The 144179-nt window shown below is 44.7% G+C and overlaps 1 long non-coding RNA gene across 1 annotated transcript; it reads left to right on the top strand.

Annotated features, from left to right (window-relative positions):
- Positions 1-51407: 51407 nt before the first annotated feature.
- LOC128351810 (uncharacterized) lies at positions 51408-125915 on the top strand. Its single transcript, XR_008320054.1, has 6 exons — positions 51408-51912; positions 53258-53340; positions 55634-55775; positions 94214-94343; positions 109950-122906; positions 125690-125915. It is a non-coding gene; the product is annotated as an uncharacterized LOC128351810 (long non-coding RNA).
- The last annotated feature ends 18264 nt before the right edge of the window (positions 125916-144179 follow it).

The raw sequence follows: 144179 nt of genomic DNA, 5'->3' as shown, positions 1-144179 counted from the left end.
GTACAACATAATGTCTGAGTCCAGCTCACATGTAAAATGATTGATCGTCTGCAGGAAGAGTGGGCTAAGCCCACTCTCCCTGTCAAACCCTCCCGGGCTCTACACAGCACTCGTGTGTAGAGCCTCATTGAATTACATACTCATAGAAACCCAGCTAGCATGTCGGGGGGGGGGTAGGCTAAAATTTCTCTCTATAGTTTTATGTACATGGAACTTGGTTTTTTGGGGGGGGGGGGCTGTGCATTCAAACAAGTGATCTCCACCTGCAATTTGAAGTATGCAGGATTAGTCCAAGAAGTCTTACCATATGATGATTTGTCTAAAGAACCTGTAAATTGTGCCAGAAATCAGGGATGTGCAAACTGGCTCGAAATCTAACTGGTTTGCACTTGAACTGGTTCAGTTTGAAGACTCAACCTCGGACCAAACTGGGCCTGGTTAGGTCTGAGGTAGAGTCGAACCACTCGGTTCTGTTAAGTGTTATATTAGTAAAATCAAAGTACTTACACCTGGTGTTGGCTACAGCAGCCATGGGTGGGGGCAGTGGTGGATCTGCCTACCACCATTGGCTCCCCCTGGGTACCCCTGGGTCTAATTTGGCCTATTTTGGGCCCATTTTGGCCCTCATCACTCGAATGACATCCATGCTTTTGGTCTCTGTGCATGCTCATGGCCCATCTGCATAACCAGGCAATCGGTTAAAAACATGGCCACTGCATATGCACAAAGGCCCTAAAACAGGCCAAACTGGGCTCAGGAGACTTGGGAGGAGGCCAGTGGGGGGTAAGAGGAGCCACTGCAGTCCCCTCTGTGGCCGCCACAGCACCCCTGCAGTTGCTGCCGGAAGTACTTCAATTTTACTAACGTATAACACTTAGGGAAGCCCCCCTGCCCCTTGAACTGGCTCCGAACCAGCTTGAATTTGAGCCAAGCCAGGCCCCGGTCCAGAGGGGGGCAAAAACGAACTGGTCCAAATCTGGTTCAGATTCATACCGAACCGGAAAAACCAGTTTTGTGCATATCAGTCTCAGAAATAGAATTCTCATATCCACAATCTCTCTACCATTTTTTTTTTAAATAAACCCACTCACCCAGTCAACTACTGTGCCCCTAAGTTCTGCAAGGAACAATAGAACTCCCCATCAAACCTTTTGAGAGAAGCCTTGAGACTGATAATACAACTAGCATTCTTTCTCGGGGTGGATTCTGCACATATGTGGAACTAGCACTGTAACAGAGCATTTCAGTATACGTGGGCGGGGCGGGGGGAGAGCTCCAGTTTAACTGAGATCTTAGAAAATACAGAGTTATCTCCCCTTTCACCACCATTTCCCAATACTCTGGAAGCTTCAGTTGAGCTGTGCATGTATGTGATTCTCTTAGAGTTTAAAAGGGTATGTGCCTGTTCACCAGTTTTTCATTTCGCAGCTGATGTTTTCTGAGAGCTAGGAAACGAATGACACTCTGGGTGTGCCATCTGTGCATACAAAGTTTTTTCTAACGTTTTTAAAAATAAAAACATTCAAGCCACCCTAATCCATTTAAGCATACCAGAAGGGCAGCTCACCATGAAATAGGACATTCAGGAAACAAATGCACCAGTGCGTCTGACAATAAATGAGAGAGAGAAACTACTACTATAGCTGGGATTCTTTCTCCTCCAAAAGCCAGGCACCCGCTAAGAGAGGAAATTGCTTGCATTTCTACTAACAAGTATGCAGTTGCACTGACCATGCATTTAGGTTCTGGGCATCAAAATAGACGAGCTGCTTCAAGGAAGCAGTTAGCATCCAATATAGCACTGATCAGCATGGCCAATAAGGAGCTCAATAGCTTTCCTATCAAGTGTAAGTAGGGATGCATGGAAAGGCATGGGTGTGATGCTCATTCTCCTAAATCCATTGAAATGAATGAGCACCTGCATTTTATGATAAGGAATAGCAACTGATACAAAAACTAATAAACTAACGGGAAGAAGCCTTTGGCCAGCTGAGCATCAGGCAGCCAATAGAAGATGAAGAAGCCATATCTTTTCCCCTCATAGTGTCTGTTCCTGCTGACGATTAGGCACTGCCATCTGTTCATTTCATCAGCCAGCCTTTTTGAATCTTGCACACCCAGAGAGGCTGCCTTCAGGTTAAAACACAATGCTGATTTGGCACTCTTTGGAAACGAGCCTACCTCTCCCTCCCATCCCACCTGTTAAATAAATAGCAGACCTGGCCCTCCAATAGTCTGCTGTATGAGCAGCGGCAGCCAGTGCAAGTGCCGCCGGGGGCAGCGGCAGGAGGAGGCACCTTTAACTGTAAATTAGTAGGTGCTTACCTCTCTTCCCGCCGCACCTGAAAGCTGTGCAGAGCAACTGTGCGCCCCCCACCCGCCTGCTGTGGCAGAGGAGCGGCTCCACACTCAGCTGGCCTACGCACATGCATAGAGGCCATTTGTTGGCCGTTCATCAGCCACTGCTGTGTACGAGGGAAAACCCTAATACCAGCGGGTGAAACATCAGCAGGTGGAAACGGTGGTGGTGAGGAGCCAGTTCACTTTGCTTGCTTGCATGAAATTGCCAGCCTTACTGACATAACCACTTCTTAGAAAGGTATAGCAGGGCATCGCAGAGCATTCTGCTACCATTTCAGCACATCTACTTTGGGGGAAACTATTGCAACAGCAACTAAGGAGACTTAAGTGGGCATGGTCAAAGATTTCTTTCTTCTTTTTTAAAGTGGATGAACACAATGGATGAACACGTAAGTAGTGAACATCAATGTAGAAGCAAAATTCTTTGCTGCTGCTAAATGCCTAATTGTTTTCTAAACAACCTTCCAATCAGGAAAATAATCCAGAAGTCAAGATCAGTTCTAATTAATAGTAATTATGCTGTCATCTCTTGTTTTACTCCCTTTTAAATAATTTGCAGAATGGCAGTTTTCTCGAAGAGGCATTTATAATAATGTCGGAAGAGAACATCTGAAAGCAGAAACTTTTTAATTACTTCATCCTCATCATCGTTATCTCCACCGCACTTTCAAAACTAAGCACACCTCCTTTTCTATTTTTAAGAATAGCTTTAGACCTGAATGAGCAATTCCCCACTCAGTTAAGTCCGATCATGTGCTCACTACCTGTAGATGGCAAATAGATACTGGAGGCTAATTAGAGCGTGTCAGATAGCCATGTTCCTGGCATTCTCATGCTCCATGGTCATCCTGCCCTCTGCTGTCCCTGTGTTCTGCTCTTGTCTGGAGAGGCAAGTGCTGAACATGGAGAGAGATCCTCTGTGAATAAGAACCTTGGCCACCTACAGCTCTTAATCATGTGGAGGGTCTCTCCCTGCATTCAATGTTTGTCTCTGCAGACGATAGCCGAAGATACGATGCAGTGAGGTGTGTGTGTGTGTGTGTGTGTGTGTGTGTGTGTGTGTGTGTGTGTAATGGTGGAGAGTATTGTGCTGGGGTGTATGGCTAGCTGTTGTGCTCCCATTTGCCCTCTTGATGTGTTTGCCAGCCACAGAAGGCTAATGCATGAATAGTGCTTTTGTTTCTTCTGGATTCTGAAGAATTCATAATTTTACCACCCTAATTTTTAATGATGAACATCCCTCTGATTGGATGAATCTAATTACTGAAAAACTAAAATAATATGGGCTGTCAATGGAATATCTTCTCCCTCTGGGCTATGATAACGCTATAGTGATCCTTAAGAGGTGTATTATTGATATGGAACACCAGACAGATCTAAGCCAAGCACAGAGTCTCATAAGACTTGGATCCACCAAGCCCACACAAAAACCAGCTGAACACCTGTATGGCCTGATATATCCAGAACACAGAAAAACCCTGACATTGGCTTGACTGGATGTGCTGCCCTCTGCAGTACTAGAGGGTAGGTATAGGAGAGTTTCTTATACGGAGAGACTGTGTCCTTGTGGAAGTGGGAATATTGAGATGGTTGGCCATGTGATTCTGTATTGTTCTTTCTATTGCGAGCTGTGTTCCAAATATATTGCTCCTCTCATTTTTAGATACCCTGACAATTTGGATGAATTTTTATAAACTTATTTCTTTCTGATAAACATACTTATGTCTTGCACTCAATAGCCAAATTCTGTATGGCTGTGATTAAAATTCGCTCATGGTGTGTCAGAAATGGTCAATTTTAATCGTCCTTCCTTTTTCTTTTTAATTTTGTTTTATCCAGTTTTTAAAAATCTCAATCTTCTATGTAACTGATGTTTTATATGTATATGCATGTATGTGCTTATATTGATATCTACCTTCAGGGTAGATTTATTTGATCTGGATTGTGTATTCGATCAAAGATCGCAATAAACTGAACTGAATAATTTTATCACTGCTGAATTTTACGCCACACTCCTCCTTGCAGATAAGAAACCTTCTACCACCTACAAGGTTGCCAAGTTTTGTGCAGCTGCTGCTAAGATCCATCAACAGCTACCCTCCGGCTGTCTTTTTAGATGTTGTTACATGAGGCTTCTATGTTGGTGTATTCTCTATGATTTACTTCTTATCTGGATGTAGTACAATCTGTTTGTATATATATATATCTGATCATTGATCGTAATAAAGCAAGCTATCACATCACAGTATTGCCTATATACATACAATAATAACATGCCTTCTCCTATGATGTTCTCCGAACTCATATTTCATTTTGCAAATATATCAGGCAAAATATTTGCAAAATGCCCTGCTATTACTTTGGACATTGCACCATTAATGGAATATGGGTCTGACTCATTATGTTCCACGCAAGTACAATTGGTGTGCAAGGTATGTACATACAGTTATTCACAGATGATATTCCATGATGTAGAGCACTATGCTTTCTACCTGTGCCTTGCATTTAAGGTGGTCTGTACCCAGGATTTACAGTCATTCATACAAAATCATGTGCATGTGTACAGACATCTGTAAGCATGTAGAGCATAGTGTCTAAACAGGGCTCAGATCCTGCTGTTGGATCTACCCCTGTCATATGCCTTCCTTGCCCCTTAGTCCAGTCATTGGAAAACTTGTTTCAATGTGCAACCCAATCCTATCAGAAATACCACTATACTGAAGTGGAAGTTATGTCTATGTATAAGTGTGCATAGGATTGTAATCTTAGAGGTTATGCTTGTTGCAGGGACTGAAATATTTCTATGTATTCTGGTGCATCTATACAGAAGCTGCTCATATATCAGTTCTACATAGCTAACGTTTCCCTATATCTTTGGGAAAAGAAGAGGCAGAGGGAATAAATCATAATTTTATTTATAATAAATAAAAGATAATTTATGTTTTTATTGTGTCATGTATTTTAATCTGTTTTGACTTTTAAATGTTTTAAATTTTGTACACCCCCTAGAGATGTACATATCAGGTGGTATAAAAATATGATAGATAGATAGATAATAGCTAGGGTTATGCTTACAGTTAGGACAGACTAAGTCTTGAATTTCTGACTCACGCTTCTTGTTTCCAAGTAGTATCCATGAAGTATCGCAGTATCCTAGTATTCCAAGAAGTGTACTTCCAAGAAGTACACTGGCTGACTTCGGATGTACCTTTAACTGAGGGTGCAACGGACTCATAGTTTGCCTCTGAGTCCACCAGCGTGATCCCAGACTATTAAGATCTGCAGTCTGGGAGACTTCAAAGGGGTGGGAATTGGCTGCATGGATTTCCTCTGTCCCTGGAAGGAAAGCCGTGGCAGCCAATAGAATGTAAGCGGCAGGAGAAGCTTCCTCCCTTACCTCCAGTTGGGCAAGTTGCCCAATCCAGACAAATCATTGGAGCCTCCAGACCTTCAGTTTGGTAAGTGTACCTTAATACAATCCAAAGTTTCCATCTGAGGTTTGGGGAAGAAAGTAGAACCACAGTTGGGTCCTGCAACCGCGGTTCCGATGGTTAGACATCACAGGGAGCCAACCTGTGGTGAGTTAGCCTCAGGTTACCTGTGATGTCCAAAGGCTGCCTATGATGCCCCACTAACTCAGGCAGGCAGACCTACACATTAGAACTTAGCTGGAATAAAGTTATTAATTATATCAGTAGGGAACAGCACACACTGGCAGACCAAGATAAGATGGGATTATTTGTTTGTTTGTTTAACATATTTCTATACCACCCAAAATTTACATCTCTGGGCAGTTTACAACAAAAACAGAAAAGTTAAAACATTAGTTAAAACTGATAAATGACAACAAAGAAATTAAAACATTGGTTAAAATAAATGACAGCAAAAAGTTAAAACACTGCAACAATTTAAAACCTTACAACAATATTTTAAAACAATGTTAAAACTATTAAAGAGGTATTTAATTAAAAGCCTGGGTGAACAAATGTGTGTTTAAAGATTTTTTTAAAAATTGTCAGAGATGGGGAGGCTCTTATTTCAGCAGGGAACATGTTCCAAAGCATTGGGGAAGCAACGGAGAAGACCCATCTCCAAGTAGCCACCAGACGAGTCGGTGGCAACTGCAGACAGACCTCTCCTGATGATCTCAATAGGTGGTGGGGTTCATGATGAAGAAGACTTTCTCTTGAATACCCAGGGCCCAAGCCATTTAGGGCTTTATAGGTTATAACCAGCACCTTGTATTTTGCCCAGAAACTTATCAGCAGCCTCTTTCAATACAGGAGTAATATGGTGTCTCCAAGATGATCCGGAGACCAACCTGGCTGCCACATTCTGAACCAACTGTAGTTTCCGGACTACATACAAAGGCAGCCCCTCTACGTATATAGAGCTCATTATAGTAATCCAGTCTGGAGGTTACAGCATATGTTTCTTGAGATAAATTACCTGTCATGAGGTTGTTTATCTCAAGAAATGGACGCAGCTGGCGTATTAGCCGAAGCTGATAAAAGGCACCTCTGGCCACCGCCAGAGGTATAAAATAAATATACATCAAATAAATATTTGATTTATTTGTATACCACCTTTCAAGCCAGGGCCCCTCAAAGGGGTTTACACATATAATTAGGAAAAAAACCAAAATAACCAGGTTTTTGGCTGTGACTGCTGATGGTTCTTACACCTGCAGCAGGCCCAGTGTAAATAATCCCCAAGAAATCAGCCCCCAGGAAGAACCCAGCAGCAGTTGAGAATTGCCAGGGACAAGACTTCTTTATAGGGACATAGATGTCATGGGCTTACAATGCAACTAGCTTCCTGCCTCACCCACCGCTTACAAACAGATTTTCAAGGGACATGAACAAGCATCTGAGAAAATCCTGTGATGTTTCTCCATGGGAGGAAATCTGAAATTCCTCTTTGAGTTTCACTTTGGAGAAATTTTTCCAACCTTGCCTGAGATCCATCCCACTCAAAAACGGACTTGAGAAGTCAGGTTACTTGAAGCTAGACTTCTGCACATAACCCACATACAACCAATGTCATGGTGAAAATTGATAGCCATAGCATGTCCTATTTTGTACCATAGCAATAGCAGGGAAATGAGAAAAGAAATGCCAAGTTGCAAACATAAAGGAAAAACAGAACCCTAAAATAGTTGCTTTAACATATCTAATTAAAAAGCATCACTCTTCTTTCTATACAGGCCAACTGCTAAAATAACTATCTAAGCAATTTTCAGCATGCATAGCAACTGGCTTCCCATTGAGTGCCAATAAGCATGTTAAGCACCTGTTTATATTTTAAACTTCTTCCATGAGCATCAAAGGTGATTCTAAGCAGTGTTAAGAAGCCAAGTGCAATCTGAACATAAAGGTGCTTTAACCAATTGCAAGTGCTGAAGAAGAATGTACAGATTTGCCCTCTGGAAGTTCCAAGTATGTAGTATGAACATGAATGGGATTGTAGCAGCATCCATGCACATTCAGAAATGTGCACATCCAAACTGTGCACGTATATGTGCATGTATAGGCTTGTCTGTATGCTCAGGAACTCTGCTTTTTGTAGGGTTCCCCACCACAGAGCATAATGGCATGCAGACAGTGTGCATGTAGGGACTGTGCATCCAAACAGAGCTTTGATTGTGATCAAGCAATCACAATGGCCTGGTCTGGGGTCTGCTGCTGTGATCCCATTCCACCTACCAAACATATTCAGAAGCCCCCAGTTGCAGAAGGTGGAAGAGGTACCTTCCTTTGCAGCCAAGCAAGCTGATGACAACAAATGATCAGTCCTATTTCAAACAGGAAGGAAAAATAGAAAACTAAAATGGCTGCCTTAGACCCTTTATTGAAAAGGCCTCACTCTTTTCTCTATACAAGTCAGCAGCTGCAGTACAATATCTAGATTGCTGATACTTCAACAGACCACTTCCTAATAGTTGCTGAGGTGAAATGATACGTATTTTTGACCATTTCTGTATTCCGTTTGCAGCTGTTCTCCACCCCAAGGGCTCAGAATGTGAAACAGCGTGTCAAAAACACAGGACCCTTACAAAGATGAAAATCTGACTCTCATACTCCAAAAGTGAACATGAAAATAAATATTTGCACAGCTACTGGTCAATTTATTTAAGGAAATCAGAGTTTGCATGGCAATTCCAAATTTTAAAAAGGCAGAAGACATCTAAAAATAGTTCAAGGCTAAAAACAGAAAACATTAATTTCTTATATATGTGATATATACAGATGTCTTCATTGCCTAGAGAAATGTTAGATTAGCCAAGGTCCCTTAAAACTTCTTAAGTTCTAAAAGTGTATTGGGTCAAGTCATTTTCAAAAGCAGAGACCACCATACAGTCTATCAAATAAGAAAAAGAAGCAAGCAGCCAACCAATATTCTGTAACATATGCTGACTCTCCTCCTTTTAGACAAGGGAGGCTTCAAATGTTTAAACTTTCTGTGGGACTGGACATTCTTCCAGTCATTGGTTGGGCAGAAAATGTTTAACCACTGTAGGTAAGGGATGGGCAAACTAGCTCATCAAAGAAGGATTTGGAAATAAGATATCCAGATCTTACGTAAATTAGATGCCATTACTTTATCCAGCTACCTGATCTCCTGATACACATCTGGCCACGTGGTGGCACACAGGTTTCCCAAGAGGAAAGGAAAGGTTATTCCATTGAGTCGGTGTCTACTCCTGGAGACCACAGAGCCCTGTGGCTTTCTGGACAGGAGGGGTTTACCATTGCCTCCTCCCACACAGTATGAGATGATGCCTTTCAGCACCTTCCTATATCACTGCTGCCTGATATAGGACTTTCCCTCTGGGAACCACACCACTGGGGAGTCACACCAGCGGGGATTCGAGCCAACAGCCTGCTGCTCTCTAGGCAGGTGCTTCTCCACTGTGCCAAGAGGAGGATGGGCATATTCATACAAACTGCTTTAAGACTGAGAGTGGGGAAGAGGTTTGGGGCTATAGAAAAGAGAGCACTTGCTTAGGTAAGCTGACAAACTTTGAAAACCCAGTCGTTTCGACTTCTGGAGTTTTTGACCTTTTAGAACCTTTGTCTGGGCTTAGCAGCATTCACCATGTTTGGGATATTTGCATATCATGCATATATGCACATCTGTTCACAACAGCATAAGAAAATGATGGGAAAATATATATTTAGTGTTGCTTACAGAGCCCCCCCTCCATCCCCCATTTGAAGGTCCCATTTTGAAGGAAGAACCCCACTTCTGACCATAGAAGCTGCTCACAGCTCTGCTTATAATATACACTCTGGATCTTGTTGTTTTATTTTTGACAGACTTTAATTGGTAGGCACAAGAACAGCAAACAAACAAATCAGCAGCCATAAGGCCAGCTGAAATATGATCTCTGTTGGCACTGAGCCTTCCAGTTGGGACAGACGTGCAGAGGATGTGTGAGCCTCTCCAAGAAATATCAATGCCTTACACTTGTAGCTGATAGCCGCTCCTGAATGAAATGGCTTCAGCCACTGTAATTCACAGTAAATCTTATTTTGTATTATGCTAACTATTTAAAGCCTCTCTGGAGAGGTTACTGGGCTGTGGGCCACTCTTTTCGAATAGCTTTTAATGCTGTAGATTTACTTTCACTCTCTTGTTTGTAACACCCACTTAGGAGCTAATTGAAAAGAACTTTTTCCCTTTCCCCCCGTTTTGTTTTATTATTTTCTACTTGGCAAACACTGAGTTGCTTTCCTTTTTCGCCTCTCCTGTGTTTCCAGTGCAACAGCAGCCTATTAGGCCTTCTTCTGTTTGCTCCCTCTTTAGCATGGCAGGGAGGCTAACTGGGACATTCCTCATAGCTGAGAACAGCTGTGTGCATAGAAAGCCTTAGGGGAAATGTGCATATCATTCTGCCGGCCTTGACCAAATGTGAGTATTTACGTTAAATCATCAGCTACAGTGATTAGTGAGAAAAGAGTAGTGGGATCCAGGACACCTGGGTAATAAAACTGTAATAAAGTGCACTTTATCCACATTAGCCTGCAGGGCTGAAAAAATATTTCAACTTCTTATGTGCCAGTCTGGGTTTTGAGGATCCAGCATCAGAATTTTAGTTGCTAGAAGCTGTGCAAATTATTCCAGTTTCAAGATACTACCAATATCTAGTCTTTAGATCTTGGGCATTTGGGATGTTGCCTGTTTTGGCTGGCAATTAACTATGAAAGTGGCTAACTCTTGTCTTTATCACTTAAAGCTATACAGGGCTACTGACTGGAGTAGAACTCCCATCAAACTTTTGTCTGGACCAGAATTTGTTACAAACTTCCTTGGTCAAATATCTGAAGATTTTCAAAGGCAGGCAAAGGAGTTTTTATATGTCTAGAAGTCTGTAAGAGGAGTTTCACACATTCCTAGGCAGTCACTGGCCCACCTTTTCTACAGCATTATGAGGGCAGAGGGGGAACTCCCCCTTGTAGAGGGCCAGGAGACCAGCTGCACTGAAGGCTTTCTGCACAGCCCAGTACATGGGGAGGACGATGGGGAAACAATTTTCACTCTCTCCTCTCCCTGCAAAATACTTTTTCACTTCCACATATATGTCCCTAAGTGCCACATGACCCCCAGGGGCATATTTCTGGCATATTTGCAGGGAGGAGAAAGAAACAAAAATCACTTCTTCTCCGACCCCACCTCCGCCTCTGGTGCACAGGGCCTAACAGCAAGCATTCAGCACAACTAGTATTCTGGTTCCTCCCTGTGAGGGGAATGTTCTTGCTCCACCTCCAATAAGGCTGTGGAGAATGTGGGCCTCTGGATTTTGCATCATGCAGAAATTTTTCCTTGCATGAAATATCCAAGGTAAATCCAAAGAGTTCTGATAAGACCTAAAACAATTCTCAAAAGGGTTTCACACATCTGTAGGTTAGAAGATAGGTGGCCAGCTTGCAGCAAGGATATTGTCACAACAGAAGCACAGTCATTTGTCTCCTTTATGGAGAGGCATCCTAAGAATCACAGACCTGGTTGCAGTAAGAGTGTGTTTGATGTGCATATGATGGCAGGATCAGAATGCACAGGATCATAGAATAGAGTCAGTGGCAGACTGGAGGTCAAGGACTGAATCAAATGTTGCATTGGTTGGGCAGACAATATCAGAGGCCCAGATCAGGCTGAGGAGTTCAGGAGTGCAAAGGAAACAGGTGAAAATAAAGAGACAACTAGGAGGGAACATTCTTGTGAGAAAGTTTCAAAATGAGTATGTAGAAGCAAGTGGTGAGGAAGCCAATACAGCCTCATAGATCTAGAGTAGGCCTGTTCTGCTCATGACCCACCTGCATGTATGGTGGTCCACAAGGGGCTTAATAAACTTTCTGCTTAGCATTACAAAACAAGAGAGTTGTCAAGCACTTAGCAGGCCACAATATGTGACTAGTAAGTTGTGCTCAGCTTTGTGGTGCACAGGTTGTGTGGGCCTGTCTGACTGAAAAAAGGAAGAACTGCTCTAAATACGGAGCTGATGAATTGTGTCAACTATTCAGCATGCTGGTCCTTGTAAGGTCCTCTACTGGCCTGCTAAAAGTTATTAGCATTGCCCTAGCTGAGAGAGCTTTGACTGAATGGGTTTCAGGCCTCGACACTCATTTCTTGACTGCTGACACTGAATATCTCAGCTCTTAATAGAGCAATTCTAGGCAGTGCTAGATGGCAAATGCAGAGTCTTGCCTACGGGTTTGGAAAGTCCTAGTTACAGTTGAGCTTCCTGTCAGAATCAGACACCAGACATGAGGCCAGATTTTACATGGTTGTAGTGACCTCATTGCTGAGGGAAGATTTATCCCAGACTTTGACTCAGCAATAAGGTCACTCAGTCATGCTGGTTTATCACACTGGCAACATACGGATAGGAAAAGCTCACAAAGCATGCCATTTGTTTTATTCTTCTGACAACCCTCTTTCCTTCACCTGCTCCTTTCCTCTGGCTTGCCATCCTCTTTCCACATCTTAATTGCAGACTCATAGACCAGATACCTGCATGGGTTAAGAGATCTATGGCCTATTCTGGAGCTTACAGGGAATTATTATTATTATTAATAATATTTATTTACACAGTCAGACAGGTGTTATTGACTGGTTTGTTCTATACAGACATCGATTCCTTCCCAAGGACCTGGGATGGCTGAATTTTATCATCAATACTGTTGGTTATTATAGATATCGTCGCAGAATATAGGCTGTTCCCAGTAAAGCTGCTTTTTGTAATTGGCTGATGGTGATTTCTGTGGCCCCTATGGTGTTGAGGTGCAATTCAAGGTCTTTTGGAACTGCACCCAGGGCGCCAATTACCACTGGGATTATTTGGGTCTTTTCCTGCCACAGCCTTTCCATTTCAATTTGTAGATCTTTGTATTTTGTGATTTTTTCAATTTCTTTTTCTTCTATTCTGCTATCCCCTGGTATTGCTATGTCGATTATTTTGACTTGTTTTTCTTTCTTCTCGACTACAGTGATATCTGGTGTATTGTTTGGCAGATGTTTGTCCGTTTGTAGTCGGAAGTCCCATAATATTTTTGCATCTTCATTTTCTAGAACTTTTTCAATTTTATGGTCCCACCACTCTTTGACCACAGGTAGCTTGTATTTTCTGCAGATGTTCCAGTGTATCATCCCTGCTACCTTGACATGCCTTTGTTTGTAATCAGTCTGTGCGATCTTTTTACAACAGCTGATTAGGTGGTCCACGGTTTCATCTGCTTCTTTACAAAGGCGGCACTTGCTGTTTGTTGTTGATTTTTCAACTTTGGCTCTTATTGCATTTGTTCTTAGTGCCTGTTCTTGTGCAGCCAGTATTAAACCCTCTTTTTCTTTCTTCAAGTTGCCATTCTTAAGCCATTGCCAGGTCTTGGTGACATCTGATTTTCCAGTTATATTGTGCAAATATTGACCATGCAGGGGCTTATTTTTCCATTTTTCTGCTCGGTTCTTGACTTGTTTTTTCTTGTAGGCCTGCTTTCTTTAATTGGTGTTGAATAGTTTCGCATTATTGACCATTTTAAGTGCATCTTCTTCTCTGTCCTTTATATATTCTTCAAGGCCTCTTTTCTCCTCCTCTACTGTTTGATGGACTTGCAGCATTCCTCTTCCACCTGAGCTGCGTGGGAGGTATAGCCTATCGACATCACTGCGGGGGTGCAGAGCATGATTGATGGTCATTATTTTCCTGGTCTTACAATCTAGCATTTCTAGCTCTGCCCGGGTCCAGTCTATTATTCCTGCAGTGTATCTGATAACAGGTATAGCCCAGGTGTTTATGGCTTGTATGGTGTTCCCACCATTGAGTTTGGACTTGAGGATTTTTCTAACTCTCCTGATGTATTCACTTCCAATTTATTATTATTATTATTATTATTATTATTATTATTACATTTATATCCTGCTCTTCCTCCAAGGAGCCCAGAGCGGTGTACTACATACTTATGTTTCTCCTCACAACAACCCTGTGAAGTAGGTTAGGCTGAGAGAAGAGATTGGCCCAGAGTCATGCAGCAAGTATCATGGCTGAATGGGGATTTGAACTCGGGTCTCCCCGGTCCTAGTCCAGCACTCTAACCACTACACCACACTGGCTATTAATTAATTAAGGTGTAATCAAGTGGTTCCAGTTCATTGAAGAGATCCTAAATTTCAAACATTCAAATCCATTAGCAATATGGTTCAGGATTAATCCTCTCATCCTTTTGTGCCTATTAGTGACAATGAATAGTTTACAACTCACCCTCTGTAGTCAGTTTATGGTATTTTAAATGCAGGTTTAAAACATTAGTTTTTGTTTCAATGAATGCTGGTTTTCAATGCATAATGATTAAAATAAGAAGTTCCAAAGCTCAAGTTTTTTCAGAAGTTACACTCTTTAGCCTGGATGTCCTTCCTATGTGGTGATGGCCTGTAAACACAGTAAAACACTTTGCATGTGCTCAAGTGCACTTTCTTCCTAGTTATCACATCACTAGCAAAATGCCCCTCACTTGGGCATGGGGGGGAGATATGTGCCCCATGGCACATTGTGGCCCCTTGTAAGGCTGTTTTCAGTAGATACTGGGGGGGGGCACTAGGTCTTTACAGGAGGAGAGATTCTCCAGGTGAATACCCAATTGCAGAACTTTCCCACAAAAATGATTGGCAGCCATTCACTTACGTGGGATAAATTAATGGGAAGAATTTTGGAAACCTGTTGGGATGAGAACCCCTGGTGATTCAGAGTGTTGTGTGTTTTTTAAGCGGGGAACAAATTCAAGACAGAGAAGTGTTGAGATCTCACCTTGGATTAGCTCCCAAATTATGCAACTTCTTCCCCCAATTGGGGGAGAACCTGGATAGCTCGCTGAGCCAATCTGAGGTGTCTTGGAGAAGTTCTCCACCCCTCCCCAACCGCCCTCTATCTTTCCTTATCTGTCTTGATGGCATCAGAGGAACAGGGGGGAAACAGAAGCAGCAGAGCTGTCCATGTGGGGAGGAGAAAGGTTTCCCCCCTTTGCTCTCCCCACCTGTGCTCTAGCATGCCAGGAGAGGAGCAGCAGTATTGTGCCAAGCAGGGACTTAATGGGACTTTCCCCCCTTCTTCCCCCTCTTTCTTCTCTGTTATCTCAATAACAAACTGTGGCAAGACTCCAAATCCCAGGGGCCACTAAGTCTGTAGTGTGACAACAGGGGGCAGGGAGGGAGAAAGCTTCCTTTAGAGAGTGGAAGGCTGCTGGGGAGCAGAAGGGGAGATTTGGCCCTTCTTTCAGGGAAGAGACTTTTGAGCCAGAATTAGGGAGATTTCCCCCCAGTAATTATTCTCAGAGCTTGGCAAATTTTGTCAACATTCTTATTTGATAGTTCTTACACTTACTCATAATTACTGGCCACCAGCATAGGTCAATGGGCAGTGTTAAGAGAGCAACCAGTCTTGGGGTGGGTTGGATTAGTATTAAAATCCAAGCCCGGCAAGAATTCAGGGATTGTAACACCATTATAAGTTGTCAAGGTTTATGTTTTAAGCCAAGGCGTGACCCTCCAAGGTCTTAGGAAGAGGTTTTCCATTGCCTTGTCAGCTGAGATACTGTTGGTCATTTGGTCGGTAAAGAAAACGCACTTGGTCAGTTGACCAGTCAGATATTGATAACACACTGTAAAGTCATAGACAAATATTTAAATCATAAATTTGATTAGAACTGCAGAGCGAGGGAAGGAGGGAGGGAGGGAGGGATTCATATTAACTACAAAATTAAAAAGTTAATTATCTCTTGATATGAGACAATTTCTAAATGACTGTAATCAATAAGTATTAGAACTAACACTTTTATATACTTAAAAATGTATGTGAATGATATTCAAGTGACTGAATATCTATCTATCTATCTATCTAATTTATATACTGCCCAAAACTTATGTTTCTTGGACAGTATCATTGAACCCTCTCCCGCAAAGCCCAAACAACATTTTCAAAGGAAATTAAATAAATAAAATTTAAATAACTATCTAACAGAAGATATTATAGCTGGAACACAGACCAGGGTACAGCAAATTCAAAGATAAATGTCATCATGTGTGGACTCTGATTTCTGAAGGGTCAAGAAGTAAGGAAGGAGAGGAGAGCTGGTCTTGTGGTAGCAAGCATGATTTGTCCCCTTAGCTAAGCAGCAGGGTCTGCCCTGGTTGCATATGAATGGGAGACTAGAAGTGTGAGTACTGTAAGATATTCCTATTATGGGAGGGAGCTGCTCTGGAAAGAGCAGAAGGTTCCAAGTTCCCTCCCTGGTGTCTCCAAGATAGGGCTGAGAGAGTCCTGCATGCAACCTTAGAGAAGCCGCTTCCAGTCTGCGTAGAGAATACTTAGCTAGATGGACTCAGTATATGGCAACTTCCTATGTTCCTATCTTCATTGCTGTGCTTGCCATCAGATGGCACTAGTAATTCAGTTTAAAAGGCATGTCACCTTCTGAACAAGGTCATTCTTGGCTTCACTGAGTATTTGAAAATGGTGAAGCAATAGATGGCCAGTTGGTGATTCAATTGACAATATTTGACCACTCATATAACTGGCATTGCATTCTTAGGTTAGACCTGGAAAACTATATATCGTAAGCATGTGCGCTTATTACTGTTATAGCCTTCACTTGACAGAAAAATAAGCAGGAGATCAGAACTAGTCTTTTCCAAAGTTGGGTGTCAGACAAAGAATGATTTTTGCTGCAAAAGGATAGTAAAAAGAATTCTGTTTTAACAATGTAACGATAATGTAGTTAGTTCATTTAACCACCAGATGTCCCCATGCAGCATAAGAAATTTTAAAAAGTGTTTTTTGTTCACATAGAGATGAGAAATCAGTTCTTTGCTTATGCTTCTTTTAAATACCTGCTGACTTTAAGTATCTGGGAGGCATACACATACTTTCTAAATATGATATGCCATCAAACATGTGTCGAGCACAGTTCAGAGAACAGAACAACCCATTTAGAAATTTTGTCCCCATTTTTTGAGGGAGGAGGTAACTCTGTGCTACACCATGTATATTATATGAAGCAGCATTATTTAACCCCAGCCATAAAGGAGTGTGTATAAGGCACAAGAGGATATCTGATGTAATTAGACCCTTGCCCGACCATATCCTGTAACTTGCACACAGAACCTGTCTGAATGTGAAATGCACCAAAGCAGAAAACAGGACATCTATTGATGGTGGAAATTACCATATTAATTTGAGCTTAATTCTTCTTAACTGAAGAAGGGGTGGGGGAGGAATCAGAAGACAGCATTACAAAGGTTGCTGTAGAATATTGGTAGACACAGGTGACATTCTGTCTTGAAATGCTCCCACAGATCAATAAGGAGGAGTAGCTCAATTCACTTCGTTACTTTCTAGTCATATCTTGTCATTATAATGCATGGCATTTCTGTAACTGCATGTGGAGTACAGGGGAATTTCAACAGGTGCTGCTTTACTCACTCCTGCATGACAACATGCATGGGAGAGCTGGTCTTCTGGTCGCAAGCATGAATTGTTCCCTTTGCTAAGCAGGGTCTGCCCTGGTTACATTTGAATGGGAGACTAGAAGTGTGAGCACTGTACGATATTCCTCTCAGGGGATGGAGCCGCTCTGGGAAGAGCAGAAAGTTTCAAGTTCCCTCCCTGGCATCTCCAAGATAGGGCTGAGAGAGATTCCTGCCTGCAACCTTGGAGAAGCCACTGCCAGTCTGTGTAGACAATACTGAGTGAGATGGATCAATGGTCTGACTCGGTATACGGCAGCTGCCTATGTTCCTAATGTAAAGAAATAAGCCATCTGAGAAAGCTCTCAGATGTTTGTCCTTGGGAGGAACTCTGAAATTCCCTTGCACCAGTCCAGATTCCCTCTTTGAACTAATTACTAAGGGTACACAAGCTCTGTCCTCCTTTCCATATAGCCACCCTAATGGGCATCAGAGTGTGTTTTCAATTCCTATTGTCTTCTGGGTACAACACGACATGACAATTTTTATCTCTAGAACTTCGGGACTTGCATCAGCTAATGTTTCCCCTGCCTTATGACCCAGCATGGTCATGATGCTCAGCCACGAAACCTTTGGAATAATGCCCCTTGCCCATCAAATTATAAAAGGAACAGCTTGCTTCCCAGCTCCTTCCACAGGGAACTGTGTCATGGACTCTCCGGCTGACCCCAGACCCAAGATCATAGCACCTGTGAGTCCCAGGCCAGCAAGCCACTTTTTCCAACAATCCCCCTTCTTAAAAGTATCACCCAGTGGGAAGAGAAACCCCCCTGGTCTGGTCAGATGGAGGCAAACAAGACAAGAGGTGGTCTGTTAGTACCAGCCAGATGTGCAGCTGATCAGTGGCTAGTAGTGCTAGTCTGTACAGCCTGTGAGAACCTTTAACATCCCTCTAGGAAGTAGGAATAGCAATGTGGCACTGCTGCTGTCTTCATTGAAAAAGACCCGTTTAGCAGTTCAGCCAGGGGCATAGCTATAATTGAGCAGATGGGTTCAAAAACCTGGGCTCCCAAGCTCCTGAGGGTCCCCCAGCTCCACCCCTCCCTATCTTCTTCATTATCTCACTCACTCTGAGGGGCTGCCAGAGAGAGGGGCGAACACAGACCCCCTCTCCCCTAGCTAGGCCCCTGAGTTCAGCCCAAGATGTCTCTGTCTCCCTAACAATGCCTAGCATTAGTAAATGAAACTATGAACCTTGACATGACTTCTTGCCTTGCTATTTGAAAATAAAGCAATATTTAGCAAGATTGCCAAGTGAAAGATCAGCCTAGTCTTAGCTATTTTCCAGAGGACCAACAGACATTGGGATCCTGTTTCCTCCATCCTTCTTCCCAAACAAATATGTTGCCCTCTGGCTGCAGAGGTGAGGGCAGGGGCATAGGGAGCTCGCTGGAAGCTGCAGGACGAGCTCAACCAGCGCTCCCTTTCTCCTGCGGTTGTGTGTGTGCATGCTAGCACTCACCGGCCACACCCCCTGCATATGACATCATACATGGGGGCATGGTCATCAGTGGCAGAATGGGTGAGCTGCCAGTCTGCCTGCTGCATTAAGTGCTTTGTTGCATGCTGTTGGAGCCAGGGTGAATGAGTTCTTTCGCTGCCCAATTGAACTCAATGACATGTGAATGAAGGACCCAGTAGCGCAGTGTGCCCGACATGGGGATAGACAAGTGACTCTGTCAGCCCCCTGAAGGTATGGGGGAAAGCCCGGGTGAACACTCTGGAAGTGCTCGAGACCATGGCGCCCAGGGGACGGTCAACCCCCTGTGTTCAATGGTGGCTATGTGTCTGGGTGAGGGCAAGGTCACTCTGGCTCCAGCCACCACTCAGAGGAGTAGGGGTGGGGGCTAGGAGATGACATCCCAACCCCATTCGTCACAGCAAGAAGAAAATTGTGTTTCCTATTTTAATGCAATTTTTCAGTATTTATGAAAGATGTTCAGAACCTTTGTGCTAGCGTGGAATAAAAATGGAATATATCAAGACACACCAAACTCTATCAGTTTCCATCGCTCTCTCTGATTGACAATGGCTGCTAATAAACTCTGCAGGATACATGCAAACCACAGCAAAACCCAGGAAACACGCGTTAGTCGGAAGGCAAAACAGCAGATTGGACACTGTATTGACGGAAACTTCTGGATGATGGATCTATTCAGCATAATTATAACTGTGCACAAACCTGCAACTGGGGTCTTAGAAACACATTTGGCCTCAAAGAAGCAGTTGTCATTTTTGCCTGTGATGGAATCTGCTATTTCTGCATCGAATGCGGCCCAACCTCTGCCACTTGGTATATTTCAAGGGGAGCTAATGATGTACTTCACTTATGAGAGAGTCAAGGTCTCTTTGCCCTTACAAAGACCCATGTCCTTCACTCATTGATTTAAAAGCATTTTGCTAGCACAGAAATTTGATTTCATTAGCTCAGTGGGTTTGTTGGTTTGTTTTGTAGATTTTTTTCAGATCTGTAATTTTATTTTATTCATATCTGTAACGTAGAGCTATTTTTTCCTTCCCTACTAAAAGCCATTGGATCTTCTCTCCTCTTCTCTCCACAGTATCTACTTCCTCTTCCCAGAAGCATCTGGTGGGCCACTGTGTGAAGCAGGATGCTAGACTACAGATAGATAAGCCTTGGTCCTGATCCAGCAGGGCTGTTCTTATGTTCCATTGCTTGCAGATTAGTTTACAAAATGAGACAGCTGTTTTGAACTTGTTACTGGTGGAACTTCCCTTGCCACTAGGGATACGCAGAAGCTGGTCCCAATATCAACAGTGGGACTGCAACACTCAAATTAGGCATATAGAATTTTTCATCCCTCTCTAGGGTTGACAACTTTTATACTAATCTTTACTCCTGTGACTTTAATGCTTTTGATTGGCTCCAGTAACCCTTAAACAATCTTACAAGACCTGGACACTCCATATAAATAAAAGGAAATAAGTCTGTAAACATCCTCAAGCATGGTCTACATTTTATCATGATCAAGCATGATCTATACACTACCTAGATATTATTATTAATAAATTTATATTTTGCTTTCCCTAAAAGTGCAGCAGAGTGTGCAAAGAAAGTACAAGAAGATACTTTAAAACAATAAGCTAAAACAAAATTCAAGAATAAAATCATAACAAAACAATTTTAAGAAAATCATCCACCAGAGAAATTATAGATTAAGCAATGGATAAAAACTGTCAGGGAACACATGCCGGAATAAAAAGGTTTTCAGTTGGTGATGAAAGATGGCTGGAGAGGGAGTCTGATAGATCTCCAAGGGGTGGACATTTCATAACTTAGATTCCACTGCAAAAAAAAAAGTCCAAAAATATTTTCACCATGGTAATGGGTTTGTTGTCTGGGTCTGAATAAAATGTTCCTGCTTTGCTCCCCCTGCCCCACTCCTGCCTTTCCTTAGGCCCTGATAAGAAATTCAGCAAGTTTTTTCTTGGAATGTTCCTGCAGTGATAGAAAATGTGTTGCCTGAATTCTACTTAGCATACAGCTGTGAAAGGTGTAGTACAGTGACTTTAAAAATGCTTATCTACAATATAAAGTTGCTTGGGCCTCACTGACTGACACGACACTCTGAGACTGAAACATGAAAGTTAGAAACATTGTGACTGACTGACATAAGGGCAGAGCTACTATTGGGCGAATGGGTTCAAAGGACCCAGGCCGCCACCAATCAGGGGCCATGAGTGTGGCCCCAGACATGCCACCCATGTCTGACGTTAGACACGGGGGGGCATTATTTTGGTCCCAAACCGGCCCGTTTGGAGCTGAAATCAGCCTGTGCTGTGTTGGCCGCATGGCCAGAGTGACTCACCCTGCCTTAAAGGCAGGGAGAGCCACTCTTGGTCTTGCTGCCAATGCAGCGGGGCTAGGGGGCCATGGTGGCAGATGCACATGGGTCGCCGCCAGGCTCCCTAAGCTGCTGGACTGACACAAAAATCCCAGACCAAACCACAACAGATAGAAATACGCCGTTTTTGCGGGGAGGTCCAAGACCTTGCCAGACTACCCAATAAATAAATATAACCCAAACCCCAGAAAAAATGCTCTAATGCCCTCCCAAAATATGGGAAAACTTTCCTATTGGACAGAATGGTTCACAGACCTCATAGAACTAGGAAAAGACTAGAGTCACAACAACAGAAGGAGTTAATATGTTGGCAAACTGCAAGCTGCTTTACTATTATATTATATATTCAGGTTTGCCGTAACAACAGTTCTTCAGCTGTGTGTCAACAGTATTTTCGCAGCTATTCCAACCAAGGTTGCCACCATGCCCTTTTTAGTAGCAATTCTTCCTTGACTTTCACGGCAGCTTGCAACATTCTATTCATTCATTTATTGATTTGATTTGTATACCGCCCTTCCAAAATGGCTCAGGGCGGTTTACAACATGATAAAAACAATTAAAACAAATTAACAATTAAAATCAAACTATTAAAACACAATAAAACCAATTAAACAGCTAAAAACCCTGGAAATCAGGGCAACAATTTAGAACAGTTTAAAACAGTCACTCATTTAAAACCCTGGAAGGCCAAGCCAAACAGATAGGTTTTAAGGGCTCTCCTGAAGATCAGCAATGATCTCAAATTATGAATTTCTGCTGGGAGTGCATTCCATAGCCCAGGAGCAGCTAAAGAGAAGGCCCGCCTCTGAGTTGCCACCAGACAAACTGGTGGCAACTGGAGATGGACCTCCTCAGATGACCTTAACATGTGGTGAGGATCATGTAAAAGAAGGCGTTCTCTAAGATATCTCAGACCCAAGCCATTCAGGGCTTTAAAGGTAATAACCAGCACTTTGTATTTTGCCCAGAAACATATTGGCAGCCAGTGTAACTGTTTCAAAACAGGCATAATATGGTCTCTCCAGATTGCCCCAGAGACCAATCTGGCTGCTGCATTTTGAACTAACTGAAGTTTCTGGACTAAGTACAAAGGCAGCCCCACATAGAGCGCATTGCAGTATTCGAGCCGGGAGGTTACCAGATGATGCACTGTGTCCTGCTCTTAAAGACACAGGCTCAAAGCCAGTCAAAAAGGGTGGGGAGACTAGCTATAGCTAAAAAAAGACTATACCGTTCTTTAGGTTCTCCATGTTGGCAAAGATTATTCCTTAATCCTCCCAATTATTACCTTTCCATCTGCCAGCTTCCTTTGCTCACCTACCAGATGGTTGCCTCTTTGATGTACTCTTAACTGTGTGTTAGTTCTGTTCTTTTCATTAGCCTAGACACTTCAGGTCAATTCCTTGATATGAGCCTCAATTACAGCTAGGTAACAAGTTACCTCAGGAGTAAAAGGTGTATTCAGTGTGTGTGTGTGTGGGGGGGGGAGAGACTCGAACCTGCTAGCAGACACTTGCTTAATGACCTTTCTGCTAATTATTCACTTGTACAAACAAAGCAATCCATGCATTCTAAAGAGGGTATAGAGCAAAACTGCAAAGGGTATGTTGGGGAGAAACAGGATAAAATAATTACACAAAAGGGCAAAGCATTAGGCTAGCTCCTTTGGGCGTTTGACCTCATGAAGTAGTTTTTTATTATCTTCTGTCTCTAAGGAATTCCTACTAATTAGAGCATCCTGGTAACAAAGCCGCTGAAATTGTGTTCTCAAACTTCTCATAGCAAAGCCATATTTTTTCCTTTGTTGTCCTGAATTAAAAGTGGAGGCCAACTTCACTCTTACACCCACAAAATTCTGCTTTCAAAGTGTGTAAGTGTAAGAACTGCCAACTATCACAGAAGTTCCCTCCTCCCATGTATCTGCATGTATCACTGTTCTGAACATGTCTTCTGCCATGGCCAGAGTACTACTAACAGCTGCTGAGAAGTTGTATTCATTCACTACCAGCAAGGACAAAACCAGCCTGGCTTCAACTGGATTTAAATACCTGTTAAAAATTAACCTCTGTCTCCAACAAATCTTCCTCCTGTTCCATTTCACTTCCTCTGCATGTTTGATCTTTTACACTCGATAGACCTGCACCTTTTGATTCACGTACATCACCTAGATACCATAAATGCTTTATGGATAATCACCATGTCTGACATCCTGACTAACGATGTGTGAGTGTAACCAAAAGAAAGATGTGTATGCAGTGAATGTGTTCCCACTTCTGAAGTGCAAGCACATGCACATAGAGGGCATGATTTGCACTGATTTCCCCTTCCCCCAGAAGTGCTCTGAGCAATGCACAAATACGTCCCTGAGGACCATGCAGCCCTCAAGAATATATTTGTGTATTGCCCCGCCTCAATATGTGAACGCCTGCACTTCAGAAGCAAGAACACATCTGCCGCACACATTTCTTTGGGTTGCTTGCACATGTGCAGCAGTAGGTAGGATGTCAGCCCATAACTATTACAGTAACATAACTTGTAACTAGACAATTGCCCATCCCTGCAATAAAGAATGAAATGGTAGTTATGTATACCTAGGGCACAAAACCTTATATTTCAAGGGGGGGAAGAGGGATATGCCTGGCCTGCAATGATAGCATCACCAGCATTCTTACAATATATGAACTACAGAACGGCTGTTAAAATATATGGCTTTTCTGCCATTTACTCTTGAATATATCCACGAGTGAACTATATAGCAAATCTTGCCCCCCGCCCCTGCAAGATACAGGCTGCGTTTTGAAATGGCAACCTGGGTATCGACCCATGGAGTAACTTTCCAGTGAACAGTGCCATATCTTCTTTCTTTTGCTAGGAACTAGGTTGCTTTGGAATATAGCCAAGATGTTGCCTCTTCTCCTGATTAAGCAGGAGGATTCTCGGTTTTTTCCATCCTTTATCTTTTGCAATTTCTCATTATTTTTAAGTGGTGAAAGAACAGGCTGCAAAGGAGGGAGCCACTTGTGCTAAGAACTGTAGTAATTAGCAGCTAATGTAATTCAGGACTTTACTTTAAAAAAGAAAGACAAAGGTCAGCCTGAATACTAGTAGCAGAAGGTTTTCCCCAGTCTATTAGCTTTGTGCAATGCATTATGCTGCTCAGCACAGAAAACAGGGAGTGACTGTGGAGCAAACAACAACAGGAATGCTGGAAATAGGAGCAGGATTCATTCTAGAAATAGCGACACTTGACAGGTACGGCAGCAACTTATCCATCTGTTTAAGTGTGTGTGTGTGTGTGTGAGAGAGAGAGAGAGAGAGAGAGAGAGAGAGAGCGCAAGAAGTTATGTCTTTTATTTTACTTGGTGAAATAAATCCTGAGGGGAAGTTGCTGGGTTTTCAACCAAGACAGAAAAACTCCTAGCTTAGTTTGTATGTTGCAGAGAAAAAGCTCTTCCTTGCACTAGTTTTATATAACCAGGCCTGGCCTGTGCAATATGTGACCCACCCAGGGCCACCTCCAGGTCTACGGGGGCCTTCAACATGGGAGCACTAAGGTGCCTCCTCTTCTTACCAGGAGGTTATTCACACTTGGCTTCAGGCTTTGGGGTAAATGTTGAGTCAAGCCACTTCAAAGTACACTCGCGGCATTGAGGGAAGCAGCCCCTCCCCTCTACTCTCGGCTTTTGTTTTCTCAAGTACACATGGCAGGCGTCAGTGTTTTCCTTCCTAGCCAATGGGAGTGGTGGGGGGAGAGTTCCCTGCAGAGACCATGCCTCTTATCATGCTAATGATTCTATGCCAGCGCCTCTCCCTGTTTGCTCTGGCGTTTTCAGAAAGATTAGCTTAAAACCAGCATTTAAAAAATCTGGAAATATCTCGAGATAAGCTAGAATTTGCATCACAAAGCTTGACTTGTGTGTGGAGTGGGTCCAAGGATCTCATCGGGCGTTTGGGGTAAGTTTGGCTGGTGTCTGAATGGACACACTCTCTCCCGAAGGAGATTCAGGGCAGAAGCCCTGTGTGTAAAGCCTCCAGGGGGTGTGGACTGCAAATAGCAGCCCCTTCCCCTCTCACATTTCCCACTGACATGGCAGTTCTTCCTCCTTCCACCCTCTACAGCAGGCTTACCCACCCCATCTCCCACCCTCCACTGCACTAATGCGGAAGGTGGGAGGGGCAGAAGCTGCCACTGAATCCCTTAGGGGCAGTTCCTCCTTCTCTCCACTCCATCAGCGAATTGGCTTTCCTTCCAGAATCCCTTCTGTCAGAAGCAGAGGCCTCTGGAAGAAGCCCATTCACCAATGAAGAGAAGGCCACACCACCACCAGTCTCTCACACCCACACCATTGCCTTATCCCTTCAGCCTCCCCATCTCCAAACAGGAAGCCACCCAGAGGTTCGGGGACATTTCCATGGGGAGGCAGGTGGGAGAAGGCAGCAGCAGTAACAAGAGACTTGCACCGCCAGTGCCTCATCCTGGCACTTTCCTTCTCCTAGGGCCCCTGGGGCAGTAATCAACATGGCTGCCCCCTGATGTCGCCCCTGGACTGACAAGATGAATGCAGCCCAACTAGCCAGTTGTATAGCCTTCCTGGTGCTAGATAACCCCTGTTTTCCCAATCCCAGGCAAGCAGCAAAACCAGCTTTTCTGAGCCCTTGGTGGGTTGCCTATGGCTTGAGAGGTCAGGTGTGGGTTATGCTAATAGGTTCCTTGTGACATCAGCTCTTGTAGGTAACAAGTAATCATTTTCCAGAAGAGGTCTGAGTCATCGGTAGTTATATATACACAAAGGTTGGCAGGATGTTAATCTAAGCTGAAAAGGTGAGACCTAATTCGGGCTGCTGACTTTTAGAGCAATTTGACAGGCACAAATTACTGTAAGTAGTGAAGCATTTCCTATTGTGGAGATAAAGTGGTAGGGAAAAGCTTCACCTGTCTGTCAGGCTGCATTAGGAACATAGGAAGCTGCTTTATACTGAGTCAGACCATTGATCCATCTAGCTCAGTATTGTCTTCACAGACTAGCAGTGGCTTTTCCAAGGTTACAGGCAGGAGTCTCTCTCAGCCCTATCTGCAGATAGGGAAGGAATTTGGAATCTTCTGCATGTAATTATGTAGGTCCTGTTCCCAGAGCAGCGCAATCTTGAAAGGAGAATATCTTACAGTGCTCACACATAGTCTCCCATTCAAATGCAAACCAGGGCAGATCCTTCTTAGAAAAGGGGATAATTCATGCTTGCTACCACAAGACCAGCTCTCCTCCCATAACAGGAACATAGGAAGCTGCCTTATACTGAGTCAGACCATTGGTCTATCTAGCTCAGTATTGTCTACACAAACTGGTAGTGCCCTTCTCCAAGGTTGCAGGCAATAATTTCTCTCAGCCCTATTTTGGAAATGTCAGAGAAGGAACTTGGAACCTTCTACATGCAAGCATGTAGGGGCTTGCCCCATCCCCTAAGGGGAATATCTTACAGTGCTCACACATGTAGTCTTCCATTAAAATGCAAATTATGATGAACCCTTCTGTGGGTCAGGCTGTTAAAGGCATGGGAGCAGAGCCAATAAAAAGTTGGCAACCCCAAGTCAAATGTGAAAACATTATTTTTTGTAGTGAGAGAGTCTTACTCTAATCTTAAAATACTGTCCAATTTATTAATGAATTCCAATTTTACAGTTCCTCTTACCATCTGTCTTTCTGGACACTGTGAGGCGCAGTATGACAATAAAGGCTTTCATTTGGGATTTTAAAACTTAGGGTGGCTATTATAGGGGTGCCCAAGCTTGCCAATCAAACAAGCATCTGTCATCAGGCTTACAATGTTCGCTACTTCAGATGAAAGCCTTAAGTGTGATGACCCACATGGGTGGGTGAATGAATGAATGACCTGCTAGGTGGCACTTCTGGTGAATTTTTGGAGGCTGAGTACAGCCTCCTCTTATAATGCTGAACAGGCCTATGGTCTCACTGGGTTGAGAGAGTAGAGAAATCAAATTCTGTGAACAGTAAGCACCAGTGAACGATAGCTGGATGGGTGAATTAAGTCAGTAGAAAAGCATTTTAGAGAATATGAATGTTCTATTTGCAGTGGCCTATTCACATAAGCCCTGTTCAGACATTGGCTGCACTTGCACGTAACATGAAAACGGAAGCTGCCAAACCCTCTGTTAAATTGTCTAACCATGAATCATATTACAGATGTTCATCCAACTGCAGCCTGGCAACCTGCATTTTCAGGGCAGTGTAGCCACTCCCTCTTCCTGTTCTGCCCAGTCCACATCCCAGCAAGCTCTGTTGTGCTTGCATCACCATATTGTGGGCAAGGTATCAGAACGTCTGCAGAGCAGCAGCCATTGGACATGATCTTTTTGGACTGGTCCGCCCACCTTTGGCAAGGGCAGGGCATTTAAATCCCTTTATATGCCATCCAGTCCCTTCATCTGACAGCAATGTCACCGCCACCCTCATAAGAGCTCCACAACAAAACAGTCTCACATAAGCACAATTTATGGCCGCGGGGGGATGCTGAGGAGCACTATTTTTCTGTTACTCCTGGAAGGGAACATGATGACTTCCTAGGAGGGGATGTGTATATGAGGGAGAGCAAAGTATCTTGGGGTCTGGTCCACTGTGACCAAGGATGCTCTGGTGATGGCTCACCCTGGCAAAGCAGTCAATAGAGACCAAACCACACTCTTGCCCCCGTGTTGGCTTGCCACCTGGGGATTAGCCCTCTCATGAGAGGGCCAGTCCACTGGGGAGGTCCCTAGGCTCGAAAACCTTCTGTCAGACTGCATGCTCACGAGTTAAGCCATCAAAAAAAGGGGGCCCACTTATGTGGGGCCCCCATTCTCTCTGGTTAATGACAAAACTTTTGCATAGTGACCCTCTCCTCTCCAGGGAAACCTTTGATGCACTCAGAGGAGAATTTGACACTCCATATGTCCAGACACAGCTAGGTGGGCAGACTGGGGAAACACCAGGACCGGGGACAGATCTTTACTTCCATTCAAATTTCCCAGGTTTGGACCAGTGTATGCAGATCAGCTGCCATAGGGAAATGTGAGATAGGGGAGCCCGGATTTGCAGGGACCCCAGAAGAGTGGGGTTGCTGTGCTGTGCCAAAATAAAAATGGGCAACTGTACTGGCAGAGGGCCCACTTGGACTGCTTCCTCACAGCAGCTGCCAAGACTGGGAGCGTTATTGCCAGGGTACCCGTCCCTGTGGCTTGCTTGTGTGGAGCAACCAGGCTGGGTGGCATCTGCCATCTAGCCTGTATGGTGTGTCTCCATGGCGTAACACTCGTTAGAGAGCGGTCCATGGGAAAGGGGCTTTCGTCACACATTATTAGTTATTCTGCCCAATCCCCCTGTCCCCTCAGACAGTTCTTCTCATGAGTTGTGAAGGGGGATTCCCTTGGCCTTCCACTCTCATGAGGGAGCAGCATCCATCCATCACATATAAGGAATCTCTCCTTTCACTGGAGGCAGTGCAGCTCCTGCTGGATGTTTCTTCTCATGATAAGCACTCGTTGGCCCATGGGGAAGGGGCTGGGCCCCCTGTCCCCTACATCATTTTACAAAAACCAGACCTGAGCCATTGAAGAATTCCTGGGTGGGGCTGCAATCATCGCTTCATTTTCGGAGAGAAAAGAACATCGTGCCTGTCTTGCCATCCCATCCCCTTTTTTCCCTGATTGCCATGAGGCAATCAAACAAAGAACACAATGGGAAGAGGACATCCACCCCACCCCCCCACATTTGACTTTTCTGCTTAGCGAGTTTATATGCTTGGGATGGGACATGGCAGCATCCCTGTTGCCAGGCAGCTGCTTTATTAGATCAGAGGCAAGGGGCAGAGCAAGTGCTTGGAGAAGCAGCCAGTGAGAAGCTCTGTGATCCTGGGTGGGTCTGGGCTGCCCTTTCTATGATTACAGTTCTAGAGACAGCATGAAACTGTAGTTATGGCAGCATCTGCATTCGGACATAATGCTGCCATGTCAAAACCTCAGGTTGGGGTGGTGAAACTCACCTCAAACCGAAGGTTCAAACTGGAGTTTGGCGAGGGAAACCACAGGTTGCTTTTTCTGTGAAACCACAGTTTCACACATTCAGATATACAAAAATTCTAACCTCTGCCCCCATTTAACTGCAGTTTCATGTTACGTGCGAATGCAGCCATTATGTTGTACCTGTGTTCAGATGTCTGTACAAGTTTTTGTGAGGAAGTCTGTACCTGCATTCATTTTAAAAGTGAACCTGGGTACAAGTCCCTCAAATGCATGGTATGGTTAGGAAGTGTACTGCTATGCCTGCCTTCAATGGAGCAGAGCTGTTCCTGCATACACTGTATACAGACTGTACAAGTGTTAAGCAACATGTAAATAGGGCTATCATCTTATATTCCAGTCATCAAGCATTATGTATGAATGTGCAAACTAGACCAGAAGATGCTGCATTCCTGCTGTCCTGGTCTTTTCTTTTCTTTCTTTCTTTTTGCGGCAGGGCGCAGGCGGCTTTCTGATGCAGCCCTTTCATGAATAATTGAAATATTTGGCATCTATTCAGAGCTGTTTCTTTTCTTAGTTTGTGTGGTAGGTTCTTTATAGGGGTGGCCAAGATTAATATGATGAGCTTTTGCAAATTGGAAGTGGTGAGGGCGGTGAAGTGCAACCCAACTCACCTTTACATTTAGCAGTAATAATGCAGCATGAGAGGTTGCTTCTCTCCTTCAGTCCTTGCTGGGTCCCATGACTAACAATCCTTCATCATCTGCCGTGCAGCAAAATTAAAAGGCTAGCTTGTTTCAGTAGGGGACGTGGGTATTGAACAGGACCCCAGAAATAATAAGGCCAGACAGGTGCAATGGCCAAAACATCCCCCCACCCTGCACCGTATCACTACCATTAAATGCAAGGATGGGTCCTCTGGATCTGGCAACTTTAGCACAGAGAGAGTCATGCAAATTCATGGGCCCACCAAAAAGGAAAAAAGGATTGCTTCTCTCTTTCACGTCTTCCTTATAATTTCAAAACTCTGAACACCTTCATTCTTTTTTAGAATGATACATACTTTTGTAAAAAGCCTGTCCGACTTTCCTGAAATTGTACCATATCAATGCTGCAAGGAGAGAAATGCTTAAGAAGAGCTCTATTCATAAACATGAGTGAACATTCTAAACATTTCAATAGAAGAGTAAGAGGGAACCATCAGATCCTGCAGAAGATTCCACCTTCTGTTCATTTCTAATGCAGCTTGTCCTATATAGCTAACTTTCGGAAAGCAGAAATAATCCTACAAAAGTGGAACAATTTGTTGTGCTCCAGAACATTATTTTAAAAGCAAAAAAAATTCTTCCTTGAAGTTTTTATTGACAATGTGAATACTAATGGAAAATTCTCTCCTTGGAATTTTAAAGGAAGTCTAGAGACTGGGAATGAAATACACATCCCTGGTATTTGAGCGATGGAATCATGGAAATGCATATCATAGCTGTGGAAGTGGGATGCACATGGCCCTTCAGGAACCTCACAGGGATGTCACCTTGTCCCACAGAGGTTGTGACATGGCAGCAACTTCTGGTCATGGCCAGAACAGGCGTGGAGGGAGGAGAATGCTAGGGATTTCCAGGTAAGTCAGTCTCCTGAGGCTCTGGGCTTGCTTCACCTATATGATAACGTTGGTTCTTCATGATGGGGAAGATAGAGTAGTGAAAAGGAAGCCACAGAAAGCAGTAAGGACAACAAGGGAGGATGAGGAGGATAGTCCTTTGTACATTGGCCAAGGAGAACGAGCTGGAAAGAGGGGGAGGGAATAATAATTTTCCTCCTCTCTAGGCTGAGATACTAATGAGTTGTCTTTCTCCTCTGCATAATAGCACTCTTTTTAGAGGCTGAGATACTGACTGTGGTTGTGGGAAGGAAGGGGAGGCTTCTACCAATTTTATTGACAACTGCTTCCATTTATTGGGGAACCCAAAACTGTAATCCATGCCTCTTTTAATTTTAAACATCAGTGTTTGTTATACAGTAAATTTGTTCACATGACCGAAATCCTTGGTGGCTAGGGAGGGCTGGGTGGAAGGTAGGAGTATACCTATCTACCTTCCCCAACATGATTATTTGTGGACTTCTGTTGTGCTGCCGCACACATAATTGCCACTGCGGTGAGTGGTGTGGCATTCTGGAGGCCAGGGAAATGTTGCCTGACCTCCAGAAATCACACAATGCGCTGCACAAGGAGTATGGTGCTTTGAGGGATTCCCCCTCAAGCTGGACGGTCTAGGCCCCCAGTAGAAAGGTGTGCTTGTGCCCTTCTACCTGGGTAATAGCCCAGGGAAAATTCTTGAGCTACCAGGCAGGGCATCACTGGGATCGGCCTCAATCCTGATGCTTCATACGCGCAGCACTACCTAATGTTGCTAACAGTTCCATTAACACTACGTAGGGCTGCACAAGCCTCGGTATGGCTGCCCATGTGAACAGCCTTAGGGTCTCTGTGGGGTTACCTTGAAAATAGCATGGAATTAGGGTTCCTAGATTGTTTTAAAAGGCCCTGCTCTTGTGAGTTTAACAATTGCTTTTGAAATACAAAATTTATCCATTTAATCTTTATTAAAACAGCCTGCTTAGAGAGTTATGATTAAGGAACTTTTTTTTCCCCACTTCCTTGTTTAATTTCAATCAGCTCTAGGGGTGTGGACAAACCCTGTTTGCCCAGTTTGGTTCAAGTCCAGACCAGATTTGAACTGGACCAGGCATGTTCAGTTTTGTATACCAATCAATCAATCAATCAATCAAGTTTTGTATACACCCAAACACCCCCCAACTCAGCTTGAGTTTGAGCTGGCTCAGGGGTTCTAAATGTTTGTGTGTTGTTTTTTTAAAAATTAAACTCACCACCAGGTCCAGGTTGTCTGGCAGCCTCTGGGAGCTGCTGCGACTGCAGGCAGAGGGGTCTCAGAAGGTTTCCCCTCCCCCAGCGAGCTTCTCCTGGTCTTCTTGGGGTCATTAAGGCCCATTTCTGGGCCTTTCCGGCCCTCTCCTGGCTTGTAGCGGTCATTTTCAAGGCCGTCACGCATGCACACTAGCCATTTATGTGCCCAGGTCATGGGCATGCAAATGGCCAGTGCACATGCATGGTGGCCTTGAAAATGGCCGCTGAGAGCTGGGAGATGGCCGGAAAGGCCTGAAACAGGCCTTAACGGCCTGAAGATCAGGGAGAGAGGAGACCTTCAGAGACTTCCTCCTGCAGCTGCGGCAGCACCCTTCAGAGGCCACTAGATGACCCAGACCTGGCAGTGAGTTATTTTTTTATTTTTTTAAAAAAACAACAACATTTAGAATCCCTGAGTTGGCCTGGCAGGGGGAGGGGGCGGGGTTCGGCTCAAAGCCGAGCCAAACCAAACCTGTTTGGCTCGAGGATGAGCTATCAAATAGGCCTGGTTGGATGGTGAATCTGCTTGACCTTGAGCCGATTTGCACATTCCTAATGAACTCACAAAAGAAAATTCAACACTGAGTTCTTCCTTTCGCTAATGAACAGCCCATGGAGGGATCCTTGTAACGGTAAAACAGATTTTTGTTTTAATTTTTTTGAAAAAGTTAATTTAAAAACATTTCTCTAAACCAAGTAAACAGCCACATTCTCACATAGCACAACTGTGGGTCCAATCAATCCACGGTTCTACTCCCCCCGCCCACTCTGCTGTCTGCATTTAGTTGAAATTTATGAATTCGAGAGCGTTCTCTCTGCAGTCAGCAAGACTGCAGAGAGGAGGGGGATCTGGCTGAGCAGGCTTCCTTCTTGCTTGAAGGACAGCACACATCATGGAGAGAGAGAAGGAGGAGCTTCCTCCTTCAACTCCAGTCCTGCCGAATGCAGCCTCCAGTGCTACATTTGGACATGCAGTAGGCTCCATGGGACCCCTGTGATGAGCAGTGGAACTCGGTACTAACCGAGGGATCAAATCGGAGTCTCCAGAGAGAAACTTTGGGTCGCAGAAGGGATGGGACTGGAGCTGCATGCATTTGGACGTAACGGCCCCTGGAACTCCGTTTCCTCATTATGTGCAAATGTGGCCAGTACTTTCTACTCCTGGAAAATCCTTGATAAAGTAATAGGGATGAGACTCTTGAGTTCTACTAGATATATATTCCTCTTCAGAATTTGATAGCAATTCATATGCCTATCCTATCTATATTTTTGTGCTACTTGAAGGAGGGTTCGAGCAGTGGGTGAAAAATTCTCATAAATTATACAGGATATTTCAATAAATGTACGGGAAGTGAGAGCTTTCTGTTAAATTACACAGCATTGGGGAGAGAAGACAAAGCAGGATTTCTCATTAATCTAGTGATGGAGAGAAGTGTGCCTCCCACCTCAGCTTTCCACCTTTCACTGTTTGCTTGTCAAAAATTTCTAGACGTATGCATCTTCCACAGCATTTCAGCACTGCATCTCATTAGAGTTCCACTTTTATGAGGACAAAATCCTGCTCTGAGTTGTCGATGTTATTTCCTCATCCACTTTGATGCAATATAGCTTTCCTTACAGATAAACACACACACTGTCCATCTACACGTCCGTCTCCTCTCCCCAGCCTGACTAGGCTTATCGGGACCGGCTTCAGAGCAGGGGATTGAGCGTCACCTTGTGCCTCCTCTGTCCCAGGCTATTTGTTCCTTGTGTCTACCCCTCTCGGGGGGGGGGGGGCTGACACTCTCCACCAGCCTCCTTCTCATCCCTGGCTGTCTCCTTATATGCCTCCTCATAGGCTATGCACCGCCCACCACCAATTACGGGGCCAACGCCCCTCTCTATTACCTGTAATTGATTACCCCTTACAGCTGTTGCCAGTGCCTCTCCTGCTTCTCCTTCCTCCTGCTCAGACCCCCTCCCTTAGGAACATAGGAAAGTGCCATATACTGAGTCAGACCCAGGGGCGTAGCTATAATTGAGCGAAAGGGCTCAAAGAACACGGGCCCCCAGCTCCCAAGGGCCCTCCAGATCCACCCATCCCTATTTTCTTCATTATTTCCCTCACTCTGGGGGGGCTGCCAGAGAGAGGGATGAACATGGGCCCCCTCTCCCCTAGCTACGCCCCTGGTCAGACCATTGGTCTATCTAGCTCAGTATTTTCTTCACAGACTGGCAGCGGCTTCTCCAAGGTTGCAGGCAGGAATCTCTCTCAGCCCTATCTTGGAGAAGCCAGGGAGGGAACTTGAAACCTTCTGCTCTTCCCAGAGCGGCTTCATCTCCTGAGGGGAATATCTTGCAGTGCTCACACATCAAGTCTCCCATTCATATGCAACCAGGGCAGACCCTGCTTAGCTATGGGGACAAGTCATGCTTGCTACCACAAGACCAGCTTTCCTTTCCCTTCAGGAGGCATGCTGCTGATGTTATCCTCGCATGCCTCCCCTTCGGTCTTATCAGGGCTCAGCTCCTCCTCCACTGGCAGTCTTTCTTCAGTCTCTCTCTGGCTGCCACCCATCCTTGTAGCTTTGGGCCCTTTCACAACTTTGTCCTTGGAGGTAAGGACAGCCAGCCTCACTGGACACACACCAAACATATTCAGTGGTTTTATCTCTGTTTCTGAACTAGGCAGGTCTGCATGTGAAGGACCAAGGAAGTCCCAGAGGGGTGAAAAGGCTATAGAAGTTTCCACAGACAGCTGAACCCCTCCACTGCTCTTGTGGAGGGTCAAGAAAACTCCCCAAACTATTCTCCAGATAAACCAGCCTGCACACAGTGAATGTGTGCTACCTATGGGTCAGCTGGGGAATCTCAATCTATGTTCAGCTAACCTCTGCCCCTAAGCCCTTCCAATGGCTTTTGAGTTAGTGCTCAGTTCAGAGTGCTTAGTTGACCTCCACCCTGAAACACTTCATGGGGACTTCCTTTCAGCATCCTGCTTAGCCAACCACCTCTCCTGAACTGATTACTGGGAGTTTGGATTCAAGATTCCCCTTTCCATGAGTCCAAGCTGAACCTGTGAGGGAAGGAGTTGACGATGTTTTGGCTCTGTGGTAGGGATGGGGGTTGAACAATGGTTTCCTTATCTCCCTCACTCTACCCCACCTCTTCCCCCAGCATATCTCTTTGTTGGGGGAAGTGTTCCCATTCATTTGGATTTAGGGGTGTGCACAGAACTGGCAGTGGCAGTTCAGTTCGAATCCAGACCAAACTGCCTGGTCTGTGAATTGGTTCATTAGAATTGGTGGTGGTTCAGTTTGTGCTGTTGACCCAGTTCAACCCGCTTCGAGTGCTTTACTTGTAAAGGGGAATCCGGTAAGGATTCCCCTTTACTAGCAAAGTGCGGGGGGAATTCTCTACCTAAAAAGGGACTGGGGCAGGCGCCTTATCTGCTGTGGCTTTGGTGGGGGTGGATGGCCCCACTGGCACTCCCCCACGCAGGCAGCCCAGTTCTGGCTCCGTGCATATGTGGATGCCAGAACTGGGCCGCCCGCTGCCCCTCAGTGCAGAGAGGGAGTGCTGGCGGGGGAAAGAGGGGATGCTGTCACGGAACTGCTGCTGCTGCTTCTGGGGAGCTGCCACTACCACAGCAGGTAAGATGCTCTCTCGCCTGCCCCAACCCCTTTTAGGTAGGGAATCCCTCCCCCCACTTTGCTTGTAAAAGTAAACTCTTGCCAGTAAGGATTCCCCTTTAGAAGTAAAGAACTCAATCTAGTTGAGCCAGGCTGAACAGGTTCAATCTGAACTGGGCCCGGTTTGCTTTGAACTCAGACTGGCACCCTGTTTTTAAGAGCCATTCCAGTTTGAGCTCACACCAGTCAAACTGCGTCAGTTCGAATCAAACCAGGTTCTATTTGAATCGGTTGCACAAACCCCTATTTGGAGTAGCCTTCGATGTCTGATGGAGAGGAGTTTCACATATCACTTATCCAAACAGAATCTTGAATTTCCAGGTTTTTTTTTAACTTGATGTACAAATTTGATTTCCCCCTACTCATGAAAAGATCAAAATCCTGTGTGTATCAGGGCCACTTCACACATGATTCATTTAGATGTACATCTTCATTTTAAATTGTGCATGTCTGTCTGTCTGTCTATCTAATTTGCAGATTGCCCCAAACTTCTGTCTCTTTGCGGTTTACAACAACATAAAGCAAATTAAAAGAAAAACGAAAACCTTGAAACGATTTAAAACCCCAGTCAAGGTAAAACGCATGGGTGAAAAAATGAGTCTGCAGGGACTTTTAAACAGAGATAAAGGTAAAGGTAAAAGGTGCCGTCAAGTTGATTTCAGTTCCTGGCACCCACATAGCCCTGAGATAGGGAGGCTCTTATTTCAGCAGGGAGCACATTCCAGAGTCTCAAGGCAGCCAGTCCCTGTGTAGCCACCAGATGAGCAGGTGGCAACTGCAGACAAACCTCTCTAGATTATCTCAATGGGCAGTGGGGCTCATGGTGAAGAAGACATTCTCTTAAATACCTTAACAGGTAAAGTGTGAATGAGACAAAACCCTTTTTCATACAGGTACACTAATCTGGGAGATGTGATTGGCTGCAGCTCTCTATTCAATGTTCAGTCTGGGGCAAACCCACCTTTCTCTCTTTAATGTGTGAAATGGCTCACATTTTCCATGTGAACTAGGCAGGTACAAGTCCCCTTGGAACAAAGTCAGCTTTTTATCAATTAGTAAATACAGGGGATGTCAGAGCCCCACAAAAACAAGACGAATTCAATTCCAGCAGCCACACGCATTAGGCCTTCTGATCCTTTTTCTGCCCCCTAAGTTAATTCTCTGAGTGTTAGCTTGCCATGAGATGATATTTTAAAATGCCATTACCACTAAATCCATGCTATTGAAATGAGATCAGTCTTCTGAAAAGTGTTAATAACTCATCAACACCCATTAAGGAGATGGTTGATTTAAGAGATGTTTGACTGGGAAAACAAAGTTCGTTTCTATTGGTCTAATTCATTGATGGCTAATGTCTGCCAGAGACGGATTGCTCGCATCAGTTTGCTTACTTACTATGCTGCCTGTGGCAAATTGCAAATGACTGTGACAGAATAGGAAGACAAATTTGGAAAGCTAATCCCCTTTTGTAAAATTCTCCTGTATCTAACCTCTGTCTTCTTCCCTGTATGCCAAATATGTTTTGCTGCTGCTGGTGCTATTTGCATCATAGTGTATTTGTGCAAAGAGCACTATTTACCATCTAAAGGGGCAAACAAAGGCTGATTCACATATGCGTGTTTGCCACTTGGTGACTGCAAAATCAAATGTGGGAATGGATAATCACAGATGAAATGCCACATCAGCATTCATCATTTCAAATATGATGCTTTTCAAAGGAGTTGGTTCACACATATAGCTGCCATTCCTCAAATGCCATAATCACAGAAGTCAAATCATATAAATGCAGAGTTGTCAACTCTGATTGTGTTGGGCCCAAGGAACAAGAATATTTCCTATTGTTCTACAGGCAGATTCAGGATCAAGCTCACAAGCAGGCTTGGTGATCAACCTCCTCTTGGTGATCAGACCCTACAAATATTTATATACCACTTTTCAACCAACTTTCAACCAAAATAGATAAATAACAAACAAAATGGCTTCCTGTCCCCAAGGGGCCCACAATCTCAAAGGAAATAAGGTAGAAACCAGCAAAGGCCACTGGAAAGATGCTGTGCTGGGGTTGGATAGAGCCAGTTGCTCCCCGATGAGTAATCATAAAGATTGTTCAGTTAGCAAGGGATCCTGATCCCAGCTGTTGTTCACTGCCCCTGTACCTTGCAATGGCTGACATGATGCACAAGCCAGTGCCAGCATTCCCTATCCACTGGCACTGCTGCACATGTGAAAGTCAGCCCTGGCAGTGTTGTGCAAGAGCACAGTACACAATGACTTAAAATAGCATGCATGCACTTGGACAGCACTACTTACTTGCACAAAATTATTTACATTGTTCTCAATGTGGGTCGCACTGCAGAAAGAAGTGATTGCTGTTTTAAATCATTGTACAACTGTGCATCTGTGCAATATCACCAGGGCTGGCTTTCACACGCAAAGCAGCACCGTGGATCAAAAACACCAGCATTGCTTTACATATCACGTCAGTCACTGTATGCAAATTCATACTAATTAGATTAAATATGGTGAGGGCTCAAATGATGGCTGATGGAGATGTAGGGTCATGGGTTTTGGAGTTCAAGTAGTATATAATTACTCAAGCAATGAGAAGAAAGCACTTTCCCCTAATCTCCATATCTCCTAAACCTGACTATCAGACTTAAAGTTTAGCCTGCTTCATCTTCTAGCTCTGCAGTGAATAAAAATGGGTTCATGCTAGCAATGCAAGAATAACTTACTGCCAGAACTATCTTTGAAAGGTAGATCAAAGAACCTTCTGTTGCAAGGTTCTCAGTCTCCCAATGGTAGTTCAGGGAATTACTTTCCATGGTAGACCGCATGGATATTCTAAGAACCCCAGTGTAGCTGTCCTGGTTCAACAAGTGGAAGCCAGGAAGCCAAAGCAAGATGGTTGAAGGAAGACACAGCAGGAATGCAAAATTGGGTGCAAGGACTATCAGTAATGTGTGGATTGGTTGGGAAGCAGCCAAGGAAATGCATGATGGAATAGGATGCAGCATGTACCCAAATGCTTGTCTATGGAACTGGGTTGCTAAATGCCACACCAGCTGCAGTCAAGCCATCACTGACCCTTTTTATGCCTATCTGCAGGAAACTTTTTTGATTCCAGCCTTTCCTGGATGATTCTGTGATACGCAGTTTATGACCCCAACATTAAATGAGAACTACTTCTGGTTCCATGATTCAGGGTAATGAATTCTGACGTTACAAACAGGAACAGACCAAGTACCTTTACCAATGCCACCATTTCCATATGCCAGTCTTTATTTATAAACGAGGATTGAGAGTCCAATAACACTTTTCTCCTACCCACCCACCCCTCCTAGGCATAGGCACAGTTCATTCTGCTGGATGATGGGATTTTTTTTTAACTCTTATGTGTCAGTACCTGTTATGCAAAAGTTACATGCCAGTTCAAGAGTTTTGTGACCCCCTTATTTCCCCCGCCTCCCAGTTTCACAGCAGACCATTTCACACATGATTGTACAACACTTGATTTCTCTGCTATTAATTACTGAGAGCTGACTCCTGCCTGTAACTTTGGAGAAGCCATTGCCAGTATGAGTAGACAATATTGAGCTAGATGGACCAATGGTCTCACCCAGTATAAGGCAGTTCCTATGTTCCTAGGGAAAGAAAATGAAAGATGGTGCCATCGAGTTGGTGTTGACTCCTGACGACCACAGAGCCATGTGGTTTTGTTGGTAGAATACAGGAGTAGTTTACCATTGCCTTCCTCCTGCACAGTATGAGAGTATGCTTTTGCCGTTTTCATTGAAGTGAGCATCCACCTCCAGCACCTTCCGATATCACTGCTGCCCGATAGAGGTGACTACAAATATATATTTACTAGGCACAATCTGGGAAGCACACTGGCGGGGATTTGAACTAAGAGCCTCTTGTTCCCTAGGCAAGCTGCTTCTTACTCCCACTGAAATAAGTGGGAATGCCTTTTTAGGAATTTGGCCTAGGATTGGGATTCTGCCCTTCTGAAAGAGGCAAGAGGAAAGCATTACCAGAAGAAGAAACCCAAGAGTGCATAAGGTGCCCGCTTGCTCATTTCTCTGCTTGTATTTATCTAGCTCCAGTGTTCGCTGCACATTAACTAATTACACAGAGTTAAATGTACTATTCTTTTCAGACTATTGAACATCACATTTGTAGTTCATTAGCATGCAAATGGCTCTAAGCTGATTGTCTCCTTGGTCACACTGCTCCATAGCTCACAGGATAAAAGTACCAAAAGTTCAACAATAATGGCTTGCATTGTTGCTAAAAGGAATTGGTGATTAGTGAAAAGCTGTATGTGCATAGCTATCATGAATTAATTTTAGTTTGTTTATTGTTGTGGTTTTTTTAATTACAGGATTCTTTTTAAAAGAATAAATATAGATTTGTGTGTGTGTGTGTGTGTGTGTGTGTGTGTGTTTGGCATTGGGATTATTGCCTTCAGCTCTTCAAGATCACCTTTTAACATGGCAAGCCATGCTCAGCGCAGCCATTCATGACATCATTGGGGCAAAACAGGACATCAGGGGATTCCTACAATCACAATATTGTCAGAGGTATCTAATTACATTTCAGGGAAACAGGTCACTTATTATCCTGTAGAGCAGTTTTAATTTTCAGAGTGGGGATGAAAAATAAAATGACAATTCTCCCTGTCCAGCAAGACTGAACCAACTGACTGGGGGTGGGAGGGGGGTGCTTTTGTGTCTTTACCTGTTGCTTGATGTGTAGAAATCAGTGGGTGAAGCTTTTCATGGCATGGAGCTAAATGTTAATTCTGTCCACTGTCGACAAGTCAAGATAGTGCTGGAAGTACAAAAGCGGGTGGAAAAGCTGATGACCCTACATCAAATTGGTGTGGCTTAGTATTATTTATTAAGAATATTACTGCTTTTCAACAACAACAAATGTTCTCAGGGTGGTTGATATAACAAAAGAAATGAGAAACTCTATTCCTCCTAAAGGGCTCACGATCTTAAAAGAAACACAAAGAAGATGCCAGCAGCAGCTACTGGAGGGACGTTATGTTGGGATGAATAGGGACAGGTGCTCTTCCCTGCAAAATGAGAGACCAACCACTTTCAAAGGTGCCTCTTTGTCCAGTTAGTAGGGGTTGATCATTGTGAAAATATGGTACAGGCAAAACAGGGCTGGTCAGTTGCAGGCTGAGGACTGAAACCTAGATTCCATCTAAAGAAGGTTGGAACAGAGAGCAGCAAGCAAAAAGGAGGGCCTTGCACACGATCATATGGTGGGTGGATGCGGGGGTGGGTAAAGAGCTCCTATCCTGGTCGGCATAGATGAAAATAGCTTGGTTTGTTTGGATCTTCAATGTCTGCAGAAAGATGATCCAGGCAGCTACAGTCTCCATTTTCTAAATAGGGAGCTGGGTCCTCCTAGGATTGAAAGAGCTATCCCAGCATGCATTGCATTACCGGTAGACCAGGAATCCTCATTGCATCATCAGCTGTCCCCTGATTGGTCATGAAGGGACAGGAGGCGGGAGCAGACCTACTGCAAGCAAAGACCATAGAGTGTGCTGTGCAGAGTGGCACATTTACAGGTGTGAGCCCCTGTAGCTACAAACATGGTTGTTCACTCTCAGGAACTACTAGAAATGGCAATGCACATACATTATCAACACCATGATAGGATGGATGCTATTATTTTCCTGCCTCAGTAAAGAACAAGGTACAGGATCTGGGCTACCCACATTTGAGTGAACTGGACTGCTTCTTACTTTTCTCCATTCTGTAGTCTTAGCATCTTAAGTGTGCAAACTAAAAGGCTTTCATTTCAAATACTGGCAAATGTTGACAACTAAAATGCTTTTGTTGGAAATCTGGAATGAGGCCAGCTTCATTAATCTGGAATACCACTTTCTGCATGGGTCATGTTATGGCAACAACAACAAAAACATGCTACGGCTAGGCTATTTGGATTTCAGACTTATTTTTTTAAAAATGTATGTGTCCAGGATACAAATAGTAGAGATCTAGGAAATTAAATGGATAACTGCTTGATAGGTATCCACATCAGGATATGGTTGCTATATTTTGAATTCTTTTAAACTGTCCCCTGAGCGAGGTGTGGAACAGAGTAGGGGAGGCTAAGGGCAGGAATGGCAACTGAAAGACAGAGACATTGCAGATTTCTAGCTAGGTTGTGCCCCACCCTTTCTCTACAGAACTCAGGATAGCTTTCATGAGTTTTTCCCATGTTGTCATTTCAATAGCATTGTGAGGTGGGCTAGATATAGAGACACTGATTGATTGTAATTGATCCAGAAATTGTTATGAATGAATAAGATTTCAACCCAAATCTCTTTGGTCTAAATCCAGCATTGTGTCTCTACACACCAGCTCTTTTTTTGGCATGTGAGGGATGGATCCAGGACAAAAAAATGGCAGGTCATGAGCAAAGTCTGGCATAATAATCTGATGGATCTGGGGTATAACAGAAACAAATAAAACAAAAACAGGGCTGACTCTGAAATGTATGGATTTGTTTTAAACATTTTACCCTGCTTAACAGCTTACATCTTTTTTTTAAAAGCCCTATAAATAAATCAGAAAAATATCATAAGAAAACAACTCCTTATGCTGCACTACAGTTCCAGCAGAAACTCCTAAAAGAAAAGCTGCAGAATAAGAACAGACTAAGTAGATAACAAGACACAAAATCAATTTGGCCCCACGGCCCTCTGAAAGAGCCAAGTTTTAATTTGGCATCTAAAAGCCCATGCTACTGGGGCCTGGCAGACCTCCCTGAGGAGAGCATTCTGCAGAGTTGACGTCACAGTGGCATAGGATTGTCTTCTACTGGATGCCAGACTTCAAATGTCAGGGCACAAGGAGCAGGGCTTCCAGTGTTGAGCAGTGTTCAGAAGGGCACATATGTGGGAGCGAACGGTCTTGGTTCTCAAGCCATTCAAGCATTCAAAGGTCAAAACCAGCACCTAGAATTGAGCCTGGAAACGAATTGACAACTAATACAGATCATACAAAACTGGAGTAATATGATCCAGTTATGCAGCTCCACTCAACAATCTGATGGCAGCATTTTCCACCAGCTGACATGTCCAAAAATTAGAGTTGATCCAAAAATTATTTTTAAAGAGTTTTCAGTGAAATGTGGGTGTGCAGTAGAGTTTGTCAAGGGGAAGGAACAAACGAGCTCAATTTTGGGCAGAGGGGGTGAAGTTCTTAAAGTTTTGTAGGTGGGGTGATGGATTATCTCTGGTTAGTGCTGCTGATATCCTTTTCCTCTTTTAAAAAAATCTATCTTGCATTGAACTTCTGTGGGCAGTGATGGCAGCAGCAAACAGAAGCTGCCAGCTGCCATGTTTCTGCCAGAATGCTCTTAGAATGATCTTACATTCTGGGGGGAAATAGTGGTTAGCTGGAGCCAGCTGCTGGGAAAAGTGCTAGAACTTTTAGCCCTGCTGCTGCTGCTGCCACCCACAGAAACACAGTGGCCGCATTCTCACATAATGGGGAACTGGAATTTCAGAGACCTGAGATTTCCTTACTGCTATGTCCAAACAATTGCAACTCCAGTCCTGTCCATTGCACAACCTGGGATTTCTCTCTGAAATCCCAATTTGAACCCTCAGTTTGTAGTGAGTTTTGCTGCTCAAAACCAAGGGTCCACGGTGCCTCCATTGTGTCTGAATGGAGCACTGGAGGCCGCATTCAGCCAGAGTGGACTTGAGGGAGGAAGCTCCTCCCTCTCTCCCTCCATGACTGGCTGTGCAGGCTGTCCTTCAAACAAGAAGGAAGCCCAAACAGCTAGTTCCCTCCCTCTCTGCAGTCTCATGGACAGCAGAGACGACACTCTACTGGTCATCTGAATGTTGACAGGAGAGTGGGGGTGGGGGGAAGAATGGAACCGCAAGTCCATTGGACCCGCTGTTCTCCATGATGTGCAAATGCAGCAAGTGTAAAATACTACCAAACATTTTCCAAGGACAGCACTATATAAAATGCTTTACAGTAGTCAAATCTGGGAGCATTAATGCTTATGTAAAGTTTGCTGGCTTTTCAACACCTTGTATTGGTTATCCCAAAGCCTGCTCAGACCAGTTAAATGTTGGATGGTTGGTGACAGAGTCATCATCCTTCATAGCCAAGTAAACATGAGGACAGCATCGACTATGAATGAAGAACAGCAAGAAGAGATTCTACTAAATGCTATCTTTATTTCACCTTAGGTTTGCTGATTCAGATGCTGACGCCTTCACATTTTGCTGCCAGCTTAATCTGTTCAGGGAACACAGCAAGGACTTGCCAGTGTAGCCTGTAAGAGGAACACAGCAAGGACTCTCCATCTTGCTTAGCTGAGTGACTGCTTTTTTGTCTTGTGGTACTCCTGGGGCGTACTGTCATTTCTCGGTTTGCTGAGTGCTTGTTGGCTCTATCCATACATTCTGCAGCCCAAGGTTACATAGGAATTTACATATCTTCTGCCATTTGATGTATGGCATTGAAATGAATTCAGATGGCCTGCATAAAGCTGTCCACTCTGTTCAAATGCCTTGCATAGGCTGGACTGGGCAAGGGTGAAGACAGCATGTCATTAAATGGAAAATAAAAGCACTTAGAGTGCCATAGTCAAGAGTATATTTGGTACCAAGAACATTCCTGATCATAAGTACATAAGAACAGTCTTGCTGGATCAGGCCCAAGGTCTGTCTAGTAGGCCACTGGTACAGCTGTAACTCTTTGGGAATGAGACTTGCAGAGTAGATATCTCCCAGAAACTATATGGTAAAGCAATACCAGAGATCCATTTTGATATTGAATCTTTGAAAGGGTCACTGGTTTGCAATTTTAATCTGCCAAACATGGCAACATTGGAGATACACAGTGATACATACTAATCTCCAGCCATAATAGTTCAACCATCTAGTAATAGCTGTGAATACCAGATACCAGGGACACACAAAAATGCCATATGACCTCGTAGGCACTTCCAGAGTATAATTGTCCTGTATAGGGGAGTAGCTAGGAGAGAGGGGACACGTATTCGCCCCTCTCCCAGGCAGCCCCTTGGAGTGAGGGAAATAAAAGAAATAGGGAGGAGAGGAGCTGGGGGCCCTCTGGAGCTGGGGCCCCTTGGTTCATTGAACCCATCCGCTCAATGATAGCGACACCCCAGGTCCTATAGAGGCACACAATTAGGGTCTCAGGTCCTATAGGTCCTATAGAGGCACACAATTAGCTGAGGACTCTGACATAGGTCTGGGAAGGTGCATTAAACAATGCCTCCTGAATTGGTTCAAATATGAAGGGGTGCAGCTTTCCTAAAAGAAAGTAATCTACATTCATTCAGGCTAGTCCTGAATTTGGCCCATTTTGTCTGGTGCTAGCCAGTATGATTGGCATTTGAAAAATCAGGAACACAAATGTCTTAAGGGCTTTCCAGCTGTGAAAGATGCGAGTTTCAAGGCTTTGCAGAAGACTAGAGAATGATCTGTTTGACAGCTTGTATTCAAGTCAGAAGAGAGCTTTGAGCGGTGCTGAGGAAATTCTCTCTCTCGAAATTGATGTGGAAAAAAATTGCAGAAAAGAGTACCATAGCTTTTTGTGCTGGATAGTCATATTGCACAATGTCTTCCATTACTTGGCACTCTTCATGATCCACCAATGAAATGCCATGATTCATATTTAAAGGATAAGATAGTCAATCAACCACGTATTGCCAGAAAGACAGAATTGGTCTAGATATTGATTTGGAAGCAAGAGCTGCATCCCAGGTTCATTGAAGTGGGAGGGGGATACAGCTGGACAATACTGTAGCAGACTGAGTAACAAGTCAGGTTCATGGAGATGAAAAGCATGCCACATTATATAAGCAACAACTGCTCTTTTTAAATAGGATTTGGTTGAAGGAAACCAGGCCATAATACCAACACACTTTGCATCCGTTCTATTGCCTAGAAGACATTCACATTAAACAAGTGTTCTTTGTGAATATGTGGGCCATTTTCAGGCACTCCTGCAGTGGTGTAGTATACAAAGCAGGAGGAAGGGCAATACATTACAATTAACCATTTTTCTACCAGTTTGAGAGTCAGTGTGATACAGTGTATAGCATAGCTAGATGTGATTTGAGAAGAAACTACTACTGCTACAAATATTTATATACGGCTCTTCAACAAAATTTGCAAAGCGGTTTACATAGAAAAATAAATAATTCATCAAGAAGATAGTCTCTGGTCCCCAAAGGGTTCACATTCTAAAAAGAAACATAAGGTAGACACCAGCAACAGCCAATGGAGGGATGCTGTGCTGGGGTTGGATAGGGCCAGTTGCTCTCTCCCTGCTAAATATAAGAGAATCACCACTTAAAAGATGTCTCTTTGCTCAGTTAGCAGAGGTTGTATGACTACTATGACTACGACAAACAAGCTCACTAGGTGACTCTGGGCCAGCCATTGACTCTCAGCCTAACCTATCTCATAGCGGTTGTTGTGTAGGGATAATAGCTCAGTTACATTCTTGGATGGAGGGAGGGGGCAAAGGGAACCAAAATATTTCTCTAGCAGTCCCCAAACCATTCTGCTTTTGTTAAAGATGCATTGCAATGCATAGGCAGCAGAAGAGACCTGTACTAAAGGTGCATTTTCCCAGCCACAGGATGAGGATGAGGAAGGCAGGAGTGAGATAAAGCAGGAGACACGGGGGGGCGGGGGCGGGTGAGTGGCTGAGGAGGCAGAAGCTACAGAGGCAGATGGCCCAATGTGGATAGGAAGGTAGGCCAATGGGCAGACATCTCCCTAGCAAAGTATGTGGGTGGAGGGCAGGAAGGAGATCTTGGAGTCTGATTCCTCACCAGATTCCACTTTATGAATAGACCCCTCAGCTGGTCCATGACTGAATCTGGAACTGAACTGGCCTGGTCAGTTCCATGCACAGCCCTAAAATATACTTCCTAGAGAGGCCTTCTTGACTCCGCCTCTCTTCAGTTGTGGGTGATTTATAGCCTTTACAGTCACTCTCTATTGTTTAGGCTGATGAGGCCAGTTTGTATATTTTATTGTGGCATTTTTTTGCATTTTTTCAATGTTCTGTTCAGTTTTTCAGTATCTATTTATTTAATTCTCTAAGGCATACCTGTGGCTAATCCCGTGTGTGGCAGCTCTCACAAGAGTTCACAAGTAGAAGCACCTGATTGGACAGTGGGGATTCCATATGCAGATAGCAGGAGGAGCCTGTGAGAGCAGAAGCACCATGGTGATTGGGCAATGGGGATTCTATATGCAGATACAGAGGGAGAGCCTGTGGCTCCATGGTGACTGGGCAGTGGGGATTCCATATGCAGTTATGGAGGAGGAGCCTGTGATGGTTAAGGCCAGTTGGAATGAAACTGTTACTGGTCGGAAGATGATCTTGATTGTAGAGGAGAGGAATGATTCAGATAGATAGATAGATAGATAGATAGATAGATAGATAGATAGATAGATAGATAGATGGCAGGGGTCTGCAAAGAGAGGGGTCATGAGGGAGGAAAGAGCCCCTTCAGGAAAAGAAGGCTGTTGTGTTAATTAGATGAGGAAACAAGATGAACAAGATCTGTTAACTCAGGAAGGGAGAGAGAAAGAGAGAAAAAGAAGAGAGGGGAAGAGAGGAAGAAGGAAGGGCGAGGGATAGGCCCAAGCCTGTCAGCAACCTGAGGGGAATAAGTGGCCATGGCGGTGCCTATAGGCAGCAGGGAAGGGCCACTGCTGCTGTTTGGGGCTACTGAGGCCATTGGCCAAGGTAGGGAGGCCGGGAGGCAAGGGACGGGCCCGCGTCTGTCAGAGGCCTGAGGGAAATGAGCGGTCATGGCAGTGGCAGCAGTGAGGAAGGGCCTGGTCAACCGCTGCTGCTCCTGTGGGGAGAAGCAGGAGTGGGGCTTGGGTGAGGAGATCTCTGAGGATAGGGGGCTGCTACTTGGCCAATAAGTGCCAGCAGCACAGCAGCCACAACCTAGAGGGGTGAGGGAGATGGAAGCAATGGGATAGAGGAGGACAAGGAGTGCGGCTCAAGTGAGGCTGGAGAGATCTCTGAGGTGAGGGGGGCTGCGAGTGAGGGGGCTATGAGGCATGGGGAGCAATCAAGTACTAGCACGCAGATGCTCTGTATGGGTTAAGCTAGTTTCTTGTATTTATATAGCGGCTTTATGTTGCTACTGCTTTAAAAATTTAGAGATAAGCAATTTTAAAATTTCACAGAGAGAGGGAGAGGAAGGAAGGAAAGAAAGAAAGAAAGAAAGAAAGAAAGAAAGAAAGAAAGAAAGAAAGAAAGAAAGGAAGAAAGAAAGCTGCACCAATCACTCTGTTAACAGTATGGACAATATAGCTGTTCTTCTGTCAGCCAAAGAGGACTGAAAAGAAATTTGCTGAACCCCAGTCCTCATGGCCATTCTCAGGGTGATGGATGACATTTTAACAGTTGCAGTTGTCACAGACCTTTGTTTGTTCTCTTGGCCAGCAGTAAATGCTTATGTTACAATATCTGGCATTTCCTCAACAGCTGAGTGCAAATTGAGCAAAGTGCACATTCTAGAACGGCATATTCAAGACAAAGAATAAGAAAAAAGAATTATTTGGCTGTGACGTCTGATTGCCAGCTCCCTCCTGCAGTGGGTCAAGAGTCTACATGAATCTCCAGTCGCTTGTCAACTTCCTTGTTGAGCTGCATTCTGTGGTCAGCTTAGTCATTGTAGCAGATGTGCCAGTTGGCAGCTGGACAACAACCCAAGCGGGGGGGGGGGGTAGCAACCCAAGCCAGTTAGTTGCAAGGTCTTCCATTCAGACACTGCAGGACTTTGCTTTGCAAATGCAGCACGCTTCTCAGAAGCTTTTCATAGATCTGCAAATACAAGGGCTTGTTGCTGAACTAATTCCTTACACCAGTGAGAGCCACACCGCAGGTGACATTCAGCTATCATCAGTGCTAACTGTCAAAAATAGCAGCCATGGGCCCCCCAATCTAGATTGGGACCACCGAGGTAGGAGAGGGGCTTTAATCCTTTCCCCCTGCCATGGTCTCAGCCCAGACTGCAACCCTGTGTTGATGGAACTGCCTCAGGGATGATTGGTCAACACCCCCAGTTTGGGCAAATGTGGGGAATTTAGCTCAAAAAGCGTCTGCAGTTCCAATCTGCCTTAATTTGTGCAAGCGTATGATCTCAACAAAATTGGTCTGAGAGAGGTTTTAATTAACAAAAGGAGTTTATTGTAAGAAAAACAAATAAAAGCAATAGGACTAGGCTACTAGGTAGCCACCTAATGGCACAGCGGGGAAGTAACTTGCTTAGGGAGCAAGAGGTTGCTGGTTCGAATCCCGCTGGTATGTTTTCCAGATTATGGGAAACACCTCTATCGGGCAGCAGCGATATAGGAAGATGCTGAAAGGCATACTCTCATACTGTGCGGGAGATGGCAATGGTAAACACTGATGGAGCCAGCATGGTGTAGTGGTTAGAGTGCTGGACTAGGACCGGGGAAACCCGAGTTCAAATCCCCATTCAGCCATGATACTAGCTGGGTGACTCTGGGCCAGTCACTTCTCTCTCAGCCTAACCTACTTCACAGGGTTGTTGTGAAGAGAAATTTAAGTATGTAGTACACTGCTCTGGGCTCCTTGGAGGAAGAGCGGGATATAAATGTAAAATATTAATATAATAATAATAATAATAATAATAATAATAATAATAATAATGATGATGATGATAATACCCCTCCTGTAGTCTACCAAGGGAAACCACATGGCTCTGTGGTCACCAGGAGTCAACACCAACTCGACAGCACAACTTTACTTTATCTTACTAGGTGATCCTAGCATAAAAGTACTAAAAATATGTTTAAAAATATACTGTTGTAAGTCATGTTTGGCTTAATGTTCCAAATTATGTGTAAATTCCCAGGTGGGTCAGAGAGAGTTACTTTAAGATCGTGGGTAAGGTTTCAGATATTCGAGAGAGGGATAGATTCAGCTCTGAAGGAGCTAGGCAAGAGGCTATATCACCTGTCCTCATGAAGAACCAACTTGGGCAGCTGCAGACTAGCATCCGTCTGGGGAAAGCAGGAGAGTTGTAGGAATTAGTGTGGAAGGAAGCCCATGAGAATGGCTTCTCAATGGACCCAGCTCCCTGCATCTGCTAGGTAAGTTGGCTGGATTGGTACACGGACCAATCCAGGTAGTGATTTCAGCTCAGGTGGCCTCAATAGAGAGGGGCGCACACCAAGGTGGTCTGCTGGAGTTCTTGTAGCAGTGGAGTCCAAGTGGAAGCCCACTGAGTCATGGGGTTAGGGATACTTTATATCCCAAAACATGCCTTGGAGGCACTTTGCTGTAGTCATGCTCTGCTGAATAGGGGAGTCCACACAGGCTTTTTCCGATGAGCGTCCTTCCTGAGTAGGAAGGTGTGTGAATTGCCTATTGTATTCAAGGCTGATTGTGACGACAAAGTGCTGGGAAGGGCTTCAGAGTAGTTCCATCAAAAGTTTTGATGTGCACCTTTTCAAAGTGACGTCACTGACTCATCCCTATCGTGAAGGAGTCTTTTGCTGCACTTGTCTTTATCTGCCTTCCCTTCCTGGCCTAATTGCTTCATTTGCAACAGGTGTTATCTCTCTTGTGAGAAGATGAGGGGAGTTTTAGAGTTCATTCTAAGTCCAAAGTGACTTTGGATGCCAGATAACTCGCAATAGCTAGTTCTGGAATCTGCTTAACCAGGCCCCACATAGGGAGAGGGGTGTGTGAAGCTAATCCCCTTTGCAATTTGTGTTACTTGCAGTCCAAATCTAGGGGCGGCCAGTCCACTGCCAACTATGTGACTTGTCCCCATGTATAACATAAACTGGAGCTCACATTGCGGTACAGCTCCTGAGCATAGCAAAAGTGCAATCTCTAAGCTTGGAAATGCAGTTGCAATCAGGAAGGCTTCTGGGAGCAGGCAGAATAAGCTCAGCTGGTAACACCTGTGGCTGCTATTTTTAAAAGAAAAGTTAAGCCAGTCAGTGCAATTGATAGACTTAACACTGCATGTAGTTTGGTCTTTACAGTATCATTATGAACAACACTGAAGTAACAGGCCTGGGCTACACATTGAGGCCATTCACATGACCAGGCAGGGTGGGGAGTGGGTAGGCAGGAGGAAGGCTGCACAAATCTTACCTTGCCCTCAGCTGGGCCATGGAACATTTCTGGGAACGGGAGTGCAAACTGTACTCTCAGACGATCCACAGGCAGTGCGGCACTCCGGAGGCCGGGATGACATGTCCTGGCCTCCAGGTATCCCACAATGCACCATGCACTGAGTGCAGTGTATTGGGGGATTCCCACAGGAGACAGACGCTCTAGGTGTTTGTCTCTGTATCTCTTTGAACTGAACGTAGCCTCAGGAGAAACAGGATCAGGAAGCCTGGGTTAAGGGAGTGCTTGCTCCCTTAACCCTGACTAGGAGCTGGGCTATAAAGCTGGACTAGGTGGCACTGCCCTGCTGGGATCAGGCCCAATCCCGAGCATTCTCATGCACAGCCAAATCCCAGCTTGAGTTAGGCTGCACATGAGCACAGCCTCAATGTGTATTCCCCACCCTCCAAAGCTTCCCACACGGTGTGGTCTGGGGCTATCGCAAAAAGAATTTTCTCACCAGCATCGATGTCTGTTCCCTTGGCTGACAGTAGTACAATGATCTTGTTCTAGTGCTGTTCTCTAAAGGATTGAAACCAGCATAAGAAAGACAGCAGACATTGGCTTTCTATATTAGAAGAGAGTGCAATGATTTGTGGTAGGAGCACTATAGGCCATGCTGGGGACTGCTAGAGAGCCTGATCAGACATTTAGGCCTTACTTGTTTGTGCCAGTAAGCAGAAGAATGAACATCCTCCTTAAATACTGCATCAGACACCTTCGACTTTTACCAGGCCATATTGTTTAAGAGACATATTAGGATATATGGATAAAGGAATAAGCACTGAGTGGAACATTGGGTGAAACTACAGAGCAAATGAAGATCACAACCATCTAAATGGACAAGGTAGGCAATCCATCTTCTTTTAGAGTTAAGGGCACTTCACAAAAGCATGTACCTGATTTCCTTGCCATTTGATTACTCATGTCTAGCGTTGCCATGTGGAAAAGAGGACAGGTCTCCTGTATTTTAAGAGGTACACAAAAAGGGGGATTTCAGCAAGTGCTGCTTTTCTTCCCTCTGCATAGAAAGATGTACCTGCTGAAATTCCCTCTTCTGTGCCTCTGAAAGATTTAGAAGACCCCTTCTCTTTTCCATATGGCAACCCTACCATGGCACGTGTCATGCATCATGGTGGAGTCAGGGCTTCTTACGGGTGGAGAGAGAGAAGAATGGCCTGGAGTTTTTCATGGCTGGACCTTGCTTAGTTAGGTCATCTAGCATTTGGTGGAAAGGGGAGACAAAATGATGAGAGTAAGTGGAAGTCAATCTCAGACATACAGCCCAAGCAGAGGCAACAAGCAGCAGGACTGGAGGAAATGAGGACCCAGAATGAGGTTTGCAGGACTGGGTGGTAGGCAAAGGGCTGGTTCAATTTCAGCCAAAGAGAGAGAGGGACAGGCAGAGAGGAAGGCAAGGAGCCATTTGAGTGGCACACGGTAGGTGTTTTTTTACACCAACAAAATCTCCTAATAAGAAAGGGACATTATTTAGAGACAGGAGAGGCTGAGAATCAGTCAGAGAGAGTAATGGAGCAAGGTGAAAAGCCAGTCAATCTACTTGGGCCCAAGGAGGGGGATGCCTTTCTTCAGATAGCCAGTAGGCCCATTTACACATTATGTTCAACACTCATATGAGTGTACAGAGTACACAGGCACATCATTCACATGTTATGATGAATGCAGGTACAGAAGTACAATTCCTATCTGTACCATGCATCAGAAGGGCCTGTATCCAGGTTCACTTTTAAAATGAACACAGATACATGTGCACGAATGTGCAGACATCTGTACACTTGTACAGCATAATGTCCAAATCATGCTAGTGGCTCAAGAAGGAAGCCTGTTGCTTGAGTATGGCTGATAGCCCTGACACAGCGCAGTCTTTGAAAACTTGCTGCTTCACATGCGGAGTCACTTCAGTGAAAACTGCTGGGATTTTTCTGTGTAGCTAAGCATTGTTTCTCTTCTTGCCTAAGGCATACTTAACTCTGTACGCATGTTTCTATGTTTGGTCCTTGGGATGGAGTCCATTTTCAGTTCTGTTGACTGGTTGTTTTATCAGTTGGTTTCGCTCTTTCCCTCTTACAGAAGTGACTGTAACCGTGTTAGCTAGTGTTAAGAAATAAATAATTAAGATATTGATTCTGCTACTAAAGTTAAGCCCCTTGTTTAATTCCATATAAATCAAGGAATCACTCTGCAACAAAAACCATTGTGCCTTGATGGAGATAAAGTGATGTGAAAGATCCATCCTCAGTATTTGATCTATGAGGTAATCTAGTTCATACGTTCAAGTCACCACTTGATATTTGCTGTCATGTGTGAGCCAGCGCTTGTTCTAAACCCCCAAAGATACAGCTCGCTGGCATATCTGTCCCGTCCCAAGATCCTGACTAGTATTGTCTGCATGTGGCCATGATGCACATTGCCATTCCTGTGTATAATACTAAAAGGTGGCTGCCTAACACCATCTGCTTGGCGGGGTGGGGGGGGGAGTGAATGTTGATTAGAAACAGTCGCATCACAAGTAGGCCATCCATTTCAACTAATTTGTTTTGTGAAATGCTGCCACCATTCCACATTTTTCTCTCTCTTGCATGTTTTTGAAATATCAAGCAACAATATCAACAGATTGCACGAATCCAACAAGCATCTGTAGCACCTGCTTCACTTGCGTCTCACACAGAGGAATGAAAAATGAGGCAGGCTTGACAGATGTAACTGTCACAGACTGAATGGAGGACACTCACTCTGAGACAAACCTGGAGTGAAAGGAAAGGAAGAATAAAAGATGGCTTTTATTAAAGCAGGAAATGTTTGCTCTGCTTTTAAAAATCCATTAGTTGTTCTTGGCCTTTGAAACCCACAGTTCACTTGGAGAAGCATGGTGATCTCAGATTGATGGTGCCTTCTCACACCCTCAAATATACCTAGCCCCAACAACCTGGATGGCTTTAAGAGGGGTTTGGATAACTTCATGGAGGAGAGGTCTATCACTGGCTACTAGTCAGAGGGCTATAGGCCACCTCCAGCCTCAAAGGCAGGCTGCCTCTGAGTACCAGTTTCAGGGGAGTAACGGCAGGAGAGAGGGCATGCCCTCAACTCCTGCTTGTAGGCTTCCAGCAGCATCTGGTGAGCCACTGTGTGAAAAAGGATGCTGGACTAGATGGGGCTTGGGCCTGATCCAGCAGGGCTGTTCTTATGTTCTTATGCCATAGCTCAAAAGTAGGGCACACACGCTTTGCATGTGCTTCAGGTTTCCTCCCTGGCATCTCCACAAAGGAGGGGTTAATACCCATCTTAAACCCTGGAGCGCTGCTACCTGTCAAAGCAAGAGGCAACAATGGTCTGTCTCAGTACGACAGCTGTATATTTTTTACATCTTTTCAAGCTCCTATTGCCCCATCATCCCAGAGAGAAAACTTAGGAACAAGATGCTACAGACTGGTGATCACCATGTATGAACAGAAATGTTTCCTTTCTTATGAAAGGACCTGATCCTCACTAGTCCCACAGAACACAGGATTAGGCTAACTGGATCAGACCAAGTAGAGATGTGCAAATTGATTCGGGTCAAATTGATTTGAGTTCAAATTGGGGTGATCCGAGTTATTTGAACTTGAATCAAATTGCCCCAGTATAAAGGGCCTGATTTGAGTTTGAATCAAATCATCCCCAATTCAAGCTCGAATGAATTTGAGTGATCTGAGTGGCAAGTGCCATTTTGGAGGACCGTTTTCCCCTTGCAGATTGGCTTTCTGGCACTGGCTAGCAATTGGCTTGAGATCTCCTTGCTTCTTGGTTGGCTTGTTATCATTAAACTCAAGTATTGCCATGAGCAACTGTGCCCCTATTGGCTGGGGGGAAGGAGCTGGGATGGGGAGGCCAAAGGAGGGATTTTCAAAATGGATTTAAGGGGCAGCTTGGAGGAAGAGAGAGAAAGAGACCATTTATGCCTCAGGAGAGAAGGCTCTCAGAGAGAGACTACAACAGCAGCAGAAGCACTAAGAGCAGAGACTGGTGGTGACGGCCTTTGCCTGCCTGCCTAGCCCAGTGAATGGAAAGGGAGAGGGAGAGGGAGAGATGCGCCAGCAGTCTCCCTAATTTTTAATCCTTTTAATTTGCAGTGCCAACAACAGATTTATTTTTTCCCCTGTTTTTTAAAAAATTGTACCAGCAGCCCTCAGTGGCTTTAATTGGGTGCTGCTTAGATTTTGTTTTCTTGCTTGTATCCAGCCCACAGTGGCTTTAATAACTGGGTTGCTGTGCTGTTCCCCCCCCCCATTTTAAAAAATGTACCAGCAGCCCCCAGTGGTTTTAACTGGATGCTGCTTTTTCTTTCTGTGTCTTTTCTTTTTCTTCTTGCTTGAAGCCCCCAGTGGCTTTAATAATTGGGATGCTATACTTCTTATGCAGCCCCAAGCTGCACCTTTGATGCTGCTGGCTGGGTGTCTGGTGGATTCATTTTTGTTTTTTGTAGACTGGTAAATTCTGTCTGGTGTCCAGCCTGACAGACTCACTTCTCCCTTTTGGGGTTTTTGTTTTTGTTTTGATTATTTGGGTAGGTGGATGCCTGACTCGTGCCAACCTGCCCTCCCGCCACCTGTTGAGTCCCAGTGTTTGCTCAGACCAAGAGTGCCTCTGAGAGCAACACCTGGCAGACTGCAGCCAACGATGCTGGAAGCCCCCAGCAGAAGACTCCAGAAGGTAAGACACCCCCCCCCCCAATCTTTGTCAGGTTATAGAACAGAGTTCTTTAGCTAGAGCCTAGTTTGGGGACGGGGTGATTTCTAGGTCTGTAGGATAGGACGGATTGGTTTGAGTTAGAAAGGCCACAGTAACCCTGTACCTTTTGCCTTCCTTTCCCTTAGACTTGCCCCACTGTCACTCAGTCCCCTAAAACAAAACAAAAAGCCATCTCCCAAATAAAATCAGCTTCTTTATTTGGGGGGATTTAATTTTTAAATAGCGCTGTGTGGCATACAGAGCATAAATAGACCACTGTGATCCCACACCCCCTTAAAGACACTTCTTCTCCCTCCCATCAGGATTAGGGCTTAAATTAAAACAAAAACAAAACCAAGATGTCTGGGAGGGTGCAAAGCAGAGCCAGGAGCAGAGTGGCAGGCAGAGGGAGGGATGATGCAGCTGATCATGGTGAGTGACAGAGAGAAGGGTCTATTCCCTGAGTCATCTGCCCTGCTGATGTGGTTGCATGCAGACTCTCCTATCCGGGGGAGCCTGGCCCTGCAGCACAGCCACCTGTGGCAGCAGAGGTCAAAGTGAGAGGGAGGCCCTCCCTTGTCAGAGAAGAAGTTCTTCGTCCTGTGGCAGCGGAGGAGGAGGTGCCATTGGCTGCTAGCCCAGCCAGATCGCTCTATCCATCATCCCCAATCCTTGTTGGTAGTGCGAGCCATGCCCCAATCTTAGACTGAGGAGGAGCAGGATCTACTTCCACTTCCCTGATCTTCTCAGCCCCAGATGGAGGGTGGCAGCAGAGGTGGTGGTCCCCAGAACAAACCAGCAGCCACAGTACCACCACCACCAAAATGGTTCTAGAATTATAGCAGCCTGGTGTGAGACCACTTTGAGCTTCATCATGGTGACCCACACTATGTTTTCTACATCCACTGAAGGACACAAATCAGTAAGGGTAAGGACCATAAGCATCTTACACCAGTGGGGATGCTGCAGCTCCTGCGGCAACATCATCCGGGGGTCCATACTCCTGCTGGCAGCAATAGGCCTGGTGTATCCTAAACTAGTGATAAGACACCTGCTCCCAAGCAGGGGAAGTCGCCCATGCAATGGGTGCAGTCAGTGGGCAAGTGGTCGGGTTGCCCAGAGCCTCATCTCATAATCTGGGCTATTGGGGAGATGATCCCTTTGGATGGCCATGCATTCTAGGTGGTGGAGAATGCCAGCTTCTGCAGGCTGCTCCATTTGCCTCCAACTACAGCATACCATTATGCATCACCTTCAGCAGATGGGTGGCGTCCTCCCTGTATTGGGTGTGCAGGGAGGCCATGTTGGGGTTGCTGTGCACAGCAGCCCATCACACCAATGAGCATTTCACTGCGGATCTGTGGACCAGTCCCAGTGGGAGGCACGCTGCTTTTCTGTCCCTCACAGTGCATTGGTGGGGGCAGGAGAGCAAGGGGACATCTGCTGCTTGTGACATGGCCAGCCACTCCCATATCTCAAAGCACAGGTGGGCTGTGCTGCATGTGGAGGTGCTGGGCACTGACCACACAGCAGGTGAGCTGTTGACACCCATGGATCACCAGGTGGAGGGTTGGCTGTCCGGGCAGCCAGACCTTTGCCAAAGGTTCATGGTCACCAACAGTGAACATAACAAAGGCACATGACCAGGTCAATTTGTGTTCATCTATTGTGTGGTGCACACTCTGAACATGATTGTGTGGGATGTGCTTGGCCCTGCTTGGGCTACAGCCAGGTGAGACATCTCTTCTGCAGGCTCTGGGTGCCATCCTGACACAGCGGCTCTTGTGGAGAGGTGCCACAAGATCCTCAGAATCAGAACTTTTGTATGGTGTCCCTCAGCGCTCCATACTGCCTGCGATGTTGCTTAACATCTACATGAAACCGCTGGGAGAGATCATCAGGAGATCTGGTGCAGGGTGCTATCAGTATGCTGATGACACCCAAATCTATTTATCCATGTCAGCATCATCAGGAGAGGGCATAAATGCCTGCCTGGAGTCGGTGATGGGCTTGATGAGGGATAACAAACTGAGACTGAATCCAGATAAGACAGAGATACTCATTGTGCAGGTTCGAAACTCGAGAGACAATTTTGAACTGCCTGTTCTGGATGGGGTCACACTTCCTCAGAAGGAACAGGTATGCAGTCTAGGGGTGCTTCTGGATCCAAGCCTCTCCCTGATGTCCCAGGTTGAGGCGGTGGCCAGAACTGACTTCTATCAGCTTCGGCTGATACACCAGCTGCATCCATTTCTTGAGATGAACGACCTCAAAACGCTGTTACATTTTCTGTTAACTTTCAGATTGGATTACTGTAATGCGCTCTATGTGGGGCTGCCCTTGTATGTAGTCCGGAAACTACAGTTGGTTCAGAATGTGGCAGCCAGACTGGTCTCTGGGTCATCTTGGAGGGATCATATTACTCCTGTATTGAAGGAGTTACACTGGCTGCCGATATGTTTCCAGGCAAAATACAAAGTGCTGGTTATAACCTATAAAGCCCTAAACAGCTTGGGCCCTGGGTACTTAAGAGAACATTTTCTTCATTACGAACCCCACCACCCATTGAGATCATCAGGAGAGGTCCATCTGCAGTTACTACAGACTTGTCTGGTGGATACTGAGGGACGGGCCTTCTTCGCTGCTGCTCCAAGGCTTTGGAATGCGCTCCCTAGTGAAATAAGAGCCTCCCTTTCTCTGACAGCTTTAAAAAAGTATTTAAAGATACACCTGTTCACCCAGGCTTTTAATTAATATTGTTTTAATGGGTTTTAATGTTGCATCCTATTTTTCAGGGTTTTAAATTGTTCTGATTGTTTAATTGCTGTTTAATGCTATTTTAATTGTTAATTATTGTTTACACTGTTTTATGATTTTGGTTTTAATTGTTGACTGATTGTAATGGTTTTGTTTTAATGTAAACCGCTCTGAGCCTTTCTGGAAGGGTGGCATAAAAATTGAAATGAATGAATGAATGAATGAATGAATGAATGATATCCGGCCATTTCCACTGAGTGAAAAGGGTAGGCAGATGCTCAAGGAGAGGCAGCTCAAGCTCCACCTACCTGAACACCTGATCCTTCAGGATGTTCTGACTAGGCGGAACTCCATCTTTCTTTTGCTCTGGCACCTGGCAAGAGTGGCTTGTAAGTGTGCAACCTATCCAACCAGAATCGGGCACTACCTTCCAAGGTTGTCACTCAAGCCATTCTTTGTTGCCACAAACAACTTGCGAGCCAAGAAAGCAAAGGTGAGCCAGGCTTTGCCCACTGCTCTTCTCGAGGAGATGATGGGTGAGCTTCAGACCACACTGACCATTGGGGAAACAATCACCTTGGCAGGTCAGCTGAGGACTGGAGTGGTGGATTGGCTCAACACACCCCTGGGTGCATCAGCAGTGCATGCTTTGTCCTGCCTATGAGATCCAAATGATGAAGGGCAAAGCTGTCACCCATGACCAGCTGCCCAAGTAGAGGGACCTCCTGGTTGCAGAGGTTAGGCAAGCAGAGGAGAGGAAGCTGGGGTGTAACCAGGAGGAGGATGCTGGAGCACCTACTGCTAGTGCACAGTCCAGCTCTAGCAGCAGCATCACTGCCACTTCCCGGTCCAGCAGTACGGTGTCCCTGGCAGGGTCAAGTGAGCTGGTGAGCTGGTTCTGCCGTCTGCATTCCACCTGGTGGTTCATGGAGGGTTTCCTCAGCACCTTGCCAGGGGTATAAGAAGAGCCCATCAAACCCTGCAGCAGTGTGTGCTGCAATACTTGCCAGGGGCAGGCCGAGAGACAAAGCCAATCCAGTTTTGGACAACGTGTTGCCAAATCTGGCCAGACTTGGTGGTGTTTCCTGGATGGTTCCTCTCATGCCTGCCAACCAGCACCCAGAGCGAGAGGGTGTTCTCCATGGCTGGGAGCATGGTGACACCCCATCACATATGCATGGATGCCGGCATGGTGGAGTGGCTAATCCTCCTGAAGGCCAACCTCCCCCTGCTGGGCTATCCAGAGCTGGCCATGGAAGGCAATTGATGCATGGTCACCCCCACCCACAACAACACCACTTGCAGCTCACCCCATGCTGGTCAACACCAAACCCCGATGTGTCATAGTCTTCCTGTTGTGCTGCTGACATACGCAGACATGCAGGCAGGCAGGGATATACCCTGGAAAAGAAGAACAAAAACTTCTCATGGTAAGAGTATGAGCTTTGTTTCTTGTCAGGAAATTGCTCTATCAGGCCATGATTGCTCTGTCCTCCTGTCTCTCTGTGGCAGGCAGGCAGGCAGGCAGGTAGGATGGATGGAAGGAAGGAAGGAAGGAAGGAAGGAAGGAAGGAAGGAAAGTTTGATTTTGTGGTTTGTCTCAGCACTAAGTATAATATGCTTGCTGTGCTATTGCTTGCTGTTAATTATCTGGTTTTGCTGGATCTCAGATTGACAAATGCAGAACTTGGGTGCCTGCCCACCTTGAGTTGTGGTTTGTTCTGTTTGATAGATGGTGTAGTGGCAAGAAATGGACAGTGGCAACTCAGCTCTACTGGGTGTAATATTTCTTTGCAATTGCTGTGATAATCTCCATGTCTGGCCTTGAGACTAACTTGAGCTTCACTCACTGGTCTGCTCTGCAATCTGCATTGCAAGGTATACTCAGTCAAAATGTGGCTGAAGTTCCTCTAGTTGAGCGTATGGCTATGCTTTCTGCTCAGGGTGCTGCTGTGGCAGCTGTTGCAATGCTAGGAAGTAATGTAAGGAGCCATAATTGTGTGTGTGAGAGAGCAGCTTTTGCCAGTGATGTCACTACAGTGCAGGCACTGTGGCTGGCAGTGGATTCAGGATCAATTATTCTTTTGGGGGCATTTTGGGACTGTGTGTTTGGCAAAATGTGGTGTTCCGTGTTGGGAGGGACTATGTGCTTCTGTTCTGCAGTGTTTTTCAAAGGCAGGGTTGCAAATTTTGTGCACTATGCTTCAACCATAGGGAACAATGGGAAACTCAAGGCATCACCATTGTTCCCCAAGGGAGGTCCTACGGTTGGGTGGTACAGCGTGATGGATGCTACCTACTACCAAATTCACAAAACAAATGGACAAGCAGGTGATTTTTATAAAATATTTAACCTCCCCCCCCCAAAAAAAACTCCTAGGATCTTATGGGTTTTTGGGGGGAAAGGTTAAAAAACATTTTTAATTGCCTGCTTGCCCATTTTTTTGTGTGGATTGGGTGGTATAGGTAGCATCCCTCATGCCATACCACACAACCCACTTTTGTGTCCCTAGGGGGACAATGGGGTGATTAGAGTTCCCCATTGTTCCCTATGGCTGAATCAAATGGAATTTTTATTGAAATAGCTGGCAATGGCCACTGTTTTGATTAATTGAGTTGAGTATTCTTAATTTCGATACAAGCTCAAATCAAGTCACAAAATATGATTCATGCACATCTCTAAGGCCTTCCTAGTTTAGCATTCTGTCTCCAGCAGTGGCCAGCCAAGTAGCCAGAAATTTCACATGCAGGAAATAGAAGTGATGTGTTAGTGCACTTTATAGAAACAGTAAGATATATTTCTGTGATGTTTAAGTGTTCAAAAAAATATTTCCAGCCGCAGACATGGCATAAACCATAAAATATGTCACCAATATCTAAGTTCCACTGAACTGGAGCTTCTAATAGTTGCACAAACTAGTTGTGCACAGTTAGAGTTGGATCAGGGCCAATATGGCCAGAAGGAAAAGGAAATGCAAAGGAAAGCAGCAGGTGTGTCTCAATCCTGTGCAAACTAGTATGCAGTCACCAATATGCAGTCACCAATATGCAAAATAAGATTGTTACCAAACAGATGATACTTTTTTCCATACAGCAATTCTGAAAATAAATCCTTATTCTTGCCAAGCAGTAACTCCCTTCATAAAGACAAATCAGAGCAGTTATCTGAGCTTTCTTTTATACATAATATACTATGCACCTATGGGTATATTGTTTTGTGTGTATTGTTTTAATGGAGAAAAACATATAAGTTACTCATGTTCACTAGGAAAGCAGGAAGGAAAATTTAGAGAGTGCCATTTGTTTTGAATGGAGGGTATGATCAATGGTGCTGCTAATTGTAAAGCCTTTTTTTTTTAAAGCAGTGCATTAACATTTATGGGCTCTAAATATTTAATTCTGTCTTTATCTACATACCTGTTTATTATTTAAAAGCTGAAACCCTGAACATACCTTGCCTCAATAAAAACTTCTGCTTTTTTCATCCCTTTCCTTCCCAACTGCTCCCCTTTTGAGATCAGTTGGGAAAATATGAAATGAACTGCTAATGCTACCTTTATGTGACAGTCATGCATACTGATGGATGATTGCTTTCAGTTCAAAGGTATGGAGTGTTTTCAAAGTCTGACATCAATGGCGCAATTATACCTCTTTCACTTTGTCAGCAGCCTGCATGCTGCTGCAGCTTTATTACCCTTCATGATGGCCACTTTTTCTCAGCATTGAGATCATGTAGGGCTGATTGACTGTCTGGTAAGAAGCCTATATATTGACCTCTGTGGGTTATGAAAGTTGGGTCTAAATGAGCAGAATCATTTTCACATCTGTAAACGTGGAGATTTCCATTTCTACTCTGACTGAATCTTGATTTCGTGTATGCTTTGCACAGGGTTGAGACACACATAGTGCATTCCTTTGCATGTCCTTTGCTTTCTGGCCATATTGGCTCAGATCCAACTCTAACTGTGCACAATTAGTTTGTGCAACTATTAGAAGCCCCAGTTCAATGGGACTCAAATGATCATCTCATCTCATATCATCTCATCTCCCGGGGTGGAAGGTCACCCTTATGCAAATTTGCATCTGTACTGACTCCACATGCAGAAGAGCCTGTTATCTGCTGGCTCTTAGCTGTATCACACAAATTGTGCAAACCTTTTTAAAAGATCTGTACATATATGTATTACTCTGTAGGGTGATGCACTTTGTACCCAAACATATACACAACCATGGAACCCTCCTTGTGATCTACCCACTGTGTGTTGCTTTTTAAGAAAGAAATAGAAGACATCAGGAGGAGATTGAGTGATCTAGTGGAAACAGTTCCAGTTTCACGGCAGAACCATGAGCATGTGGTTGGATCCATGTGATCTCCTCAGGGCCTGAAAAGTCCTGGGCCCAGTTACATTAGAAACAATCATTCAAGAAAATTGTGCTTGGTCTTGTTTGTTCACCTAAGTTTTATGCATTGGGTCCTCCCCGCCCGCTCCCAAAAGTTGTTAGTAATGAATAGCTGCATTCTTAGAGGAGGAATACTGCTTGCTGCAGTTCACCTACTTTCCATAACCCCAGCAGCCAGTACCAAGGCCTCAAGAGACCTAAGTTTTGGGCAGTGTAAAAAATATGTTAAAAAAAAATAAAATAAGAGGGGGGAAAGGAACTGACAAGCAACCACATGCCAAGACTTGCTCTGAAACCAGCTCAACAAATCCTACTTCCTCAAGCGTCTGACTTGTTCGGTTTCTTACAGGCAGCCTTCCAAGCCACACCCACTTCCTGCTTTACTAACCACCTGACTTCAGCACCAGTAGACTCTTGCTTCCAAATCAGCTCCTGTAAGAGTTATGGTGGAGTATTTCAGGGGTAGCCATTGTGGGTAGCTAAACACTCCTGTCCTCCTGGGTCAGCTGGCAAAAAACACCTATTGCCTCCACAATGAGATTGCTGTTTCATCCCACCTCCTTCTCCCTCTTCCACCAACACGATCCCATTTGCTTGTCCCATGATCTCAGTTCAGTGGAATCCATGAACATACACATCTACCAACTCTCTGCCAACTCTCAAGACCTACAAGTTTTCTAGGCCATTTCACACGCCTGCTTGAGCCTACCAAAGCTTATGTTGCAATACATTGCTTAGTTTTTCAGGTGTTGTTGAAACCTTTTGTTGGTTTTACTGCAATAGATTAACACACAGCAAACTTCTGGAATCACTACAAATTGTTTGCTCGTTTCTTTTAACTGCATATGTTTTAATATCTAGGGCTTCAGTGCTATGCACACTTACTTGAGAGTGAGTCCCATTGAACATAATGGGACTTACTTATGAGTAAACATGATTAAGATTAGTCTGTAAATCATTGTTTGTAATGCTTTACTTTAAAAAAACACACACACCACACTTCTAGTTTTGGTTTGGCCCTGCTACGTCCCGAAACATTTTCCTGGCATGGAGCCTGATCTCCAGGCCTGGAGATAAACCGATGGGGAAAGCATTATCTGCTTAACACCTGCATTTCAGTCTGCTGTAAAGGCAGAGGTACAGGGTCAGTAAAAAAAGTTGGCAGTCCTAAAGCCATGCCAAGTGGTTCCTGCTGAGACCGCTTGGTGTCTCTAATCCTTCAGATACTTGATTGGGCTTAATCATTTCACTTTGTCAAATCTTTCTCGCCTGTTCTGCATTGATACTTTAACTGCCTTATTGCATGGTCTGTATATGATAGATTGGATCCACAAATCACGTGATTCCCCGCCACACATAGTTTCCCTAACTACTGGACTGCATCTCCATACCAAGATACAATCACTATGTGCCATTTTGAACACTGTGATTGGTTCAAGGGCTATTGAGGTTTCAGTGTGGAAGCTATATGTTGTGGAAAAGTATCCCTGTTGATAATATGAAATCTTACCAAGTAAGATATGTAGTTGAAGTAGTTCCAAGGGAGTGGTTGTGAAGCCTCAAGTCCAATACTTGACATCTCCAGTTAAAAGATCTCAAATGGTGTGGTAGACTGGCCAATCATTTGACTCCATGAAAAGCGGCTTCTACATGAGAAGTGTATCTGTACTTCTGAAGACACTTAAATAAAGATGTACAATTCTATCAACTTGGCATCTAGAGAGATGATTATTGTATCATTTAATTCAGGCCATTGGTTTACCCCCCTTGTGAGGTAGATGTCACATTATGTCTTGAAAGCCAAGTGGTTTCTGGCACCTCAGGCACAAAGAAGAGAAAGAGAGAATTTGTGTGCTTTTTATAGTGTAGCCTGCAAGCATGTGTTACAACTTGGGAGTCTCTGGCACAGTTAGTGCCACCAGTACTCTTCAGCCTGACAAAGCATTTAAAAAAAGTGGGGGGGGGGGAGGAACTGGGGCAAGCTATCTGTAGCAGAGAGCCACACCAGGGGAAGATGAGACAGCTGGAGATAATGCTATCCTGAAGGTTGCACTGAGAATGAATCTTTTTGCTAAAGGAGGCGATGAACATTAGAGGATGTTAGAAATGTCTTGCTCCAAATCAGTAAGCCACAAACCATGACCTTTCCCCATCTCAGAATGATTTTGTTCTTCTTGTTACTCTTCTCTTGGTCCCCTATCTAAAGAAGCAACTAATTGTTGATGTGTGAGAGACTGTGTGATATGAATCTGTCCTAGACAAAGTCAGACTTAAATCTGTCTAGCCCAGTATTGTGTATGTTACACAGGTTTAGGGACAGTGATTCTGTCTCATCAAAATCTCTCAAAAGACTTTCAATTATAAGGAAAAAGTGCTAAAATTGAAACGTGCATGGAATTGCAAGATTACACTCTGCAAAGCACTTGCCTTTTAATGTAAAGAATATTCTACGCAAATACAAAAAAAATTAATGTATCACTCCCAGTATTTAGAAGTACAAAGTCACAATAGGCCTCAGGCATGATGACCCAATATCCCGAGTTTCTTGGAATATAGGTCCCCTTGCTGGATCCAGATGAAGATCTAGAGAACTTTGGATCTAAAAATCTAAGTCTACTCTGGTTGGTAGTCATCCTCAAAGGTCTTAGGAAGAAGCCTTTTGAACTCTACTACGTGAAATCCTTAACCTAGATATGTCAGGATTCAACCTTAGCTTATTGTGCATGCAAAGCATGTGGTCTGCCATTGAATTCTGGAACCTCTCAAGACATATAGAGAAACTGAGAAAGTCATCCATTGTCTCTTCTTGGGATGAACTCTGAAATTCCTCTTCAGCTTTCAATTTCTCCTTGGAGGAAACCTGAAATTCTCTTTCAGATTTCATTTTGGAGAAATTTCAATTATAACATTATAAGACAATCTGCCACCACAGCTATAATCAAGATTTTAAAAAAATTTCTAACGGAGGCATCTCTGTTTCACGAGTGTAAGCTTGACTGCATACTTTTACCTGTATTTAAAATCAAGCAAGGGCATTAATACAATAGGAATCCTCCCCCCACCCAGCAAAACTCCCCCTGCAAAACGTATGTCAAAGGTTATTCTGAAATTCTCCTCATCTGAATTTCTCCCCAGATTTGGCAGTTCTGATTTTTTCATTCTTGTTTCCGAAGCAGAAATGATGTACTAGAAATTCTCTAAGTATTTAATTTCTGCAAATTAGGCAATGCAAAAAGGCAATACTGAACATGGCGAGGGTTCCTCTGACAAACTTGGACCCCCGTTGAGGGGTTGGGGAATGTATAACTAACCAACACATTCCTGATTCCTCCTCATATATCCACTGTTTGCACAGAGGAATGGGGGAAAGTCTTCTGAATACAGCTCATGTCTCACCATTATCCAGTTTCATTCCTGTAAAGTGTTCCAAGTGAAGGCATCCCAGAGAATGTATTTGTCCTAAAGGCAAAGCTCATCTCATAAGCCCACAGTGGGCATATTTATGTGTTTTCTGCTTCGTTTCTCACTCCATCCTCCTGCTGCTTTACAGCCATTGCAGTTATACTGTAGTGGACTCTGTGGAGGAGGACATGATTCTTCACTTTGTGCGAGACTCTCAAGGTGATCAAAAGTTTCATTTGTGCTGTCTCATCCTTTCGAGTAGCTCTGCACAAATATAAATTCCTTTATACACTCAGTGTTTTCTCCCAGGCCTTGAGATGGGGATGGAACCTAAAGAACCTCAGTGCCAAGAATGGCAGCATGCTTGATTCAGGGGCACCTTACAGTCCTTTTTGGCCTCAGCTATTTCCTGATCCGGACAACCGCTAACATTGGGCTTACCTCAGGGGCTTAATGCTGTAAAGGCATTGGTACCAGAGAAAGAAAGAAATCAGGAACACTGTTTGCAAAGCCCTCAGTGACACAGTTCACTTCTTAGTGCACTTTAATAAAGTGGTAACCTATTTAACTCTAGCCTGGACAGCCTTTTGCCCTATTAAGACTATGAGGTAGTTTGGATGAGTGGTTGGCAGCTCATGTGTTGAGAGCGAAGATGTGGTGAGAACGTGTTTGCTCTGAGAGCACTAAAGGAGGTCCTGAAATGCTGCTGGGATGTCCTTTAATCACATGAAAGGGGCATTCATCCAGATTGCCTCTCTACACATGCTCCTTTTGGAGCATAATAAGTCAAAAGAGTTTCTGTATTGCTTTTCCTGTAATGTAAGCAAATGTTCAGTGTTTGCCTTAAGCATAGCATTTTTTGCAATGAAAGAGAAGGTGTTCACCCTGCAGACTGGATTGCATAGGTGAAATTATGCAGCGATTTATGGATAGGGTTTAACCTCCAAAGTCTTTGTAACACCACAACCATTTTTGGTGGATAGGGAGGACACGGGTGGGGGCAAGACCAAGCTTACCTTCCCCCCAGATGATCACCAGGCATGTGTGGAATGTGCAGATCATGTACCCACACAAGCCAAGCTGCTCCAGCAGCATTGCATTCTGGAGGCTGGGAAAATGCGTCCCAGTCTCCAGATATCCCACAATGCCCCCACGTGATTAGTGCAGTGCACTGGGGGAATCCCCCATGATCCAGGCACTCTAGGCACCTGACTCTAAGGCTGAGTGCAGCCTAAGCTCACACACGACTCCGGCCCTGGGGTTAAGGGCGCATGTGCCCTTAAACTGTGGCTAAAGGCTGGGGTAAAAGGTTGGGCCACCCACAAGGGCAGTGCCAGGATAGGGCTTGATCCTGGCACTCCACACAAGCAGCCCATCCCATGCCGAGCTGCCCTAGCCTGGGTTGGGCTGCTTTTGAGAACAACCTTATAATGTTTAATTCAGTTCTGTTAATTTCCAAACAAACTTAACAACACACTTTCCCACTATAGCTAAGTGCATGGACATCATTTTTCAATTGAAGGTATTTAACACAGCTGAAGTTTTCTCTAATACTGGGGCAGCACCAAGATGGCATAACCACAAGCTCTTCGGAAGATCTCATACACTCATATACTTCAGTTGTGTACTCTGAGCTGGAGTATTAATTTGGATACAATCAGCTCTCTACCCAACTGGTTAAGGACATGGCTGCTGCCAATTTTAGTGAAATGTACTACTGGTTTGTGCCTCATTTGGAGAGAGAGAGAGAGAGAGAGCCATTGTGCTGGTGCTGGCTGCCTGAAAAGGATATATTGGCTATTGTGATCTCATGCTGATTTTGCCCACTTGAAGGAGAGGGACTGGCAATTGTGGCTTCATGATGCTGTTGCCTGTGGGAAGGAGAGACTGGATATTGTGACCACATGCTGACATTTCTCACCTGAAAGAGAGAGATTGGCCATTCTGGCCACACGCTGATGCTGCCTGCCTGGAGGAGAGAGACTGGCTACTGTGGCTTCCTGCTGATGCTGCTCATCTGAAGGAGAAACTGGCCAACATGCTTTCCCACAGCTGTTCAGCTGAAGGAGGGAACAGTACTGGCCCTCTATGCTCACATGGAGCTGATCAATTCCATGACAAAAGGTACCATCTTCTCTGGACCAGACAGATTTCTATTTTCTTTCTCACATTTCCATTCACTCAAATGCAAGTTTCAACCCACTTTAGGCTATGATAAGCCTACCTCCATCACTGGCTTCTAGTGATAGCATCTTTCAGTGCTATGTCCATTGCATGTCTGTCATTTCTTTAATGAATGGCAGGCACTGGAAAATTCACTACCAAATAGGGATGAGCAAGCATCAGAAACTCAGTGTGAGAAGGGCAATAGTTATTCCTACAGAGAATAGTGGACAACTAAAACACAAATGAACATTATTTTTTAAAAAACAAAGCTAAATACAAATCAAAACTAAAACTCATATTTTATCTTCTGCACACCCCTAATAATTTTATCCTCCTGTCAGTGGTGGCTGGTGCTCCCTGGAACTATGGGGGAAGTGGAGGTGCTAAGCAGGTAGGTGATGGGTGGAGCCACAGGTAGTGAGAGGTGGAGTCAATTGTGGGTGGTACAGGAGGCAAAGCCAATTGGGGGCACCTGCAGCGGTGGAGCCAGGACTAGGTGGGTGCCTTGGCAATAACTAGCAATGTGTAGATTTGTAGCCAACGAGTAAGATCAAAATACAAGCACATCTCAATTGCTCATCAGCAGAGATATAGAGAGATATGGAAAACATCAGTTGCTTTAAAGTGCTTAAGAGGACTACAGTCGTGTGTAGATTTATATCTAACATGGCAGGATCAAAAGACAAGCACACAGACACAGACACACAGGAAAAGAACTGTACAAGCCAGAAGTAAACCACAGACCAGCTACAAAAGGCTGCTTCTGTGAAGAGTAAATCTATTCTGAAGTCATTAGGGCAGCTCTCTCTGCCTGATTATTTCAAAAATGAATACTACTACTAGTAAACAACAAGAAGAAAAAACTCTAAGCTAGAGTGGTACAATGGTTAGTGCATGGGACTAGAATGAGGAAATCCAAATCCCTCTTCAACCATGAAACTGACTGGGTGACTCTGGAACAGTTACTTATCTCTCAGCATAACCTTCCTCATTCATTCATTCCTTTTGTATACCGCCCCATCCAAAGGCTCTAGGCAGTGCACAACAACACAAACCCAATCATTTAAAACAACCAATGTGAAAACAAATTTAAAAGCCGATTAAAACCACTGAAAACATTTAAAAGCAGTTTAAAAACCCTGGAAAGCCATAGGGTTGTTTGGAGAATGAATGAAACCATATGTACCATTCCGGGCTTCTTGGAAGAAGCACAGGCTACACATTAGAAGTAAGTAAATCTATATTTTATTCTATTTATTTTATTTATTCATTCAGTTTTTATACCACCCTTCCTAAAGTGGCTCAGTGCGGTTTACACTAAAATAAAATATATATATCATTTTTTTTTTAAAAAAAACAACTATTTAAAAGCAGTTTAAAATTAACATTAAAACTAAATAGAATTAAAAGCCAGGCTAAAAAAAAAAGGGGGGGGGGTATTTAAGGCTTTCCTGAAGGCCTCCAAGGAAGATAATCCCCTCATATCTGTGGGGAGCACATTCCACAACCTAGAATCAACAAATGAGAAGCCCCTATCCCAGGTTGCCACTAGATGAACCAATGGCATCCAAAGGCAGACCCCTTCTGATGATGTCAACGGGGATCTTGTAGAGAAAGGAACTCTGTCAGGTAACACTGACCTAAGCCATTCAGGGCTTTAAAGATAATAACCAGCACTTTGTACTTTTCTCGGAAACATATTGGCAGCCAGTGCAACTGTTTTTAGAACAGGCATAATGTGGAAATAAGCCACAGGTAAAGCAGAGACCAGCTACAAAAGTGGAGAACAAATGCATTCTGAAGTTACAAGTGCAGCTCTGCATGCCGATTTCAAAAAAATGTATATATAAATAGAAAAAGCACAGGTTTTTCCAATGATGCTTGCTGCAGCAATGAACCATCTCCTGTAACTTAGAGGACACCATGAGAAGCAAAGATGTATCAGGACACGACCCGCTACTCCATGCCTGCTGAGTTGCTGGGTGCCACTTAGCCTGGGTGGCCATCCCCAAAAGCAACAATTTTTTTAAAAAACAGAGATCACTTCCTTAATCCTTGCTCGATGAACCATAACCCCCAGAGAACATATCAATGTTACAGATACTGGCATGATACAGAGGAAAACCTGGTTAGCTCTCTCTATAGTAAAGAGTTTTTTAAAATTATTTTCCTTCAAACAGAATCCATTCCTTCTAAACACCACACCCACATCGAAAGCCACTTCTGCAATTATTTGAAAAGGAGTTTGGACTCAGAAATTGATACATATGCCCTAAAGAACTTCCTGGCTTCTTATGCCAGTCTCTAATCTAATTAGTCCAGTCTTACAGTTTGCTGTTCCATCCAAAGTTTTATGGCATACCATTTTGGGAATGAACCATAATGCTTTGCATACAGATCATATCACAAGGGAGAGAAAGCAGAGACTGCATTCTACCCCTCCAAAGAAACACAAAGAAGCCAGCAAAAGACCAAACTTACTAACAGCCAGGCAGCCTGCCTGCTCTCTAACCAAAACAGTGATTGGATTCTGAATAGCTAAAAGAGAAAGAATACCCCACCCTCTGGGACCTCTGATTGGCTGCCTGAAGAATCAATCAACCTAGTCCCTCTCAGATTGGTTGATAGAGCAGTCTTGGGAACACCCATATTGCCAAACAAAAGGGAGCGTGCTTATTGGCTCCTGCCTTATTAATATTAATATTTAAAAAGATCTTGGGGTTTTCATTTGTTCAGGAGGCTGCAGGCAAGAGTAGCAGGGAATAACAGAGAGAGGTAATAGGCATATAAAATGGAGAGGGACACACACACACACACACACACACACACACACACACACACACCTCTGACACCGACACACCCACCCACCATGGCTGACTGAGAAATTTAAGGTGAGCACTGCCCACTTTGCCCATAGATAAGATGCACCCCTGCCTCCTGTGGGTTGTAATTCTGCTCCTTTGTTAAAAACTCAAATGACAAACAAAACCTCAAGCCTTGCTGATCTCTTTGGTACATTTTCTTGATTGTACTTAGAGGACACTATAGAACTGTTAAGCAGGAAAATTACTCAGAGACCTCATGTCAATAATTTCTCCAGTCAACAGGAGAATGCAAAGATATAGAAGGCAGAAAATCATAAAAGAATTTATTGCAAAGCTTGTTTCTGATGCCTTTTGACCATAAAAATTCTCCTTTAGGAAACGGTAAGATATGAAAATCTTAAATCAATGATAACAAGTTAACCTAGAGTGTTGCTTTCATAGCCATGTTATCTTCCAGAATGCATCAAAGTGGATAGGAAGAAGGTAAATACATTTCTTCTGGTTCATGCAAATGAAGAATTAGATTAGAGGGGACATTTGCACTTTTGGATGGGAAAGTGGTTTGTGTATGTGCTTAACCCTTCCTGTACTCACTAATTAGTGACGTGTGCATACCATTGGTTCAACCCGTGGTTTGAGCACAGTTCAGGACTGCAATATGGAAACTTGAAGAAAGAGGAGACCAGTTCCTTACTTGCTCTCTGCTGCCCCCTGCAGCTTTCTGCTGGGGCAGTACACATCCCCAGAAGCCCCACGTGGCATCAGCACACACATGGCATCTGCACATGTGTGGGTGCCATTTGCATGGTCAGCAACACCATCCTGACTACACAAATGATGCCCATACATGCATGGACACCATGTGCATGCTCACACCATGCATGGCTTCTAGGGATGCGCTTCTGGTGGAAAAAGAGCCCCTGGTTGCACAGTGGTAAAACTGCCGCCCTGTAACCAGAAGGTTACAAGTTCGATCCTGACCAGAGGCTCAAGGTTGACTCAGCCTTCCATCCTTCCGAGGTCGGTAAAATGAGTACCCAGAATGTTGGGGGGCAATATGCTAAATCATTGTAAACCGCTTAGAGAGCTTCCAGCTATAGAGCGGTATATAAATGTAAGTGCTATTGCTATTGCTATACACCCCAGCAGGAAGCTACATGGGATGGATGAAAGCAGGTAAGGACCTGCTCTCCTTTTTCTTAAAGTTCCCGAACTGCAAGTCCAAACTATGCTCAAACCGCGGGTTGAACTGCTAATGCTCAGGCATATGCAAGGAAGAATCAAGAGGCAAAAGAAGAGTTAAGCAACTGCTTCCACCTGATTCTCTCCTGCAAATGCCCTCCCCCCCTCATTAGCATTATGATGGAAAGACAGCTTAGGAAGCCTCCTGTAGCTCTCTGTCATGGTTCAATGACAGACCAAATATTAAAATGGCATTCTGCTGAGGTTTGCATGACACAGAGAAGCTGCAGTTTCCCAAGACTAATGCTCATACTTGCCCTAAGCCACTGGGATGGGGTGAGTCTGAAACCTTAGTAAATAAGTAAAAAAGTAGTAAATCCATCCCAAACTCTACCAACAAGAATAATTAGACAGGCAAAAGAAAGGCAAGAGAGGAAATAAGTTTGGTAAAGTCATATATCTCTTTAAATCACATATACCCCACTCTGTCTCACAATCTAGTTTACAATCAGATAAAGATGAGAACAGAATAATAAAACATTCACACAGTTTTAAACAGAAATAAAAAAAGAAAATTAAGGCAGAAGAAAAAGCAGATGTGAAAAGAAAGCAAATCCCTATCCATTGTGGAACTGACATGTTTTTATAGACTCTTGAAACAACTAAACACTACTAACTTTTCTCTGTGATGTTACACACAGTCCTTAACAACTAAGCCAAGTGTAAGTGGGTTGGCCATCGACACCTCAAGGCTATCTCCTTTTTCTCCTTGCTGGTGGTTGTGATGTACAGACAGGTTTGGTTCAACTGTTTGGGTCGAACTGAACCACCCTCTGGGGGTTTGCAAGGTAGTTTTTTCCCCCTACTTTATTTTTCACTTACTCCCTCTGGGGGAGTTCGAGGAGGCTGGAGGGGTCAACGGAGGTTCCCAATCCCCCCCGCCGGCCTCCCTTAAGTCATAATTCGGCTCATTCTCAGGCCATGCAGAGGCCCATTGCCCAGGTGTGGCGGCCTCCAAAATGGTCGCCATGCTGAGTGGGGAATGCCGATGAGCCGAATTATGGCTTAAGGGAGTCGGGTGGTGGAGGGGGAACCTCTATGGATACCCCTGCTGCCTCGAACAACTCCTCAAAACAACTTTTAAAAATAAAAAAATAAAAACAAAAAACTTGTGACACCCCCCCGGACCAAACGGGGGGGGGCGGAGGTCAAGGGGGTGCCAGACCGAACTGGCCCAGTCTGGTTCGGGTGTGAACCAAACTGGAGCAACTGGTTCTGTGCACACCCCTAGCTGGTGGCTGCCAGGCATAAGCCAGGCATCAGAACTCATGACCCTGGTTCTCTCCTTAAGCGGGCCTGTTACTTCACAGGACCCACTTCACAGGGAGCCTCTCTGTTTAGTCTCAAAGGGGAGGTCAGTGGGCTCTGCTACTCCTTAAGCCCCACCCTGTATAGTCTCCTGCCTTCCCCCTTCTGTCGGCCCATCATCACCGGCCAGCTTTAAATAATCCCTGGCAGTCTCAGCGCTTCTCACAAGATCACAGATACGACTGAAGTCTCACGTCAGATCTTGTGAGAATGATGCAAAATCTCTTGGGACTGTGCCATGATCATGTGAGATGCTCTCGGGCCATCTCGAGGCCCGCAAGAGGACAGAGCATCTCGCCCACTCACTCTGAGGGCTAACATGGGGTGTTTTGCAGCATGGGGCCATGGCATCACTGCCAGGTAGTTCCAGGGCAGTGTCAGATGTCCCCTGTCGCAATCTGGGCTCTCTGGTGGCCTGTCCGTTGGTGCACTTGGGGCAATTCCCCGACACCAAGGTTTTTGGTTGTTGTTGTTTTTACCATCAAGCCAAGGTATTGTTGTGAGTTTGGCAGTCCAATTTTTGTGAATGGTCTCTCATTATGGTTTCACCCAAATTGTCATCTGATGGAAGTGCAGAATTATTCAAAAGAACCTTTCAGTGACTAAAGCTGTGTTCTGAATGGACAATTCAGCTTCCAGGGCTGGGCCATGGAAAAATGCTCTTTAGCATATGTGAGTGCGTGCAAGAATCAGCAGTTTGAATTTTGAATGGAGAGGGAGTTTCTAGGCCATTGGAATCAAAGTGGTCAATAGGACAATTGCAGCAAGAATGTACAGATTCTTGGCTTCAAAAGGAAGTAGACAGAATAAAATCAAGGTTGCAAGAGTCCCAGAATCCAAGGCATGCAGCAACCCACCTGGAACGTCTCACTGCGCCAAGAAGTAGGATTGGAGAGCAGAATAACACGGATGTTACGGGTGAGATAATGACCCCATTCACTTGTACCCAGAATGTTGGGGGGCAATATGCTAAATCATTGTAAACCGCTTAGAGAGCTCCGGCTATAGAGCGGTATATAAATGTAAGTGCTATTGCTAAGTGCTATTGCTATTGTAATGCATGTAACCCCTCTGGGGCTGAGGCTGAAATCCTTGTACATCCAAATGTGTGAAACCATGGTTTTGTGTCAAAAGCAACCTGCGGTTTCCCTTGGAAAACTCCAGTTTGAACCTTCAGTTTGTAGTGAGTTTTGCTGCTCCAACCTGAGGTTTGAAGGTGGCAGTGTCACATCCAAATGCAGTTGCCACCATAACCATGGTTTTGTGCTGTTTCTGGCACCAAAATCATAGAGAGGGCATCCCATACATGCCCAGGAATGTGTCTTCTCTATGCCTGCTGTGCTTTTCTCTGGTCACCTCTCTGAGCACTTTTCCTGCCCCCATTTCTCTGCACTCCTGAAGCTGTTGCCCAGCAACAGGGATGCTGCACTGTCACATCCCAAGCTTCTAAGACTGTCAAAGGGGAAAGTCACATTGGGGGATGCCCACTTTTCACTGTGTTTCTTGTTCCCCCCTTTCTCATTTAGAAGAGAAAGGGGAGGGGATGGCAAGAGGGACACTATGAGGCTATTCCCATGTTCATCCAAAATCGGGCTAGGGGAGCCTAGCCCGATTTCAGATGATTGTGGGAGCCACCGGGCTCACAGCTGAGCCCAGTTGCCTCTCGGTGGTTAACCCGCCTAAGTACCCCTCCCCTTAAACTGGGTTTGTGGAGCAAGTGCTCTGCAAACCCAGTTTTTCTGATCGTGAGTAGCCGTGATGAGGCTCTGCACCATGGCTACTCCTGAGTAGGCCCCCGGAGGGGAGGCGAAAAGCCGCCTCCCAGCTCCGAGGGTCTCTCCAGTATGCCCTGCGCACTCGTGCAGGGCATACTGGAGCTTCCAGGAGCCGCATGGCCCCCAAGCTCCCCAGCCCCCGCAGGCTCCATCACAGAGCCGGCAATCGTGTAGGCAGCTGACCCGGCCACCCAGGGCTCCCGCCCTGCTTGTGTGCGGGGAGCGCAGGCTTAGCCCGCTCTCCCCGCTTAGCTCCCCAAACCGGGTCTCAGTGATTGTGAGACCCAGCTCTATGTGTTTTGGTTACCAAAAATAAATTGGTCAAGAAGTATGTTCACAAGCACATGTTGTTGTGATGGTACCATAAATTGGGCAACCCATTTAGATCACTGCAAAGATAAGATATGGCAGGGCAGTGATACCCGGAGTCCACTTTAAAAGATAGCCCCACCAACTAATTCTTGAATATCTATGCTCTACAGTAAAGTTGGGGAAGGGGCAGTAGCGCCTTTATCGTTCATAATGTGTGATGATGCCCCTTCTCCCAATCACTGCTCTCTCATGTGAGTGAAAGGCCATGGGGACACGCATGTGGGCCGGGCAGCAGATGCCACCCAGCCTGGTTGCTTGACACAAGCATGGGTACCCCAGCAACACATTTCCCTATCTTGTTGACTCCCGCTGTGAAGCAGTCCCTCTGCCAGTCCGGTCATCCATTGGTACATATCCATGTTTGCTTTTGCCCCGAATGGTGACCCCACTTTCCTGGAATCACTGATAAACAGGAATCCCCTCACCCACGACTCCATGGTAGCTGATCTACATACTCCACAACACTGTCCAAACCTGGTAAATTTGAATGAGAGTAAAGATCTCTCCCTGTTCTTGGTGTTTCCCACATGGTACCACCCGGATACATGGAATGACCACTACTCATTGGGAGTATGAAATGGTTGCCTGGAGAGGAGGGGTCACGGTGCACAAGTTATATTATTTATCAGAGAGAATGCGGGCCACACACTACCAGACCCCCTTAATTTGGATGGTGTAACGCATGAGAGAGCAGTTCAAAAGAGGACCAAAGGTCTTGGAGCCTCTGGTCCATCCCAGTAGACAAGCCCTCTCATGAGATGGATAATCCCTGGACAGCAAGACGACACAGAGGGAAGAGTGTGCTTGGGTCTTCCTGGACTGCTTTGCTGGGTCTGCCATTGCAAGAACATCCTTGGTCACAGTGGACCAGACCCCAGGATACTTTGCCCTCATATTCACATTCCCTCGTCGGAAGTCATCATGATCCTTTCCTGGAGTAACACAAAAATGTTGCCCCTCATCTTCCCCCCCATTGCTAGAAACAGAGGCGGTTCCCACGATCAGTGGGAGCTGCCTGGGGAGGCTTAGCCCACTCTCCCCGCAATGCACACTCTCCCTGCCCACATGACTGCCGGCTCCATTACGGAGCTGGCGGGGGCTGGGAAGATCAGGGGCCACATGGCCCCCGGAAGCTCCAGCATGCCCTGCGCAAGTGCACAGGGCATTCTGGAGAGACCCCCAAGTCGGGAGGCTGTTTTTAAGCCTCCCGGTCAGAGGTCTACTCGTGAGTTGCAGCGGCGTGGAGCCACATTGCAGCAACACACGATTCAAAAAACCGGGTTTGCAGAGCACTCACTCTGCAAACCTGGTTTTAGGGCAGAGGTAGTTTAGCAGGTTACCTGCTGAAGAACCACCGGGCTTGCAGCCCAGCCCACTGGTTCACACGATGGGAGAAAATCGAGCTAGCCTACGCTGTCAGGAGAAGGGCATAAATGTCATTTAGAAGGATTTAAATGTCCTTTCTTTACTGAGGGGGTGGTCCATTCCAAAAAGGCACGATCGCTCTCAGCACACCCCCTTGTAGATTGTGGCCAGTGGCTGCCACCCTGCAGACATTCTGTCACTTTGCCCACAGTCTGGCAGTGTGAGTGCTATGGAGCTTGCTGGGATGTGGCCTGAACCTAGAGATTGCTGGGCTATGGTTGGACAAACATCTGTGATGTGATTTATGGTTACAAAAATTAACCTTGGGTCCCTGTACCCATGGTTTGCTGTTACATGTGAATATGGCCAGTGTTTCCTTGGAGAGAAGCTGTGAGCTTGTGTGACTGAGCCAGGTTGGAGGAAGTTAAAGCAACGTTCCTAAAGCAAATGAAGCTGATGATGCATAAACAACACCAACAGCAAACAACAGACCTTGCAGCAAAGCCAGCAGGTGATCAACAGCCTTGCAGCAAATATAGATGTCTGGCATAAACAATGCATGGAGGGATTTAGAACAACTGTGGAGGGGAGTCTAGAGCCTACACAGAAGGAGGTAAGAGCTTCGTCTGAGCAGCAGCTACAAGCGGCCCAGCTTCACCTAGAAGCCCAGTAGTGTCAGGAATGGTTGGGGGCAAGAAAGAATTAGGCCAAGATTAGATACCTGAAAGAAAAAGCCTGATAAGAATTCTGTAAGAATTGCTTGATCTGCCTGTACAAGGGACTGTACATGAACCTAGTTTTTGTTGTGATTGAAAAGAAGGGATTAGTTTTGAAGTAAATTGTACTGGAAACTTTATGATGGGGAAAAGATTCTACAAGCTGTGTTGAACCTTGCTTGCTTTTGGATTTCTAATCTGTTAGTTAACCTGCTCATTAATGGCCTCTGCTCCAAAGGAAAATGAGACTCCAAGCAGTATTCCCTCTAACAGGGATTTTCAGGTGTTGTTGACTACAACTCCCAGAATCCCCAGCTGCAATGACTTTTGCTTGGGGATTCTGGGGGTTGTAGTCAACAACATCTAGGAATCCCCGTTAGAGGGAACATTGACTCCAAGATGAGCATCATTTCCCCTGCAACTTCTTACACCATTCACAGAGGTGGGATTGGGAGGCAGCATCAGTCACTCAGTCTGAAACAGTGGCGGCTGATGTGGGTGCCACCGGGATGGCGGCGGGAGGCACCTTTATGTGTAAATTAGTAGTTGCTTACCTCCTTTTCCACTGCACCTGAAAGCTCTTCTCAGCAGTAGTGTGCCACCCAGCACCTGCTGCGCAGGAGGATTGGCTCTGTCACTCAGCTGGTGGAGACCATTTGCATGGCCTGCAAATGGTCTCTACGCATGTGTGGAGGCCAGCTGGGTGGCGGAGCTGATCCTCCAGTGCAGCAGGTGCTGCGTGGCGTGGCGCTACTGAGGAGGCTTTCCGGTGTGGTGGTACAGGAGGTAAGCACCTACTAATTTACACTTAAGGGTGCTGCCTGCTTCCTGCTGCCTGCCCCCTGCACCAGCTGCCACTGGTCTGAAAGGTCACACTTGCTCCAGTCTCCAGATTTCTCAGATAAAGATCCTCACCTACAGTAACGGAGGAATGAGTGAAAGCAAGAAGGAGTGAAGCTGGAGAGTGAAATGGAATGTTGGGTAGCGTAAGAGACAAAAAGTGTGACACTTGAGAAGACGGTTGAAGGATGACTGAGAGATTGTTGATGAAGAACTCTGATAAAAGAATACTGCTGGTTATGGTATCATGTATTAGTCAGACACATTATCAACTGAGCTGTTCCTGGAGTCCTGTATCTTGACTGAATCTTTATTTTAAAGCACCCATGTGCTCTCTTCTGGATGTATTCTGAATATAGTAGATCTTATCGCACATTCTTGCCTTGTCACTGCTCAGGCAGAGACATTACAGAAGCGTCCTGCTGAGGTGTTGGCAGTTTTTCGTTTTTGTGATCGCTTGGAGGGATTCTAGATCGAGTTGCCAAGATATAGGCCACTGGAAATGATCTTAATTTGGCATGCTAGTTGCCTCCTAGAAATCAGGGCCTTGAATGGGACCCCAGATACTGTAGGTCACCTGGGCAGTGTGATGGGATCCAAATTTGTGGGATTTGAAGTAGTGGGGTCTGACTTGGGTAAGATTTGGAAAGGGTGTGGTAAAGTTTATAAAAGATGGAATCCTCCAGAATGCTGGTTTGACCAAAACTTTAAAGAAAAAGAACACACAGTAACTTCCATCAAGAGGTTGTTGTTTAGTTTATTTCAGTGGTGGCCGGTGCAGCTTATGCCTTTGATGTGGGAACCAGCCCCACGGCTGTAGCTGCACTGCCTCCACCACTTGGCTGAACATTTCAGGGCTGAGCCTGGTAAAACCACTTGTATAGCAAGGTGTCAGGGAGTCACAACAGTTACGAAATAGGAGTTCGTTTTGTTTCAGAATTACAATTAGAAAATATTTGTTTGTATTTTAATTTCTGGTAAGATATAAAGTTATGCTGCAAGTTTTATACTGATTGTAGTAAGGTGCAGCAAAAGCACTGTGGTGATTTGACTGTGGGGACTGGTAGAAGAGGTCTGTTAAGATCTCTTACTGTTTCTGGATGGAGGATATGCTTTACTGTAGTTCTGGATAAAGGAGACAAGTATTGTTAAAGGGGCATGGGAGTATCCCTTTAGTTAAGGTGAGTAGGAAAAAAGGGATATGGTTTCCAAGGCAGTATCTCCAAACAAGCACCAGACCCCATTTCTAAGTGCTGCACCCATGGAGCACAAGGCAACCCTCCCCAGCAAGCACCCATTGGGCCAGTGAGTGTTTGCCAAGGGGTTATCTTAGCCTCCACCTCCTGATTTACAGCACTTAAAAATTTCCAAGCAGGCTTGGAAACAAAGTGTCTCTAAGCCCGCAACCACTCTGGTTAAATGTTGAATTTCCGGTAGAAAAATCTGACTCCAACTCTGATCCCGGCATTTTGAAATGGTTTAAAGACCTGAATCTGACATTTTTTAGAGTGGGGTTGGTGCACAGATTTATTTCCACATGAAGCATCTGTATTGCTAGAGAATTCTCCTGTGAGCTGAGCCATGACTGTTGTAGGATGGGTTCAACAGTTGGGAGGGGGCCCTGTTCTAGTGCATTTCATAAACTTTATCCTGACTCAACAGAAAGGAGGTTTTATGGTGCATTCCAGTAAAGACTGGATGGCAACACCATCCTGAGCTTGTCCCAAGCTCAGGGAGAAAGGTAACTGGATGCTTCTCAGTCACTGGCTTGCCTCTCTTCTGTCGGAAACTATAGACTTAGAATAGAAGATGCTCACAACTTAGGAGATGTTGAAGCTATTCTCACAACCAGAAGAAATCGGGCTAAGGGAGCCTAGTCCAATTTCTCCGGGTTGTCTGCTGCCACAGGAGCAGGTTGATCGTATGCTGCCGCAGCGTGGCATCACACTGCAGCAACCCATGAGGACACCCCCAGCAGGAGGCTGCAAGCTGCCTCCTAGGCTAGGGGGGTCTCTCCAGGATGCCCTGCATGCTTGCACGGGGCATCCTGGGACTTTTGGGGGCGGCACGGGCCCGATCTCAGCAGCCCCTACCGGCTACACGACAGAGCTGGCAGTGTGTAGGGCAGCCGATCTAGCCGCCCCAGGGCTGCCCTTTGATCATCTACGGGGAGAGAGGGCTAAGCCTGCTCTCCCCATAGACCTGACAGAAGCTCTTTAGCTTTAGCTTCGCTAACAACTTAGAGGATCATCCCATAGACCAGGCCTGCACAACGTAAGACCCTCTGTCAGAAGTATTATGCAGCAGCAGCAGGAACCATGAAGAACTCTTGGTCTATCCAGTGATGAGCAGCAACAACTCAATGCAGTTGGATTCTGGGCCGAAGCTCACTGATGCCATCCATCTTTCCCCTCATCTTTCCCCCTGACTCCAACCCTCTCCCTCTATTATTAATTTTATTTATTTATTTATTTATAAATATAATGTAATAATTAATGTGCTGAAAATTGATATTGGCTCCCACACACCAAGTCATGGTTGGTTCTGATCCACTGGGGCATTTGAGTTGTGCACCCCTGCTATAGAATATAGACGATGCTAGAGTCACTAATGTTGTTGAAGGATCCCTGTTGAGTGAATGTATGTACCTAAGTTTGGGGACCAGGATTAGACTGGGACTTCTCTTGGTGTACCGATTGCCCTGCTACCCAATGGAGTCCCTAACTGAGCTGACAGACTTGGTCTCGGGTTTGGCATTGGAGTCCCCCAGGCTTGTGGTGCTGGGGGTCTTCAGTGTCCACTTGGGACCAATTTGTCTGGGGTGGCTCAGGAGTTCATAGTGTCCATGACAACTGTGGGCCTATCCCAAGGGGTCTCAGGGGCGATGCACATTGCTGGTCACATGTTTGATCTGGTCTTTCACTCTGATCAGGGTGGTGTTCCATGGGTGGGGACTCCTGTGATTTCCCCATTGTCATGGATGGACCACCATCTGGTTAAGGTTGGACTCATAGTCACAGCCCACCTTCGCAGTGGGGAGGGGCCCATTAGAATGGTCTGCCCGAGGAGGTTATTGGATCCAGTAGGGTTCCAAGATGCCTTGGAGGGATTTCGTGTTGGCTCTGTTGGTGATCCTGTTGATGTCCTGGTGGAGAATTGGAACAGCAAACTCACCAGGGCAGTAGACATGATCACTCCTAAGCATCCTCTCCAAGCCGCTTCAAAATTGGTCCCTTGGTATATGGAAGAACTACGGGGGCTGAAGTGGCGAGGTAGATGACTGGAGCTTTCCCTGGCAGGGAAGTTGTTGTTGAAGGCCTAGATGAGATCAGAAATGATTCTTTGAGGGAGGGCAGGATGTCTCCTTGCTTTAAGGATGCAATTATTAGACGTCTTTTGAAGAAGCCTGCGTTGGATCCCTCAGAGTTAAGCAACTATAGGCCTGTCTCCAAACTTCTGTGATTAGGCAAGGTAATTGAGAGGATAGTGGCCTCACAACTCCAGGGGGTCTTGGATGAAACTGATTATCTAGATCCATTTCAGACTGGCTTTTGGGTGGGCTAGGGGGTGGAGACTGCCTTGGTCAGCCTGATGGATTATCTCTAATTGGGAACTGACAAGTGTGACTCTGTTGGTCCTTTTGGACCCGTCGGCAGCTTTGGATACTATCAACCATAGGATCCTTCTGGATCATCTGAGAGGGTATGGGGTGGGAGGGACTGCTTTGCAGTGGTTCCACTCTTACCTCTCAGACAGATTCTAGATGGTGTCCCTCGGGGACTATTGTTCTTCAAAATCTGAACTTCTGTATGGTGTCCCTCAGGGCTCTGTATTGTCTCTGATGTTGTTTAACATCTACATGAAACTGCATGGAGAGGTCATCAGGAGATTTGGTGCAGGGTGTTATCAGTATGCTGATGACACCCAAATCGTTTTCTCCATATCAACATCATCAGGAGAAGGCATAACCTCCCTAAAAGCCTGCCTGGAGGCAGTGATGGCTGGATGAGAGATAACAAGCTGAGTGAGTCCAGATAAGACGGTAGTGGTGTTTAAACAGGTTCAATGTTGAATGTGTTCGATGACCATTTTGGTTCGACCATTTGGGATCGAACTAAACCACCCTTTGTGGTTTGAACCGAACCCCCCCAGGAATTCGTGACCCCCCTTTTTTAACCATTTATCCCCTCTGGGGGACATCCTCTAGGTGGCAGGGGGGTCCACGGGGGTTCACCTGAGCAATGGGCCTCTGCATGACCTGGGATGATGAAGAGCTGGTTAGGGTGGCAAGGAGGCCGGCAGGGGAGGGGGAACCCCCATGGAAACCCCACCCCCAGAGGAAGTCCCCTGGAGGGAGTAAGTGATAATTGTTTTTTAAAAAATAACCACAACTGTGAATCCCCACAACCGGACCAAACCAAACCGGCGAGTGGTTTTGGATTGCCAGACCAAACTGGCCACCCGGTTCGGGTCTGGTTCAGACTCAAACCACATACACACCCCTACAAGATGAAGGTATTTATTGTGCGGGGTCGGAACTTGGGAGATGATTTTTATCTGCCAGTTCTGGATGGGGTCACACTTACCCAGAAGGAACAGGTACACAGTCTGCGGGTGCTTCTGGACACAAACCTTTCCCTGGTATCCCCAGTTGAGGTAGTGGGCAGAGGTGCCTTTTATCAGCTTCGGCTGATATGCCAGCTGCTTCTGTTTCCTGAGATAAATGACCTCAGAACAGTAGTTCACCTGCTGGTCACCTCCAGACTTGATTACTGCAATGCGCTCTATGTGGGGATGCCTTTGTACATAGTCCATACACTGCAGTTGGTCCAGAATGTGGCAGCCAGGTTGGTCTTTGGGTCATCTCGGAGAGACCATATCACTCCTATCTTAGAAGATCTACACTGGTTGCTGATAAGTTTCTGGACAAAATACAAGGTCTTGGTTATAATGTATAAAGCCCTAAACAGCTTGGGCCCTGGGTATTTAAGAGAATGCCTTCTTCGCTATGAACCACACTTCCCCTTGAGGTGATCAGGAGTGGTTCGTCTGCAGTTGCCACCGGCTCGTCTAGTGGCCACCCAGGGACAGGCCTTCTCACTTGCTGCCCTGAGGCTTTGGAACACACTTCCTGCTGTAATGAGAGCCTCCCTATCCCTGACAATGTTTAAAAAGGCAGTCAAGGAGACACATTTGTTCACCCAGGCTTTTAATTAGATACTGTTTTAATAGTTTTATGGTTTTAAATAGTTTTAACATTTTAAATTCTAAATTATTGTAATGTTTTAACATTTTATTTGCTTTAAAAAAATTGTTTTGTTGTAAACTGCCCAGAGACTTGTGTTTTGGGAGGTATATAAAAGTGCTAAATAAATAAATAATGTCTTCTATAGTCCCTGTTCCCTTCCACATCACTGCCCAGCCCTAGGAGCTCCCCTGCTGACTGTTGTGAGAGTTCATACTCCATCCTTCCTATTGATTTGGGCCTTAAAGGCCAAGGACAAGTTTGGGGCTATGAAGGGCAAGTTGTAAGCAAGCACAATTTGTGACATTGCAGAACATCATTATTGATTGTGTTGCACACCTGTTAGGGCATCTTCCTTAGGTTCCAATATTTATTTCAAACAAGAACCAATCCTTGGCTGTTGATTCTGGGTGGCATCATTTACCGTCAATTTCCACGTGAAGATAGAAGGATCGTTGTGCCAAAAAAATACAGCTACCCTCAGATGCTTGAGGGCTCAGGGTGAGGGCTGAGAATTTCCTCAGGTGGTGGCAGTAGCTGACTATCTAGCTATAAATGTCTCAAAACCTCAAGATGAGGTGTTGCAACAACCACCGTTAACTGGCTACTACCTTGTCAGGGAACACAGAGAAGGCTCTTCACTGTCCTCTAGCTCAGTGTTTCTCAACCACCGGTCCCTGGACCGCTGCCGGTCCCCGAAGGGTTGAGTGCCGGTCCCTGACTGGGAGTCAACCCCCCCTCAACTGAAATCAAGGCACTCACTTTCTCAATTTTGCACATGGCACGGAAGAGGAAGAGTATCACGGAGGCATGGGACCCTTCTTGTGCCTTGCTTCCACGTGCTGCTGAGATCTTCCTACAGCTATCTTATTCCCTATCTTTACAGCTTCAAACTGTATGCGGTGCAGGGGCATGGAGGAAAAAGTATGGCAGTGGGCGCCACTTGAAGGGCTGCTGGTTCTTGCACGCTCATTGTTTGCAGCCAAAGGTTGGTTGATTGAAACCCAGCTGCCTGTTGTGGTCGAGGTGCCTTGAGAGGGGACGCTGTTTCCCTCTTGCATCAGTGGGGCTTGCTTGTATGTTGTTTTCATTGGCCCCATGTAGCTTTTGAATTTTTCTAATGGCCCAACATCCCCTCTCCATTGAGTAATCACAAGCACCTCCACTCCAGACATACTGGAGACAAATGTGTTCACCCAGGCTTTTAGATTCAGGGGTTCTCAACCTTGGGTACCCAGACGTTGGTGGACTTCTACTCCCATAATCCCCAGCCATAATGGCCAAATGCCATTGTTGTTGGGGGTTATAGGAATTTAACTGAGGGACCCAAGGTTAAGAACCCCTAATATTCCATGTTTGCAAAAGATTCCAAATTTAATTATTTTAATGCTTATATTATTTTCATTCTAAACTGCCCAGAGATGCAAGTTTTGGGCAGTATAGAAGTCTGAGAGATAGATAGATAGATAGATAGATAGATAGATAGATAGATAGATAGATAGATAGATAGACTTGAAACCCCTTTACTAACTGCTGGTCCGGGAAACTGCGCATGAAGAATGTAGCGGTCCTTGAAACTCTGCACGAAGAATTTAGCGGTCCTTGACTCCAAAAAGTTTGAGAAACACTGCTCTAGCTTACATCTCTGCCATCAATGGTCAGAGCCTACTTTAAACTTACTTCTGAGTTTTCAGTATTTTTCTGAGAACTTGATACCTAATTTTATATTACTAATTAAAATCATTTCAGCGAACTGAACATTGGAGTTACAACAGTGTTACAATACATTTTGTTTCAGAGTTCTAACTAAACCAACCAGAGTCATGCTTAGTCCACTTATAACTCTTCCCTTATTAATATGGCTATTCTACTTCGTAACTTCTATATATTTATTTCTCCTAGGCGTACCCATCGCAAATCCCATGGGTGGCAGCTCTCACGAGAGAGCTGTGAATTAATGATGGCGATAGGAGAAGTGGCTGCGCAGGGGAAGTGGCCAAAGCGGCAGCCGCCAAGATGGCAGGCCACACAGGGGAAGTGGTGGCTGGCAGGCCGGCAGGTGGCCAGTGGAGAAGAAGCAGCTGGTGCCAGGCCAACAGGTGGCCGGCCAAGGAGAAGCGGCAGCCGGCCGCTGAGGAAAAGCAGCCTGGCCGCTGAGGGAGAATGGGCTGTGGAGGCGGGGAGGAGAACAAAATGGGGCAGGGGAAAGAAATAAAGATGGAGGGAGGAGAGACAGGGAGAACTAGGGGTGCAGACGCTCTGAGCCAGGTCAGCTAGTTTCTTTTATTATTTTCTAGGCTTCATACACATTGACTGACCTATTTCCTTTCAGAAGAACTGACCATTCTTTTTATACTCCTTTTTCCAACCCAACTGAAGCTCTCTGATTAACTCTCAGCAGTCCTTTATTTCCTTCCAAGATTCCAACAGGGGTTTCCTTTCTTATGTGCAGGGTCCCTTCTTTGTCAATCAACAGTTTGACTTAATTTCCCCCCAAAGCCACCTTCATAACTTAGCGCACACGTGCATGCACACACACACCCCGACCACCATCCATTTTGTCACAAATGTAGGCGAGAATCAGCATTTTGCATTTTGAATGAGATTGATTGACTCAGAGAGTATGTAGCTAATGGGAACTGAGGGTGCAATAGAGCATGTAGTAGAGTATGTGCACAAAACCGGCCAGGTTGGTTCAGTTCAAATCCAGGCCAGATTCGAACTGACTCAGTGGGCTCTATTTGGGCACAGGTTGACCTGGACCTGGTTCATCCCAACTGCCAAACCAGTTTGAAGTGGTTTGGGGCTCTACAGGTAAAGTGGAATCCAGTGAGGATTCCCCTTTACCAGTAAAGGGCCAGCAGGACTTCCCTAAGCCTAGCAGGGGTGAGAGCAGATTAATTTAGTACTTATGTGCAAGCCACTATGGGGTGGGGCAGTGGGGGTGGTGGCAACTCTCCCCCACCAGCCTCCCGCAGAGTAGCAAGGGCTGCCAGCAGCCCAGTTCAGGCCTCTGCACACATGTGGGGGTCATTTGCATGACCATGCAATTTGTGTGGTCATGAAAATAGCCTCTATTAATGCACAGAAGTCACTAAAACTGCCCTAGTGCATGTGCAGAGGTCTGAACCAGGCTGAAGAAGGCCCAAATCGGGCTGCTGGCAGCCCTGGTTACTCTGGAGGAGGCTGCGGAGGTGGGGGGAGCTGACACCAATGCTGCCACTCCCCCCCCCCATGGCTGCTGCAACAACGGCTTGCACTTGAAAGTACTAAATTACTCCTCTCCCCCTGCCCGTTTCCTGGTAAAGGGGAATCCTCACTGGATTCCCCTTTACCAGTAGAGCTTTGAACTGGGACCAGTTCAGTTAGAACGCAGTCCAGCCACAGCCTATCTGGTTTGACCCCTGTAGTGACCAGTCTCCCCACCCTCTAAAGAGTTAACAGGAAGTGAAACCTTGTCTTAACTGACAGGCTGGTGAACTCCAGAGCTCAATGAATCAGTCCACAAGGTGGGTGGGACATGAGAAGGGGAATTCTGGGAAGAAGAAAGGAAGTCTGTGTTGGGAGCATGGAGGACATGCAGCAATGGAGTTTGCTGCAGCAAGATGACTGTAGTTCCTTGTAAGACAGGATTGCAGGAGGATTGATTCTCATCAGGAGTTTGGTGAGTTCAAGTACAGGAAGGCAGGGCTTTGGCTTTCGGAATTTAGCATAGGAAAAGAGTGTTTAGTCAGACTTCACCTCAGGAATTTATAATTCTTTGTGTGTGTGCTTTGCATTGTCCTAAACATCTGTTCCTCGCAACTGAGTAACTAAGATTCCAAAATGTGCTGCCCCATCTGGGAGCTTTGGAAGTATTTTTGTAACCAACTAAGCATTTTCAAGTGTATCTAAGAAGCTAAAAGCCTCAGACGGAACTAGTCTGTAGTAATTTTAATAAAATGTCTCCTCACCCCGCTTTCTTCACTTTTTACAAGCCTTCAAGAATTGGTTATTTACCCAGAAGGAGAAGGGGGGGGCGCTAGAAGACGGATTTATCTGGTTCAAAACCTGTCTCAATGAGAACTTGGCCAAATTAACAATTAACTCCACGTTCAGGCAGACGTCTGGGAGAACAATTGATTTATGCACTTGCTTGTTAGCAAGGAAGAAAAGGCAAACAGAGATCTTTGATCACTCCAATTCTCATTCAGAGTAGCCTGTAGGAGAGATATGCTGGCAGCAGTAACCTCCCCAAATGTCTGGATTTACCAGAATCTTTTTCTTAGCTTTCTGGGTTTTGAAAGTTAAGGATATTTAATTGTTCTTAGGCAGCTTCTCTGAGCACTCTGATAGTGCTGACATTGCTGATAGGAGTCATGTAAGTGCTATTCTTGAGCTAGTTGACTGAGAAGACTGCTAGCAGCTGGTTAAAACTGGTTCAGTTCATTTATTCATTAACTGAGCTGAGTGAGACAGAAAGGAAATTTCCATACACCAATCACCACAACCCCGAACCTGATCAAACCTTGCCAGTTCGCATTGAGCCCAGCTCTAACTGAGCTGGCTTGCAAACCCCTAGTGTGCAGTGATGGCAAAGGTGATCTGATGCAGCGATCAGGGATCTGCTCCCTGAGAGTACCTGTTTGCTTTTTATGAGCTAGAGCAGGCTTGGGCCGTAACCCAGAATTTGGCTTTTTAAAAGCCAATCTGGCAACCCTCACGCCAGACCACTCCCTTATTCAGCCTTACCAGACCTCCCCTCCAACTCCACTCTTACCTTCCCTGGGATGGCAGCTGTTTCTCTCCCTCCCCCCTCCCTCTGAGTTCCACTCTCCCTGTCATTTAAATGCGCATGACATTTTAAAAGGTAAAAAGGCTGAAAGAAGTGTGTGGAGGATCTCACATTCCCTTCTTCCATGTCTCACCTCCTGCCTTTCTGGGAGAGGGCAGCTCAGGAGAAGAGGAGGAGTGGCAAGGGTTAACCTGCTAAAAGGGCAGTGGGAAAGTCAGACACTGGAGGAGGTGCACTGGCAAAATGGCAAATTTGCCAGTCTGCTCAGTAAGAATGGTATATGCGTCTAGAACATTTTGCTGGACCTCACCAGGATCCATCTAGCATAGCATCCCAGCCCCCCCCCCGAAAAGCAGACTGACAGATGTTCATGGGATCTTAAAAGATGGGAATGAAGATGATCTAGCCTTCTGTTGTTATGTGTAGGGATGTGCGAGTTAATTTGTGGCCAAATCTTTGATTTGATTCGAATCTGGTCAATTTGATTATTGATTAATTGAATCACCCTTGGGGATACTGACCAGATTTGAGGTCAAATCGAATCACCTTAGATTTGAGCTAGAATCGATTTGGCGATTTGAGGTGCAATTGAAATAATGTGTGCCAATTTCCACCCAACCCCCAAAGTATAGTAAAGATTTATAGTTTTAAATCATTGTAATACTGGGTTTCAAATAAATAAATAAATAATCGGGCAAGGGGGTGAATTGTTAGGAATATTTACATGCTGTAAATTCTCCATTGTGACATAACTTCTTCATAGGGATTCACTATGTAAAAATTCCTAAAAATCACATGTAACAATTCCTAAAAACCCACCCGTTTGCCCCAATTCATTTGGGGGGTTGGGGGGTAGTTGGCACACTTGGGACCCTACCACCCAACCCAGTTTTGAGGCAGAAGATTCTAGCTTGAGTTGAATCAGGCTGGTTTGATTCAAACTCAAATTGAATCACAAAAATAGATTCATATACATCCCTAGTTACATGTCCCCATCATCTGGACTTCAATGCTGTACTGCTTCTGTACACAGCTCAGCTAACAGCTGTTTCTAGGCCTGTCATATGAAGTTGCTTTATAGTGAGTCAGATCACTGGCACATCTAGCTCAAGATTGTCTATGCTGACTAGCAGCATCACTTTGAGATTTCAGATAGGACACTTTCCCATACCTAGCTGGAGATTCAAGAGATTGAATCATGCAAAGCACACAGTTTACCACTGCACTATGACCTCATCCCTGTGAATTTGTCTAATCCCTTTTTAAAAACTGTTATAGCTAGTGGCCATCCACGCATCATGTGGCTACTGCTCTCTCCAAAGTGCAGAACTGAGCCTCAATATCCTCAACTAGTATTTCCAATTAATTAAGATTATCCCTGTACCATCTCTGCAAGGAGGAAGAAGTGAAGAAATTCTGAATCTGTATCTCATAGCATCCAAAGAGACCCTTGTAGGTGTATCTTGGCTAATTATCCTTGATTGTAGAACTTATTTCTGACGTAGTTGTACAAACATAGAATCTCTTAGTAAGTTGCTTGTCCTAGGCATATCTTTCCAACATCCAAGCCTTTAAGAAACACAAGACCAACTCTTTTATATCAACATTTACTTATTTATTATTTATTTTTATTTGTTTATTAAACTTCTATACTGCCCAAACGTTTGTCTCTGGGCAGTTAGGCTTTCAGTGGTGGTCTGAAGAGGCTGGTAGACTCTTAATGCTCTTTTAATGAGATTTGAGTTTGCATTGACATTCAACTAAAGCAAAATTCAAAGCAAATTTTAGAGTTTCTTCTTGGGCAAATCATCTGAAGAATTTGGAGGGAAACCTGATTGTTGTTTTTTGTTTTAATAACAGAGAGATGATGAAGTGTGCGAGTAGGTGAGGCTGCATATCCCTAACCATAACTGCTTTTTACTTTCTTTTAGTATCCAACCTGATCCTTCATGATGGGGCAATCAACATCTACCAATATCTCCTCTGCCTTAAAATGTTAAGCGGTTTTAAACCATTTCCCCCCCTAGAATTCAGCCACTATCAAATCTTTTCTCCAGTCTGTCTCTTTCTATTACACAGAAAGGAGGCAAGTGAGCTCAGTGTTCAACCCTTGGGTCTCTTCAAAATGTCTTGGGAACTCATCTCTGTGTACTCTAGCAATTGAATAATTAGCAATGTTGAACTGATTACTCCTTTTTATTTGAGGGGGGGGGAATCCCACCACACACACACACACACTATGGATGTGTGGGCAGAGTGACTAAAACCACCTGAGGCCCTGAAATTATGGCAGCAGGAAAGCTCAGCCTGATTAGATTTATGTTAGTGGCTGATGGGTAATCATCAAGTCTTATGGTTCTTACATGGACTAACAGATTTCAAAACCTCTCTAACCACATCTTCCCCAAGGCAAATCTGACATTCCATCTAACTCTGTATGAATAAATGGAACGACAAACTGAGATTTAATCTTTTCAACTTTCTGATTTGTAAAGTTAGAAAGCTATATGCAGTGTTGTGTCAGTATTTGTCTCCTGTGTGTCATTATGCCATTGGCACTGATGGAGTTGTACCCAGAAGAACTTGACCCTTAAGTCAATAAAATTAATTGTTTGTTGTCTTATGATCACTAATTTTAAAATGTCTTGCAACATATACCGGCATGTTTGGTGTGCCTCTGGACAGGAGGAGCAGCAGCAGCAGCAGGAGTAATTCATATCAGTACCTGACTTTGGCATGTATAATGAGCATGCCAGTTTCCATGTCTACAATAGCAGTGCCTCAATACCTTCATGTCACTGTTAGCACTGCATATCATGTCGGGCACTGCCTTCTATAATCAATTGAGCCCTGCCAATACCACAGCTCAGAGTAGGTGAAAAACCTCCTAATCCTGTCCAGTCTGGATGAAAGAAAGATGACATCTCCTCAGCCCCGGCAGTGACATGCACTTCATGGCAACTCAATTCTGCGCTGACATCTGGGGGTAGGAAATTCAAGTTATAAGGAGCCACTTGAGGAAAAGGCGTTTAATAAATAAGTAAATTGCTGTGCTATTAGGCTGCTCCTGAAGACACAAAAGAGGTTTACCATGCCAGAAATCTCTGCTCTGAACAAGGGCCATATTAGATACACAAGCTAGCTTGTCATGGTGCCTCAGTTGTCTCGCACACTGAAGGACAAAGGCAGCTAGCAGCCATCTTTATTGAGGGAAAAGATTGCTACCGGCAAGAATCAATCAGGCCATTTGACATGTGCTGTGATGTGCACCCTTAGTTGATTAATTACCCTGCTATAATAGGGATTTCAAAAGCAAATAACTCAAGAAATACTAAATGGATATTTTTTCAAAATGAAAAAGAATGCTTTCTCCTGTGGACCTAAATGTTTGGACACATCTAAAGGAAGAAGAAAATATATGGTATGTTACTCTTGACCAAATATAGGTCATCAACAAGCAAAATCAGCTTCTTAGGGACACATTTTCAAACTGCTGTATCTTGGTCATTTATCAACAGATCTGCATGAAATTTGGACAGGTAGTGGCACTGTATGCCAAGTTTCAAGCACGTTGGATGGATGGCTTGGATTTTATGACCAATAGAATGTCCAGGGCTTATAATGGTGGAGTTTTCACACTTCACCTTAACTATACAGATCATATTGTGTATTTAAAGAACATCATTCACACATTGTCATTTAAATGGTCATTGGCATGTTTAATTTCTGGATGATACACTCACTAGTGTGTAATTGGTCATTGGAACTAATAAATGAATATACATCTGAAGTGTATGGATGTATGGAATGGAATGGAATCATTGTTAAACGCTCAGTTAGAGACGCTGCGGGAACTTAGAGGAAGATTGATTTGGGTTTGTAAAAGTGAATTCCCCTGTGAAAGAAAGCCTCTGTTATCTCACATGAAATCTTCTGCTCCAAATCATCTCTTAGAAGCACAGGAAAAGCAGGAGGTCAGCACCAAAAAATTGAGCAAAAAAAAAAGACAAAATAAAATGATAGGCTCGTACCGAAAAAAAATGTGCATTTACTGCAGGATCCCGATATGTTTCAAGCTATATGCTCTTCATCAGGAGAAAAGGATTAATAAATAACAATGTTCCAAAAGATATCTCTTGCTTTAACGCCTCCATACAAAAAATGCCTTCCCACACAGAAAACTAATATGCCAGTGAGAAAAGTTCTAAGCTAGCCTTCTCCTTCATATGCTAATGTCATACATAGAGGAATTTTTATTTTGGGGTATAGAGAAGCATTCAGTTATAGAAGCCCCCACCTACAGTTTGAAGTAGTACAGTTCAGAAATAGGTTTCCCACCTCATCTGCTGTTTGTGAGAACCATGTCTGACTCTTTGATAGTTATCGCCTGTATAAGAAGGAGAGCTTGGGTCCGTTGCTGACAAATGATTATGAATTCTAATATGCACATGCTGTCTTAGATAGTAAGCCACCCTAAGGAAGAACTGCATGATACCAGAGACATGAGACTGCCATAAAAATGGCATTCCTGTGTTGAGTTGTCTGCCAGTCCTCCATTACGTGCAGTACACTATCTGTCAGTCAGGGATGTGAAACAAGCGTGAGGAAATGGATAGTGTGAAGGCTTCACTTCACACAGTAAGGAGTATAGCATATTATCATGATGGATAAAGAGAAAACGTGGCACTGGGATATAGTTTTCCGCATTTTCTCCAGTAATGTATAATTCTGTCCTCAGCCATTCACCTAACAGGTGGTACATCAGTATCTCCCAAAAGAATCCACTCAGAATGGCCCTCTAGCCCAAACTACTGCTGTATGAATAACTTTTAAACCATTATAGCTCTTCAAAAGTTTCTGAAATTAAATAGATATTGAATTCTTCCCATATCATTTTAGCTTAGAAGATGTGAACTAAGCCCATTTCCCCTTTTAAGGCAAAAAAGAAAAGTAATGAGAAAAATCTGTTCATACCACTTAAACAAGGTCACTCTAAGATTTTATAGATTTCAGTACAGAGCAATTCCAAGAAGTTCTATAAAGAAGTCAGGCTATAACACTCTAGTTTATTTTGCTGTTCTTCTCTTTAATTTAGTGCCGATTATGAGGCATAAAAAAGGCAGTTCCAATTAAATTTACACCATATTTCAATTGTCTGTGGCAGGCTGAAAATGCAATAATCTCTTCCCAAGATTGCAATAATCCTTGTGTTTTGTGTCTTTTTGCAACCAGGCATCAATAATAGCGTTATGTACAACAAACGCAGGAATGATGGATCACATCTTTTATCAAGTATACTTTTTCTTAATGGAGAGTCAAGAACCAACCACAAATGCCATGTTTTTAGCCTATTTTCCCCAGGGTAAGTAATCTTATGAGATCACTTTGCTCTGCCTGTGTGTGTGAGAGAGAGAGAAAGAGGAAGAGTTTGTGTGTGCACACCCGTTCCACTAATAACTTTGCAATGCCTGGACCAATTTGGACTAAATTGGGTATTGTTGTAGTGCCACATAGGGACACCTCAATGATGCATTTTGTGATGACATCATCCATCCCAATTCAAGATGGCGGCTTTGAGAATTTTTGCGGTGAAAGTGGGCTAACTTGTGATCTGCCTAACCAGTTTGCACCAAACTTAGTATACATGTTGAGGCTATAGAGGACATTAAACTTTGATATCCCATAAATGAATTCCAGAACCCATTTCAAGATGCCAGCTGTGTGTTCCCTTACTAAGAACTTTGCAATGCCTGGACCAATTTGGATCAAATTTAGTACAGTTGTAGTGCCCCATGGGGACATGAGAGCCAGCGTGCTATAGTGGTTAGAGTGCTGGACTAGGACCGGGGAGACCCGAGTTCAAATCCCCCATTCAGCCATGAAATTAGCTGGGTGACTCTGGGCCAGTCACTTCTCTCTCAGCCTAACCTACTTCACAGGGATGTTGTGAAAGAGAAACTCAAGTATGTAGTACACCGCTCTGGGCTCCTTGGAGGAAGAGTGGGATATAAATGTAAATAATAATAATAATAATAATAATAATAATAATAATAATTTCAGTGGCATGTTTTATAATGATATCATCTTAATGCCATCTTCCACCTATGCACGGTGCACCCTGTTCTTACGGAAGAGGCTCTGGTGACTACTGTGCCCTGCATATTGCATGTTGGTGCACAACAAACAGCGTATGGATGTGAAGATAGTAATTATTAATTAAAATTATATTGAAAAGAAAGTAAGTGGATTAGTTTGTACCAGAACTTCTTGTTTTACATCTACAGACATTTACTTCCATGTTCTTCACAAAAATAATAGGAATAAGGAATAAAGAACTTGGCTAAAAAGTTCAGTATCATTTATTTTACAGCTCAGTGAAAATAACTTTTTTAGAAGTTGTGAAGAATGTTTCCTTTTCATAAATTTAAAAAACCCTCTTTATTAAATCATTGGGTCAACATACTCACTCCTTTGAAAACTTGTGCTTAATGGCCAGTTGAGGTTGTTCTCATGACCAGCCCTACCCAGGTAGGGGAGCGCTATAGGGGTGTGCACAGAACCGCAGAGCTGCGTTCCGGCACTGGGGTGGGGGGTTCCATTAAGGGTGGGGGGGTTACTTACCCCTCCTGCCGCTTTCCACCTTTGGCGCCGTATTCTCTGTAACAATGGGGCGGCAGGATACCTCCCTGCCGCCCCTTTCCTTCTTTGACTGCAAAAGGCTTTTTGCGTGCGCGCGCACGCAAAAGGCTTCTTAAAGCCTTTTGCAGTCAAGCAAGGAACGGGGCGGCAGGGAGGTATCCTGCCGCCCTGATTGCTACAGGAACTGAGCAGTTGGGAGAGGAGGACAAAAAGGGCTTGGAAGGGGCTCTGGGTCTTTTAGGATGGCTCTCCTGCTAGGAGCAGGGAGGAAGGGGTACCGAGTGAAGGGAAGGGACGAGGGTGTGGAACTCTTTAGCAATAGACTCCCTGAGCCACTTGAATGTCACATCTGATAGAGGGCGATTGTTTCTGTCATTACTCCCCCGATCCACATGACTCACAGACACTGCTGTTGCTGGTGCAGAGCCTGTCGGTGGAGGAACGATTTCTGGCTGTTCTATCTGCACCGGAGAGTTTGGAGCTGCTGACTGGGCTGCAGGGGGGAGCTGCATAACTGGTCTCCCCTCCCCCAAGATAGTACCAGGCCTAGAGTTCGAGGGAATAAAATGGCACCCATCTGAGCCAAGCAAGGAAAGGGGCGGCAGGGAGGTATCCTGCCGCCCCGATTTCTACAGGAGCTGAGCAGCCGGCGCGCAGTCAAGCGGGGAAAGGGGCGGCAGGGAGGTATCCTGCCGCCCCATTGTTACAGAGAATACGGCGCCAAAGGTGGAAAGCGGCGGGAGGGGTAAGTAAACCCTCCCCCGCCCTTAATGGAACCCCCCACCCCAATCTGTCCGAACCCGAACCGCCCGTCCCCGGACTGGTTCGGAGGCCTCTAGAACGGCCTCTGAACTGGTTCATGCCCATCCCTAGAGCGCTAGCCAGGTTAGGGCTGTTTGTGAGAACTGCTGGGACTGGTCCGGATCCTGGCGATCCTCCGCTGGGTCTCCCAGATATTGTACCCAGGCTAAAAGTGCAGTAGGAGGGTGTGCACACCCCCTCCAATCTTACCAGTCCACTTGGTCGTGTGGAAGCTTGGGCTGCTGGCAGCCCAAACTTCTACAGAGACGGGTGGAAGGAGTGCCTGGTAGCATGGAATTCCCCCAATGTACCGTTCTCCTCATGCAGTGCATTGTGGGTTTATTGGAGTACTTCCTCCCCTGGATCCCAGCTCTGCCGATTGCCACCACATTGGTTGTCTGGGCATGCAATTAGCAGAGCAAGGATGAGCCTGGGGCTCCCCAGTACCAGTTTGCTTCTTTAACCATTACACCACAGTCAGCCAGTTCACATGATCATAAGCTGAGTAGGACAAGTGTCCTATCCAACTTTGGGAGTTGTGTACACTCTCAGTTTTCGGTCATGTGTTAGCAAAAACTGAGGTAGGAGGAGGAGAGAGTGATCGTCTGTGAGCCAGGAGCTGGGTAGGATGGCTTTCTTCCCGCCCTCAATAAAATGCTGCATACACGTGCTGGGTAGGATGGTGCTGCCTTACCCAGTTGCTGGCTTGCTTATGATCACTCTCCCCTCAACTTACCTCAGTTTTTTTAACCAATACATGGCCTAAAATCAGGAGTAGACATAGCTCCCAAAGCCAGTAAGGCATTTGTCCTACCCGACTGATGACCATGTGAACTGGCTGACTGACTACTAAAAGTTAAACCCACTACGTTTCCTCTACAACTTCTTCCTCAAGCCATTTTCTCCTATTTAACCAGGAACCTGTTCTCAGAGCCAGGCTGGGGGGAAGAAGTAGCCGAGGGGCATGTGCATTTCAAGGAAAGGCAGAAAAGCAAGGGAAGAATGATGTGTCCCCCTCCCACCCAGCACCATTCCTCCCATGTACATAAATGTTCTGCCTTGCATATCAGAGTCAAACACAGGATTGTAAATCCATCATTTATCATCACCTAGTCCTGGCTGAAATCTGTCCAGAGCAATGACTCAACACTTATACATCTTTCCATAGGATCAAGGAGGATCTGTCTCTGAAATGTAAACACTTTATCTCCCTTAACAGTTTTCCAAACAAACACAAGGTGAAAACATATAGGAAGACATATGCTAAGTTTTTGATTTAAGCTTTCAGGGGTTTGCTGACTGCCCAGATTATTACAGAATCAGTGCCGTGTAGTGGTTAGAGTGCTGGACTAGGCCCGGAGAGACCCAAGTTCAAATCCCCATTCAGCCATGAAACTAGCTGGGTGACTCTGGGCCAGTCACTTCTCTCTCAGCCTAACCTACTTCGCAGGGTTGTTGTGAGGAGAAACCTAAGTATGTAGTACACCACTCTGGGCTCCTTGGAAGAAGAGTGAGATATAAAATGTAAATAAAATAAAATAAAGTGAACAGAGAATTGCAGCACTCAAAAAAGCCCAAGCTTGCAGCCTTGGGAAGTGCCACTTCTTTGTGAAGCTTGCCCCAGTGACTTGTTATGAATAATGGAGAGAGATGGGGGCGGGGGCGGTGGGGACCAACAACCCAGTAAGATAATAGCATGGCAGCATCTGCTATATATGTTTAATTTACTTGCTGTATTATTTTGCAGTGATGGAAAATGTTTTGCTATGTGCTTTGCCTGCATAGGAGAATTTAGTAAGTTGAAACAAATTGTTCCAAATTGCTCTTGTGATTGGAGCAGAATGTTTTCAAGATGCCATCTGTGAGGCTTTCCCCAAGAAAAAACACACACCAAAGAACATAAATGCAGTCTGCAGCCACATTCCTTTTGGAGGCAATACAGCTGTGGGCTCTTGAATGCTGGTGAACATGCTGCTTCCTATTATGCTTCTCTGTTTATCAGTGGGATTTTCCTTGCCAAACGTTTTTGTGTATATGTTTTTTTCATTGTCATTTGCTTTCACCTGCATGAAACTGAGGCAAATTTGGAGGGCCCTACTCCAGTGCAGCATCTACAACAGGGCTGCTCAACTTCAGCCCTCCTGTAGATGTTGGCCTACAACTCCCATAATCCCTGGCTATTGACCACTGTGGCTGGGAATTATGGGAGTTGTAGTCCAAAAACAGCTGGGGGGGAGCTAAGTTGAGCAGGCCTGATCTACAACAAGCTAACATCCATGACCCATCAAGCTGTATGCAGTAGTATCCATATATGGCAGCTTACCAAGGATCTCCTGCTTTTCTAGGACTGTGCCAAATTTGTGTGATATTTTGATGCAAAAGTTGCCTTTTCAAAGGGTGTGAAAGAGTTCACCCCTTACTTCCACTCTTGTGCATATTTTTTTGTGTTTGTTCATCGCCCTTGTTCTCTGGTCTACTCTTGCTTCATCTCCACATAGATCTTTTGATAGATCTTTTTTAAGATCCCGTCACAGTCAATTAGGGATTGCATGGTGAATGTTATGGTGTCATGAACCTTTGTAGACAATTTGATTTGACTATACAGTGACATCAAGAGCCCTATTCACATGTGATGGCTAATGTACATACAATCTGTGTACAGTATACGCATGTACAGATCTGTATGCACATACAGTTATTCATTTGTTATGTACACTGCACATGCAGCAGTACATTTCCTTTCTGTGCCCTGCTTTTGAGAGGATCTGTACCCGTTTACTTAAAATGAACTCATGTACCCCCCCAAAAAGTGCTGCATTTCACACCCCTGCCCTGTTCCAATCCATTTTGCCACCATTAGTGTTAGAATGTGTTTTTTTAATTCTTGTTTTAATAGCTGGTATTATATGTCTTGGTTTTTGTGAACCACCTGGAGCCTCTGGAGTTAGGCGGTATATAAATAAAATAAAATAAAATTTTCAGGAGATTCAGCCATTTTGGGGGGGGACTCATTAAATTTTCTAAATTCAAAGAAGGGTTGGGGGAGGTTTACTTAAGGTGGATTCTTCAGCAGCGGAGGTGGTGGTGAACTTTTCTCTCCTCCTTTAAAAGGGGCAGCAGCAACATAGGAACATAGGAAGCTGCCATATACTGAGTCAGACCATTGGTCTATCTAGCTCAGTATTGTCTTCACAGACTGGCAGCGGCTTCTCCAAGGTTGCAAGCAGCAGTCTCTCTTAGCCCTATCTTGGAGAGGCCAGAGAGGGAACTTGAAACCTTTTGCTCTTCCCAGAGCGGCTTCATACCCTGAGGGGCATATCTTGCAGTGCTCACACATCAAGTCTCCCATTCAAATGTAACCAGGGCAGACCCTGCTTAGCTATGGGGACAAGTCATGCTTGCTACCACAAGATCAGCTCTACATTAGTAAAGTTTTAAACTTTACAAGGGGCTGCTGCTCCACTTGTCTCCAGGCAGAACCATTTTCTTTCCTGAGATGCCCGAGGGAAGAGCACAACATAATGCTTTTGTGTCTTTCCCTGGTTCATTCCAGGAAAGAAAATGGTATTGCCCTGGAGACAAGCAGCACAAGCTGTAAGGGAGATCAGATCCAGTGCTGCACTTTGCCCAGGCTGGAATGGCCCTTTAAGAGAAATGGAGTGTTCTCAAGACCCAGTGCCATCTTGCAATGTGTGCGTGTTGAAACAGAAGGAAGTGCAGTCCCATAGAGTTCTACTGGGAAAGTACTGGGTAGGACTACACTTTGGAATGCAGCATGCATGACTTCCAAGATGGTGCTGGGGCTTGAGTGGTTCTCGTTTCTCTCAAAGGGCCTCATCAGTGCTGGGCAGAGACGCTCTAACCCCTGGATTTTGGGAACCCGGTCCAGTCCTCCAAGGTCCGGAGAGGCCTTCAAATGGCCAGGGCCAGGGGCCTCCCAAGGCCAGCCGACGCCCGCCCTGCCAAACCTCTGTGTTTTTTTAATCATTACCACGGCTGAGAGGTGGCAGCAGATGGGGGAGCGGAGCAGTCCTTCTCCCTTCTCCCCCTCCCCTGGCACCGGTGGGGGCCGGAGCAACGCTGGGCCCATCCGTTTGGGCCTGCGTCTTTTTCCATCTGTGAGGCGTGCCTGCGCAGTTGAGATCGTCGCAAGTCTGTGATGTCACAGGTTTGTGACAATCTCTCAACTGCGCAGGGGAGCCTCGCAGTTGGAAAAAGATGCTGGCCCAAACAGACAGGCCCAGCATCACTCCAGCCCCCACCACTGCTGGGGGAGAGGGGAGAAGGATTGCTCCACTCCCCACCCCCCGCAGCCACCCCTTGGCCGCAGTAATGATTTTTAAAAACTGGAGGTTTGGTTATGGGCCCCCCAAAGGAGGCTTCAGGGGCTTCGTGCGGGGGGGGGGGTGTTTCACAGCTGGGTGGTCTGGGCACCAAAATTACCTAGGTGCACTCCTGGTGCTAGGCAACATGCAGGACTAGAGAATGGCAGCTGTAGCCTTTGAGCCGTGCTAAGGGGCTGTGCAGAGTATTCAGCTCTGCCCAAAGCTTCACACAAGACTTGATAAACCGTTAGGGAGTTGCACTTGGAGTCAATGGGAGCGGCCATTGTCTGCTGGGCCTTGCACTGAAGAACACTGGTGTACACTGTTCTGGGGTTCAGCATCTAGGGTTAGCTGAATGCCGGAACAGGACTCCTGTCTTGATCAAAATACTTTTCAAAATGAGCTTTGATTTTACAAAAAATCCAGAAATCCCCTGTGAACATTTGCCCACCAAAAATCTTGCTCAGAATGGAAGGGTCCAGTAGCAGCTGATGTGGGTGCTTCTGGGCTGGGTGGGGGGGGGCAGTGAGAGGCACCTTTAAGTATAAATTAGTAGGTGCATACCTCCACTCTGGACACATCTGCAAGCTTCTCCGAGCAGCAGCACGCTGCAGAGCACTCCCTGAGGTGGGAGATAGGCTCCATGGAAACCAGGTGAGTGGCAGAACTAATCCCCACCACATGGAGTGCTCTGCAGCATGCTGCTGCTTGGAGAAGCTTGCAGGTGTGGCCGGAGTGGAGGCAGACACCTACTAATTTAAACTTAAAGGTGCCTCTCACTGCACCCCCTGGAGGCACCCCTGGGTGACCCTCCCAGAGGCACCTGCACCAGCCACTTACTGGAAGGGCCACATTTTGAGGAACACAGCACTGTTTCTGACCCTCACACACTCCATTCAACCTTAGCCCAGTATTGCTAAATCTGGTGTGTGTGAAGCATAATTTAAAACTGCTGGGCTGTTTTCATTTTGAAGTTGTGTGGGCTTGAGTTGTAGGTATTCTGGTCATAGTGTTGCTATGGTTAGCAACGTTTCCACAGGAGGTTTCGCAGATTTGTAAATTACTATTACTCAGTTATACCTACAACAAACTTTGATGTGAATTTGCAGAACCCTGCTCAGCAGAAATGTTAGGAATTCCTAGTGATGCTAAAAGACTCCTGAGCTAAGTTCAAGGTGAATTGAGAAGGCTCCGCTTGGGCAAAATATCTGTGGGATTTTCAAGAGAAAGTAAAGGATAAGATAAGATTAGCAAACGGCTTTTTAGTGAGATTTCACACATCTCCAGCTTTATTCTTTTTTTTATTTCTTCCCAAGGCCTGGTTGGTGAAATTTGCCTTTGGGATCCCTTCTTATATTTGGTTTTCAGTTCCCCTCCTTCTATTTTATTGTAGAACACTAAAGCCAAGAGAGGTGGAGGATTTTCAGCTAAGCTTTTCAGAAACATCTCTAATTGGCACCCTAGCTAGGAGTCCCAGCAGGGTGATGAGGGACTGAACAATCAGGTGCTGTGAATTGCCTTCTTATTGCTGGTGTTGGCCTCCTCTCCAGGTTAGAGTTAAAGTTTATGGGCAGAGCAGCATCTGCAAATTATGGGATACTTTTGCTCCTTCTTTCCTTTTCAGTGTGTTCTGAATAGTCTTATCTCAGAGATTGGAAGTCTACTTTGTTCAAGAGGTATATTTCCTTAACAACATGTAAAATGGAAGATATAAGATCAAGCAGGGTTTTCTCTCATCATTTAACACTGCCACACCTTCAGATATCTTAGGTCTGTCACTCTTACCTGCAGGGCTGTCCCTAGTGGGGTGCAGGGCTGGAGGTGAATCAGTATGTGCGAGGCCTCTTAAACATTTCATATCATTACAGAATCATACTGATTGATGACATACAGTGTAAATAGCGTGCGTGAGGGTTTTGGACATTTCCAACCAGCTTGGACATATAATGCATTTCTACAGAAATAAAAATAAAAAAGCACAACACATGCTTCACAGTTCTCAGACCTTCTGGGTTACAAATCAACTTGAGCATAGTGCATTCATGAATAAATAAATAAGTAAATATTATATATTGTTTGCTCCAGAAGTTTTTGTAATTTTCTGCCATGAAACAAACCACTTATAGGACCTTTTGGATGTTTTTGGGTTTTTAAAATCAACAATTTGTCCAATCCACTTCAATTTAAATATACATATTCCTCCCACCCTACCCTACATCTCTGCTCAATACCAAAGCCCTATGCCAATTAATTCCAGGACAAGTGATCGAAAGGCTTGGGCAAAAAGGGGGGTGTTTAACCCTTTTTTTAATGAAGGAAAAGGGCAGATTCTTTCATATGGGGGTGGAATGATGGTCTAAGTGGGGGCTTCAGTTCCAGACATTTTTGTAATTTTCTGCCATGAAACAAGCCACTTATAGGACCTTTTGGATGGAGTTTTTTACATTTTAAACATTGAAAACCAACCATTTGTCCAGTCCACTTCAATTTAAAGATACATATTCCTCCCACCCTGCCCTACATCTCTGCTCAATACCAAAGCCCTATGGCAAGCCAATCCCTAAATATTCAAGGTGGGGGGGGGGGAATAACCACAAAAAGGATATCACATCATACCTCCATTACTATGGCTGGGCTGGGCAGCGGGTCTGAAGATAGCTCTGGTGCTGGACACACTCTGCCTGCCTGCCAGCCTCCTCCCTCAGCTTCAGGCTTCAGTGAGGCCTGCTTGGAGGCCTCTCTGGAAGCCCCACCCACCCACCGAACAGCTGAGAGGCAGAGGGGAGAGAGGATGCTCTAGCAGCTTGCCTGGGAGCCTTTCAAGCTGCACACAGACACAAAAGATCGGCTGCGGGGAAAGATAAGTGATTGGGACTGGGGGAGAGAGGAGGGCAGGCTGCACTGGGGTGTGCCAAGAGCAGGGCCTGTGCCTGTGTGGGGCTCGGGGCAACTGCCCTGGGACAGCCCTGCTTACCTGAGAGGAATCTTACAAACCAACTACGAACTGTACTGGTTCCAAAATATGTGTCTGCAAAAACCTCTGAGAAATTAGGCTACTCTCATCAAACCCCTTTGAGCTTCTCCCAATATTCCTCAAATGTTTCATCTTAGGGACATTTGAAATTTGCGGTGGATTTTGTTGTAGGCATAATTTTCTGGACTGAGGTGAGAACGATACCTGTCTTTTCAAAGTGGTTGGCAACATGTGGACATTGGAGCTAGTTTCGCTCCCAGGTCAGGTGAATGATAACAGCATGAGGGCACATGGGCAGCATCCGTCTGGGGCAGCATCAGACAGATGCCTCAGCAGGTACCATCCATCTAGGTCACAATGGCCAATCTCTCTCTTTCACATAGGCAGCATAAGCATGAGGTCACAACAGCTAGTCTCTCTCCTTCAGCCACGTAGCATCAGCATGAGGTCACGATGGCCAGCCTCTCTCAGTCAGGCAGCATCATGATCAGCCTGGCGCCATAATGGCCAATCTCTCTCTCAGGCAAGCAACATCACCCTGAGGTCAAAATGGCCGGTCTCCTTCAGCAAGGTAGCATCACGTGGGCACCATGGGCAATCTCTCCCTCATTGAAAACAGGCAGGACCAGCATGTGGCACAACATCCCCTTGTACTGAGGTAGGCAGAATCAGGAGTGTGGAGGCACAGTCTCCTCTTCACTGAGGTAGGCATAGGAACAAATATGGGTAGTCTCTCTCTCCCTCTGGTCTTCAGTAGTACGTGGGCATAACAGACATTAGTGTCTCCCCCACTGAAATGGTTAGCAATCTGTGGGCAGAGAAATAGTGGGCAAGGAGATGAGGAGAGTTGTTAAGCAGGCACCTCAGCCATCATAGGGCTTCTGACTATATGTGCGGTATCGGGAGCCATTAATGTTTTATCCATTTTATGTTAAACGTATTTAATCTATTTTATGTATTTATTCTTGCTGTTTTTTTAATATGCTGGCCTTGGGCCGAAATAAACAAATAAACAGTAAACAATGAGTATACCAGGGTGAGATGCAGTGTTCCCTCTAAGGCACATGCATGTGCACGCGCTCACACACTTTTTAAATGTCCGCTCAGTTAATTTTAGATCCCGCTCAGCCTGAGCTATAATATCCATGGTTAGCAATTATTCATGGTTAGCAATTATTCATGGTTAGCTATACATTGTGTATAGAGTTAGCTGCAGAGGGAGGGGCCGGACAGAGCTAATGTAGATTATGTAATGTAAGAGAAAGCATTGAGAGTCCTGAACAGTGATCTTCATGTCCTTTTACCATTCTATAGTATTCATGAATAGTGTATTTTAGTACAGTTGGGATCCTGACTGAATTAATTTTTTTAATTTAATATTAGACTCATTTGCAGTCTGTCCTCTTTAAAAAACAAAACAAACAGAGCAGACTTACAATCTAACTGCCCAATCCTATGCTCAGAATCCAATACTTATTCCCAGATAAGTGTGTATATCAGCTAATAAAGTAAATGGCTGTACTGGTCTCCTCCAGGGCAGGGTAACTTGTGCTTTCTGCTGACTGGAAGGAAACATGGTTAGCCTCCAGTGCACAGACACACAAAATAACCACCAGAGTGTTAAAGATGCCTCTGTCAGAAGCCAGACATTATGAGAGATCAGTCTCTAACGATGGGGTGTGTGGGGAATAGAAGGAAAATAACACCAAAAATAGAGAGTCTGCTTCTCTTTCCACACGAGCCATCTCACATCAGAAGCAATTTGGAGGCCCCTGCCTGGCTTGGGACACAACTGAATCTTGCCTCATGGCAGGGATCTGGGTGTCACACTGCCTGATGCGTTTGCAGCTTCAGTTGGTAATTCCAGGCATCATTCTTCTTGCTCTCTCCTTCCCCCTCCCTCTCTTTCATCTTTGGCTTAAATACTACATGGGCTGGCACCCAAGCTTCATGGCAAACATCGCTGAAGCAATCCTAAAGCTAAAACTAAATTTGATTTGCTTTCTATTTAGTTTTCACTAATCCAATAACCAAAATGAAATGGACTTATTTCATTTTAGTTATTGGATTAACTAAAACTAAAAACATATTTCTAGCTGAAAATACAGAAAGATTAAAATATAGCATATTCATTGTTTTATTTAACCTGTATGAGACCATGGCAAATGCTTTACGGAATGCCATGAAGAATCTTTATCAGCAATAATCAATTTCTGGATCATTTTTAACCCCATAGCATAACAACAAAAAGATAAGGTTAGGCATGCAATTCCACCCTTTTATTTGGATTTCTGAAAAATGGCCAGTGCAAGTGTAGTAGGAAGTTTCCTTGTGGCCCAGTTTGGATGTAATGTGGAACTGCAGGTCCAATGGACCTGCGGTTTCACCCCCTCCCCTCCCCTCCCCCGCTCTCCCACCCACATTCAGACAACAGGGAGAGCTTCCTCTCTGCATTCAGCAAGGCGGGGGAGTTGGCTATGCGGGCTTCCTTCTTGACTGAAGGACAGCCCGCACTGCCAATCGGGCTGGAGTGAGGGAAGAGCTTCTTCCCCCAACTCCAGTTCTGTAGGGGTCCGGTTCTCTGGTTCTATGGCACCACAAAACTCTGGCATCACAAAAACTGAGTTAAGGGTGGCAAAACTCCACTCTGACCGAAGATTCAGAGTGGACAGTCAGAGTGGAGTTTGGTGAGGGAAACCGTGTATGGAAAACCCTTTTCATCCTTAACTCCATGTTGACTGAATTCAGATATGCAGCTTCGGAAATGGAGGTGAAGGGACCTCCAGTTTTCACATTTTGTCTGACTTCCATTTAAAAAAAATGGCCTTAGTGAGTTTTGCCATAGCTTCAAGGTCTGGTTTGAAATTCTGATGGAAATTTTTTTTCATTAGGGGAAAAAATCATCAATAATAATTAAGTTTTACAAAGTAGTGACTCTTCTGAACCACAAGATTTTAAACGTTGGATTTACTGGTTTGGCCTCCTTTATTTGGATGTGTGTATGTGTCTTTTTAATTTCACACCAAAGTTTGGAACTGTGGTTGCAGGGAAGCACAGTGCATGTTGAATCCAGGTCCAGGTCCAGGTCCAAGTCCTCCCTTGTTGAGGAAACATTCAAAGGTGTTGTGTCTCTGCTAGGGTGGCACAGCCACCCTAGTTCACTTGCATTTATATGTGCTAGTCTCTACCCTCCCTTTATTTAAAGCCATTTACCAAATTAGTGGTGCATGCATTAGATTTTACAACCTTCCTGTCTCCCAGCCAGAGTACAAGGCTTCTTGTCAAGTGTCTTTGGTGCTGATTCATTTTAAGTGGTTGATTTTAAATGTTGTATGCAATGAAGCTTTCTACTTCCCCTCCTGAGAAATCATTACTATAATGATCGCAGAGCTGGTAGTATTATCCTAAAGCTTTCCAATCTGCTGCCTTACTCTCTATCATTATACTTTGGCTATTGATCCTTTTTGTCTGGTTTCATTCCAGGATTGTTTTATATGAAATTTCCTGTGATGGAGTACCAACTGATTGCTTCTTTCTGGGTTCCTCATCAGCTTCTGCATTATGATCATTTGTCATTTTTATAGCATGTATTTAGCACGGCCCTATGTACATTTACTCTGAAGCAAGTACACTGACATTCAGTGAAACTTACTCCCATGTAAGTGAGCATAGGATTCCTGCCATAGTATTCTTAGTGCATTCAGATTTTATTATACAAATCTTGACTTTCTGTCATCCACTGTCTCATATGGCTTGACTTGCTTCCTTAAGTGAGTCATATGAAGCAATTTTTTCTGTCATCACTTTTTGGCCTATGATAGCTTATGTCACTGCAACAAATTGGTTAATATTTATGGTGCCACAGGACAGGTTTGTTACATTTTAAGGCTATTCACATGACTGGGGGTGGGGATGGTGGACAGGCAGGAAGGCTGTGCTGAACTTATCTTCCCCCCAGATGATCTCCTTGCCCTCCCCACAGCCTCTTGGCCGTGTGTCTTGGCCGCACATGTGAGTGGCTCTCCTGGGAGCTGTGTGGCTTTCTGAAGCCTGGGATAATGTGTTCTAGCCTCCAGGAATCCCACAATGCACCACATGATGAGCACAATGTATTAGGGGATTGCCCTGTCAGACACAGACTTTGTGTCTGCTTGGACTGCAAGCAGACCGCTGATTCCAGGTTAAAGAGGCAGGTCAGGCTCCGTGACAGCACCAGGATCCACCTCGATCCTGGTGCTGCACATGAACAGCCTAATCCAGGCAGGGCTGCCCTACACTGGATTAGGCTCCTCTTGAGAACAGTCTTTCATACTTTCATGCCATAATCCATTCATCTTTGCCAACATTTACCACCACATAGTGGAAACTTTTTAGATAGCCTGATCATAATTACTGATTCTCTAGTAACGTTCAGATTAGATTACGGCTGCATTGCGTGTGGAGCCGCCTTTGTGATTGTTCAGAAACTGCAGTTACTTGACTAGAGGTGCTATACTGCTAAATGGCATTGGAGAGGAGAGCTGGTCTTGTGGTAGCAAGCAAGACTTGTCCCCTTAGCTAAGCAGGGTCCACCCTGGTTGCTTATGAATGGGAGACTAGAAGTGTGAGCACTGGAAGATATTCCCCTCAGGGGATGGAGCCACTGTGGGACGAGCAGAAGGTTCCAAGTTCCCTCTCTGGCCTCTCCAAGATAGGGCTGAGAGAGATTCCTGCCTGCAGCCTTGGAGAAGCCGCTGCCAGTCTGTGAAGACAATACTGAGCTAGATAGACCAATGGTCTGACTCAGTATATGGCAATGTCCTATGTTCCTATGACCCTGGGATCATCTCTTGCCAGTAATGAAACAGCTCAATTTGTGCCTATTCCATTTCTTTAAAGGTAAGTGCTGGTACAGACCTTTAAAGTATTGCATGGCTTGGGAGATAGGTACTTTAGTCACCCTGGATACTGTGGTCATCATTAGAGGCTCCCCTACCTTCTAAGGTGAGGTGGGTGGCAGAGGCCTGGAGAGAAGACTCTTTCAATTGAGGCATCCACCTATGGAATGCTTTCCCCTGGAAAGCTCACCTGATGCCTACTCTGAGGTCATTGCAGTGCCAAGCACAGACTTTTGTTTCCCCAGGCCTTTTAAATAACAATTGATGGTTTCATCTGCTTTGCTATTATCTGTTCATCTTTGTTGCTTTTTCTGGATGTATTCTATTGTGGCTTCGTTCTTATGTCATTTTTCGTTGTTTTATATTTTTGATCGTTAAATCTTGTGAGCCACTCTGAGCACTTGTGTGTTGAAGGCTGGGATACAAATTGAATCAATCAATCAATATACCTGTGACGTTCTTTTTGTAAACCAAAACCACAGATCTGTTGTTGCAGATAAGAGTCTTGAAGAGGCAGAAGGTTTCTGAATGTTATTGTTGGATCTAAAGCGAGAAACAAGTAGTGGCTAAATTGCACTAGCTCTTATTTAGTGAACTCAATGGCAGAAGCAATGTGGAACAATCTAGATTAATTTTTACTGTCGGCTGTTCTCAGGCAACTGTGCCGGGGACACAAACTGTGAAGCAATGCTTGATAATGCAGGGCACCAGAGGCTTCCATCTCTCTCAGCAACACTTGCCTGCCCACCCTATGGGTTGTGCCGCAACTATGGGGTGTGCCCCTAAGGTCCCACAACCATCTGTCCATGCCAACCCGGACAGCGGCATGCTCCCTCCCATTCTTACATCTCATATACCCCCTGCTAAATGAGCACAGAGGCACCTTTTAAAAGTGGTGTTTCTCTTTATTGAGCAGGGAAGCACAACTGGCCTTATCCATCCCCAGCACAGCATCCCTCCAGTGACTGTTGCTGGTGTCTCCCTTATGGGTTTTTTAAAAAGATGTTTCTTATGTTTCTTTCAAAGTTTGTGAGCTCTTTAGAGACAGAGAACCATTTTATGTATGTGTATGTATGTATGTATTCATTCATCCATTCATTTATATCTATGTGAACCGCTTAGGAAACTTTTCTTGAAAAGCGGTATATAAATATTTTTCATATTCATATTTGTATTCGTATGCAGGTATAGTCCATGGGGGAAGTGAGAGTCTTGTGGCGATGAGGCCCGCCCCTTGGGGGAGAAGGGCAAATACTTTGTGGCATGACTGCACCTTTAGGCAAGTAATGCCAAAGGATTTATTTCAGCTAACTCTTAATGCTATTTTCCTTCTCCAAACCCCCTCCCTGCAGCCTCACCAGTCAGAGAAGATCCTAGCCAACCACAACCTGCAGAGGAAGTATGTGCAAGACCTAACATGCCAGTGGACCAGCCAGATCCAGCCCCACCCAGGCCACTGAGCAACATGGAGCACGTGGCCCAGTTATGCAACAGGAGGCATGTGGACCATCTCCAGCTTGCAAAGGACCTCTTCACACAGCATGCTGAGAGCTCACAGGCCACCTGCTCGCTGCTGTGTGAAATGAACCAAAGAGAGTGAAAGGTGCAATGAAGACAGGCAGGTCTTGCAAAAGGTCACAGGTCAGAAAGTGTGGGCCTATGAACAGGTGTCCGAGCACCCAGTGCAGGTCTATGAAGAAGTCTCAGATTGCACTGTGAGGGAATTGGTGGGTGCTATGCAGCGGTCTGATACAGCAGCTGAGAGAAGGATTGAGTGCTACACTGCCTACCTAGAATGCATGACTGATTCAATATCTAGAATTGCCAACCAGACACCACACTTTCCCCCTCAACAACAGCCGCTCTAACAACCTCAGCTGCTGATGCCAGGGCCCTACTTGCCTGCAACTCCAGGCCATTCCAGCCTCTCAAGCTGTGCATGGGCAGGAGCACCCACAGGCCCAGATGCCCCTTGCCCCAGTGCAAGGGACCTTGCGGGTTCTGCAGGGTGGGCTTTTGCCATCCATGCCAGAGACACCCATAAGACCTCCTCCTGTGGGTCCACATGCAGAGCCATCAGGAATCAGCCCCATGGGCACATCTGGGCAGCAAGCCAGCAAATCTGTCCATGCAGAGCCCATGGCCCCTGCGCAAGCCGCTCAGCAGCAGATAACCCAGGGTCCTGGGCAAATGAGAAATGGGACCTCTAGTGCAGCCCCACAGCAGAGGAAGACACATTACCCACCCTTCTCCAACCCTCTACTTTCTATGTACTGAATGGATGGCATTGGGGGTATATGGTGCACGGAAAGCTTGCTTTTACTGAACCAGGAGGTGTGCTGATCCATGGATCTTTAGTTTCAGAAACCTGAGGTTGCAGAGGGAGGAAAGTAGAGTTATTTGGCAACTGTGGAAAGAATGGCAAGTGGGCTTCCCCAGGCGCACCAGCACAATACTACCCAGATCCAGTCAAATGCAAAGGTTTTAAAGAATAAGTCCCATCGCCTTGATGAATGCCCCCCCCAAACCCCCCACATGTGGATGTGCCCCTTTGCAGACCTGCCTATCAAAGAATTAGCAGCTGTGCTGCTGCAAGGGCCATTTAACTTGGTCCAACAGGAATGTCAGGAAATGTCAGATTTCCCACACATCCTGACACAAGCATTACAGGGGGCTATGTTTGATCTCTTGAAAATTTCTCTTGGGTTGGATGCAACAGGTTTTAGGCTACACAGGTCTACTGTATCCCCTGTTGAAGGCAGCAGGCACTTTAAAGGTCTCCATGGGGGAGAGAGAAAAGCAGTAGCTTTTATGCACGCCACTATATAATTAAGCAACTTGGGATCCTGCTCCATAGAAATGAAAAGAGTAAAATTATTGATTCCTTTGCAGTGTATGAGGCTACTCTCAAGAAAATCATGTTGAAGGCAGGGGAACAAAGCTGCCACACCCCATACCCTGCTATTCCAATTCTTGTGTGTGTGTGGAGGGGCATTTCTGTCTGCCCTATAAGGACATTCCCAATGAAAGCTTGGTTCCTCTTCTCCATTCTTCTGTACAGTTCCCCCCAACACCTTTTTAATAGAAACCTTGCACAACTAAGCCAAATACATGTGCAAGGAGTAAAAAAAAGTTTGGATAACCAGAAAATAAAATGTATTAATTTATTATTATTATTATTTCTTGTTTAAACAGACAGGTGTTATTGACTGGTTTGTTTTATACAGACATCGAGTCCTTCCCAAGGACCTGGGATGGCTGAATTTTATTATCAATGTTGCTGCTGTTATTACAGACATCGTCGCAGAATATAGGCTGCTCCCAGTAAAGTTGCTTTTTGTAATTGGCTGATGGTGATTTCTATGGCTCCTATGGTGTTGGGGTGCTCTTCAAGTTATTTTGGAATTGCACCTAGGGCGCCAACTACCACTGGGATTATTTTGGTCTTTTTCTGCCACAGCCTTTCAATTTCAATTTGTAGATCTTTATATTTTTTTTCCTATTTCTTTTTCTTCTATTCTGCTATCCCCTGGTTTTGCTATGTCGATTATTTTAACTTGTTTTTCTTTCTTCTCAACTACAGTTATATCTGGTTTATTGTGTGGCAGATGTTTGTCTGTTTTTAGTTGGAAGTCCCATAATATTTTTGCATCTTCATTTTCTAGAACTTTTTCAATTTTATGATCCCACCAGTTTTTGGCTACAGGTAGCTTGTATTTTTTTGCAGATGTTCCAGTGTATCATCCCTGCTACCTTGTCATGCCTTTGTTTGTAGTCAGTCTGTGGGATCTTTTTACAACAGTTGATTAGGTGGTCCACTGTTTCATCTGCTTCTTTACAAAGGTGGCACTTGCTGTTTGTTGTGGATTTTTTTGACTTTTGCTCTTATTGCATTTGTTCTTAGTGCCTGTTCTTGCGCAGCCAGTATTAAACCCTCTGTTTCTTTCTTCAAGTTGCCATTCTTAAGCCATTGCCAGGTCTTGGTGATGTCTGATTTTCCATGTGCAGGGGCTTATTTCTCCATCTTTCTGCTCGGTTCTTGACTTGTTCTTTCCTATAGGCCTGCTTTGTTTCATTGGTGTTGAATAGTTTCTCGTTCTTGACCATTTGAAGTGCATCTTCTTCACTGTCCTTGATATATTCTTCAAGGCCTCTTTTCTCCTCCTCTACTGTTTGATGGACTTGCAGCATTCCTCTTCCACCTGAGCTGCGAGGGAGGTAGAGCCTATCTACATCACTGCGGGGGTGCAGAGCATGATTGATGGTCATGATTTTCCTGGTCTTACAATCTAGCGTCTCTAGCTCTGCCTGGGTCCAGTCTATTATTCCTGTAGTGTATCAGATAACAGGTATAGCCCAGGTGTTTATGGCTTGTATGGTGTTCCCGCCATTGAGTTTGGACTTGAGGATTTTTCTAACTCTCCTGATGTATTCACTTCCAATTTTTCTTTTAACTTCAGTGTGTGCAATGTTATCAGCCTGGAGAATGCCCAAGTATTTGTAATGTTCTTTCTCTTCCAGGTTCTTGATGTTGCTTTCATTGGGCAGTTCTATTCCTTCTGTTTTTCTTATTTTTCCTCTGTTCATTATTAATGCAGCACACTTGTCTAGTCCAAACTCCATTGCTATATCGCTACTGAATATACGGACAGTGTTTAGCAGTGATTCCATTTCTGACTGGGACTTTCCATACAACTTCAGATCGTCCATGTAAAGCAGATGGTTGATTTTACTGGATGTTTTAGATGTTTGGTATCCGAGGCCTGTTTTGTTTAGTATTTGTGAAAGTGGGGTCATGGCAATTACAAACAACAGAGGGTATAGTGAGTCCCCTTGGAAAATGCCTCTTCTAATGCTAACCTGTCGAAGTCTCTCACCATTGATTGTTAACTGTGTACTCCACATGCTCATTGCTTTTTAAATAAATATCTGAATGTTTTTGCTGACACCAGTTGTTTCTAAACATTTTAGTATCCATGTGTGAGGCAATGAATCGAAGGCTTTCTTGTAGTCAATCCATGCAACACTTAGATTGGTTTTTCTTCTCTTGCAGTTTTCTAAAATCATTTTGTCAATCAGCAGCTGGTCTTTTGTGCCTCCGGTGTTCGGGCAATTTCCTTTCTGTTCAAGTGGAAGCTGTTTGTTAGTTAATAAGTGTTGCATCACTTCATCTGCTATTATTCCAGTTAATAATTTGAACATGGTTGGCAGGCAGGTGATCGGTCTATAATTACTTGGAACTGCACCTTTTGCTGGTTCTTTCATTATGAGATGAGTTTTCCCAGTTGTTAGCCATTGTTCAACATCACCGCCTTGCAAAATGTGATTGAACTGTTTTGATTTTTGTTTATGAAGGCTTGTTAGGTGTTTAAGCCAAAAGCCATGCAGTTCATCGTCGCCTGGCGTAGTCCAATTTTTAATTTTCTTTGCTCTTTCACTTATTAATTCTGGTGTTATTATTAGATCTTGCATTTGTTGGTTACATTTTTTGACCTCTTTCATCCAGCCTGCTTTTTTATTATAATCCATTGGATTGTCCCATAATTTCCCCCAGAATTGCACTGTTTCTGCTTTATTTGGTGTTTCTACGTTTCTTGCAGTTTCTCCTTCTATACTTTGGTAGAAACGTCTCTGATTCGACTGGAATTGGAGATTCTGCCTGTGTTGTGTAATTCTGGCTTCATATCTGCTAATCTTCTTTGACAAATAACTGCTGTTATTTGCTGCTTTATTATTTCCAGGTCTTCTCTAATTCTCCTTGAATCTAGGTGGTATTTTTGGATCAGATACTGTTTGGTGTTTTCATTCTTCAGCTTCTTGTCTTTCATATCTTTCAATTTACTAGCATCTGATCTAAGCCTGGAGATTTTATTTTCTAATCTAATCTTCCATTTAGGTGATGTACTGCTTTCTTTTTTGACAGGTCCACTGATCTTATATCTGAGCTCTTGTGTTGTTATTGTTGCTGCACTGTACATTAGTTGGTTTGTTTCTTGAAAATTATAGGTTGTTATTTCTGCAAGTGCAGCATTGACATCTTTTAATGCCTGAGCATCATCATCATCAGCAGCAGCAGCATCATCATCATTATTATTACACACAGATGTGCTTCACATGACACCTGAGGGGGTTCTTCAGAGAGAGCGGGTTTAGCCTGCCCTCCCTGTAGATGAGCAGCCGCTCATAGCTGGGCAGCCAGATCAGCCACCCACATGACTACCGGATCACCCACCCACACGACTGCCAGCTCTGTCACGGAGCCAGCAGGGGCTGCGGGAATTGGGTCGCATGCCCCCCAGATGTTCCAGGATGCCCCGCACAAGTGCGTGGGGCATCCTGGAGAGACCCCTGAGCCAGCCTCCTTGCCAGGGGTCTACTCATGTGTCGCCGCACATCACGGCAGCACACCAGCAATGAAATCAGGTTAATGAAGTGCTTGCTCCATTAACCTCATTTAAGGGGAGGTTTAGGCAGGCTAGCCCCCTTGGGAGCACCAGGCTCGCCTGCGATCCTGGTGGTCCCCACAACCACTAGAATGCAGGCCACGCTCCCTTAACCCGCTTTCTAGTGATCATGGGAATAGTTTCACAGTCCACCAGATGTTATTGAATGGATTTGGTACTTTAATTATCAGACCCTTTCCAAGGGTCTAGGATAACTAAAGAAAAATTAAAGATATTGTTTTAGTATTAATGCTCTCCGAAGTAGTGTGGCCTTCTGTAGTTGATGTGTTGTAATTTTATTGATGCCCAAGGTGTTGAGATGGTGTTCAAGTTCTTTTGGTACTGCACCAAGGGCACCAACAACTATTGGCACCACTATTGTTTTCTTTTTCCAGAGCCGCTCAATTTCAATCTGAAGGTCCTTGTATTTAGTTATTTTCTCCAATTGTTTTTCATTGACTCGTCTATCCCCTGGGATTGCAATATCAATGATCAGAACCCAGTTCTTCTGAATGACTGTCAGATCAGGCATATTGTGTGCTAAATGCCTATCAGTTTGTATTCACAAATCCCAAAGGATTTTTGCCTCTTCATTTTCTGTGACCTTCTCAATTGGATAATTCCACCAATTTTTACTTGCTGGCAATTTGTAATTCTTGCAAATGTTCCAGTAGATCATTGCAGCAACTTTGTTGGGTCTTTCCTTATAATCAGTCTCCATGATTTTCTTACAACAACATACAAGGTGCTCACCCATCTCATCCACTTCCTTGCATAACTGACACTTACTGTCTTTCTGGGTCTTATCAATTTTTGCTTTTATAACATTTGTTCGTAGTGATTGTTCCTGGGCTGCAAAAATGAGTCCTTCTGTGTCTTTCTTCAATATCCCCTTCTTTAACCACTGCCATGTTGTGCTATTGCTGACTTTCAATTGTATGTCATTAAAGAACTGACCATGCAATGGTTTGTTGTGCCATTTTTCTCGATTCATTCATCTGCTGGTTTATGTATTCATCCTTTGATTGCTTTATTTTCAACAGTCCTGTCTTACTCACTTCCTGTAGCATTTCTTCTTGGCTTTCATTGATGTATTCTGCCAATGCTCATTTTTCTTTTTCAACAGACTGTCTGACTTGCAACATTCTATATCTGCCCTTATTTCTTGGCAGGTACAGCCTATCAACATCACTTCTTCAGTGCAGGGCATGATTGAAGGTCATTATTTTCCTGGTTTTCCAATCCAGCGCAGCCAATTTTGTTTGTATCCAATCAACAATATCTGCTGTATATCGGATTACAGGAATTGCCCATGTGTTGATTGCTTTGATATTGTTACCATCATTGAGTTTAGATTTCAGTGTTTTTCTTATTCGCCTGATATATTCCTTGCTAACTTTGGTCTTCACTTCAGCGTGCTTGATCTTGTCACTTTGGGGAATGCCCAAATACTTATAACTTTCCTCAGGTGACAGAATCTTTATGTTGTTTCTGTTTGGCATCTCAATTCCTTCACTAGTTGTCATTTTTTCTCAATGTATTACCAATATAAAATTTGTTCAGTCCAAACTCGATTGCGAAGTCAAGGCTACAAATTCTAACCAAATTGAGTAATGACTCAATTATGGATAGTGACTTTCCATACAGCTTTATTGCACCCCCAAACCCCAATGAAGACAGGACATGCTTGGTTGGAGTAAATTAGGGCCACTTTATTCATCTATAGTGAAGAGGACTTGCAACGAGGTACCTAACTCACCAGAGTGCGGGTACGCCTCCCATGTGGAGGTGCCTCTTAGTGAGGGCCATCTCACACCAGGGCGAAGGGCCGGGTACTGATTCTGTCAGGTGCCATGTCCTGACCTGACGCCCCTCCTGTCCCACTCCTCGGGCCATCTGGCACCACTGCCCCACCCCCAAAACAGGCCAAAACCATTGCCACTGGCTGCATCAGATTAGACCTGCAGCTCAGCCTACAGCAGGAATTTGGAGCGCCAGAATGAAACATCATTGAAATCTTTTAAAAACTCAACTGACATCCTGGCATCTTCCCTAACATCTTGTGTCACTCTAACCCGGTGATGGGGGGCTTTAACCCCTTTGGTGGCATCACACAGCCTCCTGAGGAAGGCACGTCTGGGTGCTATAACCCTACACACAAAGTTCATGTGCCCCACGATGGATTGCAGCTCCCACATAACCATCTTGGCTTCCAGCAGGCGGCCCAGCCACAGCTCCAATGCTAGGACCCTGTCCGCTGGCAGCCGGCAGCATTGTGCCTCAGTATCTATCTCAGTTCCGAGGAACTCTAGCCTTGAGGTTGGTCTCTCTGTTTTTTCTGCTGCGAGTGAGACACCTAGCTCCTGCGCCAGACCATGGAAAGTGGAACTGTTTCATGGAACAGCAGTGAGAACATATCAATGTCCTCGTTCCTCCAAATTTTCTCTTTTGTGGACAGCAAGTGATCACCAAGAGGCAAAGACACGTTCCCGCAGGCGTAGTGTTCAATCTTATCGCCTGTTGCTGCCAAAGCCTTGCTTTCACCCAGCTGACCCTGGTCCATGCCCCCTGCCTTTTTGCTCCCCCACTTCAGCTCCCAGGGCATAAGCTGCAGCTATACTGCTGGTGCAGCCTTCTTGTCAGTTTCCCCTACTACCTCCACAGGTGGCAATGGCATCCCTGCCCAGTTGGGTGCAGAGTAACCTGATCCCACTGGCCAAGCTGGCATCCCCCCACCCAGACATTGGTCCAATGCCCAGCCCACAGGGGATAGCCCCAACCTCAATCAGACTCACAGAAGGATTCTATGTCAGCGTCCAGTGTGTTTGGGCCAGGAGCCTCCACTGGCCTGGCAGATTACGCTGTCCCAGCCTCCTCCGCGGCATCTTTTTCCAGCACCTCCAACCTTGCCTCGATTGGCTGCAAGAGTTGCAGCTTTTTGTTAGCTTGGTTGCCCACCTTTTTGCCCTTTTTCTCCTATCCCTAGCCAGGAGTTCTCTTTTTTTCCAGCTCTTTGCTTCCCCTTCTTATGATACTTCCTTACAGCTGCAAAATCTTGACCTTCCCTGATACAGTTAAAGTCCTGGAGGATACAACTTATTTTAGTCACAGTGACATGGTTATTTTTGTTGTGTTCCCTTTTCCCCTCCATAATACACATCCATTTTGTTTACTTCATGTTACTGAGCACAGAACTTCAAATGTACTAATGTGACTCTCCAGTCACTGCCTGCAGCTCCCATCACTCTCGTTTCCTACACTGTATTTTTGTTTCTCTCTTCCCCAATTGAAGTCATTGACAAATTTGATCGCAGTTCAGCATACACAAAAGAAACGCATGGCAAAGAAACAAGCTCTTACAGACTGTAATTTCTTTATGGGAACTGAAACAGGCATCAGCATAAAAGAAAGTCCGAACTGGGATTTTAGGGAGGTGCTGGCAGGCATATAAGTAACTGCTTGAAGAATGAGGCAGAGGAAAATGGAAACTTTCTCAAGGAAAATGGAGCTGGCTTTTTGTCGCAATAAATCACATTCAGCTCAGTAGCAGGATAGCAGTGAGACTGATAAGGGTATACTTTCAGCAGATTTGAATGTGATCCAACCCACTTTTCATACCATTGTTTAAATAAATGAATATGTTTTAGTGGGGTGTGAGTGTCACTTTTGAACACATGAAGCTGCTCTATACCAAGTCAGACCTTTGGTCTGTCTAGCTCAGTATCATCTACACTGACTGAAAGCAGTGTATAGGGCTTTCAGTCTGGGGTCTTTCCCAGTCCTACCTTGAGATATCAGGGACTGAACCCCGGACATTCTGTATACAAAGCCACAGCCAAGTTCCAATTTTAACTGAAGCCAGCAAGTTGTAGTCAGTGAGGGTTTGAGGTAAAAGGACACATTGATTTTGAGGGTACTTTGGGCTTGGTGAGTGTGAAGGAATGAGGCCTGAACCTCCTCTTTTTGTATATAAGATTTCTGTATTGCAATTGCTTTGCTTACTCCCCATGTTAAAAAAGCTGTGCAGGGGTCAAAGGTTCACAGCTCCTGTTCTACAGTTTGGTTTTGGAGGGAGAAGAATTGCACTGGTTTAATTTTGGAGGGGAAAGAGAGGTTGAATTGATTGGGCATATTTTAAAATAATGGAGGGAACTTGAGTTGTTTTGATTGGGTTATTTGGAAAAGAATGGGGTGGGTGGGAAGAGAATATAAGGAGGCTGCGTTCAGCAGAGTTTTAATGCAAGTTGGAGAGCTGAAGAGAGTTCCAGTAAAGGAATTGAAGGAGTGCAAGTTGCTGTCATAGTCAGACAGAACCAGATCTGGTGCTGGAAAGAGAGCTGCAACATCACTGGGAGAGTCATGACTCTCTGGAGGACTGAATCACTCCCAAAGCAGCTGAAGGAACAGTCTGGGATGGAACCCCCAGAACTGGGAAGGGAGAGCAGAACCTGAGGCTGAGCAAGGGACAAGCCAGGCTTGCTGCAGATGCTGACTGGGGGTGACTGCAAGAGGATTCTTGGTAAGGACTCTGAGTTAGGGCCCAGGATTAGTGCAGGATAGATTGGATAAGTTTTTCTCAAATTTTATTTATTCCTTGTGCTCATACAGTTTTTGTTTTGTACAAAAATTTCCAGAAATATTGTTTTGAACGGAACTATTTTAAAGAAAAGTTTTCTTGTTTTGAAGTTGAAAATGTATTGCTTCTGTCGGTTTCCCCACCCCATGCTTAGAGGCCTTTCCACCCTACCTATCTTTGAATGAGACAGAGGTTTGGAAGGCTGTTTTAGTAGACACAGCCAGAAAAAATACAAAAGTCTACTTGATGGCAGTGGTGAAGCTTAAGATTACAGGGCTGGCTGAGACGGCCATGACACATGGTGCCAGCATGGTGAGATCCGTGGCAGTGAGTTACTATAAAAAGAAATTAAAAAGAAAATATTAGAGATGGGTTTTCCTTCTAAAAATAATCTCCAACTCATATTATGGGTTCTCTCCTTTCCCACTACAGTAATGTGAGCCGCCCCAGAGACCTAGGAGAAGCCTGTGCTGCAGCTTCTCCCAGTGTTGCCCCATTTCCAGGAGAGGCAATACTGACATGGGAGAAAATTACATAGGTTCTCCACATCTGGCCCAGGGCTTCTCATATTCCTTCAAGAGATTAGAAAGGAGCCACACTGCAGCTGATTATATACCACAGCAAAACATGGCCAGGGAGTCTTGGTGGTAACTTCTTTTTATGATACTGTTAAGTCCTTATGCTTCCTTCATTGTCTCAATAATGCCTCTATACTGATGTTTTCATAAGATTAAAATGAGTTAAATTACATGCATGAAGGGCAGATGATTCATCATCTAAACATTCTTTAAACAGTGGTCTGACTTAATTGAAACTGAAAAACATCATACTGGCATGTTTGGAAAAACTAGAGATATTTATTGCAGAATGGAAGGTGTAACCAGATGTCGTTACTGACATTACAAATCTATATTGGTTTCATATCACTTTAGTTTTCATAGCTTCCTCTAAGGAATTCTGGGAACTTTGGCTTGGCGAGGGTGCAAATAATGCTCTATTAGATATCCTTGTGCTTTCCCCACAGTACTACAATTTCTAGTTTCCCTGGAATGAGGGAATGACCAATAAACCAATCCAAGTCTTTAGTGTGAATATGCGCAATGTATTTGCAAGTGGTTTTCATTGCAGTCAAATCCACCATGAGACATTTCCTGAAAAAAATCACAGGCAATGTGATCACTTTCCACTGCCCTGTTGGACAAAAGCCTTATGAAATCAAAAGCTTGTTTGAACAGTGGGTGTCTGTGATGTTTTGATTTCTTTCTCTTCTTCTATTCACAAATAGCTAATTCCTTCTCAAGGAGTTTATCAGCTGCTGCCCTGTTGGGTTATTGTCACAAGCTCCTAATAGCTGCCTCTGTTGTTTTGATCGTAGTAAAGAGTCGGTGATTAAAAACAAAGACGTTTCCTAGCAAAATGGGCCACACAAAGCATGCTTCTGGCAAAATATGAGGAGCTGAAACAGGAGGGGAATCAATACAGCTCTCAGAAAGCTAATTTTGCTTCATCCTTGTTCTGAGGACTCCTTGGCCCTGTTTCCCACAGTGGCAGGGTTAAGGGCCACAAGATGTCAGTGTCGTACTGAACATTGAGAAAGGGCAAGCGGCTCGGCTCGAGCCCCCTGAGTTATAGAGTCGGTAATACAGCACTGACTCTGAATTCAAAGTAACTCAGCAGCAACGATGTGATTATTATAAAGCTCTGGCTGTGGAATATTTGACAGCACTGGAAAACAAAAATGCAGTTGGGCTGTATGGACCATGTAGCCAGGGGAGAGGACATAGCACAGTGATAAAGTGCATAGATAGCACACAAAAGGTCTCTAGTTCAAAGCCTGGCATTGCCGGATAAGGGAATCCGAGTAAAAGGACTGGCCTCTGGACTCTAATTCAAGTAACAGGACTGGACTCTGCCTTAAGGAGCTGCCACCAGACAGAACATATTTCTGAGCTAGGTGGACATTTCAATGGCATGTCTCGGTGATATTCTGCGCATCATACCAAACTATGTCATAGAATTCTAGACTGTTATCATTTCAGACTGGGGTGGTCATCTGTTGGAAGGTTCTCCTAAATTCATTGAATTTAGAAATACTAGCATTTAGGGAGCAGGCTATGCTAAACGTTCTCACAATGTACTAGTTCACTACATACGGGAGAGGGTTTGTTTGTTTTTAAATGTGGAGAAACATTCCAAATTATTACTTCACCCTTACAAATCCTCCCTTTCAGTCTGCGTTTCACAATTCTTCCATCTCAGTCCATCACCTTACTCTGTAATGGCTCTTAGTATAAGGGAGCTCCCTATATTCTAGCAAACAACACATCTGTCTGTTAAACACATCATACCATAGACTGCTCTCATGTCCCCATGCTTGCTGTTGATGTTCCAGCCAAAGTAGATACAGAGAGGGAGCACAAATGTAACATGGATTTTGAAACCAAAGACAAGTAAGGGAAACAATAGAGGAAAGTTACAGCAATTTCCTGCCATTTCCCACCTCAAAGTCTGCCTGCTGATAAATATGAGTCAACTGCTTTATAAAAGAGTGTGTTAAAGGGCTGATAATTAGTTGTATCTACAATTGGGGACCCATGAAAATTTTTCAGAAGAGAGAGTTGTTTTATAGCTGCTTCCCTCATAAACGCAGAGTAATCCATACCTGCCAACACGTCCCTATTTTCTCATTCCCCTGAATGGGAAAATAGGTACATGTTGACAGGTAGGGTAATCTTATGCATATTTAACTAAGAGTTTATTCAGAAACAACTCCATTTTCTGCTTCTCCTTTCCCTCCCTTTTTCTTTCTGACTCTACCCTCCACACTCTCTACAGGATCCCCTCTGGGACAAACTTCTCAACAACAAAGCATAAAAGATTACTAGATAGAATACAACAAGGGTATGATGAAATTAGGCTGGAGAGTAAACTGTGCAGAGTTGTCTGGGTACGAGGAGGTTAAATCTTATACATAAGCCTGGTTCAGACATAATATAGAACCAAGGGTCCAATGGACCCACAGTTCCACTCCCCCCTGCCCAGTTTGCATACCTGTACAAATTAAGACATAAGCGCTGGCCTCAGGTAACTGGCTGCCGGGCTTCCTCCTTTGATTGATGGACAGCCACAGCAGCCTATCACAACTCAGAGAGGGAGGAGCTTCCTCCTTTCAACTCTGGTCCTGGGGGAGGCTGCTTCGTTTACTGAATCCAGACATAATAGAGGCAGCCACAAATCGGAGGCCCAAGCAGCTAATCTTACTACAAACTGAGGGTTCAAATTGGAGTTTGGTGAGTAAACCCACAGGTTGAGTTAGGGTCCAAACTGAGGTTTGCCACATTTGGACATTCAGATCTGGGGACCTCTGGCTGCTCTGCCTCCAGTTCCCCATTACATCTGAACCCGGAATAAGTGTGACTGGCAGACACAAGCCCTGGAGCTGTGTCTAGGAAACCCCCTCATGGAGAAAGGCAGTTAGAGTAGTTGGAATCTTTGGAGAGTGTCAGTTGGAACTAGAGGTTCACAGAGATCAGGTGTCTGTGAGACAGCCCAGTGAGAAGTCTCAGAGTTGAAAAAACCAAGGCAGGTTCTGAGTAAAAATAAGTAAAGTGAATCAATTATATAAGCTTGGAAAGGAAAATGTTATAATGCCAAGAATTATGAAAGTGTGGATTGTTCCTAAAGTGTAAAGTGTATAAAGTAACTATAATCAGAATCCTGTAACTGAGAAGGCAAGCAAACCTAATTTATAAGTATTATTTATTGATTAATTTGATTTGATTTGTATACCGCCCTTCCAAAATGGCTCAGGGCGGTTTACAATTAAAACAAACCACTAAAACAGTAAAGAGCGAAAACAAATTTAAAAACAATATAACAATTAACAATTTAAACACATTTTAAAAAAACAATTAAACAATTACAGTGATTGAAAACCCTGAAATCGGGTTTTGACTTTTAAAATAAACCAGAAATTAAACCCCCTACAATTTAGGAAGCTGAGAAAGCTTGGGTGAAAAGAAGGGTTTTCAGGTGTTTTTTGAAAATCGCCAGAGATGGGGAGGATCACATCCCAGGAGGGAGCACATTCCACAATCTTGGGGCAGCGACCGAGAAGGCCCATCTCTGTGTCGCCACCAAACGAGTTGGCGGTAACTGGAGACAGAACTCCTCAGATGACCTCAATGGGTGGTGGAGCTCTTAACGAAGAAGACGCTCTCTTAGGTACCCAGGGCCTAAGTCGTTTAGGGCTTTGTAAGTTATAACTAGCCGTTGGTATTTTGTCTGGAAACCTATTGGCAGCCAGTGTAACTCCATCAGTAAAGGAGTAACATGGTCTCTCCGAGATGACTCAGAGACCAACCCGGCTGCCGCGTTCTGAACCAACTGAAGTTTCCGGACTACGTACAAAGGCAGCCCCATGTAGAGTGCATTACAAAAGTCAAGTCTGGAGGTTACCAACAAATGTACCACAGTTTTGAGGTCACTTATCTCAAGAAACGGGCGCAGCTGGCATATCAGCTGGAGTTGATAGAAAGCACCCCGGGCCACCGCCTCAACCTGAGAAACCAGGGAGAGATGTGAATCCAGAAGTACTCCCAGACTGCGAACCTGTTCCTTTTGGGGAAGTGTGACCCCATCTAGAACAGGCAGATCAAAATTGTCTCTAGAGTTCTGACCCCGCACAATAAGTACCTCCGTCTTATCTGGATTCAGCTTCAGTTTATTCTCCCTCATCCAGCCCATTACTGCTTCCAGGCAGGCATTTAGGGAGGATATGCCATCACCTGAAGAAGTTGACATGGAGAAGTAGATCTGGGTGTCATCAGCATACTGGTAACACCCAGCTCCAAATCCCCTGATGATCTCTCCCAGCAGTTTCATGTAGATGTTAAAAAGCAATGGAGAAAGTACGGAGCCTTGAGGGACACCATACTTAAGCTCAGATTTTGAAGAGCAACAGTCTCCAATCGACACCATCTGGAATCTATCCAAGAGTTAGGTAGGAGTGGACCTACCTCTGAGAGGTAGGAGCAGAACCACTGTAAAACAGTGCCTCCCATCCCCAACACCTTCAGATGTTCCAGAAGGATACTATGGTCAATAGTATCGAAAGCCGCTGAGAGATCCAAAAGGACCAACAGAGTCACACTTCCTCTATCAATTCCCAATTGGAGATCATCCATCAAGCCGACCAAGGCAGTCTGCACCCCACAGCCCACCCGAAAACCAGTTTTAAATGGGTCTAGATGAGTAGAGAACCAAGTAGTCTTCAAAAGTTATTAATAAACTTTATTTTTATTCAACTGTAAAGAAAGAGTGAATGAGTTTGTCCATATCTCCATGCTGACAATACTACATTTCCAGCACAGAATACCCATTTGTATGCAGATCCTGTTTATACAGATACTTTGATATTGTGGCAGTGGAGAAAGGTAACACTGGAAATAAGAGAAAAAGCATTACATAACTAGCAAGAGCTCTTGCTATTAAAAAAAACAACCACCCTCTCACGGCTGGGGGAAAAATAGGCTCCAGGGAAGTGTGCCTATCAAGGCCAATTCCCCTTTGCAGGCCTTTAAGGAGGACTGAGGGCACACACACCCACTTGCAGTTTAAAAGGCCGAATGGGGGGTGGGGTTAGGCTCAGAAGGTGGCTGCTACATGGAATCCAATTCCCTCACCCCTTTAGGAAGGCTGTTTGCTTCTCTTCAGCCTCAGCGGGCTAAGGGCTTGAACACTGCTATTCAGCAGTCTGAGGAAAGCATATATGAACTGCTCTCTAGAGAAGTGCGGAACCGATTTGAACCAGTCCATTGCAAACCAAGCTAGTTTGAGTGGTTTGATTGTGAACCATGTCAAACTGGTTTGAGTTGGTTCTTTGACCCGACCAGCCCAGCCGATGGGTTCAACCAAACTGGTTCGGGGACCCACAGTGCAGTCAGAATTTGGTTCAAATTCAGACCAAACTGCGGGAAACGGTCTATGCACAGCCCTACTGCTCTCATTCACTTCCAGTCTGAGGAGAAGACATGCATCAATTCAGATTACCTCCCCCATTATTTTTCTGCAGGGCTAAGGTGGGTTATCTGTGGCTGCGAAACCTTCTTATTCTTCTGCCCCATCTTGGATCCACATGCAGAATATCCATTTTACCAAGAAAGGGATTGATGAGAAATGGCAGAGATTAAAAGAAAAATAATTATTTAAAGTACACTTTGATCACTGATTGTATTGTATTCATTTTCTGTTACTTATATCCTTATTGTCTGTAGAAAAACTGAGAAAATAAATGTCTGGTAACTAATGGCCTATGTGTAGCCCTTTCCCCACTTTCTCCCTCCATCCTCAGTTGGTCAACTTTTTTGATCAGTTGTCAAAAAAGCAAAGAGAAAGTCCAGCCCCTCCGGCCTGCCATTTTAAAAAAGCTGTATACCATCAATGAATATATAGCTCTTCCACTAGGCCCTCCTGATTGCTCTACCTAGAACTTTCACTGCATGTTTTACATTAACGTAAGTAGATTTCATGATCCCATATACCCCTGTTTAGACATCACAAACATCTTTCTCAGATTTTGAAGGGGGAAATGTACAGGTGAAACTCGGAAAATTAGAATATCGTGCAAAAGTCCATTAATTTCAGTAATGCAAATTAAAAGGTGAAACTGATATATGAGACAGACGCATTACATGCAAAGCGAGATAAGCCAAGCCTTAATTTGTTATAATTGTGATGATCATGGCGTACAGCTCATGAAAACCCCAAATCCACAATCTCAGAAAATCAGAATATTACATGGAACCAAGAAGACAAGGATTGAAGAATAGAACAGTATCGGACCTCTGAAAAGTATACAGTGTACTGTGCTTGATTGGCCAGCAAACTCGCCTGACCTGACCCCATAGAGAATCTATGGGGCATTGCCAAGAGAAGGATGAGAGTCATAAGACCAAACAATGCAGAATTGCTGAAGGCCGCTAATGAAGCATCCTGGTCTTCCATAATACCTCATCAGTGCCACAGGCTGATAGCATCCATGCCACGCCGCATTGAGGCAGTAATTGCTGCAAAAGGGGCCCAAACCAAGTACTGAATACATATGCATGCTTATACTTTTCAGAGGTCCGATATGTATGCAAGGAGGGTGTGGGGAGAAAGCAGGCCGTACCATTTCTAACCATATGTACCGTTTAAAACTTGAGTTGGAATGAAGTATTCACCAGTTTAATGCAATCAGTTCTTTAGGTGGGTCATGCGATATTTAAAAACAAATTCAAAATTATTCTTGTTTTGCAAATGACCCTTTTTACATGGCATATCAAGCTGAAATTCTAGATGGAAACTCAGCCATATTCAGCAGGGAGGAAAAACCCATCCTTTTTGTTTTTTCTGTCATTATTATTGTGATGGAAACAATAGTCTAGCAGATGTTTTCACCTAATATAGTAAATGATCACTCCATATCAGTAATTCAAGGGTACTCTCTCTTTCGCTTTTATTCACATGGACGCTGAATTAAAGTCGGATGTGGATGATGGATTTAAAAAAATATACTGAATTAATCAGCTTTGTGCTTTTTTTAAAAATGCATTTGCCTTTAGAATAATAGAATTTAGAGTTGAAAGGAACCTTGGGGGTTTTCTAGTCCAATCTCCTGTTCACTGCAGGAAACTGCTATAGCTTGCCTTACAGGTGCATGGCTGTCTAGCTGCTGTCTGAAAACCTTTAGTGAAGGAGAGCCCTCTATTGCATGAGGCAGACTGATCCAGTGTCAAACAGCTAAACCAGTTAGGAAATTCTTCCTAATGTCTAGTCTAAATCTAGTCTAAATCTGGTTCCTTGTCATTTCAAACCAATGGTTTAGGCCTGCCACAGGGACAACAGAGAGCTAGTCCTCCTCCTCCTCCATGTGGCAGACCTACAGATAGTTAAAGACAGTGATCATATCCCTCCTTAAGCTTCTTTTCTTCAGCCTAAACATACCCAGTTCCTTCAGCTGTTCCTCTTACGTCTTGGTTTTCAGAGCCCTCATAATCTTTGTTGCCCTCCTCTGAACTCATTCCAGTGTGTCAACGTCTTTTTAAAAAAAATGTAGGGCCTAAAACTGGCCTCGCTGGCTGACATCCTGACTAAATTATTCGACGGAAGTCCTGTTGAAATTAAGTAGTGCTTTAGAGTAACTCATGAGTAGTACTATAAATTAACTTTGTCTGGATGTCAGCCAGTATTCCAAATAAGTCTGCCCAGTGCAGAACAGAGTGGAATGATTACTTATGAACTGGACACTGTGCTCTATTAATGTAGACTAGGATTTCAATCTGCAGTAGATGTATCACACTGCTGAATCATGCAATGCACTAAGAAACTCATACTATGCACTAAGAAACCTTTCACATTACTGTTGCCAAGACAGGTTCCCCTATCCCATACAGTGTGCATTTGTTTATTCTTACTCAAATGCAAGACTTCACATTTGTCTCCACTGAACTTCATCTTGTTGGTTTTGGCTGAATCAGATTGAATCTTGGTTCTAAAGTTATTCCCCCATCCCCCACAGCTTCATGTTATCTGAGAATTTGGTAAGCATCTCCTCTCGTCCCTCCTCCAAGTCATGTATGAAAATGTTGAACAGCACAGTGCCCAGGACACAACCCTGTGACACTCCTCTTGAAGCCACCCTTCAGGTCAACTTGGAGCTATTCCTTGGTAGGGGTATGCAAGCTGGCTCAACAATGAGCCAGCTCAACTTTGCTCATTGGGGTTTGGCTCAAGGGTCCAATTTGGCTCAAGGGGGTTTGGGTTCAACTGAACCGGTGGTGCGGATCTTGTGGAGAAAGGCATTCTAGACCTAAGCCATTCAGGGTTTTAAAGGTAATAACCAGCACTTTGTACTTTGCTTGGAAATGTATTAGCAGCCAGTACAACTGTTTAAGAACAGGCATAATGTCATCTCTCCCCCTGGGATACCCCAAGGACCAATCTGAACTAAATGAACAAAATCAAGTTTCTGGACTACATACAGAGGCAGCCCTACATAGAGCACACTGCAGTAACCAAACCTGGAGGATACCAGCTGGTTTTCAGGTCATTCTCCTCAAGGAACATTCTCCTCAGTAAGTAAGTAAATTTATTGTGGTCCTTAGACCAGCCTAAGCATTCTCCTCAAGGAACAGGTGATGTTGAATCAATTGCAGCTGGTAAAAAGTTATCCTGGCCTCAGCCTCTGTTGGGTGCTGCGCCCTATTGCAGAGTAAATCACCTGTGTCCCACTTGGTTGAGTAAGAACACTCCACACACAGGGAAAAGTTCAACAAAAGAATATATTGAAGTTGAGGACACTTACATGATGTATTGTCTCAGTAAGTCCAGCTACACAACATAAGGCACATATACAACAGCCGGGTGGACCACAGTGGTGCAGCATTTACCACTGTGGACAAGTTGCTCTGGTTTGAGCTTTACTCTTATACTAGTAGTGACCAATCACCACAGGCCATTTACTCAGGGCCTTATTACTTGTTAACAGGCTTCACATGTTGCCAGTTACACCACCTGCTGTAACACAGTGCCTTGCACTTTGCATTTAAAGCTGTACACACAACACCTCACAGTCAATACATCCTGCCACCCCTCCTATTCACTTTGAGGTGGTGTGCAATCCCAGTTTTCCACTTATGTCGTTGTGTTTCATAGCACACAGGGGTTTGGTTATCATGTCTGCAAGGTTGTTCTCAGAAGCACAATATTGCAGTTCAATCACTTTGTTCTCTACTGCTTGTTTTACATTCTGAAACTTGATATCAATATGCTTACTCCTGTTTTTTACTTTTACACTTTCAGCTATCTGTATACAAGTCTGGTTGTCTTCATATACAGTTATTTGATATTCCACAGTTCATCCAGTTCACTCATGATCTGTTTGTACCAGGTTAACTCAGTACACAGATCTGACAAAGATGCATACTCTGCTTCGGCTGTGGAGGTTGCGATATTACTTTGCTTCTGCGTTTTCCACCCAACCAGACATCCACCAAGTAATACTATGTATCCAGATGCGGATTTTCTATCATGTATATCACCAGCCCAATCACTGTCTACATAGGCCTCTAGCTTAAGATCTTCATCAGGTTCTAGGTACAATCCTTTATCTATGGTACCTTTCAGGTATCTCAGTATTCTTTTCACTCCAACCCAATGTCTCTTTGTGGGTTTGGAGGAAAACCTACTTAGTATGTTTACTGCAGTCGAGATGTCAGGCCTTGACCATTGTGATAGATACAATAATTTCCCAATAATAGACTGACAGCCTCAAGCTAAGGCACAAGGGTGAGGCCCGGGTCCAAGAGCACTACCAAGCTATGAACTGTTCTTTCTGGGGGAGCCTTACCTCATCAGAAGCTCTATATCCTGTCTTGCCTATTATGATCCCCAACAACGAGCACCTCCATCTTGCTTGGATTCAGCTTCAGTTTACTATCCCTCATCCAGCTGCTGGATTCATCCATTACTGCCTGTAGGCAGGCATTTACAGGGCTAATGACATTTCCTGATATTGATGACAAGGAGAAATAGGTTTGGGTGTCATCAACATATTGCTAATACCCAGCACCAAATCCCCTGGTGACCTCACCCAGCGGTTAGGATGTTAAGAAGCACTGGTGACAGAATGGAGCCCTGAGGAACTCTACATAGCAGCTCCTATTTTGAAGAGCAATTGTCACCAGGCACCACCATCTGAAATCTACCTGAGACATAGGAGCAGAAACACTGTAAAACAGTGCCTCCTATCCTCAAATCCCTCAGGCATTCCAGAAGGATAACATGTTTGATGGTATTGAAAGCCGATGAGAGATCCAAAAGAACCAGCAGAGTAACACTCCCTTTGTCAATTCCCTCTCTCAGGCTGACCAAGGCTATCTCAACCCCATAAAGGTAAAGTGTGCCGTCAAGTTGATTTTGACTCCTGGCGACCACAGAGCCCTGTGGTTCTCTTTGGTAGAATACATGAGGAGTTTACCATTGCCTCCTCCCACGCAGTGTGAGATGATGCCTTTCAACATCTTCCTATATTACTGCTGCCCAATACAGAACTAGCGGGGGTTCAAACTAGCAACCTTCTGCTTGTTAGTCAAGCATTTCCCTGCTGAGCCACTTAGCTTGCCCTAAAGCCAGTTTTAAATGAGTCTCAAAAATCAGTTTCCTTCAAGACTTCTTGGAGACCATTTTTTTCTGTTTAAAAAAGCCTAAAATTGAGATACACAATGTTCACCTTTTTTGAAATCAAGATACACAATGTTCACAGCATTCCCATGACCTACGAAACTAGTAACTCTATTAAAAAACGAGACAAGATTTGTCTGACGTGGCTTGTTCTTGACAAACACGTGCTGGCTCCTCACATTCTTCCCCAGTTGGTCACAGACGGGCTGCTTAATAATCTGTTCTGGGATCTTGCCAGATATTGACATTGAGCTGATAAATCTGTAGTTTTCTGACTCCCCCCCACCCCCCGCCACACACACTTTGAAGATAAGGACAACATTTGCTTGTTTCCAGTCTTGCAGTCCCTCACCTGTTCTCCAAAGATTATGGAAAGGCTTGCAGATCACAACTACAATTTCCTTCATTACCTGGGGATGTAATTCATCTTGTGCTGAAGACTTAAATCTCATTTAAGATAACTAGGAGCTTGTCTTCATGACCAAATGGGCCTGACGGGGAGGAAGGCCAGGATTCTACCTGCTTCTTCCCAGACAGATCTGGGCTCTGCTGATCACATGTTCACACAACCGGAGATCTCCAGTACTGAAATCAGGAGCTGAGTCCTCCAGCTATATCACAATGCATTGTGGAAGCAGCAGAGAGGCAGCCCTCAGTAGAACAGCAGTTCTGATCTGCCTTGTTTCTTTTTCTACCCAACCCTATGAAAAAGATGGCTGCCAGCAGCCCTGGAGCAGTTTAAATCATACTGGTGCTGCAGATGACCAAACTAAAAGGTAGGACAAGCTCTCTACATGTCCAGCCTCCATTTTAGCATGGGAAGCTTCTATGGGCTACCCAGGGACAGAGCTGCTGGGTTATGTGGGCTCTTACTGCAGCAAATGGCCAGACATTCCTGAGTTAACCCTCCTATTCAAGAATCTCTGGTTGTGAGGAAAAACTCCTAAATGATCTTTTACCATCTGTTTATCTATCATGAGGTGCAATTCCATCCCCTCTTCATTTGTTCCCTAACTGGGCCTCATTTCCTCATTGGAGAAAACCAATAAAAAGTAGACATTCAGCAGTTCTGCCTTCTCTCAATTCTCCAAGGAGAACAGACCCACTGTTTCTTTGACTTTGCTCCTCTTGTTTTTTACATATCCATAGAACCCCATTTTTTGTTGTTTTTGGCATCCACCATGACTTTTTCCTCCTACTGATATCATTAATTCCAATATGGCATGATCATTTCCACTCAGGGTTCCCTCCACTTTCATTTGATCCACCAATTCTCCTTTGTTGGTAAATGTGATGGTTGCCCTTCTCCTAGGTAACCCTGCAGCTACCAGTCAGATTCTTTGATCCATCTGAGACCAAAATCACAGCCGAATAACTTGTGACAAAGCTTATTCTTTGTTATAGTTCTCAGGATAATATTGCTTTGTAATATGGTGAAACACTTCTGTTGAATGTGGGAGAGGGAAAAGAACATTATAGTACCTTGGTAACATTAAAATAACTGGTTTTATTTTATTTAAGCTTATGCTGAATACGTTCTTAAAGCATAATGGTTTCAGGTTTTAAACATAAACATAACTTTTATCAGTGTGGATATTTCTGAGATGTTATACAGTTAATATTACTTCCATATGACCTCCTTTTAGGGTTAGGGTGTCTTGCTTGTTTACTTTGTTCCAGTCATGCCTCCAAGCTGAAGACTCCGAGGTGATTCTCACAATCACCCAAAAGCGGGCTAAGGGAGCCTAGCCCACTTTTGGATGATCGTGTGCCGCAATGGGAGCCGCACAGCTCCCGGCAGCTAACTGCCCTGAAATACCCCTCCCCTAAGACGAAGTTAACGGAGCGAGTGCTCCGTTAACCTCCTCTATTTGTTCATGTGTTGCCGCCATGCACAACTTGCGCACTTGCATCCTGGAACTTCCGGGGGCTGCACGGCCCCCAATCCCCGCAGCCCCCGATGGCTCTCTAGTGGAGCTGGCAGCCGTGTGGGTGGCTGATCTGACTGCCCAGGGCTGCTGGCCTGATCGTCTGCGGGGAGAGTGAGCTAAGCTCGCTCTCCTCGCAATCCCCTTACGGCGCTTCTCACCTATCATGAGACTCGCCTCACTCAGTTCTTACCCTGAACAGGAATTGGGCTTTCCTTTAGACTTCAGCTCTTCCTTTTTATCTATGTAAAACCCACACACCTCTCTTCCTCAGAGAAGCCCCTTTTTTGCTCAGTCTAATTTTTATTTTCCAAGGCTCAAGTCTCACCCTCTCACAACCCTCCAACTGACAACAAACTCATTTTTCTCTGCCTGTCTCATCCTCTACATTCTAAACAAGGTTTCTGAACTCGCCTTCCAGGGTCCCATTGCTGCAGCCTCTTCCTGTCAGTCAAATTCCTTCCCTTCTTTATCTCCTGCATATACCTACAGTGTATGACAATAACATTTTACACAGTTCCATTACATTAACATGTAATAACACCTGTAACAAACAATACTGAAAAAATGTCAAACATCACAGTAGGACTAAGTCCAGGATAGGTGACCTTGTCATTCATTCTCCCACCTTTTGAAAGATGAAGTTATCAGCAAAGAGAAGCCAAGAAATTATAGGACATCCCACTCTTAGCAGAGCTCAATTTCTAGCAGATGTAGGGATAGTTGGAGAAGTTCCCCACTACTGCTACTGCTTGCCTCTTTGAAAATGGCATAATCTGTCTAAGGATAACATCATTCCTGTCAATAGTAAGCTCCCACAATGATATCACTTTTATTTCTCTCCCCTTTTATTTTTACCCAGACACTTTTAACTGGCCTTCCATACTCAAATTCACAGATTTCTGTGCAGGTCTATACATTTTTACGTATTACTTCCTCCCTTTCTGTTGGGTCTATTTCCTGTGAACAAGTTATACCCTTCAAGTACTATACTGTATCCCAGTCATGAGTCTCATGATTGATAGTAGTATTGACAGCTATCTGATCATGATTTTCCTTCTTGTATTAGGATTCCAAGTACTTTATGTTTGTTTCCCATTTCTATGCATGAGTGTATGGCCATTGGAAACCATGTATGTCATCATCACCTTCTGGTTTCCTTGCTGTGGTGACTTGCAAATTTCTGTGTGTCTCTCCATTTTGCTACCCCATTTTGCTACTGTCTTTGATACATACTTTCTTGTCCCTAGTACTTCAGCCATATTGTATCACAATGTTATTGGAATGCAAGACATACACGAGCGCTTCTGCACAAAATGCAGTGTGTCCTCTCTCAGAATAAGTAACTTTTCTAAGTCATAAGACTAATATATATATATATATATATATATATATATATATATATATATATATATATATATATCTCAAAATGATGGAATTTTCCAGGAATTTTCTGCAGCATCTGCTTGCACTGATGAATTGACACAGAAGGTGTGCAAACCTGACATCACCTACCTGCTCCCTGGCAAGGCTTTCATTTTTATTTCACTGTTATAAGAACTCTTTTGTGTTCTTTCACCTGAGGTGGAATCTTTATGAATCAAATTAATGTTACTTTATGCATGTGCTATACAGCTGTGTACAGTACTCATTTAAAAAAAAGCATGCAAGAGGGCAATCTGGATTGAGACCACGACAGAAAGGGTTTATTCATGTCCATCTTGGTCCAAGACCTGGACTAGACTATTTCTCCATGCGTGGGCTATTTGCCTGGGTAGCAAAATTCCCTTTGTCACTACTGGAAACTTTTCTCCTAGGTCAAATGACAGTTGTGGGGCCCCAATCCAGATGTGGCCTTGGTGAGGATGAAGCCCACTGTGCTGCATTTTGTTCCAATATGGAACAGGTCCATCTACGTGTGCTGTTTAACAATGAAAACAAACAGAAGTGCATAGCACTTGTTCAAAGTAGCATCTAGTTCGGGCCTAAATTTGCTTTATATTTTCTTTTAGGCAAAATCTAGCTGCAGCCTATGCATGTGAAGAGTGCTCCTAAGAAATTTTGTGAGATTGGTGAAATTGCTCAAGAGCATGCCTCATATTCCTAGAATTATTTCAGCAATTTAGGAGATACCAAAAGAGTTTCAGTAACTCTTGGGACATTTCTACAGTCCTTCCAATAATTCTTCTAGGGAGGATCCACCAAATTCTCTTTTAATTTCACTTGAGACAAAAGATCAGTGGAAACTCTAGTTTGCATTGCACAGCACAGCTGCATCATAATGAAGAAGGTGTTGAGTTTTAATATGGAAACTGTTCAAGCAGCCTCCCACTTGGCCACTACAAAGGAGAAAACTTGGTGGTTTGCAAAAGCTAAACCAAATCATGAATCCTCTCTGTGGGTCCACCACACAGCAAACTGTAAGAAACTCTATAATAGATCCTTAACTTCTCCCCTTTTAAATTCTATTAATTACTGAAGGAAGTTTCACTGAAAAAATACCCCACCACACTAAAAGATACACCCAGTGCTTTGACATTAAGATGTAACTATAAAATTCAAGTGTTAAAAAAGTGGAGACACACAAATGTACCCATGAGGACACATCCAAATTACATAAAGATAACCTTTCCAGAGCATTTACCTGACAGAGAGATGAATGGGAATCTGTAGCTCTTCCTTCTGTATTAATACACTTTGGTTCATTTCAGCCCATCCAACCATATTTTAGCAAGAATGGAGGTAATTACTCCATTGCTCTTCTAATTACCATTACATCTCATTACTATCCAAGGGCATGGGATCACTAAGGGCATCAGATTTGGCAACAGCCATTAAAATCCCATTCATACTCATTTTGGCCCTGCATACGTTATAGACAGTGGGAGGCACAGACCCTGTCATATGTGAAGCATTCCCACGGCACCGATTGTCATCAACTGAGTCTTCCTTGGGCAATTTATCTAGATGGGGTTGATTGGAGCCATATACCAAGCCTCCTGATTTTGCCAGCAATAATTACCCTCCACTCTTTCCTCACAACCAGCAGGAATTCTGGGCTGAACTGGCTGACATATTTCACTAGCAAAATGCCCATCATTATGATGAGCTGTATGGTATGTGTAAAAAGGTATGACTACCTTGTGATGTTTTTATCCTGAAAGGCAGGATAAAAATCTTTTAAATAAAAATAAATATATAAACAAACAAGGATGAGGACTCCAGGGGAATGCAGTCCATCTCTGCCCACTTTGTGCAGAGAACAGCATTGAGAGTGCGTGTGCACGTGCACGTGTGCACACACACACACATCGAGACGCACACACCAGGGCATCCTAGCCATGCAGGACAGATTGTGAGGCCAAGTGCCAGTGCCGGAAGGCAAGTTTTGTCCTCATCATGAGAGTAGGAACAACAGGCAGCCTTTTACTTATATGGGAGGAAATTGTGCATTCAAATACAAAACATGCTACCTACCTCCCATGTCTGAAGTGAGTGGCAGTGTTAGCCCTTCTCAACTTCCCATATAATTTAATGTAAGCCATTGCTAATCACAGGGGAGCCTGATTCAATGAGTATAGGATCAGCTCATTGTCTGCAGAATTGTCTGAACATCCTCTTGGGTTTTGTGCTTTGGTCACATTAGAGTGTGTCATTAATTAGTGATTGGTCCTTGGGAGCTGGCTTGTATACAGTGTGGGTTTGTATGATGTGCCATAAAGTAAGGTGGAGGTAACCAGTGGTTCCTGTGGAGTGCACGGTTCCAGCAGGTATGTTGCCTGAACCCACACAAGTCTCATTCCTGAGCCTTCCACCCAATATTCACCCAACATTCTCCACCCAACTTTAAATATTGGGTACAAATGAGTAGAGAATGTTGAATGAATGTTGGGCTGAAGGCTCAGGAACCAGACACTGGCAGTTTGGACGCCTGCCAGGCGCATGCACCCCACGGTTACTTTCTGGTGGATCATGCAAACTTACCCATAGTGAGATATGCAGATTATTTAGTTCAGTTCCTGAAATACCCAACTAGAAGATCAGCCAGATATTTGAAGAGCATGGGATGTGCACTCAAAAGCATTTGTTAGAAGCAGTGGAGCTCTTCAGCTTCCTTTTTTTCTACTTAAGCTCTTTGGAATGTATCAGATGTTCCTTCCCCAGCTTCCTGGAGTGGCTTTTCTGGGCACAACTCTACAAATGGCACTTTGGGTCCTACCCTATATATGTATGTTTGCCATGTAATCACTACATAGTTGTGTAATCACTACATAGTTGTCAACCACAAGTTTACTGTGCTGGCTTTCTTGCACTGCCAACTACTGGGATATAGGAACATAGAATGCTACTATATAATTGGTCCAACTAGCTCACTACTGTCTATGCAGACTGTCAGTAGATTCTCCAAGGTTTCAGGCAGGAGTCTCCCAGGCAAGAGTCCTACCTGGACGTGTCGTCCAAATGCAAACCAAGGAGGTACTTGCTTAGCAAAAGGGACAATTTATGGTTGCTACCACAAGATCAGCTCTCCCCCCCACCCCCGCAAACTTCCCTATGGGGACTTCAAAAACTGCTCCAAAATTGAAATTCCACTAGCAGAGTAAATCTAAAAAATATGAATTTTTTTTGGGCGGGGGGCATGTTCCTGTTAAAAAGATACATTTACAAAACTTGTGGAATTATGCATGTTAGATTTTGGAAGTGAACTAATGAAACAGAAAAATAATGCATTACTTGCCTTTTTTCCTGAACAAAACCTTTTTTTAAATATACACAAACCAAACACTTCATAAAATTGAAGGAAATAAAACAAAGCAAGATGAGATTGAAGGACTCCTAAAATTATTATTTTAAGTCAGTGATATGTACATCTTTACTCTCAATAGTTCTGGTTGTGATTTAATATTGTTAACAAGCTACACCACACGTTAATATTTTCTATATAACAGATCTATTACATACTGCAGTAAACGTTTGCTGTTCAGTCAATGTCTGGTGTACTACACAAAAATAATTGTGTAGTGTTATATGAACTAATCTACATTTTCAGCACACACCGCTATACCTTTCCTCATAGTCATTCAGACATGAATATTTGTGTGTGTTTGGAGAGCCTTCTCTAGTCATTTTCTTTCTTTCAACTCACCCTTTCTCCTAGGAGGTCCATGTAGCATAGGACTGCACAATCACAAATTTCAGATCTGATCCAGAACCACAGATATTGGTTCTGGGTTCTTTGGGCCCTTCAGAATGTTGGGATTGGATTTGGAATCTGATTTCTTATAAGTGAAAGTCCCCACAGAAGTCTATGGAGATTGTTTTGAAAATTGGCAAAAACAAAAACAAAAACCCCACACATGGTTAGATAGGAAGCTCTGAAAGTTAACCCACAAGTAGGCAAAGATGGCTGGATTCTGTCTATTTAATTCCAAGAGAACCTCACCATCCATTTTGTTGTTGTTGTTTTTTAAAAAAATGTAATCTGGAAATTCTGCTCACAGAGAATCATGAAAGTGATGTAACATCAGATAATCTTAGGAGAAGTGATGTTACATCCAAGAATCAACCATGTTATTTTTTTAAATTGTAGGTAAAATAACCAGCTCAGACTTTTAAAAAAACACTAAGAAATAATACATAGGCAGGTGGGTGGGAAGATAGATGGCAGAATATGTCTTTTTTCTCCCAGCTGGGATTGGGGGAGGGACGCAGACTCCTGCTGCCATTTGGAGCTCCGGGATGCTTCAGAATTTTCCAAATGGGATCAGAGAACTCCAATCCAAAATAGACTTCCCTAGTTCAGATCCAGGTTATCTCTGACACCCTCCAAAATAGCCAATATTGGGCCATTCTGGAATTCCCAATCTGACATTGCACATTCCTAGTGTGGCACATGTCATTATCTCCCCGTTTGAGCCTCACAAGGGAGGATATACATCTAATTAGGAATGATTAAATTAGCACATACACTTCCAGTGGGAGAGGAGAGGATAATTCATTCTCCCTATTCCATCCTTCTAGTGATCACTTGATGGGGCTTGAGGAATTAGGAGGAGCAGGAGCTGGATGGGAGGGCTAATAGGCATTCAGCTCTGGCCGTTGCAGAGAAACACCAGACACATGGCTGCAAAGGTGTGTGGCCAGTTCATGCATTCATGTCAGAAGGCATGATCAGCAGACAATGCCCCACTCTTCCTTTCTTGCCTTCTGTAAACAAGAGGGGGGGATTTTGCAAGAGCAAAGCTATGCACTCTGTAGGGTCTAGAACAGGAGTGTCAAACTGTGGCCCTCCAGCAGTTGTTGGCCTACATCAAACCCAGTCATAATTGTCAGTAGCCATGGATGATGAGAGTTTTAGGCCAAAAACTGCTGGAGGGCCGCAGTTTGACACCCCTGGTCTAGAATTTGGTCCAGAATTAATTCACAGGAGGATAAATCCCTCAAATACAGTCAAAATACCCAGAGTTTTCAGTGTTCACTGGTATTTCTGTGTGGGGGACCGAATGGCGTCTGGCTCGAGGCCATGAGGATTGGGCAGCTCCTCTCCCGTGGAGGAGACCAACAGCTGTGCCAGTGAGCCCTGATCCTGTCGGCTACCTGGCCCAACCTGACGATGCCTGGCCCTTCAGGGAACCTGCAGGCAAATCACAGCCAGATGGCGTCCTCTTCCGAGACTTTGGAGAGGACCCGCAGGACCTTGCAGAAGTCTTACGAGACTTCCGGATGAGATCTTGGAGCCTTCCGAGATCTCGCAAAAACTGCACCATCTGTCAAGAGCTATTTAAGGGCCAGACTGCCAATGATAAAGGGCCCAAAGAGAGATTGATCTGGCAATAGCCCTGTGATGCGGCTAGAGGCTTGAGGTGGCACCATTGATCCCAGGGTCTTTGTGAAGTAACAAATACCAGAAAGAGGACTCAGGGCCGGGCCTCTAGCCATTAATCTGAGGTGACTGGACCAAAGCTATACCCTGACCGGTGAGAGACAGAAATACCCTAAAGGGACGTGACACTCTAATATTTTGATGTTCATGTTTTTAAAATGGTTGGCAACCAGGCCTTATGTAAGTTGCTCATTATTTGGATTTCTCACTATTATGCTATGATTGCCTTGGGCATTTTGCATCTATTTTTTTATTGAGAATATCCATTTTCATTTATTTAGTGCTGGAGTATATGAAAATACTAAGAATCATGGCAGTTCTAAATCTCAGTCATCATTCCAGACGGCACACACTCTTAACATTTAATAATGATATCTTTGATGATGGAGGTTTACAGTCACAAGTTTATCCAATCAAAACAAGTGCAAAGGAGAACAACCTGAAGATTAAGCTCTCCCTGCCACTGGTATTTCAGGATTTGGACTCAAAATAATAACCACCATAGTTATTATTTGGGCAGCAGAAATTAGTGAAATTCCACTAAGACAATTAAATCCTCTTAAATTATCTCAAAATTATCTCAAAATGTCTACAGATGTGTCATAAGAGCCTCAGTTTTCAAACTGTATTGCATTCCACCAAATTTAAACAAAATTTGGTAACAGCTTTGAAGGAGTTCCCCAGTTACATTCTTTACAGTGCCAGCAGGGTGGGAGAGTGAGTGGTGTGGTGGTGTTGGGAAACAGCGGCGGTGGCTGGGCTGGACAGAGGCACAGGTGCTCTGCGCCCGGCCTAGCTAGTTACTAAATAAAAAGCCAGACACAGATTTTTTTTCGTCTAGAGATTAGACAGACCATCAACATGCAAGTAACAAATGGTATCAGTATTGGGTTTGTCTTTTATGAGTTAAAGGCAGAAGCCTACAAGTCCACTTTGGAAAACAGTCACTGGCCAAATTCAGACATAACATGAAACCAGAGGTTGGCGAACCCACGGTTTCAGTTTTAAACTTAAATCTAATTGCAGATGTTAAACCAACCATGGCCCAACAACCTCTGGTCCCTGGATGGGGGAGATAATCTCTGTTCCTTGGTTGCCGATGCAGATCCCGGCACTCACGCACTGCTCGCATCACCAGTGAGGGCACGGCATCAGCACGGAAGCCAGGTGGCCACCATTGCCATGATTCTAAAGAGGGTGTGCTGATCATGCTTGGCTCTCTCTGACTTTGCCGGCCAGCTTCCTTGGGACAATGACAGCTTAACCCCTTCCTCATTGTACTCCCAGCAGAAGCCTTACTAAAACTGCAGCAGAACATCAGTTCATGGGCCAAATACTTGACAGCAGAGGGGCACATCATGATGTGGGGTGCGGGGGGGGGGGGAGCTCAACATCGGTGCCCTATTCTTGGATAAGGACAAGTTTCCTCTCACCTACCAAACACTTCTTCCAAGTATCCCCGCTGGTTCAGAAGTTAATAAGCAACCTTCTTAACAATTGTGAGGCTCATGCATGGCAAGGACAAGTATGGTGGATGGGTGTAGATGCACCACAAAGCAGTGTTAACCCATCGGGGTGTGAGGGCTGGAAATCAACTGTTCTCCCCCACGGTGGCAGCCTGTTGGAATTCAGCTGCCTCACTTTGGCTGGGTAGCACTTTTGCAGGAGAAAACTAATTTGGAGATGCTGCAGGGAGACCACAGCAAGGGCTACTGGTGTTCCAGGCTTTTAACAGCAGCAGCATCTTTTATTCTGCTTCTGCAGAAGAGAGCACCTGCAGTGGGTGCATTGGTACCCCTTGCCTGCCACCTTCCATCTCCCTGGGACTCTAGCAATGGTGGCTGCTGTTGGTACACACCTGTGCAGCAGGTAGCACCTTTCTATGCCAGGCTGCCTATTTTGGGTGTGGGCAGGACAATGGCATAGGTTGTCCTGCAAGATAAATTGCTGTGTTAGGTACATAAGCTCTTGGGAACTTTTGTGGAGCACCGATATCTATGAGAGGGGGCCCTGCTGGGGTTTGGTGCTGCAGCACAATACTGTGTGGTGCACACCTGTGTTCTTGCATGAGCGGCCACCAGCTTGTCCAGAGCGGGGAGACATGCAGCTGCGAATGGGACTGCTTCACCACTGTCCACAGTCCAGTATCTCTTGACAGTGGCAGAAATGCATGAATAGCCAAAAGGTTTATATCTCTTTAAACTCTCTTAATGTGTCACTATTGCCAGGCAGAATGGGGAAGAGAGGGGAAGATGGCGAGGGTGTGGCGCTGTGGCTGAGAGGCAGCCAGTGAGGGATGTGATGTGCATAGAGCAAACACACCTATGGACCACTGCCTCTATGATTGTGCACTAACCCCGTTTCACTGATCATGAGTTGCCATGGTGCACGTCCACACCGTGGCGTCTCTCAAGGAACCCCTTGATCTGGAGGCTCTTACAAGCCTACAAGCCTAAGAGATCTCCTCAGAATGCCCTGCGCACTTGTGCAGGGCATCCTGGGACTTCTGGAGGCCAGGCAGCCCCTGATCCCTGCCTCCCCTATCAGTTCTGTGACGGAGCCAGTAATCGTGTGGGCGGTTGATCTGGCTGCCCAGGGCAAGCTCCCTTCTAATCTGTGGGGAGAGTGGGCTAAGCCTGCTCTCCCCACAGAGCTTGGTTAGGCTCTACACACGGATCATGTGTAGAGCCTCACTGAATAGTAGTTTGCCCCTTCAGCTATCAGAACCATTGCACCCAAGGAGGCTCAGCATTTCTTGGCAGCATACAACCTTTCCTTCTAAACCATCCTTGCAGATAAGCAAACTAAATTATCAGCTCAAAATTGTTTTACCAGCCCTGATTTCCCTTCACCCATTGCCTTGCCTACATGCACCCATCTGTTGTACGGTGATTTAAGCTGTGCATCTAGGAAGCTACTCACCTGGAAGGAACAGTTATTCCACTCTGGCGAGCCATGGATGACTAGCTGTAAGGCTGGACAAATTCCATTTTGTCTTTTTATGATCATTATTAACGTTGGATTGAGAAAAACCTTCTGTTCCTGTTTGGGCCCCTTCATTTATATATAGCATCTTTTGGCTTCCTACTTTTTCCAAGTTTCTAGCAAAAGATGGTGTAGGAAGACACACACACATAGTAATGAAGCCTCTGGCATCAGTTGCTTGAGTAGTTCTGATGTCACATAGGCTAAGCAATGGTGATATTACAGAAAAGATTGAACAGCAGAGGAGCTTAGGGAAGGAAGCCTTTCATTTATTTAGGGAGCCAAAGAGGAGCCTGAGAAATAGACTGAAAAACAGGAACCTGAGGTGGAGAAGCATGAAGAAAATGGGATTTCCAAAGATGGATGGAAGGATGGGTACAGAAAGTTAGGTGGCGGTGGGGGCTCTGGGAAATGAGGCAGGTAGCCTAGAGATGCAGGAGACCTAGGAAAAGAGAGAGGCTAACAGAAGGGTGAACCTGTGTCTAAATGAGTATCTTGTTCCAGGCCAAGCTGGTGCATCCGCTAAAGCAGGAATTCAGGAGGGACAGAGATCTTGGACAGCTGCAAGGGGAAAGGGGTCAAGACCATGGATAGCTCCAAGCGAATTGGGAACAACAGAACAGATGAATGTTATTCCAGTAGATACATGAAGCTGGCAACTGGGTTTTAAAAGAAATTGTTATAATGGCTGCCTGGCAAAGTGGATTGGCCCATCTCTTGCCTGGCAAAGACTCTGTTGTTTAAAAGGGTTTTGCCTGATTTTCTATGAACTGACTTCAGAGATCCTGGGGAACATCTACTTGGGATGGCAGGTTCAAGACAGAAGATAAAGGCAGACTATGTCCTCAGGTCATGGTGGGGGTGTTGTCTCTGCTTTTCCTGATTCTTCTAGTGTGGGGGATCATTGCAGGGCAGAGTTACCTGAGATCTTGGTTGTAGGGTCTTCCCAACCTGTCTCCTCTTCTGAACTGTCCATCCCCCAATGGGGTAAGTCTAGAACTGGGGTCATGAAAATGAGGATGACTGTGACTGACTGACATTGTGGCCTCAGACTTCTAATCTTTATTAAAGAAAAATGGTAAAACTGCTACCAAACTGAAGGGGAAGGGGAAGGGGAAGAAAAGAAAAAAGAGAAGAGAAGAGAAAAGAAAAGAAGAGAAGAGAAGAGGATGCCTGCTGCTAGTGTAAGCAGTGAGGCTATTCTCATGAGCAGCAGGAACTGGGCTAAGGGAGCCCAGCTCGGTTCCTGCTGCTTGTGTGCATCAACGGGAGCCATGTGGCTCTCAGCAGTGGCTCGGTGGCAAGCCCACTCACGCAGCCTGCTACAACCCAGGTTTCTGGCACATGAGTGCCCAAAAACCAGGTTAAAAGATTGTGTGTTGCTGCACCATGGCCACAGCAACTCATGAGTAGCCCCCTGACTGTGAGGCTACAACAAGCCTCCTGGCATCAAGATGTTCCCCAGAATGCCCCACACATTCACATGGGGCATTCTGGGACTTCCAGGGGCTAGGAGGCCCCCAAACCCTGCTGCCCCAACCGAC

The sequence above is a fragment of the Hemicordylus capensis genome, chromosome 3 (genome assembly GCF_027244095.1).
Source record: "Hemicordylus capensis ecotype Gifberg chromosome 3, rHemCap1.1.pri, whole genome shotgun sequence".
Lineage (NCBI taxonomy): Eukaryota > Metazoa > Chordata > Lepidosauria > Squamata > Cordylidae > Hemicordylus > Hemicordylus capensis.
Note: the sequence above shows the minus strand (reverse complement) of the source record. Positions and strands in the feature narration are given on the sequence as shown.